Source organism: Clarias gariepinus, chromosome 17, assembly GCF_024256425.1.
Source record: "Clarias gariepinus isolate MV-2021 ecotype Netherlands chromosome 17, CGAR_prim_01v2, whole genome shotgun sequence".
Classification (NCBI taxonomy): domain Eukaryota; kingdom Metazoa; phylum Chordata; class Actinopteri; order Siluriformes; family Clariidae; genus Clarias; species Clarias gariepinus.
In genome coordinates this window covers 12,800,726-12,944,904 of record NC_071116.1, presented here as the reverse complement: position 1 = coordinate 12,944,904, position 144,179 = coordinate 12,800,726, and the positions used below count along the sequence as shown (strand labels likewise).

At 37.4% G+C, this 144,179-nt stretch overlaps 7 protein-coding genes across 18 annotated transcripts; 4 read left to right on the top strand and 3 right to left on the bottom strand.

Moving 5' to 3' along the window:
* Window positions 1-32,689: 32,689 nt before the first annotated feature.
* LOC128505651 (solute carrier family 46 member 3) lies at window positions 32,690-44,575 on the bottom strand. Its single transcript, XM_053476181.1, has 6 exons — window positions 44,463-44,575; window positions 44,062-44,267; window positions 39,348-40,215; window positions 37,673-37,756; window positions 37,112-37,268; window positions 32,690-34,154 (listed from the first exon to the last, which is right to left on the bottom strand). The coding sequence occupies exons 2-6, from the start codon at window positions 44,248-44,250 to the stop codon at window positions 34,058-34,060; spliced, it is 1,395 nt and encodes a 464-aa protein (XP_053332156.1). The 5' UTR covers window positions 44,251-44,267; window positions 44,463-44,575; the 3' UTR covers window positions 32,690-34,057.
* A 2,056-nt stretch (window positions 44,576-46,631) lies between these two features.
* On the top strand, window positions 46,632-76,966 carry synj1 (synaptojanin 1). Of its 8 annotated transcripts, none has more exons than XM_053516046.1 (31): window positions 47,836-47,933; window positions 51,501-51,654; window positions 51,885-51,971; window positions 52,330-52,597; window positions 54,344-54,569; window positions 54,676-54,759; window positions 56,769-56,830; window positions 58,473-58,569; window positions 58,899-59,074; window positions 59,216-59,297; window positions 59,473-59,625; window positions 62,176-62,341; window positions 63,005-63,028; window positions 63,603-63,794; window positions 63,944-64,028; window positions 64,488-64,628; window positions 64,984-65,176; window positions 65,272-65,430; window positions 66,370-66,526; window positions 66,618-66,735; window positions 67,726-67,938; window positions 68,132-68,210; window positions 69,109-69,271; window positions 69,392-69,577; window positions 70,015-70,146; window positions 71,043-71,081; window positions 71,687-71,727; window positions 71,853-72,042; window positions 72,498-72,826; window positions 73,207-73,230; window positions 73,825-73,912. In XM_053516046.1, the coding sequence occupies exons 2-30, from the start codon at window positions 51,531-51,533 to the stop codon at window positions 73,225-73,227; spliced, it is 3,987 nt and encodes a 1,328-aa protein (XP_053372021.1). In that variant the 5' UTR covers window positions 47,836-47,933; window positions 51,501-51,530; the 3' UTR covers window positions 73,228-73,230; window positions 73,825-73,912. The 8 variants fall into 8 exon arrangements, with proteins under 8 accessions (XP_053372017.1, XP_053372021.1, XP_053372024.1 ...); XM_053516049.1 differs by having other exon boundaries at window positions 73,210-73,230; window positions 73,825-73,904; XM_053516042.1 differs by lacking the exons at window positions 47,836-47,933; window positions 73,207-73,230 and adding an exon at window positions 46,632-46,654 and having other exon boundaries at window positions 73,825-76,966.
* Window positions 76,967-77,387: 421 nt separating this feature from the next.
* Window positions 77,388-80,378, top strand: cfap298 (cilia and flagella associated protein 298). 3 transcript variants are annotated; one of them, XM_053476003.1, is made up of 8 exons: window positions 77,388-77,434; window positions 77,773-77,929; window positions 78,256-78,423; window positions 78,511-78,578; window positions 78,658-78,816; window positions 79,148-79,279; window positions 79,438-79,533; window positions 79,732-80,378. In XM_053476003.1, exons 2-8 carry the CDS (start codon window positions 77,791-77,793, stop codon window positions 79,840-79,842), a joined length of 873 nt encoding a protein of 290 aa, XP_053331978.1. In that variant the 5' UTR covers window positions 77,388-77,434; window positions 77,773-77,790; the 3' UTR covers window positions 79,843-80,378. The 3 variants fall into 3 exon arrangements, with proteins under 3 accessions (XP_053331978.1, XP_053331979.1, XP_053331980.1); XM_053476004.1 differs by lacking the exon at window positions 77,388-77,434 and adding an exon at window positions 77,463-77,480; XM_053476005.1 differs by lacking the exons at window positions 77,388-77,434; window positions 77,773-77,929; window positions 78,511-78,578 and having other exon boundaries at window positions 78,346-78,423.
* Window positions 80,377-90,260, bottom strand: eva1c (eva-1 homolog C (C. elegans)). Its single transcript, XM_053476002.1, has 8 exons — window positions 89,768-90,260; window positions 85,418-85,575; window positions 84,718-84,841; window positions 82,487-82,639; window positions 81,981-82,124; window positions 81,207-81,284; window positions 81,058-81,135; window positions 80,377-80,950 (listed from the first exon to the last, which is right to left on the bottom strand). The coding sequence occupies exons 1-8, from the start codon at window positions 89,892-89,894 to the stop codon at window positions 80,586-80,588; spliced, it is 1,227 nt and encodes a 408-aa protein (XP_053331977.1). The 5' UTR covers window positions 89,895-90,260; the 3' UTR covers window positions 80,377-80,585.
* A 1,803-nt stretch (window positions 90,261-92,063) lies between these two features.
* Window positions 92,064-96,161, top strand: mis18a (MIS18 kinetochore protein A). Its single transcript, XM_053476107.1, has 5 exons — window positions 92,064-92,346; window positions 93,802-93,868; window positions 93,983-94,105; window positions 94,601-94,703; window positions 95,856-96,161. The coding sequence occupies exons 1-5, from the start codon at window positions 92,130-92,132 to the stop codon at window positions 95,934-95,936; spliced, it is 591 nt and encodes a 196-aa protein (XP_053332082.1). The 5' UTR covers window positions 92,064-92,129; the 3' UTR covers window positions 95,937-96,161.
* Window positions 96,162-100,035: 3,874 nt separating this feature from the next.
* hunk (hormonally up-regulated Neu-associated kinase) lies at window positions 100,036-108,978 on the bottom strand. The gene is made up of 9 exons (XM_053475876.1): window positions 108,503-108,978; window positions 105,704-105,996; window positions 105,323-105,378; window positions 104,718-104,853; window positions 104,290-104,417; window positions 103,390-103,516; window positions 103,116-103,284; window positions 102,713-102,866; window positions 100,036-102,447 (listed from the first exon to the last, which is right to left on the bottom strand). Exons 1-9 carry the CDS (start codon window positions 108,734-108,736, stop codon window positions 101,399-101,401), a joined length of 2,346 nt encoding a protein of 781 aa, XP_053331851.1. The 5' UTR covers window positions 108,737-108,978; the 3' UTR covers window positions 100,036-101,398.
* A 6,293-nt stretch (window positions 108,979-115,271) lies between these two features.
* b3glctb (beta 3-glucosyltransferase b) lies at window positions 115,272-142,298 on the top strand. Of its 3 annotated transcripts, XM_053475803.1 has the most exons (15): window positions 115,272-115,384; window positions 115,514-115,560; window positions 117,278-117,317; window positions 117,878-117,975; window positions 119,560-119,636; window positions 122,343-122,454; window positions 123,534-123,670; window positions 124,478-124,541; window positions 127,328-127,459; window positions 127,618-127,687; window positions 128,584-128,697; window positions 136,457-136,556; window positions 138,086-138,205; window positions 140,306-140,450; window positions 142,010-142,298. In XM_053475803.1, the coding sequence occupies exons 1-15, from the start codon at window positions 115,303-115,305 to the stop codon at window positions 142,172-142,174; spliced, it is 1,503 nt and encodes a 500-aa protein (XP_053331778.1). In that variant the 5' UTR covers window positions 115,272-115,302; the 3' UTR covers window positions 142,175-142,298. The 3 variants fall into 3 exon arrangements, with proteins under 3 accessions (XP_053331778.1, XP_053331776.1, XP_053331777.1); XM_053475801.1 differs by lacking the exons at window positions 115,272-115,384; window positions 115,514-115,560 and adding an exon at window positions 115,878-116,196; XM_053475802.1 differs by lacking the exons at window positions 115,272-115,384; window positions 115,514-115,560; window positions 127,328-127,459 and adding an exon at window positions 115,878-116,196.
* Window positions 142,299-144,179: the final 1,881 nt, after the last annotated feature.

Here is a 144,179-nt window from a genome sequence, read left to right as displayed (position 1 = left end):
AAAATTCTTTAAAACCAATTTAAAGCCAAAAGTCTGTATTATTAAGTCATTTATGATCAATTTATTATAAAGTACTACACTGTAAACCCTAATGCTCAAAGTAATTAAACATATTGAGTACTGTTAACTTAAATAATTACAATTAGTTCAAATTACTAGACCTTTATGAGTATTTAGAACTTTTTGGTATTTATGAGTTTGTAGAAATGACACTTTTCAAGTTAGCTGAACAAATTTTATTTTATGTATCTTTTAAGTACTTAAGTAACAGTAACCTTAAAGTTCCACCAACTAAAAATCTTTCAGACTAGCGATTTTGTGTCTGACATCATCAGGGCAATGCGGCACTGGTGGCTCAGTGGTAGGTGTTTCACCTGCCATGTGAAAGGCCCGGGTTCGATTCCCAACAACTGGATGAAGTGCTGTCCCAAGACCAGATAAAATGGAAGGGTTACGTCAGGAAGGGCATCTGGTGTAAAACCTGTGCCAAGCTTGTGTGCGGGACGGATTGTCTGCTGTAGCGACCCATTGCCAGGAGCAGCCGAAAGACCAACAACAATTTACTTGATTTGCAACAACTAAAAAAAATGAGTACAACAAACTCAAAAACTCATAGTTCCATTTACTTAAAACTGGAAACATCATTACGTAAAAAAATTGATGTAACTGATTACTGTAACTGAGTTTTGCCAACTTATTCGGGTTTACAGTGTATGACATTCTTACTTACATGGCATTTTTCAGGATTTTACCAAAATAAATGCCTATGCAAAATTGTATCCACGATACAAACATACAAAAGATACAAAATAAATATTAAAGTAGACACAGCTGACTATATTTGTATATATGTATGATATTTTTTACTTGCTAACTCATATATAATATAAGTCATTTTAAAAAGTCTCACATTCCATAATTGGTGGTGCACTTCTGGGTGCCACTACTCGGCATTGTCCGACAAAATGGCCTTCCAGAAAACAGGAAGTATAAAATCCTGAGAACCTCCTGTGGAGAATTTTGCATATACAGTGCTGTGTTTGGGGAAGACAACATGGCCACCGCAGTATGACCGACAAAACTTTCCAGCAGCTTCCTTCCTTTCCTGAATGTGAACAGCATCGTGGGAAAGAAAGAAAGCCATTACTATACTGGGCCGTTCGTTGATGCATTGTACTCAGTCATTCAGCACCACTAAACCCCTGAGCCCTAACAAATACAGATAGAACAGTTATATCACATGGTATTCTTTCTATTTATGTAGGTGTGTGTGAGACAAGTGTCTGACCGTGTGTGTGTGTGTGTGTAGTAAAATGATGTAATTTGCTTATTTAGTTTTTTTGCCATTCTTTTGCCTAGTAGTATGTGCTTGTTCTGCCTTGCATTGTACAAGTTTTAAAATGCGTGCAAAAACTTGCCTTGCTTTTCCTGAGATGACAGATTAAAGAAATATAGCCTTCTTTCTACATTGTGATTCCTATCAGTGCCGATCTGAGCTTTTCTGGCATAACGGGCTTTAGAACTAATTCAGAACCAGATCATAAGGTTACACAGATGGAGTCGACAACAAGGAGCCTTATTTCCTTTCTTTTGTGGGAAAATTTTTGCTCTTTTGGCATTCATATAAGTCATCATATACGAAAGCAATCAAAGCGAGTGTCAGAAAAGTCACCTTCCATTGAGACATTGTACCTTCTACTTGGCAAGTCCAATACACCAAAAAGATCAAATAAAACACACACACACACACACACACACACACACACACACACACACACACACAGAGGAAGATATGAAGGCGAAGTGTTCAAGGTCATACAAGGATTCCCTTACGTCTCTGTCTTTTCTCCAAGCACACAGATGGATCTCTCAGCTGCTTCCTGTTTTATTGTTACAAAAATCTGTTGTACTCTCTTGATAAAGTTGCTTGACCATCGACCTCCAGGATGGAAACAAGCTTCCTGAAATGGCTTCCGTGCACGCAGGGGATGTAATCATTCCGCTTGTTCATATCCGCAAGGAGAGTCTTGCTTCTGAACCTAAGGAAGGATGTCATATACTGCACTTCTGATTTTCTCTGAAAAAGAGCATTTCTCCCTCCTCCCTCATTTTTTGTTGTACAGTACAAATAATCTTTTAGTTTTCTGTGTAATTCAGAATGTAAAGAAATAGTTTAAATGACAAGTTGTTCTCATGCTCTCTTCTTAGGTATTGTTTGAAAAATGGGCATATGTACAGTACTACTTTGAACTTACTATCCGAACCAGCTTTTCTATACACCAAGAAACAGCATAACAGAAAAATCACGAGGGTGTTAAAGAAACGAATGGTGTTTACCGGCATAATCAATGTTAAACAAAATGCTTTTTAATTAAATACACTGGTACCTTGGAATGCAAATTTAATCCGCTCTGGAGGCGAGTTCTTAAGGCGAATTTTGTATTGCAAAACAGATTGTGTTTTAAGCCTTAACTACAGTGATAATCTTAGTTTGTGTCATTTAAGTGTTGTTCGTTTTTTAAACACTATTTTGTTCATTTACATTGAAAATAATGTACTTGGCATTGTTTGTAAGGAAATGAGAGTAACGTAATTTAAATTCTCTATATGTATGTACTGTATATGTAGCAGAATTGACAATAAAGTTGACTTTGACTAAATGTCGTTCCAGTGACACACAAAAAAATATTACCAATATTACCAATTACCAACACTATCTTTCCATTTTTGCATACAAAAACAATCAGAACATTTATAAACGACATGTAAATAAAGTCAAATGCGAAATAAATAAGCTGCTTTGAAAACTCTATGTACAGTACCTCACTTTGGTTGGGTTTCCACTGACGCAAAAAATCTTTATCGGTTGCACAAGTATGCACAACTGGAGGATCCTGCAACCAGAAGTACTCACGACTGAAACAGTCACTCGCATGCCAAAAATGCTACATTTTAGTTCCCTCCGAAAAAAATAAAAAATTGCAATGCAGGGCATTTGTATCCGGATTTAGCACTGTATTTTGAAATGCCTTTTTAAATAAATAATTTTCGTTCATTCTTTCATTTATTCAATCATCAGCTTCCGCAACTGTCTTATCCTTGTCAGGGTTATAGTGGATCCAGGGCTTATTACAGAAACACTGGGTGTGAGGCAAGAATACACCCTGCATCAGCCACCATAGTCAGGCAACATGTATACCAGAAGCAATTTGAAGAACCTGGAACACTCCCATAACATGGGGAGAACATGCAAAACTGTACACAGAGAGAACCCCAAGTTCAGAAATTAACCTAGGAACCTGAATCTGTAAGATGGCAACATTAACTACAGTGCTGTTTAAATACAGTATCTTGTTAAAAAAAAGCATCTAGTATTTACTGCTCTATAGCACCTCTTGTCAGTACAAACATTTTTTCAATTTTACTTTTTAAAATATTGTGGGAATAATCAACTTAAATGTTTGTTCAGTTTAAACAATAACATACCTTTTAAAAATCTGTTCTATCTTAGAATCAGAAAACTAGATATTGTGGTTTGTTTGGTCCTGGAGTTGGGTCAAGAACAACTCTAGTGCAGCGATAACTCTCCTAGCTGGCAGATCGCTTCTCTTTCCTATGGTGAGGGGTTTTTATTTTTTATTCAAAGGTGCCACATGTCCTATTAATTGCAGTTGCCTCTAACACCTAAGCAAACCTAAATAATAGCAGGAGCTAAGATTAAGGTTAAGGTTAAAAGTATGGTTATTCTTTAGAGAATATGATATTCTAATTGTTGGTATAAGAGAAAATAAAATGCTTCAGGCCAAAGTTGTCCACCTCAAACAACTTTCCTATTACAGCACACAATGTCATGTTTATTAATTAAGTGTCGTTGAGAATTAAGTCCTGCTTTCAGACAGTGCTCCAGGCAAACTGCACTGTAGCGTAAGAGCACAAGAGCACAGCTTAAACAGCTCTTGTGATCGTCTGTTATACTTAGTAGTGAACTTAGGTATCTAAAGGCTCCTGATCATCCACCACCACCGATAACTTTCTTCTGAATTGTGAGTTTAACCCAGAGTTCCTGAGTTTCATACAAAACACACACTTCCCTCTTCTTATCAGTTGGGCTAAGCTCTGGAGGGGTGAAACATTGCCTATCATAACACAATGAACTGTATCTAAAATAAGGAATGTAAATAGGGTGTATTCAGGGTAGTTCTCTAAGGCTTATAGACTTTTATGAGACTTTTCTACATTCTCTAAGGCTAAAAAGTTCGACTTTTAAAAGCTTTTAACTTATTTGGTACTATTAAAATCAGACAAAAATATAGACTTAAATACACATATATACATAGATTTAAAGACAAAGTTTGATGATTATATATTGGTAAAATCGTCTTTGAAAAATAGGTTTGGTTTCAAGCCAAGAATATTTTTACATTCTCACTAGCAGAGATGTTTTTTTTTCTCAATCAAATCCAATGCAAAAATTATGTTTAGAATCAAAGTGAGACTAATTTATGCCCTTGAAAACACTGGGTAAAAGCAAAAATGCATATGAATTTTCTACCAAGTTAATGCATGGCATCACAGATACTTATCCATTTACTCACACACACATTTATACTATGCAGCAGTTTAGAGTTGCTTATTTGATATTAAAGAAAACTCCCATGGAGACAAGATAACAAATGATAACATACTGTATGAACATTGATAAAAGTCAGTATTGAACCCTAAGCAATAAAGATGTGAGGCCCCACAGTACCTGCTGCACTAGGCCTGTGGAATGCTTATTACATGAAAAAGCACAAATTACAGAGCCCCTGCCTCTTCAGAGCAGGAATAGTACGTCCTAGACATTTTTCAGCAGAAATGGATCTAATTCCGGTCTTAAATATATGCTCAAACAAATGTGGGTATAAATAATCCACAAGAGCTGAAATCTGAGAGGAAAGCAGCTCTAACTGTCCTAATCCATCTTTGCTGTCAATGCCTATTTTCCAGAATGACAGGTCTTTAAGAAACGTTATAATAATATCCAGTGGTCTGGGGGGAAAAACGCCCTCCATGTCGGTGCCTGTTTTGTAATAAAATGCACAGCAGCCATGTTTTAGCTATGAGTAAAATAATCTTTTCAATGGCTATTTCCCTTTCACAATAGCTAAAATATATTTTATTGTTAAACTATATGAAAATATTTCACACATGTAAAAGCAAATGTTAAAAAAAAAAACTATGCTTCTCAATTAGGACACACAGGCAACCATACACAGGCAGGCAGACAGAAGCTCTGACAGACACACACACGCACCCACACAGTGTACAGTACACAGCTATTTTTCAGGAGTAACATCCCACCGAAAATAAGTGGCAGTTGCTGTGATTCAGTCAGAGTATATAAATCTCTCTCCATGAGACTTGTTGCCTCTCTTTTCCATGGGGTAAAATCGCACACTCTCTCCGAGATCAGTTGATGCATTTCCCATTTCTCCATACTGATAGCTCTTGGATGGAAAAGCAAGGTGGCGTAATATTGGGGAGATCTGCTGGAGCACTTTGAGGTAGACCAGCTGCCCACATCACAGTACTACTGATTTTGCGGGCTCTGTAATTATCATGCAATGGGCTATTTCTGTGATATTCAGCTACAGATTAGTCTAAAGGATGCCCGGACTGTTTCCATGGCAAAGTTGGAAAGTCACTGGCAAAAAATAACAAACAGAAGGACTTCAGTCAAGACTGAAAATGAGACTTAGACAGAGTAAAGATTCATCATACTTTGGTGAATATACTGAATATAAATATTATATATATATATATATATATATATATATATATATATATATATATATATATATTGTGGCGTGGGCCGGGCGGCGGCTGACAACCAGCATGCCTTGCGGGGATGTCGGTGTGTTCACCATGTTGGGGAAGGGTGTTTGGGTTAGTGGCTTCGGCTCTGTTTGTGTGGGGTGCGTGTGTGACGTGTGGAATATGCTCTGGTTCTTGCTTAGGGTGAATTGGAGGTATAGGCTTCGTGTGAATGTGCTGTTTATGCTTTTGTGTGACTGCACGTATAAAAGAAAGTACTCCCAGCCATTGCATTGGGCAGCAAGTAAGCTCACTCGTCTCTCCAACATCCTTCTCGGCGGTAAAACGCTACAAGATATATATATATATATATATATATATATATATATATATATATATATAAAAGAAATAGAAAAGAATTAACTGGGATGTTTAGGGCATATCTACTGCATGTATTCCATGGCAGATCAAACTATGAGGCTGATGTGATTTCAATTAAACAGCTGTTAATATGAAATAAACTGTCATGCAAAATGCAACTGTTTCTGAAACAAATATTGCTTTAAATGCAATATATTATTAAAAAGTAAGACAGTACTTCTTTCAGATATTCAGAAGTAAAAAAATCACTGTCAGTGATTTCTTCTAAATTTTATCACTTTCATTAATCTCTGACAGAACAAAAAAGAGCTTTGCATCAACTTCTATTCATTAAAATAATCTATCTATTGCACCAATAATCTATTTAACAGTTTGCATAGAGATGCATTAGCTACTATATATATATATATATATATATATATATATATATATATATATGTATACATATTTCCTGTACTTTCTGAGTGATTTATATGTATTCAAAGTAGCCTATTTTAGGAAAATGTGTTTAAGCCCAGAAAATGAAATTTACACCCTTTAATTGTTAGTGCACTCACTCCAGCAGAAACAAATAGATATGATTTACTTAATATCCACATTAAGTAGATTTAAGACATCATACAATTTGGATGTTTTTAAATACCATCTTATATATTTAACAAACAAAAATAGTGAAGCAGAGAAATAATATAAAAACCTTAAATATGCATGCAGGATTGTATATAATAGACATGAAATGTATGCACTGTGTGCGAAAAGCTAATGATTAAACAGTGCAATCCTACACTATAAATAAGGAGCTGTCATAGGAATGTACCAAAGTAAAACTAAAACTGGGGAAGAGGAGGCTGATGATGCTGTTAGCTGAAGTTTACATATTGGTACATTGAACCTTGGATTACGAGCATAATTTGTTCCGGAAACTGGCTCATATTTTAATTTATTCGTAAGTCAAAGCGAATTCTCCCATAAGAAATAATGGAAACTTAAATTAATCATTTCACAGCCCCCCAAAAAACATAAAAATAATTAATACAAAATATAAAATAAAAATAAAACAAATTACCTGCACTTTACCTTTAAAAAAGTAAAAATAAATCCCGACAGATAAGTGTTTCCTTTTATGTGCGCAGTGTGTTTGTGTGTGTGTTTGTGTATGTGTGTGAAGCTAAAGTAAGAGGAGAGAAGGAATCAGACCCTCCCCTCTCCCTCTTCTCGTCTTACACAGTAACCCCTTCTCCTCTCTTATTTAAGTTTTACACACACACACACATTAATGGAAAGACTGTTTTATCGGAAAAATTAACAAGGAACATTACTAATGTGTGTGTCTAAAGTCGAAAGAAGGAGGGGTGTGTGTGTGTGTGTGTGTGTGTGTAAAGGCGAAAGGAGGAGGTGTGCAGAACCCAACATTTTTGTCAGTACTTTCTGTTTGAATAACCACAAAATCAAAATCAATGCATGAGTTTGCTCCAATTTTTATTAAAACCAACATATTATTGATACTCAGTTGCATACTTAAATTACCACAAACACAGCTGCAGTGTGATTTATCCATTGTGCCAAAGCTGTGGGAGATGGGGTTAAAGTTTTTTGAAAAATAACAAAATTTACACTGACATAAACAATTTGAACAAAACATTTTGACATATACTGTATGCAACACCATTGTGACTCAAAGAAAACATGCACAAAAAATGTTCTGTCATTATGCCATTTGTCTGTCTTCATTAAAAAAAATGGAGTTATCCCATTTTACTGTCAAACTATTTTAATATGTGAGTAGAACTGAAAGTCTCTTTCAATTTACAGAGTAAAACTCTGATTAGTAACTGAAAAAGTCAATAGTTGGTCAGAGAAGATTGCCAGGGACAGCAGTGGTTTTGAAAGGGCACACAAAGGGCAGTCATCATTAAGAAAGTCATTTGATCAAGATCAGTCGCTGTAAGTAGTATGTATTTATGTAATTTAAACCACATTGTAAAATGCATTTTTCTTTTCATATGAAGTTGATTCATTAAAACAACATGTAAGAGTCTGTGATCAAATGTTAGCCTTGAGCTGTCACAGCTTGGTGCAATTATTTTGGCATTAATGTGGCACAGCATGCCTGGGGCTGTGAAAAAGGCACTCACCTGCGCCTTGATGTCTTTTCAGAGAACAAAAAGAAGGAAACTATTTGAAACATTATTGCCCTTGTTAACTATGTGATTATTTGGGTAAATCTTTACACTCCTTTATAATCAAATATGGACAGCATATGCATGGATTGTGTAGCGGCCATGAGTTTCCTCAATGTTTATAAGCACACGAAAAACTGCTGCTGTGTGAAAGACAAATGGGGCTGAATGGTTAGAGCTTAACAGTCAATTTTACTATATGTTGATATCTAAATTCTAAACTGCTACATTGTAACTGTGTGAAATTCTAAATTCTAAAGTATTTCCATTTATAATTGCAAGAGTTCTAAACTCTAAATTATACAACAGTTATTACAAAGCTAACAAGCTTCTAACACAAGGCTGAATCCCAAATCTGTTAATAATAAATAGTGTTAGTTGAACTATTGTATAAAAGCAATCTCATACTCAGTGTTGTGCTGTTGTGCTGGATATCAGCACAGTTGTTATGCCTTCGGAACATGGGCTGCATGTTATTACTGCATCACAGCGGTACCAGTACAACCCTCCCTCTTGTGACATATTGCTTAATTATTACAGTATACTGTATGTAACGGTACAGTTCTATATTTCTGCCATTACATTTACATAAACTTATTGCAATTGTCTAAATTAAACTTAGTGCAATTGTCATTAAAAGCCTTTGACACATATAAAATGCTTGTAACTATACTTCAGTATACTATAGTAACATCTGACAAAAAGATCCAAAAACACAGATCATATTTGTCATTCTCAAAACGTTTGGCCATGGTTGCACAGGTGGGTAGGTGAGGGTTATTTCCTACAGGATTCTGTCAAGTAATATCACATAAAACACCATACATTTACATAGAATACATAGTTTACATAGAAAACCAAGCTACATTAATTAGTTTATATTACTAACATTTGTTTTAATTATGTTACTCTATGTTTTATGAATGCCAGTTGGTTTACTATTGGTATATTAATTAGTCAAATTTAGAGTAATAAATGATATTTTGATTTATGAAACTATTTAAACTGTATTATATAATGGAGATATGGAGGAAAATGTAAAAACAGATTTTGTGTGGCGTGTCAGTGTGACTGTATGGCCTCATGTGTAAGATTGAGGGAATTCAGTTCTGCCCAAAGAGGGGCTTGAAAGACTAAAAAAAAACCTCTATAAAGGAGCCAGAAAATTTCAGGGTAATCTCTTTGGCACTGCTAAAAAGTCTATGTGGTTTAAATTCTTTATTTTAAAATTGTTTTGGATATACAAATAATATTGTCCTAAAAGGGCTGGGTGTGGTGAGGGGGGAGTGGGTAATCAATCCCAGGTTCTGTGTGTGTGTGTGTGTGTGTGTGTGTGTGCGTGTGTGTACGTACCGCTATAGCAAAGCACAGTTGGTTCTAGTTTAGTGGCTGTATAGTCTGTTTTGGCTCCTTGCAGTCACTCCTTCCTTATCCTTCCCTCCACTCCTTCCTGTTCTATCAATTTCTTCCCTCTACATTATCTTACAGTACTAGCACTTAGTTAAAGCAAGTATTCTCAATTGAGTCCCAAGTTTAACTACGGTTAACTTGTATTTCATGACATGCAACAATAAGTAACAATAAGTAAAATTGTATTATTACTGGCTAAATAAGAAGAAGAAGAGGGAGAAGAAGAACACAGCTACCATTTTCTCCATAATAGAAGAAAGAAACATTGTTTGCTCATTAATGAAGCGATCACAGATGATGCAAATATAACACAACAGCATAGATAACAGTTGAACATACCAGACACAAGACAAAGACACACTGAAAACCTGAAACCGTAGACAAACCAGGTATACTTGATTATATGAGAAAGCAAAAAGTAAGAATATGAGAAAGCTAAGAAAGCAAAAAGTAATAACTATTGTTCTTCTTCTTCAGCTTATGATTATTATAATTATTCTTATTCTTATTATTATCTATCACGACAAGCACTATTTTGCAGTAAATGTTCCACAATTTCCTGATGTCAAGTCTCATTCTCTTGTACTTGGAATCTTGTTACAAACCTTTTTCCAAAATATTGCTACTTCCTGGGATCACAAAGCCAATGAGTAGACATTTTCTTTTTGATATGTACAATAATATCGGGGTGGTTGACATCGATGGTACCTGGTAAGTGCTTGATCCTGTGCAGTGAATCAGGCTTTCTCTTTCTTGTTTAACATCATGGCTGTGGAGCCAAGGAAGACTGTGTTCTTTGTCTTAATTCAACTCGTTCAAGTGTTGAAAAAGCCTTGCTTTACACATGTTTGATTTGGTTTGCCTCGATGTTTTTTCTTAGTGTTGGACCTTCATTCAGAGAACTCTGGCTCAGCTTTTAACCCACAGTTATTGAGCTGTCTGCATAGTCCTCAGATCAGATCAGAAAAGAATGTACAGTAGAGCAAGTGAACTTTATTCACTGTCTTGGTCAAGCAGTATTTGGCATTGCTAACTTTGTGGGTCTTCAACATCCTCATAACCTTGTTCAATGTTGTTGCTAAGCCTGATAATGGCTGAGTGAAGCTCAGTGAGTCTGCAGCCACTGTTGTACTTATACTATATATATATATATATATATATATATATATATATATATATATATATAGTTTTTGCAGAAACAATTAAAATGCAAGGACGCCAGGCAATACTCAGAGTTTTATTGTAAAATGATGAATAAAGATGATAAGAAATAATTAACCATGTGAAAAATAAGTAGCTGAAATGTTCTTGCAAGCAGATGTTGCTGTATAAGAGGTGTGATTTCGAGGTTGTGGGAAGGCTGTAGCAGTTTACAGTTATCTTATGCTGGAGCTGTATACAGGTATGGTGAAATTAGACAAATTGGCAGAGCTACCGAGTTGGAGCAGGGAGAGATCAGGTGCACCGTATCACCACTGATGAGCTGGCAGGTGGTGGGGGTCTGGAAGCAAACATGAGCAGACCAGTTTCATCCTAGAAATGTTTAAGGTTGCATCCAGAGGGAGTAAAAATGCTTCAGGCAGGCTGCCAGCAAGTTTCGAAAATTCAGATCAGAGGTGCATAGCCATACTTTTTGCTCAGTATAATAGGTAGAAGTTGCTGAGCATCTATGATTGGTTCATATTGGGTAGATAGGTGTTAAGTAGGGTATCACAAGGCCTTTTTCAAATCTGCCTACATCCTCTAACAAGTGCCTGTGCTGGAGGATGGAACAGAGGCTTCAGTTTCTTGATTCGCTAACAGCGACGGCAGGTATGCAAAGGCAGCCAGGAAAGAAGACAGTCCTTGGCCCAGGTTGATGAGTCGTGATAGTATAAAAAGCATATTTAGCCTCTCTTTCATATGAAACTAGGCCTAAAACCGTGAAGGACCTCTATTAAAACCCCTTTCGACAGGCAACCCATGTAATCCAAATACTGGCTGTACCATGACTTTATCTGTTTCTTTGGCTGAAGGTACTTTTGGAAGATTGATGAAGCAAACGTCCGAAAGCAATGAAGCTAACAGCACAAAGCAACAGCCACAAATTCATAGACATATTGGAGAGATGGTTGACCACAGTGAGCATAACTGTATTGACCTCTGAGCTGGGAAACCTAAAATTCAATAGATATTTGGGATCAGGGCCTTTTGGGAAAAGGCAGTGGGTAAAGACACCCAGCTGGGGACTCTTCATGATCTTGTGCTAGGCAGACATAGAGCAACTGGTAACAAATTCAGGAACATCCCTTGACTGAGAAGTCCACCAAAACCACTGTAACACCACAGCATGGGTGCAAGTTCTTCAGGGATATTAGGACAGGTAGAAGTTGTGGCCTACTGAAACATCTGTGAGTACTAAACACCAGCAATGACTGAGACTTTCATTATGGTTCTTTCCTTGGCATTTTTAGGAGTATTGTATAATGACACTCAGGGAATTTGTATTCTAATTCGCATGTCTATTAGAAGTCTGTCATCTTTAAAGGTCGACTTGCAGGTCCTTTACTGTTGATTCACCCTCTTGCTGTAATCCCTCAGTGATGGTCTTATTAGCATTGTGCTGTTGTAGTGGGTATTGTGGTTTAGGCTACTCTATCTGAGAGCTCCCATTTGGTTCACCACACAGTGTAGTAGTATTTTTAGTCTCTTGTTTTTGTTGTTGTTTAGTGCGATGCATGAGATTGGGTTTGATCTGTGCTAATTCTGTTTTTGGCAAGACCAGTTCTTCCCCTCTTCATTTTTTTTATTGGGTTCTGAACTTATGTACCTCTGATTCATCTTGGATATCTAGGAATTATATTGTTGCCAAATGCATGTATTATTATTATTATTATTATTATTATTATTATTATTATTATTATTATTATTATTATTTTTATTATTTATACATTCTGAATTAACTTTCTAGTCCTGGATCATGTTTTTTTAGATAGATTTATCTATAGTAACAGGTTTATATCCAACTATGGATTATTTGTATTTAAGTTTAAATGCACTCAAGAGGCCTTTAACAAATTTATATTTGATGACTCAAGCCACAAGGAAATCTGTGTACATTTAGCCACATTGTGCAAGTGTAAATGCAAGCTCTCCAAGCCACATTTAACCAAAACCAAACCCACAACCCAAACCCCTTCTAATGCATTACAGCAAAACTCACATGGTCCAAGACTGCATGAAACAAAGCACAACCCAAAATGTTGGGTGTCAAATATATGAAGTTGAAATTATATACTTATAATTACCTATATATATATATATATATATATATATATATATATATATATATATATATATATATATAGCTTAAATTTTACACCAAAAAGGACAAAAAACCCAAGCCAGGTCAGCCAAGATTTTTTTTACTAGACTGCCAGTGTGATCTTATGAAACGGCTCAACATATAAATTATTGCAATGAACTGTGGCAATGGTTTTACTGTCTACAGTGAAAGGTTTAACAGTAAATTTATTAAACATAAGTACAACTTAAGATGTTATTTGTGAATGAAAGCAGTACAAGGGTTAGGGTTCTCTAGGTACATAATAATCTTATAATTAATGTATCAAATATTATTATTTAAACAATAATCATATAGACACGAACAAATACATATTTTGAGTGGTTGATCTCACCGGGAGATAGACCCCCACCACACACACACACACACACACACACACCAGAGAGCTTTTAAACTCTTGTTAGTCCAGTGTACTAATGTAGTTTTAATATTATTCTAATGTACTGCACATCTAGCAGCAGTTGAATCACACATTTGATTGATGTGTCTAATATACCATATGACTCACTGCTTTTCCATTTCTCACACTTTCCTCTTTCAGAAACACATACTGAAATAAAACAGAATACAGCATGTGATATCCAAATGTCATTATGTTCTACATGAGCTGCATTTTTTCTTTTTTCTTTTTTTCAGATTTTTTCCTGATTTTCTCTCTAATTTAGTCATGTCCAATTCCTCTACTACCACCCAGTCGGGAGGGCCGAAGACTATCACGTGTTTCCTCCGAACCACGTGACGCCAGCCGACCGCATCTTTTCGAATTGCTTGCTCACGCACCGTTAGGGGCGGCGTAACACATTTGGAGGACAGCGCTATCCGCTCCTTCCACTTGCTTGAGCTCACAGATTCCCCTAATTGGCTGTAAAGCCATAATTGATGTGGGAGCATCAAGTACTTCTTATCCCTCCCCTCTGAGAGAGCTCGGCCAATCAGCTCTCTCTAGACCTCCAGCTGCGAGAGGTTACAGCATCACCCGGGAACCTAGAGCTGCATGTTTTCAAATTATGATGTTTTGGATTCAGGGGTGGACAAATCTTTAGGGAGCAGAACTAAACTTTCTTAAATGTGACTTTTTTACTTTTTGATATGTAAGTGCATTTAAAAGGAGTATATATTTACTTTTACCAAAGATATTTTTAGGCTTGATACCCAAGATTTTGCTATTTGCAAGTATAATGTTTCAGTACTCGGATCATTCACGAATGTAACACATCACTTGAAAACATGCAGCTCAGGTACAGCATAGTGACATTTGAATGTTATATACTATATTCTGTTTCACTGCAGGAAGTGTACATTTAGAAAATTAAGAAATGTATAGATTTATCAATTTGTCCCTAATGAACCTGACAGTGCAATGCCATGGACGTCTACATTCTTTGTTCTAAACTCTGTGTTTTTGTTCTTGCATGTTTCTTCACCTGTCTTGTCATTAGTCTAGGTTGAGTTTTATTATTTAAGCCCTTAAGTCTTTTTTCCTCATTATGAGTATTATGTTTAGTGTATGATTTAAAACTGTGTGGGCAGGGGGAGCTCAGTGGTTAAGGTGTTGTACTGTTGATCGGAGGGTCCCGGATTCAAACTCCAGTACCACTAAGTTGCCACTCTTTGGCCGTTGACCCAAGGCCCTTAATGCTCAGATGTAAAATAAGATAAAATTTAAGTCACTCTGGATAAGCACATTAAATAACAGCTTATATCCTGCATTTCTCAAATTTCCTATTTATTTGACAAAATACCTCACTGACATAATGGATACACCAAGATAAAATAAAGGGCATCCCAGGAGCTGGAATTTGACTCAGTTGATGCTTATAAAATGCGGATTATTTATGACTTGTCTCTGGACAATGGCACTGCATTTCCACTACAAGGATTTTAATAAAAGTGCCATGTTTTCCAAGGCAAACCCTAAACATAGAAGAAGAGAATAAATAAGGTTTATTTTAGCCCTGGTCTAAAAAACTTATGTGTCGAAAGCATGGTTGCCCTGTTTAACTGATGATGTTATCTACCACCATGCTTGGCTAAGGGCATCGCCTTGTTTCCCAGAGAATGTTGCTCCCCCTTTCAGCTCAGCTGTGGGTTCTTGCTTGGCTCTGCCATCTTGCTCTTGAAAATGTTGCTCCGCCTCCCTGCGCACATGTGGACATTGTTTCGCCCCTCTACCTCTGCTGAACTGTTGCTAATACCCCTGCTCTACTGAGGGTATCTCTAGACATCCCTGCTTGGCTGAGAACATTGTTCTGTCTTCCTGCTTAGCTGATGATGTTACTCTGCCTACCTGCTTGCTGAGGTTGTCACTTGCCACCCTATTTGGCGAAACATGTCGTTTCGTCTCCCTAGTTGGCTGAGGACATCGCTCTACCTCCTTGCTTATTGTCACTTGCTCTGGCCTCACTGTGGTTGTCACTTCCCCTCTAACCTCCCTTTGGTCATCTGCTCAAGCCTCTGGCTAAACTTATTCTCCCAAGTGTCACAACTGAGCTTAACCATTGACTTGTTTTAATGAATTAACATTTGATGAATTAACACTTACATTTACACACCATATTTTGGTACTGAAATCTTTTATTTTGCTCCCTACCTGTTTTCAGAGTAGTTAACCTGGTACCTTATTAATTAACTATTCCTCATAATGACTAGCTCAAGAATTGATCTTGCTTTGTGGCACAATACAAGCTACCATTTGCAACAATAGTCCTACAAAGTAGCTAAATTCAGCAAACTCGCTTAACTTTAAAAATAGCAACACTCTTTAAAATCTGAAGTTGATTAGAAGCGAGTTGGATTTAACCCACTCTTGAGCTTAAGTATTGAAGGAAATCCAGCTGAATTGTCCTTCAGTGAAAAGGAAGTCAGATGTGAAATGTTTTGTACACACATGTAGAACTTCGGGCACAGATGTAAGAATCTTTCAATTGTAAATAAATGTTCGAATAATTACCGTTTCTTCACTCCCTCAGAGGCTGGAGGTTTACAGCCAACAACAGAGTCTTTGCTTTAAGGCGGAGTTTTTTTCCCTCATATTTTTTGTATGTACACACAAACTGGAGGCCAGTGTAAAAGTCCAAAAATGATAAAATAGGCCGATGCATATTCATCTTAAGGTTCCACATTAGAGTCTGGGGGTTGTCACTCATTAACCACTGAAGCTGTAGCTGATAGCTGTAGATTTAACTTCACTATACACTGTGCAGAAATTCAATTTCACTTCATTTCAATACCGAAGCATAAATATGCCAGAATAATATAATGTATGGAAATGTACAGACAGAAGTACAAAACAACTATTAAGTATAAAGCTTTTTAATTCATGTACAGTAGAATGTACATTGTTTATGTATTTTCCACCTTTGTAGTCATCCAACTGGATGTTTTTATTTGCCTTAAATGAGATGTTGTGCACATTAATCCTTTTTTTTATAATAGCATACAGCTTTTTATTTTTCCAAATAAATTGTAGACAAAAGGTACAATACATCATCTTAAAGTCATTATTATTGAAAGAATATATAAGCTACAGATGCTGATTTAATCTTGTATTTGGAAAAAAGTCACACGGGAAAAGGGCTTCATTCAGTTCTTCCCAGTCCTTTGTCACTGTTGCCCCTTTTTCTGTTTAAAATATTTGGTATAGCTCTTTATTCAAACTACTAATTTTGCATCCTGTATTCATCACAGTGGTTTTGTCCAAGCCTCTGCATCTTGTCTTTATCACGGAGTGTTTTGTTTTTCTGAAATGGTGACAGGCCTGAAATTGCATGAAAGCTTACTACAAATAAGGGAAAGTAATGAACTAAGGTCATGGTTTTCCCTTCATGGTATCCAAAGTGAAGTTTTTTTTTTTTTTTTTAGGAAAGCTGTTAAAGAAAAGGAGCACAACTTTTGAAGCTGACAGGTCTTGCATTTTTTCTTATTTAAAGTCAAGGTTCTTTAGGAGTTCTTATACTTCCTTAGTTCGTGTGAGCACCAGGTCTGTTTCATATCGAAATCTTTAGGTTGTGCCTGAGTTATTATGTGAAATGTAAAAAGCTCAGTGAACATTAGTCATTGTGTCCATGTGACTGGTGAACACTATGCGGCTTAGAAACCGACCAGTGCTCTCAGATGAAATGTCCCTACTTATAAACATCTCATCATACACTGTTCTTGTGCAGGATTGATAGAAGAAGAGGGAGATGATTGGGGATAAAGCAATCTGCTAAAAAAAAAAAAACAGGAGAACATCACACCATTGTTCTGAATCAAAAGTTGAATATACTGTATACTGTATATTGCAGATGGGTGTAATGAGAATGAATATGGTAGGTTGGAAACAGTCTGATTAGTGCTATTCTGTTCCAACTTCTCAAGAGCCAGCATGTTGATGATAAAACAGCAGGTTACATGGCTTTGCCACTGATACGAAGATTTTGACATTTGAATAATTTCAGACGTACCAGTTTTTTTTTTAATCCAGAATAATGGAAAACAAAGAAAACTCCTTGGAGATTAATCTCTTGTTGATGCTTGATTGTTAGTATTGCAGCAATCAGAGAAACCACTTTGACTGCGTCTGTTTGTGGAACACAGTGCCTCAGGATCGGCTGGATAAACATAGGAAGATCTGAGAGAGGTGGGTGTATGAAGGGGTGTGGCGGGATTTCCAGATCCATCCAAAAGCCAGCTGATGAACACGAGGATAAGAACAATAGAGAAGTGATTTTTTTTTATTTATAAAAAGGAGGGTTCTTTATAAAATCTCATATGACATTTATTGCACAATTTAGTGGTTATTGTATGTCTGCATTATAAATACACTCAAGGTCCAATAGATCTAAAACTCATTGGTTCAGTAATGAAGAATGATTACTGTATACGTGGGAATGCGATTTAATCTTCCTGGCTTACATTTGCTAGGAGTAGCACAGAATTAGCAACACAGCAAGCACTGACCTTTTTTTTTTTATTATTACACTACTAGAACGAAACCACTGACCCAAAAAGACCCAAGAGGTCTGAAAGAGATGTAGCAATGACATCTGATAGAGCATCTTCTAACATGGAGTAGAGGAAATGTTTCAGTGTCTCATCCCTGACACAATGAAAATAGAATGAAGATTTTATTACTATTAGAGTGATTGAACTGTACTGGCTTTGGGGTGGTTCCCATCATAACTTCTTCTGCTTTTTGGGTTAGAAAAGGGTGTGTCAGCTGTTTTCCTCTATGGACGCAGCACAGGTCAGAAAGGGAGGAAGGCCACAACACTCCAACTTCCTATTGAATTAAGCTTGTCTGGTTGTACCCACAGAGCAGCTGCAGTAGATCGTGTGGGCACAGAATCGTGAATGGAAATAGCCTTGGCCGCTGCGGTGTGGGGAATTCTAACCAGGGTGTATTGTTTGGTTTGTCTGTCAGCTGAGGTCATCTTCTATAGTGGACCAATTGTCAGGCAATGAAAACACATCAAAGTTAATGAGAGACCATTGCAGAAGATCAGGAGAACATGCAAACCTAATGTGACTGTTTGTTAGCATGTGCACGTGTGAGCGTATGCTAACCACGCTATGTTTATCTGTAATTAGATGCTTGTGTGGCCAGAGTCAGAGCAGTGATTTTTTTTTTCTCATATTGTGTTGAGCACTAAAAATCTTAGTAAGGTTAGCATGCAGCGTGAACTGTCAGAGGCTTAAAGGTGCTTGAAATGTACAACACAAAAGTGGTTAAAATACTGTAAGGCCTTAAAGAATCCTTAATAACTATGTAAATAATAATGCCCAAATTTTTTGGTATTTTCAATGTATCATTATGCTTGAATTTATTCTTTGCAATTAATGTAGGAATATGTTTATTTCTGTTGTTACAATATATACTGTAGTCTAGAACAGTACAGACAGTCTATCTCACCAATTGGTTATGACTGCTACGGGTCTACAGAAGCACATAAGCATCCAAGTAAACATAATTGGGAAGTCACAGTAGAATTAACCAGTCATATTTAAATTTTCAATATGTAGGGCTGTTGCATGTCACTCCAAACCTTTTGGATAGCCAAGTGTAACAATGTCGGCGGTAGGTCGTTCAGAAACACAGCAGACCCACAAAAAGTTTGCATGTGAGTTCTTTATTCAGGCTCATGCCTGTGGAATGGTAGTCAGTAACAGAAAACGTTTCAAAACAAATAACTTGCCAGCGTTCTTGTCTGCTCACTTCTCTGATTTGCTCACAGCCACACACATCCATTTGGCTCAGTGCTCAGAGAAAGAAATAGAGAGAAATCAATTTATTATAAGGGGTAAAAGGTTCAAATGCACTAGATCAGTTATTACACGTGTACTGTAGCTCATGCCCCAAACATAACTTTTCTGTTTGAGACTTTTGCTTAAATACACAGTTACCAAAGCATTACACTGTTTCTATGCATATCTTCAGTTGACAGTGCTTCACTTGATTTGATTATTTAATATTATATATATATATATATATATATATATATATATATATATATATATATATATTAAATATATAATATATATATATATATATATATTAAATATATATAATATATATATATATATATATATATATATATATATATATATATTAAATATATATAATATATATATATATTAAATATATATAATATATATATACATTAATATATATATTAAAGGCAAAATCCTGAGTAAAGAGTGCTTCAAACAAGCAGTTTAACAGAGAATAAGGTTTGTCAACTTATAGAAGGTGTATGCCTCGCCTTTTGAAAATCCCCTTTCCCACAGTTGATGGTCTCCATTTGTCTTCGGTGCTGATTTCCCCAAAAGTACTTCATCCATCTGAATGTACTGAATGATCAGATTATATTATCAATTTAACCTTTTCTTTTTAAGACAGACATATTTCAGGATTAAAATTCTGAAAGTGTGGTTCTGAGAGAATGAGGAATTTTCAAACATGAATATGACCTAATGCAGCATGTCAAAAAACATATATTATCAAAAAGTTTATCTTAATTTATTTTAAAAAGTAAAATGTTCACACAGTATGTTATTGATTCATTGCATGTAAAGTAAGTCATTTGAAGACTTTTTTAGTTTTCATTTCAGTAAAACATCATGAAAGTTAAATCTCAAAAACTAGGATATTTCTTAAGAAATTCAGAAATTCTGAAAATATATGCTCATTTATGCACTCAATACTTGGTCAGAGCATCTCTAGCATGAATCATTGCACCAAAGCAGCATGGCAATGATACAACCAGTCTGTTGCACTGCTGATTTTTTTTTTTTTTTATTACTAAGAATGCAACAGTTGTAGCCCATTTTCTGAATATGTCTGTGCATGGTAGCTCTCACTCCACTGCTCGTGAAGCTCTCCCAGGTTTGATCTTTTTAAAACTGAGGTCATCCCCGTTGCTTATGCTCCTTTTCAAAACAACATTTCCCATTCAGTCAACTTTCCTTGAATATGCATTCTGCAAACACAGCCAGTCATTTCTGCTATGACCTTCTGTTGATTTCTGCCCCTGGATAGAGTGTCAGTGATCATATTCTATAACTGTCAAGTCTTCCCCTTAAGAAAAAAAATAAATATTATAATATTTTTTCAACTGGATTGTGAGGTTTAAGCTGTAGTAATTGAACTTAAAGCAAAAAATGTATACATAAATTTTAAAAAAATTTGATTTACTGTGTGTATATACAGTATGTGCTTTTTAACACTTGCAATTCTAAGAAGAAGAAAAAAAAAATAAAAAAAAATAAAAATAAATAATATATATATATATATATATATATATATATATATATATATATATTAACATAATATTTTGCCAATTGTATATATATATATATATATATATATATATATATATATATATATATATATATATATATATAAACTCTTGGTCCACTATCAGACATTTAAACAAGTGCCTTTGTCGCATTTGTCTGCAATCTTCTTCACTACTGACGAATCCTTGACCCAAATCTGGAACAGGAAGAGAATCAGACAGCTGCTTAAGATGTTGCACTAAGGTTAACCACTCTCACACACGAAAAGGCACAAAGACTCCCCTGAAATAGGGTAATGGGTGGAAACAAGCAATCTGAAACAAAATCTGGCTTCAGAAGAGATTATGTACATTTGGTAATGTTATCACTGCTGACACCTGCTCCCACTCTCTTTGTGCTCTTATGAATTTGCCATCACTGTTCTAAACATTACAGCCTTATTTCATCACAAGCTCTGGTGGGAGACTGGAAACGGCCATGAGATGGAAGAGCCTGGCTACATCTCAAGGCCACACAAAGTGTGTTCATTTAAAGCAGATTTCTAATCTGAGATCATTTTCAGTGGGAAAGAGGGAAACAAATGCCCACTTTTTGTAGACAAAAATGCTTCAAATGGTAGCGTTTACTTATTTTACTAAATAAATAATGTTCAGGCTACTTAATGATTAGTAAAATAACAGAATACATAAAACAGTGTATCACTGAATACAAAACCCATCATCATTCACTTAATGATTCACCTGTTTACTAATCATGCATGGCTGGTTTTAATCACAGTCACTCACAGTATAAAAGGACATTCTTTGTTTTTTGATTTATGCTTTTGTGTTAAGTCAATGCTGTAGGCCTCATGACCTGCGTACCCTATGTCACAGTCTAATGTGCATCACCCCAGAAATTTAACTACAAGTTACACATTACACTGTGGCCTAATTTCGGTGCCACTTCCTTCAAATGCTGCGTTTGTAGACTGTGTATACATCACAGAATCACACCTAAGGCTGTCTAATTTTGAAAGCAGATGCGGGACCTGAGAGGTACACTTTTAAATGTAAGAACTGGTTTTCAACTCATTCAAATAGCTAGCAAATAAATATTTTTAATAACATTCTTTTAATTAAATATTTTTTTAAAAATAAGCTGCCCTACATTAAATCAGCTCTGCAAAAGAAAAAAAACATAAGGTTCTTGTTAAAAACATGGCTAGGTATTGTTACACAACCTCATCCAACCCTCTAAATTTCTTGTAACAAATGATAAATCAGAAAAGTTTAATAAAAATTTAAAACCATAACTTCTCGCCGTAACAAGTCAAATTGCAGTCGTGAAGGTTGCTACATGACAGGAGCTACACGACAGGAGCCGCACTTCATGGGTGGAAAGAGCTGGTGATGCAAATAGAAACATCTCCATAGACTAGATCATTTCATTTTGGCTCCATGTTTAAATTGGGTCAAATGGTAAAAGTAACCATTGTTTAAAATTTATTAACTCCATCTCCAACCTGATCCCCTCACTTCATTAGCCCTTGTTTGTTGGACACCAAAAACACTCACCAGAGAGTTGCAAAGAGGCTCAGCGTAGTGGCATATAAACCCCATCACCAGCTAGTGGTTTGGTGGTGTAATTTCTGAGCAACTCAGGCACTCAGAGTCCTGATTTTCAACATTTTGAAAGCAGGATTTCCCTGCTAAACCCTAAAAATAACTCAGGCAGCACCATGGCTTTATAGCGAAAAAAAAAAACATCCTCTTTAAAATCATTAGACTTTACCTGCTGGTTTGGACCTCTCTCCTGTCTGTTCACTCAACAATGCCCCTGCTCCCACTCCTAATGCCCAAGGCAGGAGATGTAATCAGCCACCACCATCTGTGCCCCTGGTATGTGGACCAAATTAAATTTAGACAGCTGAGCTGTCAGATATGAACAAGTTATTTAAACATTAGCATCCTTCATGCAGTGGAGCCATTGGAGTGGGGCATGATTGGAAGACACAGATAAAGGGTGCCTCGGTGGGTAGTATCAGAGAATGTTGGGCAATCACCTGATGAAAAACTGACTGCCCACCAAACACTCCTTTTTGACTGCAGGCTTCTTTAACCAAGATCCCCAAACTTGGGGTGCTTTCCCCTCCACCAAAATGAGCAAAACAGCTTACGCCCATTTGTTCAATGCTTTATTCTGCAGAACAAGAAGGGAATGCAACATCAGACCTACAACATCAGGGCCACAAAATTTTACCTGGCAAAATGCCTGCTTTTCTTTCTCCATCCACTAAACTGGATCTGGTGCTCTGTTCTGAGTTAGGTTAATAGGCAGTCTGGTAACATGAAAGACATGACATGATCAAACCTCAGATAGGCAGCCAGTCCCACAAACTAACCCTATCGATTGAGTGTTAAGCCTTGGGCAGACTACAATTGCTGTTGTCTTATCGATTTGGGGATGTACCCCTTTATGGCCCAGATGGAAGCCCGGATATCATCTCGGGTTACTTTGCTGTAACCCTGTTCCCTGAAAAAGCGGGAACGAGATGCTGTGCGAAAGCGCTATGGGAAACGTTTCGTTGTGACCGGTTGTGAAGCACGTGTGTGTCAAACACGCCAAAATTTTTGGCATATATAACTTCGGTCAGGTGATGTCACTCGATAAGGGGCACCTGGGCGTTATAAATAGGCAAGAACCCGGAAATATCCTAAGGTCAATTTTGTCTGAAGGATGTCCAGTCACGCATGCAGTGCGGCATTGAAACGCAGTATCTCATTCACACTTTTTCAGGGAACAGGGTAACAGCAAAGTAACCCGAGATGTTCCCTTTCAAAAGCTACACTTGATTCTGCGTGAAAGCACTATGGAACTGAGAATACCCACTCCGCCGCACTGCAAGTGTCTGGACCCCCAGGGTTGTGTAGTGTGCGCACAGTCCCCCCAAGGAGTCTTAGACATAATTCTGGGATGCTGACTCAAGGACCCGCGAGCCTGGCATCCAACTATGAAGCCTGACATATGAAACCTGCTGTGATTTACGCCACTGGCTAGTGCGATGGTGTGCTGTAAATTTTGAAGAGCATGAACTAGACACAGTGAATGAAGTCTTACTGCTCTGGAGCTGTAACGGTGGAGGACAGAGGCTTTGAGAACAAGTGCGGAAGATAGTTGGGCGAGGATGCAGAATAAGCTCCATAGAAAGGATGATGAGTCCCGCGAATAAGCCAGCAACTCAGGGGTGCTTTCCCCAAACCCCGTCAGTCAGGACGTAGGCCAAAATTGTGGCTGCATACGTTCTGAGTGTACTAGGGCACAAGCCCGAGGTTAGTTTTCCCCTGCAGAAACTTCCAGCAATGAAACAGTTTGGCAGTGGACTGGGTCTACAAGTTTTATGTCCTGGAATGTAAATGACCCTGAGGGACAGATTAGTCCTGTCCTAGTGTGCTAGTTTCTAGTCTGCCCGGGTGATATTTACAAGACTACCGTGATGTTGTCCATCCGTGCTAGGACGTGCTAGCCTCCTGATTGCTGGAGGGAGTATTTCAGGGCCAGAAAAGATGACCTCCCCAGATCCCTTTGGCTGAACGGCTATCTAAGAACGCGCTCTGGCCGGTAAGGGAAAAACGTCTGCCGTTAGCAACTTGCGACGACAGCACAGACCTAGAGTGGGACCCAGAATCAAGGACGAGGGTCTGAACCACATAGAGAGGGTACGAAGCTCTCGGCGCGTAACCCTTATTGCCTCCTGGGATTGGCCCTTGGATGAAATCCCCCAGCATTTAGCCACCACTGAAGTGGTGAAAGTTACTTCCTGGCCTAGCTTGAACCCCTTTAGAGTGTTTAAAATAGATTCGACGCACGCAGGAGACAGCTGTGCCCGCATTGCGGTCGGATCCCACATGACACTCAATGTCATACTTTGTGTAGGAAAGAGAACGCTTTCCGTGGCGTTGAGACTCCATCCTAAAGAAAACGAGGTGAGCTAGGATGACATGTCGATGCCGAGGCGCTAACCCTTGTTGCCTCTCAGCTCCTGGAGGGAGTATTTCAGGGCCAGAAATAGAGTCATCGTTTCGAGGCAATTGATGTGCCACGCCAGAAGATGACCTCTCCAGATCTCTTGGGCTGGACGGCCATCTAAGTCCGCTGTAAGGGAAAATGTTTGTCATTAGCAATTTGCAACGACAATACGGACCTAGAGTGGGACCCAGAGTCAAAGACCGGGGCATCGGACTCGTGTTCAACACTGCCATCTTTCTGGTGAGTAATAAGACACTTCCTATTTTCGCTTTCTTTTTAAAAAGGGCACACGCACACTCACAAAGCGGATCCTGAAGACGAAAAGATCTAAGGATGTTTCCGGTTCATGCCTATATATGCCAAAAATGTTGGCGTGTGTGACACACACATGCTTCACAACTATGAAACATTTCCCATTGCGCTTTCGCGCAGCATCGAGTGTAGCTTTTGAAAGGGAGCTTACTTTCACCTTTCCAATTGCACACTTCTTCAGGGTGGCTGTAAGCCCCGCCCATCTCAAGGATCTCAGGACAGCCCTCAGATATTGTAGATGTTGTTGCCAATCATTATTAGGAAATGATTATGCCATCTAAATAAACAGAGCACAGGTGCTGTGCAGACAAGGATTTGGTCCCTGAGATGTTCAAACAACCCAAAGAAAATGGTAACAATTTAGTGTTATACAAATAGAGAAGAGTGGACAGGCTTTTTTTCTGAGATATGAGTGATGCAAATTTGCCAATATACCTTAGTAAAATCCTATGCTGAAGTTGTGCCTGACTAATCAAGCAGTTCATCTATCCAAGGTTTCAGATAAATGTAACATTTTCTGCATCCAGCTTTCTACGGTCCACACAAAACAAGGGGGAAGCGTTGGCCATGGGCACAAAGACCACCAGGCTACGCCATCACTCTGACACTCCTTAGATACTCCCATGTTGAGCCTTGGATTTACCTTGCATGACACTTTTTGGTTACCATTATGGGTGCCTGCAAGTTATGATATCTGGAAGAGTCTCGATGAGGTGCTCTATAAGGTTCATGTGATCTGGTTTTTACAAGCCGAAAACACATCAGAGCATTCCTCTTTCAATGTGTCATCCTTTGTTCACTGGGATGGTGAGAAGTGATCTCTACAGGGTACAGCTGTGAATTAAGCCATACATTTTATACTTACCTCTGGTCTCCTTGACATGGAGTTGATGTCCACTGGTCCAAACACACCTCCCGAGTCAACTCTACATATAATCATACCTTAATTCCCGCTATTGTATGATCCACAAATATTTTCTTACACAAAAGCCTGAAACCCTGCCCAAATTGTCCCAAAAATTAATGGCTAGGTAAGCCAAAGACACTTTACAGTTTTTTCTCCATGACTAGCACCAGTGGATATCTGTAAACATCCCTATACAGACACGTAACCAAACATGCCCTTCAAAAGCGTCACATTGTATCTGGCTTTAATGGACTAGTCTGATTATATCATGAGTTCATTGATGTACACTTCCTTATATACTTATATGCAGTATGTTCATTGTCATTCATGCTGTCTGTGGGTTAGGTTAATGCCCAGCTCCATCACAGTGCCAATACATCTGCTTGGGCTTTGCCTCAACTCTGGAGAGCACAGGGTTATCTTCCAGTGAAGCAAAAATGGAGAATTTGGAAAGAGAGATGGGGGATAGACTGATACAGGGAAGGTAGAGGGGGCAAAAGAGAAATAAAGAAGAGGCTTGCCTGCCTAGCAAATGATTCCCGGCGGGGTGGGCCACCTTACCGTTGTTGAATTGTGGCAATAGACCCACCATTTTACCCACCCATCAGCCAACTAACTTCCCCAACACCATGTATTTGGTGCCATGACCCAAGGCACCTGCAGCCACCTGCAAATGGCCATTCTCGTAAAAATCTCTTAGCAAATTTACTTGCTTGAGGTACAGATATTCTAGAAAGTTTGCACAGAGGAACTGGTTTGCCACAGATTGGGCTTCCCCTGAAAGTAGGGACAGCAGGCAGGCTGTCCACTGGAACCCACGCCAGCCACATGATTCTCCAGCACTCCCGAACAATTCACCGGGTCATTTTGCAGCCATATCTTCGAGATCATGACATAGGGCATGGACAAAACGGCTTCTGAGGCTGTTGCTGGTGTACTTGCTGGCTAGATTAGGCTTTGCAGATATAGATGGTATAATTGTGTTCAAAAGAACAAAAAAAAAATTGCATTTTTCATGAGCTTACTGCATTTACACTTTATTATGTATTTTGTCAAATTTTAAAAACCATTGCCTTGTCTGGGAGTCAATAATTGTCTAATTGTCAATATGACAGCATGACATGCACCAAGAGTGAATAAGTCTAATTTGTAACTAATGGCCAACTAAAAAAACTGAGAGGGAGATATGGCATTTTATTTATTAATATTAAGCAATTAATTAATAATAATATAGTTTATTGATTGACCAACTGACCTTTCTGTGACTGCTGCCTCACAAAGTGCTGTGTTCTTTTTAAACATGACTTAAAACCTATAATTAGTAATGGACTCAGCATGAAGTGCTTCAAAAAGACAGACCATTGGTCAGAATCAAATTAGGCATGAACAGTTAAATGTTATGTGTGTAAATAGCAGCTGGGGTTCACATCCCTTACTTTTTTCATTCTTAACTTTGAAACTCCTTTGATGATTGTCTGATTGTCATCAAGTAATACTACTGTTATAGGCTAATCAATTCTGATTAAGTTTTCAAAGAAACTTAAAGCGATTCCCAGTCCGTACAAATGTTTCCTAATAACCATGGAAATCGAATCTAAACTCTATGCTCAAGCAAGCAGTTGTTTCTTGTCACTATAAAAAGCAAGATCTGCAACACAATTTCAGCTTGTTAGAAAACATGACATGTCAAGAGCTGAAATCCCAGGCAGCTCCACTCATTCTGGCCTTCATGATCCTTGGATCTAGTTAAGTCAGACAGATCTCAATTAGACTGAGCTTGTGGTTTGAAACTCCACACACCGATCTATATTTGAGATTGAAAATAAAAAGCTTGTCAATTTGCCACACAGTTGTGGTTGAGAAGGAAATAGGCTGAGAGAGAGAGAATGATGTAATTACATCTATGAGCATGCTGACATCTAAGTTGTTCATGCAAATGGTTTTAATGGCGATAAATAAAATAATTTCGGAGTGATGACCTACTTATTTTGTTTAATTGAAATATATTAATTAGTTAGTTCGTTTTCTTGTTTGTTTTTAAAGATTCTGACAAATAGCACAATTCTTATTCATGGGATAACTACACATGTAGGAAAACAACATAGAAATGTGTTTTAAAGTGTTTTGCATCTGTTTAGATGTCTCTCTCTCTCTCTGGCTCTCTCTTTCTCTCTGTATGTGCACAAAGTAATGATGTGTTCAGTAGTCCAGAATGCATTTAGAAACGTTATCCCCCTGTAGCCAGACCACGGCAACTCTATAATTACGACTTTGGCACAAAATGCTTTCACTCTCCTTCTGCATCACCTACATACAAACACGTATGCAAAAGATTAGTTGGAGAAAAAAAAAACAAGCTAAAGATATAAGCTCATTCAGAGAAAAGGTATAGGATATCTGACCATTATTGAGGCTGAAATTTGAAGGAGAGGGAAATAAGATCCTTGCAAAGTTACATCATTGCATGGTTTCATTCTAAAGATGCCTGTGTTGTATCACTCTCTGTCAGCTAAAGAAGCAAATGTAACACATTTTAAAGCTTAAATTATCTGTACAAGTCAAATGATAAGTATCTATGAAGATCTAAAAGATCAAAGAAGTATTAGAAAAATTTAACATAATGGTGTCATTGTATTTTAGTAAATCATGTTAATTACTATTTTCATTTTAATATTAGACTACATATAAAATTACTCCAAATGATCAAAATATTATAACCAACCTGGTTAGGGTCAGTTTTATGATGCAGTAGAAAATTTCCTATAGGTCTACAATGCTTGCTCCAAATAATGCACTTTCCTTATTAACGGCATATTTAATTTGGCTCATGAACGTTGAGCGCCATATGACATAATGTGAATAACAGCTGACATGCTCAGGTCTTTGTGCTTTAAAAATTTTCCAGGAAGGAAACTCATTTTCAACTTTTCTGTTTGCTTAAATTTCTTAAACACTTTTGTTGCTAACGCTGTTGTAACTGATCCTACACTGTCAACTTTCTTGAAATGTGAAATGCAAGCTAACCATCTTAGCATTGTCAACTATTTAATATGCTTCTAGTTATAAACAACTAGAAAAAAATGGTCTCCAGATAAGGAAACATACTTTAACACTTTGATTAATAATTATTCAGAGCTATAATGAAAGCATAAGAGACTACTGTTTGTGAGTGTATATACAGTTAGCCAACACCTTGCTTTGCCTTGGACAATAGTGGTAACTTGTTGGGGGAGGGGGTTGAACTTGGGACTGTCTGATCAGGAATCCAATGCCTTTACCATTGAGCTACCCCTGCCCAGTTATACTCACTGTCCACTTTATTAGGACAATGTTACCAACAACCATGACATGGTCAAAGTCACAGAGATCACATTCTTCCCCATTCTGATGTCTGCTGTAGAAATCAATTGACTGGTACACCTGGGGCAATGCCATAAACTAATGCAGATACAGGCCAAACTTCATTTAACATGCACAACAAACATTAGAATGAGGAAAATGTCTGGGCTGTTTGAAAGACGGTTGGGGTCTTCAAAAAGATAAATTTCCTTTACAGCAATGACTGAAGGAGTGACTAATGTAATCATGAGTGATTACAGCCAACCATCATTGAGTTTATGGCTAAGATGTTCAATGATGGGCACTTGAGTGTAAATGGTTCTTAGCAATTTAAGTGTGTCTGTGTGATACCATCCCTAGTAAAACAAACTATAGGCTATCCCTGCAAGGAAAGCATGGCTCCAAGCAGACATGGGTTTATCAGGTCTGGAGGGTAGAAGAAGTCAAGATCACCAGTATCCCAGGAGTTACATGTGTAGCTTGACAGAGCAAGAGAGCATGAGAGAAAGAGAACACCATAACCATGACCAAGATAAAGCAGTTACTGAAGAGGAATTAATCAATGAATCATCTTTTGTGACTCAAAAGTAACTGTAAACCCAGTCGTCCATCATGGACCAACCACCCCAACCTACTAAGCTAGTAATAATGTGTAGTGTGTGGGCACTCACTAGCAGCTGTGCCCTGTTTAATGACATGCTCCACTGTTCTGTGTCTGGCTGCTATTAATGCCGCTGGGGTGGTGTATGTGTGGGTGTGAAACCTATACGGCAGATGAGAGAGCACACCACAAGCAGACTCTGTGTGAGCGAGGTAGTAAATGAGAATGGTGGAGTGAGAGTATACTTGAAAGAGAGAGCGTGCAGGAACAAAGCAGTCTCCCACGGCGCTGTGGTGCCGAGTCAGCTGCGAGGTAGAAAACAAAGAAGTCCCACATTCACTAAGTCTAAATCCTGTATACTCTACACACTCCGGTGGCTCAATGCATTCATGTACTACTGTTTTTGAACTTTATCATCAAGTCCAATATCGGTTGGGAATGACAGAGATACTAAGACCAAATAATCTTAATATAGGTGATAACAAAATAATCCTCATTATTCTTAACTCCAGAGTAACAATGTGCACTATCTCTGAACTTCTATTTAATACAGACTAAGTTTGATTTGTCTTTGTCTCTTTGACAAACATAAGACATAAGATATGTATCAGACATACTGTACATCTTGTGTGCTTTTTTGTCAGGTTCAGCAGGAGTTTAAAATGTTTAAGCCATAGTTTTGTTGAGTTTTGAAGATAATTAGTTGTTGCTGGTGATTGTAAAGCAGCTGTTTGTTCTGATACACAAAAGATCTGAAACATGTTACAATAACAAATTCATAAATACAATTAGACATAAGCTATTGGTGATTATAAACAGCTAAAACAGTTTTATCTTGTAATTAACTTTCCTTATTTGTTTTACCTTTGGTGGGATGTTACTTTACTTTTAAACTTCTGTAAAATGATTCAATTTGTACAAATGTTTTATTATATAAATATATTGTAAATTACTTACAATTGTCCTCTTTCTGTCATTATGATTATATTTAGTATTTTATTATTATAATTTGTCATGTTTGACTAACAAATATAGTTAATAAAAAACTTTTATTATTATTATTATTATTATTATTACTATTAGCCACCTTTTCTAATAGTGAAATTCCTTGCTAACAAAAGAACTGTTATTAAATATCCCATGTTTACTGGTAGTAAACAATTGGGGCTGAGTAATATGATGATTTAATATCGGTATCAACGTATAGCACAGTACACTTCTCCAAACCTTTGCAGGTATATTTTTCCATTCATAAAACAGCTATTAGAAACTCTAATCAAAAGCAGATTTCATGTTAAAACATGCTAATACTGAATCTTTAAATTAAAAAAATATATATTAAAAACAATTAGAAATTTTCACATTTTTTAAGTTAAGTAATTAACACAGTTTTTTGCAGTTTGTTTCTGTATACAGAATATTGACCAGTTCAGACTTTAGGGTAGGTTTGGTTTTTTTAAAATGTGGCTTGGAGAGATGCATGTGGCTCAATGTACACAGATTCCTTTATGGCTTACAGTAAGTCACCAAATCTAAATTTGTTAAAGGCCTCTTAAGTACATTTATGAATGCAAATGATACATTTGAATATGAAAGATCAGGTGCCAGGTGATCAGGGTATAAGAAGGGTAAAAGGTGTTCCTAATGACTTGGCTTGTGAGTTAAAAAAAAAAAAAAGATAAAAAAATTAGTTTATTTTCAGAATGGTCGAAAACAACTTAAAAAAACAACAAAAACAATTATAAATCAATAGTAAAACCATGGCTATGTGTAATAGTGAAAGTAAGAGTTTTTTCATATGTAGTGTGATGAGGACTCACATTATTGGGACTAAACAGCTGTGTGTCCATAAGAAAGAGGGAACTTTAGATCTGGTGATCTATAGGCCGTTCAAGAACAGTCATTGTCATGTTCAAGAAACCAGTTTGAGATTGTTTTAGCCTTGTGACATATAGCGACAGACATGATCAGCCACAATACTCAGGCAGGCTATAGCACCTACAGTACATAATGCTGAACTGGTACTAAGGGCCCCAAAGTGCACCAAGAAAATATACCCCACACAATAACACCACCGCCACCAGCCTGAACCAATGATACAAGGCAGGATGGATCCATGCTTTCGTGTTGATGCCAAATTCTGACCTCATTATCTGCATGTCTGAGCAAATTAGTACTTTTTGTATTTAATTTATTGCTTTTCTGCCCTCTAGTGGAATAGCAGAGACTCGCATCCTGCTAACAACAACCACCGAACAACAATCTTTCTGTTTGATAAAAGTCTATGGGTTTAAAGGTGTTTTTTTATGTTTAATATTTTATTCATTTAATATATTATTAATTAAATATTAATTAAATATTAATTGATTATTTCATAAATCTTATTAATTCAAATATATCGGAATATATTTGATCCTTTATAAGGCTGGTCCTGGCATGTTTGCTTCATACCTTGCCCTAAAAAAATACTTGACGTTTTTGTGTGTGTGTGTGTGTGTGTGTGTGTGTGTGTGTGTATGTGTATGTTTTTTTTTTTTTTTTGTAAAATAAATGTTTTTATTAAAAAAATGTTTGAATAAAAGGTTAAAAGATTAAACATCAAAGTTTCGATTATTTTCTAGCAAGTTTATAAAATGATCCAACCAGGAAATGAACACCATATTAACCTGAAAAAAATAATTATCAGACTAATTGGCCAATAATAATAATAATAATAATAATAATAATTGATTTAAAAAAATTTAAATGCAGCCCTAGAATAAAGATTGTATGTGTACATGTGGTTGGATGTGTATCACAAAAAAAGGCATTAATATAATAAACATTTATAGACATAAACAAATACTCTTTACTTTTTATATATAATGTCAGTATATGATTTTTACTGTTGTCTACAAGAAATAATTCAAATTTAATTATATAATACAGAGTACGGGAAACTCTGCAGACTTAGTTTCAAGCGGTGATTTCTGGCTTGGGGTCATTTCAGTTCTTGTGATAACCTAAATCTACATAACAACAGGTAATACAACATAATAACTGGTCTGAAAAGGGAAGGCCCATCTTGTAGGATGTAGTAGTAGGATGGACTGCTTGGTCGGTTACAGGCAAAAATTTACAGGAATTCTAGTGTTACACACGTGCGTAATAGCATTTCATTCAAGTTTTTGTGTAGAATTTCAGGTGATTCTAAATTTTGGCACAAAGATTTTATTTTTTTGCTACAAATGTCCGACCCCTAAGCAAGACGCAGTAACCAACAAATACTTTTGACATCACTCTGAGCCAGACTAAAAAACCCAGAGTCTAGAAATCTGGATATATTTAATTTACAATTTGCAATACTTACAAAGATTTACAATGCAGCTTATTAAGCTTCTTCTTTTCAGACCCAGTAGAGGTTTTGACAGGACCAGCATACTTTATCCTAGCCTTTTGTATAGAATGACCTACTTCTTTTTCCCTTGTTCAAAATCAGATAAAAACTATAAATGCACTTCATAATACCCAGAACACCTTGAAAACATAAAATCTAAGAATATAATGATAATCAGGGTATTTCTATTTCTAGACCTGATTTCATTCTCCTGAAGAATGCTGCTGTTGTAAAAAATATATATATATTAATTTAAAAATATTTATTTTTGTACGATTAAAAGGACCCTAAGAAAAATCTAATTTCAAATATATTACATTTTCACTCATAAAATTTTTCAACATCGATTTGAAAATGCATTTCCTTAGAAATTTAAGCTATAACATGACCTTTGTCAACTAAGTGTATTTATATCTGCCTTTGTTCAGCAGATTTTGTAAAAACCCTTACTAAGCATTTTCCCATATATTTGCTGCATTCCTGCACTGTAACATATAAATCGCTGCATTCTTGCATTGTAACATATAAAGTGCCAAAGACCAATTGGGTTTAAAATACCCCTCTAACAATTTCAAGTAAACACAGCTGCAGACAGTATGGTGAAAGATATCTTTCCCCTTTTTTTTTAGACAACAGGTGTGTTGCCTGTTTCTTGAGTTTCCTCCTCTGCCAAAAGACTCTCACTTTCGTTCACATTTTCGAGCCTGAAGAATGGAATAGCCCTGAAATAAGAGAAATAGTGGGTAACATAAGCAAAACATTCATATATATAATATATAATTAGGCTTATATTAAAAAAAAAAGCATTCAACTATGTATTTTTATTTCCTAACAATTAGAATTTCCTTCTTGATGGAAAATTTTATTTTGAGTTAATTCTACTTGATTATACGATTAATGATGCTCAAGTAATAAAACGTGTGAATGTCTGCTCCTGTCTTTTGAGTCAATTTTACTGAATTATTTCATGCACGAGAACATAAACGTTACTAAACACTGTAAACGGTACATTTTATATAAACGTTGTGTATTCATGTTTCCATTTAACAAGGCAAGATTTTTCGAATCAATTAATATTTTGCTGCTAAATGCCCAGAAAATATTAAATGCTTAAAACAGAAGCAAACTGAGAACATGACTGTTTAAGAGTAATGTGGCAAAACCCAGACAAATTAATCAAATTGCCAAAAATCCCCTGCACCATACACCTGACTGTGAAACACAAAGACAACACAGTGACCTTTCCCAGAAAACATTGTCCTGCAAACATTACAAAATACAATAGCAACAGACATTAAAACCAAAAAAGAGGAAATCCATAATGCTCAATATTTAGTTTAAAGTTCAGAAAACCTGTAAACAAATCCAGTTGAAAAAACCCCAAACAGAATACGTGTAGTGCTTCAACAAGTTCAAGGTCCTCTTCTGATCATCATGTGTTGTTGAGTCCAATAAGTTCAAGTAAACATGACTTTTTTTTAGTTTGTAGGATTAGTCAAATGATAATGAATTAAACCCCCAAGCACGCCCCCCCCCCCCCCCCCCGCCAAAAAAAAGGAACATACATTAATTAGGCACATTTAATTTAATAAATTACTACATAAATTAAATTACATAAATTAATTTAGTAGTAATCTTTTGAAATTATTTAAATAATTCAAATCACTTCATTTCTGTGAAAAATAACAGTTTTGAAGCATTGAATCATTTGTAATGTATAAAAGGTAAATTTTTCAATTTTCAAACTTTTAAAAGTATCGACAAACATATTTCATTAACATGCAGTGCTGCATTCTAAGTCTAAAATATTTTATTCTTCTACTTAAAGACTCCTGCTATAATAATAAAGACCTTCCTGTTCTTATTCCAAGAATCCAGAAGAAGATGGATTCCCTTTTCTTCGCAACAAACCCTTTTATATGTTGTTTCTAGGAGATTCTCATTTCCACTTTTGGCTTTAGATAACATATTAGAGATCTAAAACATCCATATTTCTGTGAAGCTACTACTTCTCAGTAAAAATGCTATACCAATAAAACTAAAGTCCTTTTCCAGATATTTCACAATTAATCACAATTAAACTGTCCCACATTGTGACTGTGTGGGCAACGGCTGTACTTCATTTCATAACAGAACTCACTGACTTGTGTAACAGTCTTCGGTTGAACTGTGTTGTTTCTATTGTGGTAGTAACCAGGAACCTGCATCATAGCGCTTATATAACTATAACGTATCATGGTCATATGCAAGCATGACCACAGTGACAAGTGTTTGGCATTAAGGCATGGTAATACAATGACGGAGGTATGAGGAAATAGAAAGGTGGCATTCCATTTCACTTATCAGGAAGTAAACCATGTAAAAACCCTAGGGCTGTTTGCATTCTTTAGTTAATCTCCACCATTTTTTAACTGACAATTTGTTGGCCATAATGCTACAGAACCCACTTAGAGTGTATAGCATATGCAATCAACAATTATAACATGGTTATGTCAGTCTTATCTGCTAGCACTGTAGAAGCCACAATCTTTAAATGTTCACATTTTTTTTACATACTGGGTAAACATTTGTTTTCAGAATTTGCTGGTATTTTACTAAATCCTCAGCCAGTCAAATGTTCCCAGTACAACTGGCTATAAAGATTGTAATTGATCCCCCTAACAGTTGAAGAGGTGTTTTTTTATTATTATTATTATTATTATTATTATTATTATTATAGAGATTTAAAATTTGCATGACCTGTCTGTCATTATTGGGAACTGGGAACAGGTTGGAGACCTTGGCAAACATTAGTACAGTATCTGAGGGCTCAAGCTTTTGCATGGTGTGCATTTCGCTATTTCACTGTTAAATTGAACAAAACTAAAATCTAATATACTAATCTTGCCTAACTTGTTGCAATAGTATTTCATCTCTAACATTATACCATTTAGATGTTAGTTTAGCTTTTACTCACTTAACTATTCACATTAACAAACATTTCGACCATTGAGCTTTTGCATGCCACTGTATGACCAAAATGATATATTACACATGCTTTTACAACCAGTGTACTTAAAAAGAATCATCACTAATACAGTAAGTCTCGGTAATAATTACACATATTCTTTTTAATGTTTCTAGCTAACCCGAGGGCAGATGTGGTGTTTAACAGTGACTCAGCTATATTTTTTCCTCAGCATGGTAATAGTTAAGAGAAACTACCTTTTAGAAGAAGAAAAAAGAAAAGAGGAAGAAAGCATTTACTGTCACTTACACTGCAGTACTGTACTGTTAAATTCTCCAATTTGAATGGTCTGTATATTTATGGTTCTGGTAATAGCTGACTTTAATTCATACATATGATTCATACACACTTTGTATGTTATAGTTTCCACAGTAACAACACACTCCCAGGGACTATGCAGATGTTCTACAAGGCTAATGAACAGATTTTAAGCCTTCCAAAGAAAACCATATACTGTAATCTTTCATAAAGTAAGCTTCTCCATAAGGAGGCGTTTAACACTCATGGAAGCAGTCTTAAGAGTCAGAATTTTGTAAGAGTCTGTACTGTTTGTCTGCCATGGAAAGATTTTCAGCAAACATTGCATTTTATGGCTTCTTCGCAACATGACATGACACTGGAAAGTGCAAAAAACTCTGTCCTAAAACTACTACAATATGCTGACATACTTACCCTAGCAGACTTATGGGAATGAGGCAGAATCCACCAGCCAGGAGGAAGGAAAAGCCGGGGAACCAGGCTACTGTGGCGGCATAGACGCTGTTGAATGCTGTACTTGCCAAAGTAGTTGTTAAGTTATCGAGAGCAGCCACACAGCCAAAGAGTGCACCTTAAACAAGCAGAGAAAACAACCATTACCTTCTCAATGCTTGAATTATTGAATAGATAATATATTAACTGTATATATATTAACTGTGCTAATGGACATTTCTTTTGCCCTGAACTTGAAGGAGCGAGATAAGGAATATAAAGACTATACACAGCTGAGTGTCTGTACATTCCCATGAAGCTGCAGGAATGACAGAAGAGCACTTATGACACAGAAAAACTAACTGCATTACTAACTGACATTTCATTTGTCCTGAATTTGAAGCGAGATAAAGAATGTAAAGACTATATACCCCTGAGTGAATGTACATTTGTATGAAGCTGCAGGAATGCACTTATGCCACAGAACCTTGGCTAAGTAAGAGCTTTTAGTTACAGAACAGTGGTTTAGGTGTTTACACGTACCTTGCTCGGTCTTTGAGACCAGTTTCGACAACATGGAACGGATCACAGGAAACGGCATGATGGCCAGCAGCATTGGGATCCTAACTACAGAAAATAAATGTGACACACTTTAGTTAACTCTAACTTACATTTCACCTTTTTGCAATTTGCTGAGTTTGATTTAAAAACTATTTTGTGGTTAAGCATTTGTGAGAATGTTACTGTTTATATAAGAGATATAATTAATAATATAAAATTAATTATAATTATTACCAGTGATTCCAGTGTAAAACCTGATATATTTGTAATTATGCCATTATATGATACTGGTATGAACATGTAACCTTCCATAATTAAAAACTTAAATTGAAATATGATTGCATATTGCCATGAACTCCTGTAATGCTACTGAGTGCCACATTTCAACACTGACAACAATATGCAGGTGAACCTTTAGAATACTGGCCTAAAAATACAGTTCCTTACTTCATTTTCATTGATTTAACTACTTATTTGTTTGCTTACGTGTGTTCTCTATTATTTCAACAATAATCAAAATTGCTTTCAGTGATGAATGAATGTGAAATAATTCACTCTAATCAATTAGAAAATCATAAAAACATCTTGCCAAGTTTGAATGGGATGAATTTGAGTGTCCTTCACAGATGCCTGACCCTATACCTACTGAACACCATAGGAATGAACTGAAACGTCAGCTTCACCCCTCATTGCCTGACCTCACTAATGCTCTTATGGATAAATGGACAAATCCCAACAGCCATGCTCCAAAATCCAAAAAGAATAATTATTATTACAGCAAAATAGGTTCAGAAATACTTCAGAAAAGTCATGCATGGCTGATCAGCATTTTACTCCTGCTACTTTTAACAACCATCTACATGTGGGAGTTTTTCTGGATTAACAAGAACAAAGGAGTGGTGGCTAAATTTTTTTTATTATTATTCTTAAAAATAAATAGTTTAAAATAAAAATTTACTTGTTTTGCTCCAAGTCATCATCCTGTTATGGGAAAATGATGGGATGGTGTAACGTAATAATAATAATAATAATAATAATAATAATATTGTCCAATAACAGTATGTTTTATTTCTCTAAAATCAGAGCAATTTGACAAGGTTTAGAAATTAACATAAGTAAAGAAAAGCACAGTAAATAAATTAAATATTTACTTCGCTTTTCTGTAAAAAAAAAAAAAAACTGGAGCGTTTACTGGAGCATCTGCAAATCACATCTTATAGCTACTGTATAAATGGCTGCTCCCTTAACAGGTCCCATTTCTTCTTTTTTTTGTTTCATAAGACAGAAATGAAGCATAACCTGTTAATCACAACCACCTAGAAACCACACGCCCCGTCCTTAAGACTTTCCTATGTTAGATTTACCCGAGTTTTACAAAATTGCCTTAATAATATCTCCTCATAGAAAACCATATCAGTAAATGCATATGGTTTCAATCCATTTATGTGACATCTTCTGGTCCATTTGATGTTATTAAAAAAAAGCACCATTTGTGAGATAGAAACAATTTCTGAACTTATCTGAACTTAATTCTTATTTGTTTGGCTAAGTGTGTCTGTCAAATTAATAAATATACCAAAAATGATTTTTAATATCACCCTGTTTGAATGTGTAGAGTCATCAACAGATACTGGGATGAATTCATTGGAAAGTTTACCGAGAAACATCAGAAGTGTGGTCTTGATGAAGGCCATCATCACCAGGCCTATGAAAACGGGCAGAATCCCAATGAAGATGATGACTGTGTCAGAGAGGCAGCGAGACAGGACGTACACACCAACGAAGCTGACAGCGAACACAGTCGTGGAGAGAGCCGAGCCATAGCCAATGAGGATCTCATTCCAGCACAATGGTTCATTTAGCTCGTAAAGGGTAACCAAACTCAGGCCTCCAAAGTACGCAAAGCTAAATGAACATAAAATGATAATCAAGAGTGTGAGCAGGCAGTTCCTTCTCCTGCTTCCCTGTTCAAAAAGGTGGTAGATCCCAAGTGTAAGCTTCTGCAATGCATGAGTGTTTGTTTCTGCACTGGTCACACTGTCAATCACCCTGCTCTCCTTTAGAATAAAGACTACATAAATCAGATTAAGCAGATGAAACATGGCGGCAGTGAAAAAGGGCCAGTTAAATCCAGCAGCATGTATAAAGTAGCCTGTGGAGATTAAGGCTACGCCAGAGAGAAGCCCGAGCATCATGTCCAGCCCAGCCATGCGTAGCATCTTCTGCTTTCCATCCTCAAACAAGTCGGCCACGTAGGAGAAGCAGCCACCCAGCATAGTGCCTATGCCACCAAAGAGGGAGTTGACAATGGATGCTGCAATTAGCAGGTAGAGGTTCAGCTCTAAGATGGACACTGCGAGGAAGCACAAGCAGTAGACCAGAGAGCCTATGAGAGGTAGAATGATGGTGAGTTTACGTCCACGCTGGTCGCTATAAGCCACCAGGAAAAGAGTCATCAGGAGACTGGGGATCATGGAGAAAAGTTCTGAGTACATGGAGAACAGCGAGGCTGCTTTTTGCACTTCCTAGGAAAATACAAAGTACAGCAACTAAAAAAACAAATAACCACAAAGAGGAAATTAATCTTCTGTAGGTGGCAAATACATGTGACAGAAAGCCATGGTGCTATATCCTGACCAGAAAGGTGTCCTTTAGAGAACATAAAAAAATAGAAAGTGAAAAAGAGGAAGCATAATGCAGAAGTTAGTAAAGCTATTAATATTTTGAGCAGAAGTACAGAGATTTGAAAAAGTGTAACAAAGACTGCACTGTGTCCCCTTCCCTTAACCTACAGCTTTTTAAAGAAAAATTCCATCCTGAATGATTTTATAATTAACATGTGAGGATCTTCAGAAGTCAACATTTATTTTTTAAATGAAATTCCAAGTTGATTTTTTTTCAATTTAATTAACTTATATTGACTTTTTTTTCACTATGGTTAAACATTACAAACAATGATGTCTGATTGTCTGCTGAGAGCGGCACCAGAGTACGGCACTAGGATATACAGTATGATGATTTGTATTATACAACAGTCATTTCTGACCAAGTAATCTGATTGAACTGGAGGTAGTTCACAAGTTGTTGTAACAGACTATAACAGCACTGGGGGTTTAATATATTTGTCACACTTGAATGACTGAGATCATCAAACTAATTTTTATTTTACACAAAGATAACGTAAGTAAATCGAGAGTGCAGTTTGTAAATGGTGACTTCATTTATTGAGGGGAAATAGCTGTCCAAACCTACCTGGCCCTATGTGAAAAAGTAATTGCCCCGAAATCTAATAACTGGTTGTGCCACCCTTGCCGGCCATAACTCCAGTCAAACGTTTGTGAAAACTGGCAATAAGTCTTTGGAAGAATTTTGGCGCACTCTTTTTAAGCATGAACTTAAGCATGAACTTAAAAAGGCCTGTTTAAGGTCATCCCAATCAGATTTATGTCCAGACTTGACTCCAAAACCTTTGTTTATTTATTATTATTTTTATTAGCTATTTACAAGTGGACTTGCTGGTGTGTTTTGTATCATTATGTCCATAATCCGAAATTGTGCATAATCCGAGTGAGCTTCATCTTGAGGTCACAAACTGCCAGGCACTGTGTTGTACGACAGATGTAATGGGACGCACACCTTTCAAAAAGGTAAAATTTTGTCAATTATTTTGTGGACTGTAAGACAAAAGTCTTGCGGATCATTAAGATGTTTTTTCGGAGACGAGGCCTTTGTGTTCTTTTTGGTCAGCAATAGCTTTTGCCTTGAAACTCTCCTATGCCATTTTTGCCCATTCTCTTTCTTGGAGATTGACTTTAACTGCGGTGTTGTTCTGGGTTCTTTTATGAGTTCCTTGAATGAGTTGTTGTTGTGCTACAGGAGTAAATTTGGTAGCTGACCACTCCTGGAAAGGTTCACCACTGTTCCAAGGAGTTCCAAAGCCTTAGAAACATTCTGGTAACCCTTTCCAGACTGATACACATCAATTAATTTGTTTCTCATCTGTTCTTGAATTTATTTAGGTGGTGTTGCTTTTTTTTTAAATGTTTTAGCATGCTTTACTTTATCAGAAGTTTTCTATTTAAGTGATTTATTGATCAAACAAGTCTGACAGTAAGCATGCCTGAGTGTGGCAGGTAAAAATTAACTTAGCATTTCCAAAAATCACAGTTTATTCGTGATTTAGTAAGGGGACAAAAACTTTTTGCATAGGGCCTGGAAGATATGGACAGTTTTTTTTCCTTTAATAAATAAAAGCCTTATTGTGAAAATGCCTTTTGTGTTTTGTAAGTATATTTTTGTAAAATATACTTGTGTATGCAGCAATGTAACAATATGATAATATTAATCAACATAATATTAATCTCAGTGAAAACAATATTAATCTTAAGTGACAAAAAATAGAAGTAAGCGGGGAGAAGATCAGTATGCAAAAGTAAGCAGAGGTAAAAAGGACCCTCACTTGGGTTTCAATACTGCAATAAATCCTGCTTACTTCATCAAAATCTGAGTTTTTTTTCTCCTGATTCGTTCTTTGGTTCTTTTGACTAAAGATACAGCTTTTTTATGTTTTATAATTCGGTAACATTAACAAGTTGAAGACTAAAGATCTTACACCGTTTACTCTGGCTTTCTTTGTGTAATATTAAAATAAGTTTGATAATCAGAAGTATTTAAATGTGATAAATATAAGACAAAATAAAAAAAGAATATATTTTTACAGTGCTGTATACTGTATGTATTACTCCACGTCACAGGTGTTACATCAGTAACAGCATGGGTGAGAGTAGGTCTGTACAGACCTCAGAACTGAGGGGAAAGCAGCTGCCTGTCAAAACTCACATTTAAACCCAGGGAGGGAGCACTTTCAACAAGAAAACACATCTGATAACATAATAATATAATAATAAATAATAATATAGTAATTATCTTAAACAATAATAACTTTTCTAAGTCGTTCTGAATCATCTCTCAACCATCCGTGATCTTTTACTTACAGCTACAAAGCTATCTTATAACACAAGGCTGAATCCAAATCCCTCTCTAACCCCTAATCAAGGGCACTCCTTAGTGTGTGAGACAAAAGACTGTATACTCTGGTGCACTGGCTTTCCATTTCACCCTATATGGGATTTAACCCTGGAACCTGGAAACTAACAGAGCTAATATTCTAAAGCGGAATATGTGGAAATATAAGGATAAACTTGCAAGATTTTCAGGACTGTCCACCACTTCCATGGTTTATTCTCCTCTTTTGCCTACATACTGTAGTACTGGTAAGACTTTAAAACTATTTACACGTTTTTTAATTAACCATTACCAGTTCCACTAGCCGCAGTTAATTATGCCAGTCATGGAAGGATATGTGTTTGGTGGAACAAAATAACTGGTTAAATAAACAGACAAATCATAATCTGTTAATAAATTGTGTTTGAGTCATGCTGATATTCAGTGTGATTGAGTGATATATTGCTTAAATATGAAAAGGTGATTTCTTATCTACTCCCAATAACCTCTCAGCAAATATTTTCTGACAAGAGGGAAATGAGATATAGTTGTTTTATTAAAACAAAGACGATGTCCAGTCATAAAAGAGAAACGCTGTATTACTAAGGCCAATCGTATTCAGAGATACACCTGAGACTGTGCCTGGCCACTGACTGACAAAAAAGCAAACTTATTCACGAGCAAGCAGGTGAAAGATTTGCATGAGCGGAGAGATGGTGTAGACGAGTGTTGATGTGTGTGTGTGCTTAGAATATAATTTCCCATTACTGGGCAGTACTGCATTACTGCTCTTGTTAGCTTTTGATTTGCATATGCAGCTCTTCTAAATGCTCACAGGTATATCTCATTTGCACAAGCTGATTTTGGCATTATTCTGGGAATATAACCAAGACCTTATTTCATCAGTAGCTAAAGGCATTGATGAAGCAGCCCTTGATCTTTGAGTCGGTTCAAACAAATATGGTTCCAAAAATTCCGCCTTATTATAATACCACTGTCAGTGCTTTTATTCTTGTGGATTACTAAATAACCAATCTGAGTCCATCAGAAACCTGGATTTCTCATTAACGTGACACTGATATTTATTTCGAAAAGTGAGCAAATGAGCTTTGGTTATTTTGTTTTAGGGGCAACCTTATATATAAAGTTCCTTTATATACTTTTTTGTCTTCTATTAAACACTAGCTGGCTTTCTTAGAGGTCAGCACAGCACACAACCCACTTTCTCACATTACCACCAGAACTACAAAACACCACAAATATTTCAATTTAAACATCTTTAATGTATTTCAGAGAGGATTTTTTTTTTTCGTTAAGTTGAATCAGCATGACTAAGGAATAAAATAATTGTATGATTATAGACTCACATCATGTTGGCTGAGATTGTTGCTGCTGTTCGTGTGGCACTCGGATAAAGCGTCGACCTCAGGGTACGAGGTGTTGGTGATCTGCTGCCACAGACGGCGGTACACGTACTGCTGCACCAGTGGATACACCATGAAACTGGCAAACGCGTACACAGCCACCACCGGCTCCACCAAGTACAAACCCGGCATCCCGACAGACACTGTGGCTGGAAGAGAGAGAGGGAAAAAAAGATCGAGAAATACCATGCTTATACATAACACTGCGAAAGCTGTTGTTAAAGAAGGAAACTCAACTCCTATTGTGGTGTATTATTAACACACTCAATTTAATCACATAATATTTATCAACCTAATTTAAGAAAACCCCACTTTCAAGCAAAAAAAAAAAAAACAAAGTTTACCACAGACGTCTGATGAAGTGAACACAAGCGATAAGGCGCATCTGTGATAAAGCCGCGAATGTCTATAAAATTATAACCGTGTGTGTTCACCGATAAGAGCTGTTCCTGTTTTCAGTTCATCCTGCTATCTGATTGGACAGTCACCCCGATGCTTTGGGACTGGCCATTCACGTTAATGGGCGGGTTAAAGAGCTCATTGGTTCCTGTTTTGGGCAAGTCATCTAAAATGTATCTGTTTTCAAACATCAAAGGGGATCGCGGAGCCAAAATTCTAATTCAAAATGCAACATCTTTAATAATGATTTAGTATACAATGTTGCATATATTCGTATTTAATAAGAATGATGATACAACTTAATAATAATTAACTACGTTGTTACGTCTGAATCAGAATTAGAAAGAACTTTATTGCCAAGTACGTACAAGGAATTTGTTTTTGGTAACGGAAGCTTCCAAAGATTCAGACAAAATTACAAAGAGATGAGTGCAGGGGGTTTCTCCTGAAGTCCACAATCAAACGTAGATATTGTTATGATGCTGTAATTTAGTATTCAGTTTGTTGTATTTTGTGCTAATAAAAGCATGGGTGGGAAGTTGCAATGTGAAAATTCTGACCGTTAACTCACTATGCCGCCTTATCAAAATATACATTTGAATTATGCAATGCTCTTCAGTATTTGCAAAATATGCATTATTATAGACACCATGCTTAAAAAATGCCAAAACAACCACATAGTGTTATGACATGTTTTATTACATGTTGCCTAACACACAGTATGACTGCAGATCAACGACTGCTATACATTATCACCCAAATAAGGATGGGTTCCCGGTTTAATCTGGGTCCACTCAAGGTTTCTTCCTATTGCCATCTCAGGGAGTTTTTTCTTGCCATCTCGTCATCACCCCTGTCTTGCTCATCAGGGACAATCTTATCATTTTGATTCATATACATTCACACTTTATACAAACTTTCATAACTTCTTTTGATTGTGTAAAACTGCTTTGCGACAATGTCATGACAATTGGTAAAAGCGTTATACAATTACAATTTGCCCCTAATTATTTTCCAAATTTAATCCTAGCCAATTCCCGATTCTGTCACTGTTATGGCACTAGGCCATCAAGGCGTATCCTGTCGGTCTGTTCATCAGGGCAGGGTCACACGTCAGTCAGCTAATTGGGGCGGGGCCACTTGTCAGTCAGCTCATCTGGGCGGGGCCACCTGTCAGTCAGCTCATCGGAGGGGGCCATCTGTCAGGCATCGTATCAGACTTAGAAAATAATTCAATATGTAAGACAAAGATCTGTATCTGATTTATTTACAAGTCAGTGTTAATGCTAAAGGAAGAGAATGTGTGCTGCTTTTGGCAATGAACTGATGGGCTAATGTGCATAAAAAATTATTTTCTGAAATAGCTCACAGGCACGATCGGTTTTACTTCTGCTTATATTATTTTTGTGTGATGTTTCTAAGCATGCTTGTAATTGTGCACAAACACATAGATAGTTCTCGTCCCAATACCAAAATGAATTTAAACAGAGAGGGACGTATATTTTGTAAAATATACATATGTTGTTTCTTTTTGTTCATTCTTTTAGTTAAGTTACTTGCCGTTTTTTTTTTTTTTTTTTTACCCTTTGTTTGACGAGTACATGAATTGTCATGTTTAGGGACACTTGTTGAAAGAGACCTGAACTAAAGCAGCTGCTGCCCCCTAGTGCATCGTTATGGTACTGTAGGTAGCCCTCAAAAGCGCAAGCATTAAGGTTTGTGTTTACATTTTCCAACATAATCAGTTATTCATTATTTATATACTCAGATAAATCATAAATCTGTCCCTAGTTAAAGCTAACATAAAGAAATTATGTCAGAGCTGTCACACTAAATATTTTAACTATAGCCTACAGATTTGTCTCCAGTCCCTCGTTGCATTTATGACAACCAGGGATGGAGGAGGACAGTCAACCTATAGTCTGTTATTAATCTAATAACAATGGTACTTCTTAATAGACAACTCATATTCGAAAGGACATATAAGAAACGACTAAGCAAATCGTAAACAAATAAACAGATAAATAAATAAACAGGCTACATGGAAATGAGCAACTAGTAAAATCAGTTGGTGAAGAATATCAGGGCTGAAGCTGCAGTGCCACCCTGCTGTGTCATTGACGCACATAGGGAGAATGTAAGTACATAATATTTATAACATATACAATATTTCATTAACAAATTACATTGATAGATCCATTCAAATAATTATAAAACATTTGCCTAAATCAATCAATTTATTGATATGTCAATATTTTTATACTAAAGAGTATTTATTGTTTTATTGTTGCTGTCTGTTTTTTATCAATCAGTAAACAACAAACTGACCTATACTACATAATGCCGCAACAGTGGTATACTCTAAAAAACAAAACAAAACAGAAGTGTAAAAAGTTTGAGGTAATAGAAAAGAATAACGAAAGTAAAAATATAAAGCAATAACAATAATAATAATAATAATCTAGCATTATTGTGTTTCTACTGTATAGAAGAGCTTAACAGCAAATACTTTGATAGCAAAATGTCATTATTATTTTTCCCCTTATACGTTAAAAGCTTTGATACTTCTGTTTTTTTTTTTTTTTTTGCGGAAATGACGTCAGTATAAGGGCTTTAAAAAAGTGGGAGGGGTTAATTTGGTCAGCTACCCCCAACCATTGGTGTCCCGGCTCTTTTCACTGATTCAGCTCATTGGTTCAAGTTTACAAACAGGAGTCGACTCTTTCAGATGTCGTTTTATGCCCCTTTTGACCGCTGACTGTTTTTTAGTGTTTACATTTATTAATGCATTTCGTTTTAGCTTTAAGGCGGCACAGTGGTGTAGTGGTTAGCACTGTCGCCTTGCACCTCCAGGGTCTGGGTTCGATTCCCAGCCAGGGTCTCCCCACACACACAAGTTTCCTCTGGGTACTCTGGTTTCCTCCCAAAGACATGTAGGTTAGGCTAATTGGTGTTCCCCAAATTGCCGTGAGTATGTGTGTGTGCTCTGCAATGAATTGGAACCCTGTCCAGGGTGTATCCTAACTCGTGCCCTAAGTCTCCTGGGATAGGGTCCAGGCCCCCGCAACCCTGAATACAGAATAAAGCATTATAGAAGATGAGTGACTCTATAGCTTTAATCAACAAACTAATTTTGACTGCATTTTTTAACCCACTATAAGAAATTTATTAGTGCTAAAAATCACATACAGTAACAGTTACACACACACACACACACACACACACACACACACACACACAGTTCAGAAGGAGCAGTTCTGTCATTAGATTTCCGGGCGGCTCATGTGTGTGAGTCGACTCTCAAAATGAACCTTAAAAAAAGAACCGACTCGAAGAGCCGACTCGCTCAGGATCGACACCTCGTTAGTGGTCACTAACCGGACACGATTCTGGACCGGCTGGTGACACATTGACAGGTAGAAGCTGATTATTATATATATTTACATATATATTTTTAAGCAATAATAGTGATTGTTTTGACTCGCAAATGTGTTATGAGGCGTGTCAGTGTGTGTTTCATCAGGGCTGACATTTTGAAACAAGCTTGATCTATTGGGTAATCATTCGGGTTGATGCTAAACGCGTTTTCAGGATAATAGACTGGCCTTATTTTCCGCTAGATAACAATGCTGAAGGATTTATTCTTAATGCTAGCTAGTTTTGTATGAACTGATTTCTTTAGCTAACCTGATTCATTCGCGCTAGCGGTGATCTCACCGGAAGATAGCATTATAGCTAGCAAATAAAGCTCTACTTTTATAATCAATAATGTCATTAGTGTAAGCTAACAGTAATCTTCGTGCACTGACAGTCAGATAAAACAAACATCCGAGACTTCATATACAGATATTATGCTAAAGAATAGCTAGGCTTATCTAATCTCACTTCCTAGCCCACTGGTTTCTGTATCGGTAGCCGATAGATTAGCGCGCGCTAGCTGTGTGTCAGGTTATTTACATTGCTAGCTGAGTGCAGACCTGCACTTCATTGACGGATTCATTTAACTTCACCGTCTTTCTTGTTTCGTGCTGTGAAATTTTACAAGCGTAACTTGCTAGTAAAACCAGCAAACTTTAAATTATTATTGTAAAGTATAAATATCTAGTTAATTTTGTTATCAGTATGAAATCATGATGTGCATCAGAGCACAAATGCAACTGAATATTAATAATGGCGACGTTTTTGGTTGATCAAATAAATGCCTTGTCACGATTTACGGTTTAACCTTGTCTGTTTTTACTCATAATCTGATGAGAGACTAATATTGCATAGTGAGGAAATCTCCCTTATACCAGAATGCTTAAAATGTTTGTACACCTGCTGTGTGTCTGACTGTAGAGCTGCAGTGGACATCAGGTCCAGTATAGGGAGACAGGGTTTGACTGGGTTTTATTGTGATTGCACAGAGTACCAGTACTATCTAGAACAACACAGTACAGTGTAACATACAGCATAAGTGCAATATAAGGAAAGTAGGTGGCACAGTGGCATGGTGGTTAGCACCGTCATCTCGCACCTCCAGGGTTCGAAGTTTCGATACCCGCCTCAGGTCTGTGTGCCTGGAATTTGTATGATCTGCCTGTGCATGCCGGGTTTCCTCCGGGTACCTTAGATTCCTCCCACAGTCCAAACATTTGCCGGTTAGGCTAATTGGCGTTCCCAAAGTGCTACAGTGTGTGAATGAGCGTGAGAGTGTGTGCCCTGCTACCCTATTCAGGAAGTACCCCGCCTAATGCCCTAGGTCTCCTGGGATAGGCTCTAGTCCCCTCGCGACCTTGTGTACGCTGAGTGAGTAGTGAAGTATAAGTAGATCAATAGAAAGGCAGGACATGTTCAGTACAATCAGAAAATAAACATGCTCAGAAGTGCCTTTCCTTGTTCCTGGTCAATAGTTGTACATATTAGTACCTTTCTAGAAATGTCAATATGAAAGATGTACAAGTGTATTTATATCAATAAAATCTGTCTAAACTGCAGAAAACGGTGCAAACTTTGTTTAGGCACAATATGAATGATTAATATGTAAGGTATGACAAAGCATGCCTGCATATGTTGCAATAAGCACAGTCATCGGAAAAAGAAAGTACATCCTCCTTCAAGTCTATGTCTTTATTGGACAGACCTAAGTGGCCCTTATCACTTCTGTAAATAAACTGATAACCTAATGAGTTGACAAAAAAAATCAACATGTCATTAAATGTTTATATAGGCCCACTATTCCACTAATACTTAGAAATATTAGTGGAATTAATATTTTAATTCCACTATTATTGGATTCCACTTATTATTTAATTCCACTATTAATATTTTAATTCCGCTATTATTGGATTCCACTTATTATTCAACTTATTATTTAACTCCACTATTAATATTTTAATTCCACTAATATTAGTGGAATTTACACAATCAATATAAAAATGCATCATGTGAACACCTTCTTCAGAGCAGGCTGATGTGACCTTAAAGATATAAAAGTCATAAAGATATAAAATAATGAAATATGTAAATAGCATGTGTGTGTATGTGTGTACCCTGTGATGGATTGGCACCCTGGTCAGGGTGTACCCTGCCTCGTGCCCTAAGTCTCCTGTGACATTTATTACAAAAAAAGTAAGTGTTTAAAGTTTTAGCAACATATTGTAAGAAGCTTGTAAAAGGTTTGACCAAAGTTAAACAATTTAAATGCAGTTCCACCTAATACTAAGTGTATGTAAACCTTTGACCCACTGAATGTGATAAAATAAATAAAAAGCTAAAAAAACATTCTCCTATTATTCTGATATTTCACATTCTTAAAATAAATTAGTGATCCGTCCAACCTGACCTAAGACGGAGAATGTTTACTAGGAGTAAATGTCAGGGATTGTGAAAAACTGAGTTTAAATGTATTTGGCTATGGTGTATGTAAACGTCTTGTTTCAACTGTAGCTATTTGCCCCCAAAAGATAAAGCAGCCAAAAAACAAGCACACCCTATAACATTTCAAACAATCCTTGCCAACAATAAGCTTATCACTCTCACATCGTTTCTGAAGAAAAAAAAAATGAAAGGAAAAAAAAATAATCCACTTTTCTATGCAGCAATCCTTCTTGGCTATTCCAGCACTTTCATTGTTTTCTTCTTTAGCTATTCAGAAGTCAATTTCTTGGATTGGTTTTTGGCTCAGCTTAATCGTCTGGACAGATGGCCTCAAATTTGTCTTAAAAATATTCTGGTATAAAGTGGAAGTTTACTGTTGTCTCAAAATGGCAGCAAGTTTCTCAGGTTCTTTAGCTGCAAAGCAAGCCCTATTCATCACCCCTTCACCACTGTGCTTAAAACTGGTATGAGGTGTTTGTGGTGTTTGGAAACATGGTGCCATGCATGTCGACCAACATCACCACCCTGCACATAAGTTGTGTTGCCTTATTGTATCTAGAGTGAAGGGCAACTTTTTTCAAGCCTTCTCCCATGAAGCTGTTTAATTGTTCAGTTCTGATTGTTCGGTCATGTGCATGAACATTTAATGTGCTTACAGAGGCCTGAAGGTCACATGATGTAGCTCCTGGAAATTTCTTTATATCTCTGAGAATTAAATGCCCTGACTTTGGACTGAATTTGCTGTGACGACTGTCTAAATTAATTTTTTTTTAAATTAATGAATAAAGAGAAAAATTCTTCTCACTGCAGAATATTGACTTTCGACTTTTAACCATTCCCAGATTGATGAGCTGCAGTACTTGCTTCTCTGAGGTCATAGCCAATGTCCTTTCTTCTTGGCATGATGTAGGCATACACAAACCTGAGTCATCTAACAAAAACTCTCAAATTTTATAGTTATTCACAAACTTTGGTGATTAAATAATCTTTTGTATTTCATTAGTAATAAATGTATTTCATTTAGCTCTTAATTGTTCTCTTGATGATTCTCGTTTCTGACTGATGACTTCCTTTTTGGACATAAATGAGTACATCCTCAAATCTGTTGTCACTGTCTTTAACAGGTTTAAATCCAGTTGTGTCGACCATCAGCCATGGCTTTCAGCAAAGGATATCGTGTTTATCACAAGCTGGACCCCCCACCTTACAGCGTGATTGTAGAAACAAGAAATCGTGAAGAATGCTTGATGTTTGAGTCTGGAGCTGTGGCTGTTCTGTGTAAGAGAAAGTTTAAGCACAGATTCTGCATGCTGCTGTGGGACATACAGTTTTCTTTACTATAATCTAATTCTTGCCTTACAAGTTGATTTTAGCATCAGATGTAATCTCTAGATGAGTAAGATTGACACTGCATTACTGAATTGAATCAGTTGTAGTCATGACTAATTTTGCTATGACCTATAATTGTAAAATTATCCCAATGTTGTCATATTGCTGTTCATTTTTAGCGGCTGCAGAGAAAGAAGCTGTCAAGAGCACGTACACCAAGATGTTGGATGCTTATGGCATTCTTGGGGTTCTTCGGCTTAACTTGGGTGAGTGAGGAGATTCTCCTGGATTCACGGCAATATTTTTGTCTTTTCGTTATGGGAGTTGAAGTGTTGGACTTTAGAAAGTGGTCGGTTTTTTTATTGCAAATATTTTTCTCTTTTTTGCATTGTGGATCAGTTATTACAGACACAAATTGTAGACGTCTGTTATTCATACAAAAGTTTTTTATAATGTATTATTTACTGTATTATATTACATTTATGACACTTTACAATTATAATTCAGTGATACTTAATGCTGGAATTGGTAGTGCATTTTTTTTCTTAATGTTGACTGACAATATGATTACCTTTTTGTGTGTGTATTTTAATTAATTTATTTATTTATTTTTAATATCATTAGGCGACTCCATGCTGCACAGTTTGGTGTTAGTGACTGGATGCAGTTCGGTGGGGAAAGTGCAGGAGTCAGAAGTCTTCAGGGTCACAGCCACAGACTTTATCTCCCTAAAGAACGATCCATCAGATGAGGACCGGATTGCAGAAGTGCGAAAGGTTCTAAACTCGGGCAACTTTTATTTTGCCTGGTCGTCTAGCGGGACAAGTATAGACCTGAGTCTGAATGCACACCGCAGGATCAGAGAAGACACCTCAGACAATCGTTTTTTTTGGTAAGTTTAGGAGCTTTATGCGCTGGAAGTTTACCTGTGGTAAAAATAGCCCAGTTTCCAATGCCGTAAAAGTGCAAAGACCTATATTAAAGCAATATTTAAATTGAGCCCTAGGGATGTCTTTTGGATTTGCCTATTCTTATAGGTTGCCTGGGCAACATTCTACACCACAACATTGCATAAAAATTCTAGTGTCTCTTTAGAAAGTGCGACATCCACAAATGTGTTAACACTAGTGTCATTTAGAAATGCTGCATTGTTTAGTTGTTTGTTTGTTTGTTTGTTTGTTTGTTTTTGGCTAGACAGTGAAGTCATTTGTGTTTAAGTTCAAAACATGAATATGAGACAATATATAAAATACGTTTATTTATTTCTATTTACATTAAAAAACAACTTAGAACGGGGCACCATTATTTTTGGACCCACAAATTGTTCTAGTCATTAAAATATTGTAGTCATTGTATAAATACACATGACTGACTGACAAGATTGTTGACAGAAGATGACTGTTGCCCAGGTGTCCCCTGTTCCACTGATTATTTACACAGTTAATCCAAAATGTATGCACTTGTTTTAAACTCTGGATTCTGCACTGCATTTTTAAAGTATAAACTAACATGAATAACAAAAAGCTGTCTATAGGAGAAACCTGAGAAAAGATGAAAAATTAATGAGCTGTTGCACTTGTATTGGGTTTAGCCAATACTGCAATTTGTACCTAAAAAAGAAAGAAAGAAAGAAAGAAACCTATAGCGTATTAACAACAAGACAACTAACGGCTCGGCCGGCTAAAGAAAAAAAAAAGCTGTGCGGTGAGGAAAAACCATAAAACAACAGTCAGTGACGTCATTAACACACTGTACAGGACAGGATGTAGGTATCACAAGCCACTATTTTCAGAAAGCATCTAAAAGCAGGCACATAGAGTCTATGCATCAAGATGCAAACCACTTATAAGCCAAATTTGCATCGAAATACAGAGATGAGCTACACCAAAAATAACCAATGCAATTGTGATGTAAATACCAAAGTGTAAGAATGAAAGAGCTGCTGATGACCCAGATTACAGTATTAAAAACTTAGCGGTTAAGCATTGTGGAGGTAGTTTTATGACTGGGGCTTACAGTACATGGCTCCTTTTGGAAGAGCATCACTAATCTTCATTGATGATATAACTCATGATAGTAGAAGCAGAATGACTTTAGCAGTCTATAGAAACATTTTGACTGCCAGAGAAATGCATTAATTTTAATTTGGAGTTGAACATCATCATGCAGCATGACAGTAACCCAAAACAAACACCAACACAACTAAGGGGGAATTGAAAGCTTTCAGACCGACCATTTCAGTCACTAGTCTATAACTTTCTTGGGGATGTATTTCCCTCTGAAGAGGAAGCTGAAGGGAGAAAAGCAAGCAATATCTGACAAGCTGCAGCACATCATGAAAGAAAAATGCCCTGTTCTGTGCTGTCAGTGTGTGCAGTTCTTGCAAGCAAAGGATATTGAGCCAAATATTTACTGTTTAATTCAATTTATTTTAAGCCTCATCTAAAATTTCGTGGTTTGCCACCAAAATTGTTTAACACATCTAGATGTGTTAACTGGAAGTCTGATATATTATCATATTTTCATGTTTTCATCTCAATCCCAAATGTCCAGTGTACAGCAAAAATGTGCCTTGCTGTTTGGAGGCTAATTAAATTAAAGATTGTAATGTGTTGTATATTTTGTTGGACTAAATCAGGAATCAATCCCTGCATCTGCACCTAAAGCATTATGGGGTGAACTGTGATGACTGGCTGTTGAGGTTGATGTGTGGTGGAGTGGAGATCCGCACCATCTACGCTGGCCACAAGCAGGCCAAAGCCTGTGTTATCTCCCGCCTCAGCTCTGAGAGGGCAGGCACGCGCTTCAACGTACGCGGAACCAACGACGATGGCCAGGTGGCTAACTTTGTGGAGACGGAGCAGGTGAGCTGTGTTGATTTTGTAGTGGATTTTATTTATTTAAAAAAAAACATGATATTAATGTGAGTCTTGTTATTATGTACAAATTGTTTGTTTGTGCTGCCCACAGGTTATTTTTCTGGATGACAAAGTCTCATCTTTCATTCAAATCCGTGGATCTATACCGTTGTTCTGGGAGCAGCCTGGTATACAGGTAAGTGCATCGACGACTTTGAGGTCTCACATTTTAATAGAAATGGCATTTCAAGGTAAACATCTACCGTGGGCTGGATTCAGTTAAGGTCACAGAGTCAGCACACCTACACTAGTAGCTGCTGATCACCTTGTTCATGTTGTTGGAATAATTTTCTCCAGGTAAATTTGTCAAAGCGGAATCAAAGCGTTCAGTCTGGCACAATCAAGAAGAGCAAAAACCACAGATGGGTATTGATGAGGTTCAGTTCTGCATCTTATCTGGTGTATGGCCTTTATTAAGCTGTTACTTTGTTCAATGTCAGTGGGTAAAAAGATCTTTATAATTAGAAAAAGCATTAGTAAGGAAGCATCCAGATAGGGTTATGCATCCTATTATACAAAGATAAACAACATAAAATAAATCCACTGACATTGAACAGAGCTCTTTCACACGCAATTTCAGTGGGGATTTTCATAGGGCATCTTTTGCTTCTGCTTTACTTTTGCTCCATGCTGATCACCTATTGGGTATACAGTCATTATGGAAGCAAGGTTCTGCTCGTTTTTTTCCAGGAATCTCAGAGTAACCCAAGATGCTTTGGGTGTGCCTGCTAAGTCAACCTTGATTATTTATGACTGAGACCTGCACAGAGAGGACAGGCTTAGGAGTAGCTTGGACACTCTTTTTAAATGGCAGGGGTAACATAACACCCAATCCATACCAGTCACTGTATTCACTGAACACAAAGCATGCTCGGTAACAGTAGGCATGTTTGATGATCTCACCGTAATATAACACAGCCATGTACAGAATTATTGGCACCTGTTGACAATGAATGATAACTGTTTTGTTTGGAACAGTGCTAATGTCAAAAGAAAACTTCACTCCTTAACACAAGTGTTGTCGAATAAGAATGTTGGACTTGGAGGTAGTTCCTGTGGTCAGAGATTGGTTGTAAGGTTTGATTAGTGATTATGTAATGAAGAGTCATTGCGCTGTTTACAGTAGTAGAGAGGAACCAGTGAGAACAGTGTGCAGTGGGCTGTGAACTGTGTCTTTCTCTCTCTTTCACACATTTATCCACACACACACACACACGCTCTCTCTCTCTCTCTGTTCCTCCTCCGCAATGAGAACTAATACTGAACTCAGTTTCAGCTACTGTTTGTAGAAACCTGTCTGACACTGTTGTATAGCTATTCGTGGTCTTAGACCACTGATCACAAAAAAAATCTGCACTTTACTACTTGTTCACTGTAAACAACAAGTATAATTTAGGATTGCTATTATAGATATTAAATTGTTATTAGAGTTATAATCTTGTATAACTTTATAAAAGGTGTATAAACAATGGGTTAGGGGATAAATTACCTTTATCACCAGTGTCGCACATAGATGTTTTGAATGATTTGCAGACAGAAGATAGTTGCCCACTGGAAGAAAAGGTGATTAGTTAGACTGTTACGCAGTGTTAGTGTTATATTTTCAGTAGTCATAGTAACAGTAGAAGTGCGGATCTTGCAGAAGGTTCTCAGGGAGCTTTTATCATGTGACTAAATTTGACAATGGTTAAGTTTATAAAAAACAGTAGATTTAAGACTGAAAACAGTTATTAGAAGCGGGGAGCTGTTTTTAAAAAAAAATGAATGTGGTGCAGTTTGATTTTGTTTGTGGGATCATTATTTCACTAAAGCATTTTTGGGAAGAGAAGCAGTTGTAACCTTCTTAATTGGGAACTTGAGTAAAGGGTTGTTATGCATACTGTAGGCTGAATTCTGACATCTAGAGTTTTTTGTTTCCTTTTTAAAGACTGACTAACACCAAGCTTGTAATATGGGTAATGTTTGACTTTCCCTTTAATAAAAAAAAATCTGCAGGGGCAAATATAGCCAGATGACATGGGCATTGTCTAATTTTGGACTGACTTTCTTTTGTTCCTATATTTTCATTCTTTCTTTACCGTCCTGTCATCCTCCTTATTAACATTGGGTGATATGCCTCTTTGTCTGCTTCCTCCATATCTGAAGGTTGGTTCCCACCGAGTCAAGCTGTCCCGGGGTTTTGAGGCCAACGCCCCAGCTTTTGAGAGGTAATAAACACATACTGCTCCCTGCTGGACCACTGCAGCTCGGTTGTGCAATGACATCATTGTGCTGTCAAGGACAAATGGGAAGAAAAAAAAAACATCTTTTAGGCTTTCTAACAATAATGAGAAGCATAATTTTGGACTGTAACTTTTACTGCCAATCGAAATTTGTGGAACGCCTTGTTTTTCTGTAATTTTGTTTAAGTTACCAACAACAAGGTATTTAAAATATCCCATATTTTTACTATTTCTTTGGCAAGTTAACATGGGTCTCCCAAAGTACTGTATATATTTTTTAATGCGGCAGGTGAAATGCCAATTGGGTAGTGCCTTTGGTTCACTCTTACTCGTAGCTAAAAACAGTTTAGTCTCAGTGTATATTTAAATAAGAGCGAGCAGAGAGAACAGCAGAGCTGACCAAGAAGCCCAGGGAGGTATATGTGAATAAATATGAAGGACATAACTCAAGAGGTTTGTATGTAAATAATCAACCAATTCGAACATCTATGAAAATACAGGGAAAAGCTATTCATAGCAGGTTGTAACATACAGCGGTGTACACGATTTGCATAGACAGCAATAAACTATAAGGCACAATGGGATACAGTGTGCAACATTCTAGATACACAGGGCTGGTGCATTCATAAAAAAGGAAGATCATCGTAATCCAATTAAGGTTAAAAAAAGTTAAATGTTAAAACCTAATTTAAGATTCAGCTTAGACACAGTTTTTTCGATATAAAGTTTAAACAACACATTCTGATTAATAATAATAATATCTAAATACTTACATTTTGACCATTTCAGTTTCAACCTGTTGTGTAGTCAAGATCTTAGGAATTTTGGGTACTAGTTTTTTTCCAATCATATATAACATAAATTAGGATTTGTCCACATTTAACAACTGTTTAAATTGGGTTTAATGAACCTAAACAACAACAAACTCGACCTTATAATTTCAAATGTTTGTATTACTGAGCGGGATGAATAATAGATGACTGAATTATCTGCATAATAATGAAATGGAGTGTTTGATAAATTATGGAGATAATTTATATAGAGCAAAAACAAAAATAACCCTAATATGGAACCCTGAGGCATGCCTTTCATCACCACACAAGAAGGAAGAAGAACCAGCAAACTGGACACCTTGTGTTTCAAATAACAAATTCTTAGAGAATTAGTTTAAAAAAGAAAGAAAAGCGCTAGGCCTTATTGTGGGTATTTTTTTGTTTGTTTTGTTTTGTTTTTACCCTGCACAGACTATCACAAAGAAGGAACACTTCAGTTCAGTTTCAGTTTTAGCTTCACTCTTTGTTCTGATCCCCAGAGTACTGAGCTGGGCAGGCGTGAAATGAGGGATGGGGGATGGGTTGGGGGGGGGTCTATATTCTACATACAACCTATCTTTTTCCTTTCTAACGTTATCCTTCCTAACCTTCCTATCCTTCCATATCTCTGTAATGCTACCTCAAACATTTTAATGTGCCCAATATGCTCATAATTCCTACCATTTCCTGGAAGTAATAAACTGATAGTTTGCCTTTCTATGTTCTACTTATGTTGTGGTTACTACTAGGCTTTCTCTAATAGTACATGCTCTAATGATAAATGTCGAATTGTTTCCGTCATGTCGTATTTGCAGGCATTTTACAGCTCTAAGAAGGCTCTATGGTAAACAGTTGATCATTAACCTGCTGGGCATGAAAGAGGGGGAGCACATGCTAAGCAAGGCATTCCAGGTTAGTTATTGATTTTCCTTAATTGCTCTGCTGATATTGTAATTCAATGCTGTTTTCTTCTTTATATATCATTTTAGCAGTGAAAATTGTGAACTGCAATAGAAATCTATACATGGAATTTACTAATAATACTTTAATTGATAGTGTTGTATGTAATCAAATCAAATGCATTAAAAAATGGCATTTGGGTATGGATGTTATGTTTTTAGTTAAGGATGTTGATGCTGCTTATCTCTCTCTCTCCCTCTCTCTCTCTCTCTCTCTCTCTCTCTCTCTGAATGTATATTTTGTAAGTTTTAGATGATTAATGTCCGTTGTGGTCTTTACAGAGTCACCTGAAAGCTTCAGAGCATGCACATTGTGTGAAGATGATCAACTTTGACTACCACCAAATGGTGAGAGGAGGGAAGACAGAGAAACTCTTGACTGTGCTGAAACCACAGATCAGCAAGTTCCTAGACGAATGTGGCTTCTTCTATTACTCTGCTGGGACTGGAATTGAAAAGTAGGTTGAAAAGCTCTAGCTTAAAGGGGTTTCATCCTGATTGTTTTTCCTCTTAGATGCTCTTTGGACTCACAATTTAGCAATATTATCTTCAGTTTTGCTAAATATTTATTTTTATTTAAATTGAATTCTTCTCTCTAGATGTCAGTCTGGGACACTGCGAGTGAACTGTTTGGACTGCCTGGACAGGACAAATAGCGTCCAAGCTTTCTTTGCACTTGAGGTTTGTTAATATATCAGTTTACTAACCAATCTAATCAAAACCAACCCTTCATATCTTAAAGTAACAATATTCATGTCTTATTTGTGATGTGAAAATGCCAAAGTACTCTGTAGGTAATTTGCATATGTTTGAATATGTTTTCCTAAATTTTAATTTCTTTCTATTTCTTGCCTAGATGTTGCCCAAGCAGCTGGAAGCCATGGGCCTTACAGAGAAGCCCCAGCTGGTGGCACGCTTTCAGGAGGTTTTCCGCACCATGTGGTCAGTCAGTGGAGACTCAATCAGCAAGATCTATACTGGCACAGGTGCTTTAGATGGCAAAGCTAAGGTATGTGCCTTTCAGAAGAATAGATTTCAGTGCAACATCTGTTAATACTGGGTAATCGGCCTCCGAGTGGCGCAGTGGTAAAGCGCTCGCCCTATCATCCGGAGATCGCTGGTTCGAACCCCGGGTGATGCTGTTTTCCTCTCACAGCCAGAGGCACAGAGCTGATTGGCCGAGCTCTCTCAGGGGGGAGGGATGAGAGGTACTTGTGCTCCCACATTAATCACGGCTCTACAGCCAATCAGGGGCGTCTGTGAGCTCGTGCACACGGAAGGAGCGGCTAGCGCTTTCCTCCGAGTGTGTTACTCCGCCCCTAACGGTGCGTGAGCTAGCAGTTCGAAAAGATGCGGTCGGCTCGCATCACGTGGTTCGGAGGAAACACGGGATAGCTTTCGTCCTCCCGACTGAGTGGTGGTAGTAGCCTTGATGTGTGTGGGAGCCTCCTAGTGACGGAGGAATTGGCCACGACTAGATTGGGGAGAAAATCGGGGAAAAAGAATTGGACAGGACTAAATTAAAAAAAATAAATAAATAAAATACTGGGTAATCTAAAATTCACTTTTAATTAAAAGACAATGACATTTATTGTACAGATAAATTTTCTTTACTGATAGGCTTCAAACATATGTCCTCTTTTAAATCATCGTGGAACTTTGTCTGTCTCTTAACTTGTATGTGTGCTATTGTTCTTTGCTTTCCTCTGGAAACTTATCTACCTGTCTGGTAAGTTTACAAGCCAGCCATGCGGGCCTGGTTCTTTCTACTGTGTCCTCGTGTCTGTAATTTCGTGTATATTGTGTGGTATTTACAAAGCATTGTATATCAACAATGAGTTTAGATGAAAAAAATATTGGAAAAATTCTTAAAAAAAAATGTTAGGTTTTAAGTTATAATGTGTAAAGGATGCATTGACCTGGTTGCTGTGGATGACAGTACTGTAGGTTTTAAATATGTTTTGACTGGGAGGGGCTGAGATGGCAGCAGTGCTACTAAGAGTGCTGTGAACTCATAAATGCAGAATGAATGATGTCATCAAGAAAGTAATAAAGCAAAAAGTGAAACTGTTGTAAACAACTGAAAATGTTGCTCACATATTAGAAAAAATTTCCATGGGACTTTTCAAGGTTAAGACATATGATTTTTAAAGACCAGGGGCTATATTCATAAAGCTTCTGAGAATTCTCTCTCACAGCTCATAACTTGGCTTAACAGCTTCTAGCTATGAGTCTTAGCTTAAGAATGATGTAGGATCAATTTTGGAGAAAGGAAAAGACAAAAACTCTTATGGAGGTAGTGCTGCTCCAATTGCTAGTTACACACAACACCCGCGAGTGAACGGACACATCCTTGTCCGCGGGTGAACGGACATAAAGTGTTTTTTTTTTTTTTTTTTTTTTTTTAGAAAACTTTGCAGATGGATGGGTCAATGACTGACAGTGTATTCAGAGTTGGCCTTATTATTAATAAATACACACATACACACCCCACGCTTGCAGTCATATTTATTATTAGAGGTGGCATCAATAAAAACTGTGTTTGTCATAACTCTGGAACAGTTTGTTTATTCTTTTTATTTTTTATTTACAATCCTTTTTGGATTTTCTCTGTTCTGAGAGTGGGAGCCAAAGAGTAACGTTCTCCCTCGCTTTTATGCTGTCTGTCAGTATGTCAGATTTTTTAAGTCTGGTGGCAATAAAGTACATCATGGTTTTTTGGGTCGGCTGGTAAGTGCAGTGCTTGATTTTGTGTGTATTAGAGCAAGTCAGGTGGGTTGGGTTGGTTCTCTAACAGTTTTTTACTTTTAAGATTCTTTATAAATAATAAGAAGAATTTTTTTAAAACCCACAATTCCAAGAATTTTCTTAGAATTTTATCACTGAGAGCAACTCTTTGCACTAAGAAGTTTCAGGAATACAGCCTCTGATTTGTATTTAACTGGGAATTATTATTATTATTATTATTATTATTATTATAATTATTATTATTATTATTATTATTATTATTATTATTAAAGTAACAAAAACACAAATATTACTATTTTTGACAGTGTGAATTTTTTTTTATTCATGAGTTTTTTTTCTGACGATCTTAGTCATCACTTTATGCATTAACTTAACAGAAATTCTGTCACATGCACCAGAAATCATGTTGGTAACAGCAGGTGGTCCTAATTGCATAACTGCAGTTTTAATGCATGTGGTTAAGTAGCAGAAAGTCTAAATTTTTATCTCTAGCGATACTGCATTAGTTTGTATCTAATGGGAGCTACCTTTTGCAGTAGTAATCTTGATGTGTAGAAAGAAGGAAAGGAACAAAACACACAGATGTCCTCTGTCTTTCCAGTCAAACTATCTATTTAGTTTTTACCTCAGCGTTGAGTGCTGATCCTTTGTCTTGAAGCTAACATTACATCATAAACTTTGGCATCACCAGACATCAGTTGTATATAAATATCTTACTTTCCAGTATTTTTCATGGATCTATGCTATACGTTTTTGTTTCGATTGCTTATGAAGTGGTTTCCTTTGTGTTTGTCTCTGTGGTGTCGTGTAGACTGGAAAGCTGAAAGACGGAGCGCGCTCAGTCACCAGGACCATCCAGAATAACTTCTTTGACAGCTCAAAGCAAGAAGCCATTGATATTCTGAGGCTGGGCAGCACTTTAAACAGTAACCTTGCTGATAAAGCTAGAGCTCTCCTCACCACCAGCAGCCTGTATGGTATGTTAATCACATTTCAGCAATGCAGTTGACCAATAGATTTTATTTATTCATTTATTTTTAGCAATAGGGCAGCTTATTCAACAAAGTTTCCTTACCATGTACCATACGTGTTAAAACCACAGCTGTGAACACTTTATTTGGTGAAAAAAAATGCTCTGCTTTTTTTCTCATTAATCCCAAAGCACTGATAATTTCTCACTGATTTAATCTGCCTAAAAGTAATAACAGGAACTAATTTGCTTCCTAAATGTTCCACAACATTAAATGTAGCTAAAAAATAAGTTTCGAAGTAAGACATGTTCTTTAGTTAATATACATTTGCAAATCGCTATGGTGTAAGGGGAATAAAACATTTCGGCACATAATAACCTATGGGGTGGTATTAGATCATACCCCTATTAAATTCCTTATCTTCCTTTTGCAACACCTGGTGTCAAGTCCATGTTGTAAATGATGGGTAGCTCTAATAACAATGAGACATTTAGTAATGTAGTGCTTCATGGTGTCTTGCTAATCTTTCTCCTTCAGCTGCCCAGGGTGTAAGATTAGCACTGAACAAACTGTGCTAATGTTGTTATCTGCCTTGCTGTCTAACTGCTAACTGTGCTGCTTGTGTCCGTTTCTTTCTCTCTTATTCCTCCCTGCTGCTTACATGGTTAGTCTCTGAGCCCATATTACAATCAGGTACAGTATAACAGTATGACAGCTCAGCCACCACTGTCAATGGTTCTTCATTTTATGATTTTCATTGTTTGTGTTTGTTTAACACCCTGGATTACTTGTTAACTAGAAATGTTTTTATAGTTCTTTTATTTCTAACATCTTTTCTGTGATTCTGTTCGGAATTGTAGGAGGCAGGATAGGTGCACAAGTCTCATGAAGTGTAAATCAATGTAATACTTAATGCCACAATGACCAGAACAACATGAGCTTGTGTTACTTTACCCACCCCCTCCAAGATTCGTTTTTTACACATTTTGTGTTTTTGTTTCTCAGCTTGAAGTTTTGCACATTTCTGGAAAAATACAGATCATGTATTAAAAAAACCTTGTGAAACATTATTCCACTTTTGGCCGTTTGAAAGCTTTTTCATCTCCTTCAGCTTTTTAAAAAAAAATTTTTTACTTAGAACCATACATTTAATAATCATATTTTTCCCATTTATTTCATATCATTTCATTTTATGTAATTAAGTGGAATAACATTAGTTTATTTTAGGAGTTTATTTACTGACTTTGCTGATGTTTCCGGCTTTTAGCATCTCCCCGAGTGTTGCTTGGCATGTGTCAGAACCACCACAAATACACACATCCTAAAAAGATCCGTGTATGTGTGGGGACGTGGAACGTCAATGGAGGCAAGCAGTTCCGTAGCATCGCGTTTCGGAATCAGACACTCAGTGACTGGCTGCTAGACGCACCAAAAATAGCCGGCCACCCCGAGTTTCAGGGTGAGCATCTGCTTAAAAGATGTTTATTTCTTTATTATTAACTAATTATTTATAATTTCCTACTATACTATTTGTACTGTTTAGTATAATATCTACACTTATGAATTTTCAGAATTTTATGAATATAAAGTGATTGCTTTATATCCCAGACAGCAGATCCCAGCCTGCAGACATCTTTGCCATTGGCTTTGAGGAAATGGTGGAGCTGAATGCTGGCAACATAGTCAGTGCAAGGTACAAAAACGTAGAATTTCTTTATTTTAAAAACTGGGCAAAGTAAAAAAATATATATATTGTTTAACAACATGCATTACAATAATAAGAATTGTAATGTAATATGTAAATGTAATAATTAATCATTTACAATTTTTGCTTCCCTCAAAAAGAAACTGGGTGCATATTCAAAGTGAGGTCTTTTAAATATATTTAAAATAATATTTTTAAAAGCAAGGCTATTTAGCCTTTTAGCCAATATGCCCCCCTTCTTCCTATTTATTTCATCAGTGGCTTTGACAATACACAAATGTATAGAGATATTGTAACTTACTAAGCAGTTCAGTCAATAGTTAAAAAATTATGGCAATGTCCTTTGCATTTTAAGAATGTTGCAGTGTATATATATCTGTGCTTGTGGTTTTGCTGCACATCAGGCCGAGACAGGATCAGTTTGACCTTTTTTCCCCCCTTTGACAGCACCACCAATCAGAAGCTGTGGGCAGCAGAGCTGCAGAAGAGCATTTCACGAGATCATAAGTATGTGCTCCTGGCCTCAGAGCAGCTGGTGGGAGTCTGCCTCTTTATCTTCATTCGACCACAGCATGCTGCATTTATCAGGTATAGACCTACTTACAAATTCAACAGGCACACTTACAACTTTATAGGAATATAGTTACCAGCTGCAGGCCATCTAATGCTATACACAATCCACACAATCCTCTGAATGTTTCAATCTATGCCAAGGCACACTGAACACTAGCTTTCTGTGGCCTAAAACCTTACTAAGACACTTAATGATTTAACTTGTCAACTGTATTCTGTATATCTATGTTATATAGAGATATTTGAAGACTTGTCTGCCTATTTTTGGCCCTAGAATCTCTCAGGTGTTACAGTCCTAGTATGAGTTGATTGTTGATAGGTTGTACTGATGAAATACTGCAATTCTGGAATTCTTTTCATATTTGAACAGAGATGTTGCAGTAGACACAGTCAAGACTGGAATGGGTGGTGCCACAGGAAACAAAGGGGGTGTGGCTATCCGCATGCTTTTCCACACCACCAGTATCTGCTTTGTGTGCTCGCATTTTGCCGCCGGCCAGTCACAGGTCAAGGAGCGAAATGATGACTACAATGAGATCACTCGCAAGCTGTCATTCCCTATGGTAACTAATGTTTTACTTTCCTATTAACATTGTTGAGCCTAAGATCACCACAGTTTATTCAAAACGTGTATATATTTTTTTATCTTTGTCCACAGGGACGTCTGCTCTACTCCCATGATTATGTGTTCTGGTGTGGAGATTTCAATTACCGCATCAGCCTGCCGAACGAGGAGGTAAAAGATCTGATCAGGCAGCAGAACTGGGATGCTTTAATCACTGGAGACCAGCTTGTTGAACAGAAGAATGCAGGCCAGGTAATCAGCACAAAGTCTTTATTTGTTAAATATATACTACCGCTCAGGTTTGGGATGACTTGCAAATTTATTTGTTTTCCCAAAAAAAAACACATTTCCATGTATTCATGCCAGCACCAGATTTGCGGATCTGAACCCTATTGAGGTGCTGTGGGAGCGGCTTGACTGTACGGTACAGAGGAATACTCCATCAAGCCAATTCATTTTGTGGGAGATGCTCCAGGAAGCATGGCTCATCAGATTATTTTGAAAAATAGATGAACTAGAATATCTGCCAGGTTTTAATTGCTGCAGTGATGAGGGCAACAGTAGCAGCTTAGCAGCGCTGGGGCTTAAACCTCCGATCAGAGCCATAACTGTTGAGTCACCACTGTGCCAGTCTCTTTAAAATCATCTATTGTTGCTAAATGTGTGTTAAGGCTCTGCATTACTGATCAAAGGTGTAAGCACTTCAGTAAGACCTTTAATCCCGCCTTCTCCAGGGGCACGTATACCGTATAATGGCTGACGCTGCACTCCGTCATCATCGTCCTAACAAAGCTGAGATATGCAAAGAATAAAGAATTTTAATGTCATGTATTTAATACAAATAAAGGCATAATTTATAATACGATTGTTGCTTCCCGAGAGCTCCAGGGCTCCATGTTCTGTTGCACCTCAGGAGTTTCACAGTTCTCGTCGTGTCCGTATGGGTTTCCTCCGGGTTCTTTGCTTTTCTCCCACCTCCCAAAAACATGCGAGGTGATTGTCTCTGGTGAACTGGGCATTGGTGTAAATAAGAATGCGTCCAATCTTGTTTCTAGTATTACTGGTATAGGCTCTGGGTCTGCCACAACCCTGACCAGCATAAAGTTGTTACCACAGATGAATAAGTCAATCTTTTAAAGCTACATGACTGAATGAATTGGTCTAAAAGTTGCATTTTCCAATTTATCACAGGTATTCTCAGGCTTTATTGAGGGAAAGCTGGATTTTGCTCCTACCTACAAGTATGACCTGTTTTCTGATGACTATGACACAAGCGAGAAATGCCGCACGCCTGCGTGGACCGACCGTGTGCTCTGGAAGAGGAGAAAGTGGGACTTTCAGAAAATTGGTAGGAGTGCTGTTTACATTTTGTTCTTTGTGCCCTTGTATTTTTCAGTTTGAATCAGGCTGAACTTGTGTGTGTATGTGTGTGAGTGTAGCTGAGGAGTTAGAGCTAAATGTCGTAGGAGCACCAGAAGATGAGGAAGATCAGCACCAGTGGAGCCCTGGCGATCTAAAGTTCTACAGCAGAGCCGAGCTCAAAACGTCAGACCACAGGTACGGCAGACACCAAACCCCTGGTGTTTATGCGTAAAACAGTCTGAGAGATGAGTGCTTTATTTCATGGATTGATAATATTATTTAATATATTATAAATATTTTTTGTCATAACATTTGCAGCCATTTTGTAGCCTTATGTATTTTGATTCTATATTTTATACAACAGTTCCACAAACACCAGGTATTATCATTAGATTATGATTTATTTATTTATTTATTTAACCAGTACACCTAAAGAACCTTATGTAAAGTCTTGTACTTCTGGCCAAGACCATGTTTTAATGTGATATTTATTTATTTGTATTATTATTATTATTATTATTTTTTTTTTTTACTTTTTCCACAGCTCTTTAAATCCCTTACATTATAACATAATATTATATTGGTTCGAATAAATCAGTTAAATGTTTAATATGTATCTGCCATGAAATAGCCTTAGAGGCTGATATGGCAGTAAATCCTAATACAAACAAACTAATTTATTTAACCAGTAATTTCCCCTGCCAACACATGCGCTCCTGTGACTGGTGGAGCTAGCGTTGAACAGGTGACCAACAATTACAACTGAACAACCCAAATAGTGTTAATTTAAAAGCTAGTGCTCTACGGTGTACAATCACTTGTTCCACACACCAAGTGCCCTAGATCAGGAGTTAAAGAGGGATTTGGTATAGAGCCTTGTGTATGAAGCTGGTTAGTTTTGAATCAGACATAAACAGAACATGGTCTTTTCTAGAAGCAGTTACTATGGAGACAGTGTTTTGGTTAAGATGACGTAACATTATCAGATGGCTTTTTTTGCTGAAAGTGCTTCTGTGACTGGTTTTGAATGTGGGGTTTGGCAGGAGATTGCATCTGGAATGTAGAAAGATAATTATAGGTAAACGTCCCCGACGTTAGTCGTCTTCTGCTTAACCTGTTCTTTGACTGTGTACTATTCCTGAGTGATAGTTTAGTAAAAGTCTGTATTGTGTCTGTCTCTTCCAGGCCAGTGGTAGCCATCATCGATGTTGATATTCTTGAGGTGAATCCAGAAGCACGAAATCAGGTATACAAAGACGTGATCGCCCTGCAAGGTCCACCCGATGGGACTGTGCTAGTATCTCTGTGCAGTTCAGGGCCTGATGACTACTTTGATGATGCTCTGATAGATGAACTACTGGACAAGTTTGCCAACTTTGGCGAGGTCATTTTGATCAGGTACAGGTTTTGTTAGGGATGATTCTAGCCAGTAATCTTATTATAACTGTGATGTTATGAGAAAGCTATTTACTGCCAGGTTTCTTTGGAAATGTGTGCATCTCAATACTTATTATAGAGTAGAGTTACTTAACTATTAGACAGGGAGGCATGATCTTTTTTAAAGGCTTATTTTCTTTCATTTGTGAAACAGGTTTGTGGAGGAAAAGATGTGGGTCACATTTTTGGAAGGGTATTCTGCACTGGCTGCACTTTCACTGAGTGCCTCCACTGTAAGTAACAGGATTTGTTACAGGATATTGTTTGGTTAAATCAATGTCTGTATCTGGAACTATATGTGCAAACTGAGAAATTGGGGAAAACATTACCATTTAGCATGGATAAGTCCATTAATTTTTGTGTCACCTGTCTGTGAAGCATAGGCGACACGTAGGGATCACTATCTGCCTTTATCATCATCATCATCACAGTGTTATCTCCAACTCCTCCTGAATCAGTCATGGGAACTCGAACAAACCTTTATCAGGATGCATTAGCTATTTAGTTTTCTAATATACTGTATTTATTTTAATTATTTCTTTATTTATTTTAAAAAAAAAAACTAATAAAGGATCACAGTAAAATCTGCTATTCACAACTCCTCCTATACCAGTCATGGGAATTTAATCAACACAATACTTTTTTCAGAAAGCATAATATACACTATTATTATTTTTTTTTTATATTTTGTTTGTTTGTTTGTTTTAATATTAAACTATCCAAGTAATTGTAACAGAGGTACTAGATTGTGTAATGTGGTTACATAGTAATACCAAATAATGCCAGAAGGTGGCACTTTCTTACTACCTTTGTTTATTTTTTCCCCAACTCGGGTGCAGGGGGTGATTTCTATATTCTACAGTTCATGTATAACTAACGAATGTAGTGCCGTGGAGGACTGGCTTGTATAGCGATGTTTTATACTGTATATTTGCACCTGCTTGCAAAGCATAGGTGACACATAGGATCACTATCTATTGTCTCGGATCTGCGTCACCTTTATTAGCAAGCAAAGATTTGCGTTAACTATTTCATTTTTAGAAGTAGTACGGTCGATGGGCAGCTGAAACATGTCTTAATTGTTTACATGACAGAATCACTCATTTATATCCTTTTTTACTTTTTATTCAGGTGATGGGGAAAACCATAGACATCCGTTTGAAGAGCCCGGGCTGGATCAAGAGTTTGGAAGAAGAAATGAGTGTGGAGAGGATCTGTGGTAACATTCCTACCTCCTCCAGCTCCACGCTGCTCGCCGAAGACAATGACATGGGAGACGAGTTTGACATGGAAGGTATGTCTGTTTAAGATCATAAGTTAAATTTTTTTTTTATTTTTTATAAAAACCCTAAAACCTAAGGCAGTGAGTATACTGTAAGTAATCAGTCATATTCGACACTGTTGTGTTTTAAAGGTGATGTGGATGAGGAAGTAGAGGATATTCTTCCCCAGCACCTGCAACCTGGGGCCGGTATGGACGTTGGTACTTCCCCATTACCCTCGCCTCGTACCAGCCCGTGCCCCTCACCAACACATGGAGAACCCGCACCCCCTTGCAGGCCAAGCAGGGTTCCACCACGCACAGCCGGACCCCCGCAAGGTAGAAAACCTGATTTATGTTGAGCTTTTTTTAACATTTACTTTGTTTAAATGTTAAGCTGAAAGGTTAAAATTACATAATGTCATAGCAGTAGTTTGAAATTTAACATGGTTTTTAAATGCATTTTATGTTTGTATTTCTGCTAACATAATTTATTTGTATTCTTCTAAGTCTTTCTATTAATGTATTGATTTTATGATTTCATTATGGCTGAAAGATGGTCTCAGTCCAATCACATGTAGGATGGAACAGGCAGGTAAAGAGTAAAGCTCTTAGAGGTCCCGTTGGTGTGTTTAATATGTCTGCTATAGGTTTTAAAGATGCTGAGAGAGATTTTGCTGTCTTTTTTAAGGGCTGCATGCTACACCAAGATCATGCTTACTGTTGTGATGATGGTGATATTGACAGTGATTATGATTTATTGCTTTTTTTTTTAGTTATTCCTTTGGAAAGTCAGGTTTTAGGAGCTTCTGCATCACAAGGACTGGAACCAAAACGGCCTCCTCCCCCACGACCCAACGCTCCGCCAGCCAGACCTGCACCTCCACAACGTCCCCCTCCTCCCTCAGGTAAAACAACCTAACTTAGGACTAAATCTGTAATTTTTTTTAATTATTTAAATACTACATCTGTCATTCTATGGCACAAAAAAACTTTGGTCTTATGTATTTAGTTTGTATTTGGAATTGTCACTCATACTAAATCATCTGTATGTATTTACAGTCAGATAATATGGAATTTTATTCATATTAACCTATCATCACTGGATAAATCATGTCTTACAATCAGACATATGTATAGAATATAGTTACATTATCATATAGATAAGATAGATTATCATTATCTCAATCAATTAAGTGTTTCAAAGATCCGTGTCTGTGTATTAACTCTAAAGTGGTCTAAACAGGACTAGTGTTTTTCACCCAATCAATCTGAATAATCTGATTGATTATTATTAAAAAAAATTTAACCTGACTGATATAAGGCTTGACACATTTTTCCTGTGTCCAATGCTACCCCAGTCTTGATGTGCATCTCTCATATCAACCAGATATCCTGTGTACTGTACCTTAAAATATAGAAGAAGTATTAAAAGGAGAAATCCTGCACACATAATTTTTTGTTTTTGTTACATTCCTAATCTATACAGTTTTTAAAAAAAATAATAAAAATTTAGAAAGACAGAAGTTTGGGGCCTCCGCATCACCCGACTGCCACTCTTGGGCCCTTTATACCTTATCTGCTCCAGGGCCGCTTGTCAGGGCTGACCCTGTACACTTCCTAGTAAGCTGAGATATGGAAAAAAATCACTGTCCTGATATGTATATGTGAAAAATGAAAACTTTTTCTTCTATTTTTAGTATTGTAAATATTGTATACATCAGTGTATTTATATGTATAGTTTAGGAATTTGATGGCTAAACTGAGACTAATAGTAAATCACTTACTCCTTCATGCTGCAAAGGACAAAAAAGCCCTGCTTTACCCAGAGCAGATGTCGCTGGTAAGTACATGCATGGAGATTGAATGTTCTTTACCACGTACAGAGAAAGCATGATCACTGACTAAGCTTCCGTGGCACTGGGATACAGGGAGTTTTGGGGAAGCTTGTCTGCTGTTCCCAGCATTTCCTCTCTTCCTCACACTGACTGCCCCTGTTGGTTATTTATGTTATACGGGAAAGGGAGTAAGTTCTTGCATGGATTTGGCTACACGTATGACCAGATTGTTGGATCTGGCAGTATTGTGTTTGACCCCTGTTGACTAGGAAGAGGTGAGTCAGGGAGGAAATGAAGAAGGAGGTGGAAGGTTAAGGAGATTTCTGTGGGTTAAGAGCACTGCGGTTTCTGCGTACAGAGGCTCAGATGTTTGTCTTTTATTTTAAAGACCTTTTCAGGTTTCCAGGAAGCTCAGAAAATTATACACGTGAAAAATGTGGCTTTGTAAAGATGCGTCTAAAATATGACAGAACAGTTAAACTGCAAGAGGGGGCTGCATCTGAATCCACAGGTGGTATTAGCAGAGGAATCAAATTTATTTTGTTTTGTTTTGTTTTGAGGATGTCAGATGGTGCTTTTAAGTGTAAGAATGATTTTTGCTGTTTTTCAGGACGAGGCCAGTCTACAGGAGCTCCAAGCAGTTCAAGGCCGGTGGGTAAACTTTGAGAAAAATGATATAAAATACCTTACTGATGAGGCAGAAGTTAAGATTTTTGAAAAGTTTTAGTGAAAATACCTCAATAAACCAACCTAAAGTTATAAATATATTATTTCAGAACATCCCTCCTAGGGCAGGTGTTATCAGTGTGCCACCACAATCCAGACCACCACCTCCTGCCCACCCTGGAGCACCCAGACCAATAGCTGAGGTTCACCCAGGAGCCCCCCGACCCACTCCAGATAACCACCCTGGAGCCCCAAGACCTGTCCCAAATGCACAAAACAAACCAGCTGAGCTCCCTCTGGGTATGTGAACAATCACAGCAAATATTAAAGGGTAAAAAAAAACTGTAGAATTTTAAATATTTGGAGAAAACTTTTGGTTTCTTTTTCTTCCTTTTATTTTGTCTACTATGAACAATTTCTAAATTAAAATCTCTCCTCTTACTTAAGGAGCTAGCATTTCTTCACACTTGTCTTGCTCGTAGTAAGTTATAAATAAAGCTGCTGAGTTGGTGCTCAACAAAGAAAGATAAAATGTTTTTTACTTGCTTCCAGTGTACCAAATATATTAATATATTGTTGTTAGCCACCACAATGGATTGACGGCTCTTTTTCAGTCCTTCTCTCAACTTCTACCTCATTACATTTTAGATTCTATCTGTCCAGTTCAAATTTAAGGGGAATAAAGAAAAAATAAAATTCCTTCTGTATGTCCCGTGTACTGAGACTAACAGGCCCGTGTGCTTTATTCTTTACAGCACCGCCTCCTTCACTGCCCGGTCCCATGAGGCCTCAGATGGTCTCTCCAATGCAGCCTCAGGCCAGCTCCCCCATTCGGCCCCCAATACAGTCCCAGCTGCCTCCACCTATGATACCCACGCTACCAGCACCAATGGTACCTACGCTTCCCCCACCTATGGCGCCATCAGTGGCCGCTCCGCAGCCAGCTACTGCAGGCCCTGTATCAGCCGTGCCACCTCAGTCTGGCCTGGCCTCACCCAAACCACCACCCCGTAGCCGCTCCTCACATGCCCTGCCACCAGAGGCTGCTCCTGCTCCTGCTCCTTCTCCTGCTTCTGATTCTCAGGTTAGTCAGGTTGTACATTTTTATATTGCTATTCTAATGCGATATGGTTTTTGGTCAAGTAACCGTCAATTCACGTTGCTCACACTGCTCTTTGATTATGTTGACAACTTGTAGCCTCATCTTATCTAAAATTTTACTGGATTTACAAAGGATGCTTTATAAATGAAACAGATGCATTTTTAAAATTTAGTCAAAATTAATTAACAACACAGAGTATTAAACCCTCAGTACTCCTGGCTGTTTAGGGCTTTTTTTTAATCCAGATTTTCTGTTGAGTTCCCTAGCTTTTCTTATTTCTTACCCTTACTGTTTCTGTGATTTCCTGCTTTTGTTGATGGGTATGTGTATGTGTGTTTATCTCTCTTTTTCTCTCTCTCAAGCAGGAGCAATCCTCAGGTTAAAAGGTATTTAATGCTAGTTCTGGCCTCAGCATTGTGCTCACAGCACCACAGTCCCCTCTCCCAGTATATACTCATACATTGTAGTGACTTCCATGTTCTAGTTTTTCTTTTTCTGTCTTTTTTTCATGTTTCAGTTGGCCGTTGCAAACCCCATTTCTAGGTGGTTTATTATTTTTAGTAGTATATGTGTTTGAGAAAAAAACTTAACTTGAACCTGAGGAATCCGCAAATAGCAAAGTGTTACTAGGATTACCAGATGTATAGATAAACAATTTTTGCAAATGGTTCAAGAAAAGTTTTTGTCTTTTGTCACCAGCTTTTGTCTCTCAGTGGTTTCTGTTGTCAGTTTGAGCATCTCCTTGGTGCAGACATTATACTGAACCTTGTGTATATATTACAGCATCTTAATTCATAACTCATTGAGTATGAGAGATTTTATTAAACAGAAGGAAAGCTGCACAGACTAATCAAATTCATGTGTTTAATGAAACTGTAATATTGCTCTGTTCACTTTAAGGTTTTTGCATTCCTTAAACGTACATTTGTCTGCTGAAGATAAGTCTTGATTGTTTTTGTTGGTATGTGTTTTTCCTCCAGACAAATGGAACAAATGAAACTCAAAGAGAAGCACACCTGGAAATGACCCCCTTTGACCCGCTCTGCTCTGATCTGTTCTCCTCCTCTTCCTGGTTAAACAACCAATCCCTGTCTAGAGGTTCTTCGCTTCACAGCTCCTTCCACTCATCCGCCAGTTCGCGTTCTCTAAATTCCACTCCAATTCCTCTGTTTCCCCAGTCTAACCCAATGCTGAACCTTGACCCCATGTCAGGGTTGCTGCCCCCTCCCCCTCCTTCACGCAGCCGCTCACAGGAAACCCTCCCAGTCTCCTCGAACCCCTTTTCTGATGTCCAATCCAGACCCAACAGCACTAACCCATTTACTGGCACGATGGCAGCATCACAGCATCGTTCACTCACACCTGATTTTGACGCCAAGTCAGGCCTTTACACAGCCACATCCGCCCTTGGTCACAGTTCAACTCTGCCTTCATCCTTCTCCAGGCAACCTCCACCAGCTTTAGCTCCGCCGACACCCAAAGGCCAGCAATGGGTGACCTTTGATGATGATTCGGACTTTCACAAGTCAGGAAAAGCTCCAGCTTCAAGTGCAGTTATAAAACCTCCACTTCTACCTTTGCCTACTAGTACAATGGTCCAGCAGCTCCCTCAAAGCAACCTCCCCACCTCTGTGTTTGACTCTAACAGTAACTGGGCTTCTCCTACCACACCCGCATTTCCAACACTGCCCCCTCCTGTGCCAGGCAGGACTAACGCTAATGTAACCACAAGAAGCCCCTTGATGCCAGAGTTCATGGAAAGATAATATATATATTGTAATGTTTTATGACATTGAAGTGTGTATGGGAAAACTAGAGAATTTTCTTATTTATGTGTGTCGTTCGTATAAAAGTGTGCAATCCATGTGATGTCTCTCTGAAATGGATTATACAGTCACTCAGCCCTAATCAGGCCTAGATTAAATATTCTGATTCTTCTACTTGTACACATATTACGAAAAACATGTACATACACAACTATGTGTGAAATTCTTGGCAATATTTTATTTTTCAGATGCTTATCAAAATTTATGCATTTTCCTTTTTACCACTGGATGGTTATGCAGCATTTAAAGTAATTGCAAGCTGCAAAACTGTTAAATGCACAGTGTGTAATTTAGAATCCTTAGAGAGATTTTAGATTTAAAGAGATATTAGACTTTTATCAAGTCCTTTGGAATTTGAGATTTAAAAAATTGCTATGGTACACAGTGACTCAGTGGCCCTCTCTTATGAGTTCTCTCTCGTTATGAATGTAAGTGCAGTCTATTTTATGTTTAATGTCGCTATTTTTCCCCAAAGTGGTTTATATCTTTCATTACTGTGTAACACTGATTTATTGAATTATGCAGGTCCACTTTTTTTCTGTGTTCTATCGCTAAAGCAACATGTTCACGTATATAAGTTGTGGATAGATGTAACACGTAGCCTTTAATGTGATTTACATATGTACCTGCCATACTGGTATTGCACTGAAATACTATTATCCTTTAGGTCTTCAAATACACTTTGAAGCCAAAGTTTTGACTTTTCAGGTTTGAGAAAGCAGAAAGCATATCTGTTTCCTGGCACGAGTGCTGTGACTCCCCCCCCCCATGCCCTCAGCCGAGTGTGTTTTCCTTGCTTCTGTTTCACATAATCCAAAGCGTTCAACAGAACCGCTGTGCATTTAATGAATGTGCTTATTTTACTGAGCTCTGGTGTTAGTCTATGGTGCCAAGATGTGCGACCCTGACCGTACCAGAAAGCTATGTGTATTTAATCGCACATTTTTTGAATTCACAGTGAGTTGGTACTTCAGTTTCACTAAGAATGTGGTTCTTTCTGTTCTTTGTGTGAGAAAATAGTATGCCGTGTCTTGGCTGAGTGCTCTCTGTCTACATATATGTTCTGTGTACGTCTGTGCTATTGGGGTGAGGTCTTGTTGTTTAAAAAGTTTACCCAGCTCTGTGTGCATCCACACTTCTGGTTCATAATAACTATAACAGGTCCTTTAAGCATGTTAAAACACGCACAGAAATGTAATATATCAGTTAAATTTTTCCTTATCTGATTAGCACCTTTTTTACCTTCTTGATACCCAGTGTTGCCGGTTACCTTCACTCTGCAAAAATCATGTCATCATCAGTTTGGAGGTCATATTACATTCTGTACATTCCATCCTGTATACTGTACTGCTGTTTTGATCTGGTAATCTGCTCTTGATATTTGAGGATTAATATTGTTTATTGTGCAGTGTTATACCACATTCATTCTTTGTTCAAGTGTTGGTGTAAGTGCTACTCTGTTTGCAGTTTTCACATTTCAGTCATTCTTAAGTTACATGGCTGCATAACTAAATACTTTTAATTCCTAACTTACTATTTTTTAAACACTTTAAGAGGGCATTCTATAGGAAATCGTAAAGGGGACAAAGAAAACTGGAGATGAGCAAGCCTCCACGTTTTATTGCGTGCATCTAATTTTTTTGACACATTTGACTGTCAGTTTTGTGTTCAAGTGTGAGAAATGGATGCCAAGACCTGTCATTTCCTTTCAATATGATCATGTATTCATGTGGTCCAGTTCATATGGAGGGCTTGCTTATTGACTGGATATAAAATTATGTAGGTATGCTACAGAAACTGTACAGTAACTTTAAAGAGGATGATGTTTCCACACTTTCTACACTTTTTTTTTTATTTTAAGAATAAAGCCATTTCAAACTTAAATATTACCCTTGAGGCAACATATGAAAAGGTAGATACCTCAATCAGTCCTAAATTTATCCCCTCTAAAATATGACTGGGAAATTCTTAGATTTGTTTTATTTCAGCTTATAGAAATAACCACTGGATAATAATAGCATTACATGTACTGTTTAGTTGTATTCTGCTAATAATCACAAAGTCATGCAAATATATAACTATTAACTCGTTTTGTGAAAAAGTTTCAAACTTTAGATCAGTAGTAGTTATCCTTGTGTTGTTAACCGTAAATATAAGTATACACACAAACCATGACTGCAGTTTAGTACTTGGTATTCAACCTGTGATTTAAATTCTTATCAAATTGCACAACTGTATGGAGTAATTGATGTTGTACGTATGCAATAATAAATGTAAATGTATAAATGTAAAAGTATTAATTGTCTTTGAGATTTGTCTTTGAGAATACTCAGCGATGGGAGTATTGTGTGATTGTGTGTGTGATGTAACAAAGAATGTAGAGGCTTCATCAAACTATATACAGTATGTGTGACATTTAATTATATTGTTGTTCTTTCCGCAACTCCCGGCAAGGGAATTATGTTTATTCGAGGAAATGACCTAAGTCAAATCGAGAAGGCCTTGGTCTTCAAATGTTATGTAAGTGGGAAGTTCAGGAATAAGGATACTATTCAATAAAGCATATAATAAAGCAATAAATAGTTTTTTAGTAGTGCGGTCAATTGATCTTTTTGTTCTGCCATGGGTGCAGAACCTTGGCTTTAACTGCTTTGTAATTACGGTATAAGAAAATTCCGTGAGCGTTTATACCACAACATACGGCCGCCGACGTTGCTATGACGCCGCACTAACCGGAAGTTGTCAGCGTGCCTGTGAGGAGAAGGTAGGAGTTTAAAATATGCTATCGTTTCATGTTTTGGGCCAAATAGGTATAGTTTAAAATAAAAATAAAATACTAAATGTGATATGTCTAGAAAATTAACTTTTTTTAAATATATAAATTATGTAAATGTGCTTTAAACAGCAGCGTTTGTTAGCAGTGCTAAACTAGAATGGTTAAAGAACATTCTAGCAGCTGGACTCAGGCGTTTTAAGTTAGATACCATGGCAACGCAGTCAAACAGGTGCCGCGCGCTGTAACGCTAACTGGTGTTATTGTTCATTGAGCTCTTTATCTGATTATAGTCCACATTAGGTTTGCTGTTTTGCTGCCTTTTCCAGATTATCACATTCGTAGTCATGGTCCAGCTTCACGTTAAACGCGGAGATGAGAGTCAGTTTCTGTTTAACACCACGGTGGATATTTCCATTGAGACGCTCATAGAGCAGGTCACTCAGGTCTACAATGGGAGGCTGAAGGTGGACAGGATCTGCTCTGGTACGTCTACACTGTTCCATACAAATATGGATAGGCTGAATTATGTGTAAATGTGTAAACTTGTCTTACTGCTGACTTAACCAGAACATTGATTCTCAGTTCTAGACCTATCACCATGAACTATGTGTGTTATTGTTGCCACTGCTCTTACACATATTATCCAAATTCTTAGTTAGTGAACAGTCCCTTTCTCTGTGATGCTAAAATCTGCAGGACAAAGAGATTCTGCGACCAGGAGAGATAATCACTGATTTTGGCCATTGTAAGAACGGAAATCTAGCCCTGTTGGGTTGAGATAAATCTGTATTTCATGTGTGTCTCTCCAGAGATTCCTGAACTTGCAGATCATGGCATCATGCTTCCCCCTAACATGCAAGGCCTGACTGAAGACCAGATCACAGACCTGAAGTTAAGGGATGAATGGGAGGACAAGTGCATACCCAGTGGTGGGGCAGAGTTTAAAAAGGATGAAATTGGATGCAGGAATGGACACGGTAATGACCCTGTGCTGCTTATGGTTAGTCTTCTATGCATTTAAATCCAAAAGCTGGAATTAATTTCCTTTTTTTTTCTCTTTTCAGCACCCAATGAAAAAATGAAGAATGTTTTGAAAAAGACTATGGAAGAAGCCAAAGCTCTAATCTCAAAAGTAAGTTTTAGGTCAAAATGTAATGCTTTCTTGGCCTGCAAAGATAAGATTTTTGTCTAATATTTTTTTTTCCTTTAAGAAACAAGTGCAGGCGAATGTGTGTGTTACCATGGACATGGTAAACGAGGCTCTTGCCCAGTTGCGAGGAGCAGTGATGATTGTTTACCCAATGGGCCTGCCCCCTCATGATCCCATTAAAATGGAGTTTGAAAATCAGGAAGATCTTGCAGGAACACAGGTTGTTTAACAAATGTTAGAATTTTAATTAAAAAAAAAAAACATTTATTTTAAACATAACCAAGCTAACTGTTTTTATTCGCACTAATCTACGTAAATGTCAGGTGTCAAAAAGCATGCAACATATGCAAAGTCAGTATTTTACTGTTGTAATGTAGTGATGTATTTCCTTTATCTATTAAACATTCCTGTAGTTATATGCAGTTTGGAGTTTCAGTAGCTTTGCTTAAGAAAACAATAACCTGGTTATTGTTTGACTTCTTTATATATGGATTTTCCATACATACAAATTGTATGAAAAAAGAGATTCTAACATTATGAATGTCCTGCAGGCTTCTCTTCAGGTAATCCCAGAGAAAGAAGCTCAGATCTGGTGGGCAGCTAAAGAGCTTCATCGGGACAAGAAATTACAAGATTACATTGGAAAGAATGAGAAAACAAAGATTGTTGTGAAGATTCAGAAGGTGAGCATTTTCCTTCTTTTTGCTTAAGTCAGCTCACTATGCATGTTGTTTGGGGAGTTAATTTTATTAAATTTAGTATTGCGTATCTGCATCAACTAGGTCAATGTTTAAAAAAAAAAAAAAAAACTCATTAATGTTTGACTTTCACTTTATTTCAGAGAGGCCAGGGAGCGCCAGCACGGGAGCCTCTGGTCAGTGAGGAGCAGCAAAAGCAGATGATGATGCATTATTACAGGAGGCAGGAGGAACTTAAGGTTAGTCTCTTCTATTATGTAATCTGTTTTCTGTTGTTGGTATATTGTGCTTTAAAGTGGTTTAAGTTTGGCCTGAATGTGATTGTTAAAAACCAAAAAAGAAAAAAAACAACTCAACATCTTCTCAAGGTATCATCTTTCTTTTCTATGACTGAGAACTGTATTTGTAAACTGGATTTTTTTTTCCTTTCTATACAGAAGCTGGATGAAGCAGATGATGATTCATATTTGCAGTCAGAATGGTCAGACCGGCAGGCTTTAAAGAGACAATTTCAAGGCCTTACAAATATCAAATGGGGCCCAAGATAAATGGAACTTATTGACTTTGTCAAAGATTACTTTGATGCCTTGTCACTTTCTTGTGTTGGACAAAATATGGAATTTCCCTGAACCTCTCTTTTTTTGTAAATAGATTTGTGAGTTTGTAAACACATTTTTGGTTGACTATTAACAGATTTATGACATGTACTGATACTGCATGAAGATCTTTGAGGTCCCTGATAAAGAACATGGAGAAAGGAGGATATAACACCTTTCCTGTCTTTGTCTCTGGTACTCTCACTGGCTTCACTGAAAGCCAGTTCTTTTTACGGGCAGGAAGTTGCATCACATGTCTGAGGCACACAGAGGTCATCCAAGCAGTGTAAGTAAAATAATAATGGCTTCAGTCCCTTTAGGCTTAAGGAACAGCAGTGGGATGGTGATGTTCAGTGGTGATCTCCACAAAACATTTCTGTGATAAATTTTATCATAACTCCCTTTTAGTTTAAAACCAAGGATCGTTTATTTTAGGGTCCTAAAGTTTTTCATTTAAAAGTGTGAAATAAAATATCTTTTATATGAAAGTATGGCTCTCATTGAGACTTTTATTCAGTATTAAATAACTCTTATTTTAATAAAGGTATTATGAATTATGAAAGGTGCAAAATTAATACATCTGTTTGTTTAATGACCACACAGTGATCAGGCCCAGCCGATGACAACAGTACATTCTGACTTCAACATGTTCACATGTATTAATTTTTTTAATTCAGCAAATAATCCAGTGTGTGTCAGTGCAGAGTGCTGGTAGTGCCGTTGAGGTATGCGTTCATCCTGATCTCCTGGATGATCATGTCTCGTCGTTCCAGCCTCTCGATCAGTTCCGCTGCCTCAGTCGTGTACATTGCCTCTTCCCAGCAATACACTTTCCTGCCTACCTCTGACATCATCGAGCTGTCCATCAATGGCTCTGACTCTCCGTCATCACTGTCTTCGTCATCGTCTTCTGGTTCCACAGTAACTGTCTTCTTGTTTAGACAGTTTACAACTTTAAGATCCTTAGTGCAGGTTATCCTCATAGAGATTGCCAGCAAGACAAGGAAGAGTCCCAGACACACACTCGAGACAAAGAGCAGGCCAGCCCTTTCAGGATGTTCTACAATATAAAGTGCATTGAATTTTACCAATACCAGGAATGTCTTCCAAAAGTGCACATGCAAGTGTAATAGTTAGATTAAACTAGGAAAGCCAGACTTGTTCTACCTTTAATGTATCCATATGCCGTAAGAGAGCTGCTCACAAGGATGCCATTTTTATCGGGCAGTCTGGACTGTTTGACACCTAAAAAATAAAAAAAATCACACAAAATCAAATAAGGCAGATCCACAAATAATTTAACTACAAGTACTTACCAGCACTGGTGGTCTGCTGGGGAACTGTGGTAGTTTGAAAAAAGTAGGGGTCAGCTTCTTTGAATAAACCCTGTGGAACTGTCAATGGAATGAGGAAAAATAAGGGTCAAGGCGTTATGCATTGACAAATAACCCATATTCACCAACATGTTCTATTAAACTTTTTATACTCTTTTCACTTTTTATGAATTATTTAGAAGAATTTCATTGAATTGTGCAAAAACACTAGATACGTTACTTTAGAACTATTAACTTTGCTTTCGCATTCTTTGAATCTCTTAAATGCTTTGTGAAATTAAATATCTACTGTTCAAAAAGCACAGGGTGAACTTTTACCAACTCTCACAGTTCCACCTGAAGAATTACACTGGCAAGGAAATCGGCATCTCCAGAGGACGATGAGTAATCCTATTCTCCATTTAACGTACCCAGTGCCAAACAGAAACAAAAGCTTGGCATTTTAACCAATCGGCGGAATTCCTACAGGAAGCACATGGAGTCTCCTAATGGTATGTGCTTTCTCTGCCTCTATTCCTGAATGACATGTGTTTTTATTTCTGTCATTGTGATTCAGGAACAAAATGTATAGATAAACAAAAAGGAAAAAAAAGAAAGATGGGGTTTGTTCAACTACATTTTCCCACACTTGCAAACAATGTACACATAGAGAAGCATGTGATAATCTAGCACACTAAAAGGAACTCCAAAACTAAATCAAAGTACAGTATGTAGGTTTACGTTTATTACTTTTTAAACTATAGGTTATACCCATACCGCAAGAATAGACGACACTGAGGTACTTCTTTGTTTCAGGCATGCAGGGATTTCTGAACTGCTGATCATTGACAGATAAAAGACACCGCTGCTTTCCATAGCACAGATTTTTTACTGTGTCTAGGGCTCCATGATATAAGCATTCTGTTAAAGACAAATCAACATAAGCACAGTTAAAAACTGTAACTAAAATAGAAATATGAAAGCATTTAATATGTGGTATTAACATTTGCATTTTGTTTGAGCTAGTTCAAGTTGACCTGAAGATGAAAATAAAATTAGTCTACCATAAAAGAGATCCTTCAAAGATTTTTTTTTTGTTTCTGGTTCCATGCATTTTGTTCATACTGCCAATTAAAAATAATACAGTTGTAAAATAATGTTAAAAGTAAAGTTACGCAATCCGTGGGACATCCATAGTCTAATATCGTTGGCAGAGTGAGCTTGTAAAGATCAGAGCAAATGTTTTCAGCTGAATTTCATTCTAGACTGACTAACGAACTCACCGAAGGGTGGTGGTTCATCTTCCTCTCTAAGACAAGCTGCTTTCTCTCCCAGTTCCCGTCCATACACAGCCGAGTAGATGTTCAGCAGTTTGGGGTATTTACAGTGAAGACGCATTTGTTCACCTTCACATCTTGTTCTGTTTTTATTTTCAGCTAAATAAAAAAAGAGTTCAGCTGGATTAATATGAGAAGTTTACTAAAAATAAGAAATAAATGGCCAAATAGACGTTTTCACAGTAAGCAGAAAAAGTGCAATGCATAAAATCATGTCGGTACATGTTTAAAAAAAATATCTTAATACTAAGATCAGATATCAACTTGACTTAATTGTTAGTGCCAGATGGTTTGGTTTGATAATTTCCAGCGTTTTTTAGTTTGTTGTTGTTGTCAACATATAAGCAGGAATCAGGATTTCTCACACCAGACTACTTCAACTATCAAGTTGTAGAATTGAAATGACATGGTCTTCTGCTATTGTAGCTCATCTGCCTCAAGTTTTCACATGTTTTGCTGTCTAATATGTTTTTGTGCTCATGCAAATTGTACCCGGTAGTTGTCTAGGCTACTGCAGCCTTTTTCAGCATGAAACATTATCTAAATTTTCCATCATTCGGATGAATAATGTGAACTTTACGTAAAACTCCTGGACTGTATCTGCATGGTTTGTATTACTGCCACACAATTGGCTGATTAGATGCATGAATAAGTACAGTGGTACAGGTATTCCTAACACAGTGCTCAATAAGTGTAAGTACTGTATACGGCAGAATTTGATGAAACTTCAGTAACTCCATAGTACCATACATGGAGTAAAATTTAGTTTAGGTTCTCCTAAATCATCAATTCTTACTTTAACTAAGAAAATGTTGCCTCTACAACCATCCTGAGGACTAGTTCACATCCTCTCTCTATGCTGACTGTATGGTTTTTCCTGTGAAGGCAAACAAGTGTAATCAACAAACCTGTGATTTGTGATATGATGAACTATAATTTGCAACACAATCATGAGTCAGCTGGATAAACAGCAGAGGAATGAGCACTTAGTCCTGGGAAATATAGGCATTTGGCAGGTGGCGGCGTTGGTGATTGCTGGACTGGGCTCTCCTGTTTAAAAAGTCCAGAATTCAGATGTAACGGTAAATGGACAATCCCGGCAGGCTCGGCATTTTTATCAGCTGGTATGGCATGATTGTGTTTAATGCTAAACCGATGTACACACTCTAAAAATTCATTCAGTCGCATGTACCTTTGATTATAGCACACAATGTGGTGGCCAGTTCTTGTGTGAAAATAGTTCCTCATGCTTCCAGAACCATTCTTGCACAATCTGAGACCTGGAATATGCCCTGTGTCATTAAGAAAGGAAAACTCCATAGAATGACCGCCTGGTCATTCAGTACATTTAGGTCATCAGCTGACTTAATCTTATTGGCACATAACATTGCAAATCCTAGCCCTGACCAACTGAAGCAACCCCAGATTATAACTCTATAACCTCTAGAGGCATGTACAGCAGGCACTATGCATGATGGGTGCATAGCTTCATGTGCTTTCCCTTCCTAACCCCTGACACGCCCATCGCTCTGGAACAGGGTGAAGCTGAACTCATCAGACCATGTGACCTTTTATCATTGCCCCACAGTCCAGTCTTTTCCTAGCAAAATCAAGCCTTTTTTTCTGAATAAGAAGTAGTTTTAGTATGACTTCACTGATGTTTAGTCCCAATCCTTTGAGTTCTCATGACATTGTGTGCATATGGAAATGCTTTTACTTTTACTGCTAAACATATCTATGGTTTTTACTGTAAATTTTTACTATGCAATTTCACCAAATGCTCAAGTGATTTCCATTCAAGATTTCTTCCTCAAAGCTGACAGTTCCGCACCATCCTGCCAGGTTTTAATAATGTGTTGAACAGTTCTCAAGGGTCCACGCTTGTCAGACAAGTATAGGAATATGACTCTACAGGGGGCAGACAGGTCTTGTGTGAATTGGCCCCTTCATCATCTGACCTATCAAGGGTTTTTTGCCCTGGATCTGTTTTTCTGGCATACATGTATTTGCACCATTCTGCGAAATTTGCCATGTAAATTCCAGGAGATTAAAAGTTTCTGAAATACACAAACCCACAAGCCCAAAATCTCTGGCACCAACTACTTTTTTCCAGTTTTGATTTCTGGTGTGAATATTAACTGAAGATCTTGGTAAATGTGTATATGGGTTAGACTTACTAGGTTTGCAACTGTATGACACATGAAGGTATTTGGCGGTTCCAGGACAGGGGTCACTGCCAAACAGACGGGAATTGACCAAGACTTGACAGTTTCTCCGGCCTTGGCATTCTGATAGCATCTTCTGTTTGGGGAAGAAATTGTTGAACTATAGGTTTTTTTTTAGTGATTCGGCTGCCAAATCCCATGTCAGAACTCAGTGTTTAGACAATCTTTTTTTTTTTTTTTTGCCAACTGCAGACATCCAGTATGTGTAAAAGACTTTTGGTGTCCTATATTAATGGTTCTCACGAAGGGGAACTCGCAGCCTCCATGGGTCTGTGATGCATAGGTATAAGAGTCTGTGAGTGTATTTTTTAATGAAATCTAGATGTAAATACACTTATAGATATATATTATACTAATATCTTACATTTAATAAATATATGGTACATATGCCAAAATGTTACATTATGATGCTTGTTCTTAGGGGTGTCACATGTTTGTTCACATTTTGCAACAAATTAACCCAATATAATATTGTGGAACTATTATTCATACTGTACAGTGAGGATTAATCGAGCATGAATGAAGTTAACTTTAATTAACTTTAATTGTAGAGATTTAGCATTTGTATTATTGAACTCATCCAAGGTTGACACTGAGTACACTGTGTATTTATTCAAAATCAGAACCAGTGGATTAAATAAACATCTCTGACCTGTAGTGCTGTAGGCACATTGCAGTATGCAAGAGGTGCATGAGGCCTGTAGATGGCAGACTGCACAGTGATGGTGGAGTGGCGTGGACAAGACAGCAGCAGTGGCTCACCATCATGGGCATGTGCTGAGTGACTGATGATAATCCTGAATAAATAAGCTGGGCAACAGAGTCAAATAAGTAGCTGAGATTGTTTTTTTTTTTCAGTCTTTGAGAATGTAATTTAGCACACAAGGTTTTACAGCTGTAGTTTACCTCTATAAATCAGCAATGAATATCACATGGACACGTTTATGTGTAAAAACATGCCGGAGTCATGAATTTAGTGTATGACATCATTTGCTATAAAAACCATGCTATCATCCTGTCATGTCATATGATTTCCACAGCCAGGTAAGTGGATTTCTTTTTCTTTGATGTCCATTTAGAACTTATTAGCACCAAAAAAAAGCTCAACTTATTAGCTCCAAACACTGATCAGCTATAACTTTAACATGCAAAACATTAAGCCCAATATTCTGTGGGTTCCCTTTGTACTGCCTGGGCAAGTCTGTCCCATTACTACATGACTGCACAAGACCTCTGGGGGTAAGCTGTGGTGTCTGGGACTGGGAGGAGATCATTTGGGTGCTGTGGGTTGTGGGCCAGGGCCTCCGTGGATCAGACTTGTTCGTTTGGCACATTCCATGGATGCTTGTCCGGTTGAGATCTGGGGAATTTGGAGGCCGAATCAACAACCCTACACTCTTTACCTGCTAAGCCGCTACAGACTGCAGCCTGTAATGCACCGAGTGTTCTAATACCTTTCTGTCATGGCCACCATTGAAGGTTTCTTGCAATTTGTGCTGCATTGTCTTTTCTTTGGGATTGGACCAGATCGCTAGCCTTTGGTTACCACAGGCATAATAGAGCCTTGAGTGTCTATGAACCTGTCACCGCTTTAGTAATATATAAGTAATAATCTATGTTATTCAATTCATTATTCAGTGGTGTTAGTGTTGTGGCTGATAGGTGAAGATAATGGGGATATACAGTACATTCACCGACCACTTCATTAGGTACCCTTGTTTAACTGCTCAATATCTAACACAAATATCTAATCAGCCGCACCTGGTCAAGATGGTGCTGCTGAAATTCAAATCGAGCATCAGGATGAGAAAGAAAGGTGATATAGGTGACTATGAATGTTACAAGGTTGTTGGTGGCAGGCAGGTCGGTCTGAGAGTTTCTGAAACTGCTGATCTACTGGGATTTTCTCACACAACCATCTCTAGGATTTAAAAAAAAAAAAAGTTAAAATATCCAATGACTGGCAGCTCTTTGGGCGAAAATGCCTTCTGGATGCCAGAGGACAGAGGGGAATGGCCAGACTGGTTCAAGCTGATAGAAAGGAAACAGTTATGTTGTAAGGCGATTGTAACATCTCACTACAATTAAGGTATGCCGAATAGCTCCCTGAACGAACAACATGTCTAATCTAACATGTCTAAGCAGATGCCCTACAGCAGCAGTAAACCACAGCGGGTGCCACTCCTGTCGGCTAAGAACAGGAAACTGAGGCTACAATTTGCATGATATCAATAAAATTGGAAATAGAAAATTGGAAAATCGTTGTCCGTCTCAATTTCTGCTGGAACGTTCAGATGGTAGCATCTGAATTTAGCATAAAACAACATGATAGTATGGATACATCCTGCCTTGTATCAATGGTTCATGCTGGTGGTGCTGCAATAGTAAGGGAATATTTTCTTCGCACACATTGGGCCCCTTAGTACCTGACTGTTGTTACTGACCATGTCTTTCCTTTTATGACAGCAGGATAATGCACCATATCAAAGCAAAATTCATGTTAAACTGGTTTCTTAAATATAACAATGAGTTCACTGTATTCAAATGGCCTCCACAATCACCAGATCACAATCAAATACAGCACCTTTGGAATGTGGTGGAACGGGAGATTCGCATCATGAATGTTCAGCCCACACTGATTTTGGAAGATGGCTAGCTACACTATGGTTACTTAAACCCTGCAAGGTTGCCTAGAGGAAGGGATGACCCTTTCAGTCACTGCAAGAAAAGATGGTTGTTTCACATTAGAGATTACAGAAATATTGCAGCTTTACACTAATTCATTCAAGTCCAACAAAAAGGCTGGTCACCCAGACAAATGCAAGAGGACAGGATAATGCGTAGACTCTCAAAGAGAAATCGGTTCAACACTGCAGCTGGAATTGCTCGCCTGTTCAACGCTGCCTTGCAATGCAGAGACAATGTCGTTGTCTCATTAAAGGGAGCACATGCTTAGCTGGTAAGTGGTACCTTAGAGCGGAGAATCTACCACACAGATGTGGCAGTTTTGCTTGTGGTGGCCCTGAATTGGTCAGTGAGGCCTCGTTTATAACGGTCAGAACATCTTACCGGCTTCCTTACTGAGCAGATCTGTTTCCCCAACTGGATACAGAAATTCAATACCCTTGGCCAGGTAACATGCTTTTATGGGTTTGGCCATGGGAAGACCATTTTGCAGCAGTGTTTCCTGAACTACTATCCTTAAATTGTACTTCTTGAAAAGAACTACAATTTAAGGACAGTAGTTCAGGAAACACTGCTGTCCCAGATACCCACCCCTGTTTGCACTCAGGTGAAAACTGTTCTGCAAATGGTCTGCATCCCATTATTTTGACAAGATGTCTGGACCCAACTGTGACATGTCATGCCCTTATAAGTGTCTGTCCCTTATTTACATAGTTATAGATGTAGCAAACCAAAACGGTCGTGCTGGCTACTTCTCCATATCCTACAAGTTTTGTATAAGCACCCTGACAGTGCTGCGAGTGCAGCAGTTCTAAGCTGGTACTGTATATTAGTTAGTTGATTCCTCAACTCAGGACATATTTCATTCAGATGATACACAGCCTCTGGTGGTCATTTAGATATGTCAACACGGTTCTGTTAGTGATGTAAAGTATTCTATCATTCTGGATAGATTTACTACCTGCAGTATTCATATAAACCTGTGACTAAATAAAACATATGCTTTCTTAACACTGACCCACAGCACTTGTTAAATCACATATCATTATAGCAGCAGTGCACAAGTTCTATTCAATTATTTGTTCAGTTAAGCATCTGCAATATTACAGAGCTAACTATAATCACACAGTCATTTGGATAATTTTTAATGGTTTCCTCTTTACAATATTCTAAGATAATTTCAGTTCATACAAGGTCATCTAGTTAAGTGTGGCATTTAATATTTTATATCATTATGCTATGTTTTTATTTATATGCTATGTTGCTTTATTTTATACTACAATGCTAAAATCTCTATTGGCCAGGTGTGCATGTGATGGCTATCAAACTTTATTCTCAGCTACGGTAGATTTTAATGCTTTAAAATTTCATTCCCCAATAATCAGGGCTTGGATAGGTATATTTTGCTTATAAAACCTTTTTTTATGTTTCATATAATGATGTTAAAAATGTTCTAGCTTATTATCTAAATAAAACTATACTGTATGCATGACAAAGTGAATAATCTATTACACTTAACCTGAAATGGTAGCCTAACTATATAAACTACAGTGATAGATAGTGTGCCAGTGCTTTAAGGGGCAAATGCTCCAATTAAGATGATATTTCCCCTAACCTAACTATATAAACTACAATGATTTTAAAGGCCTGATCTAATTAATTTAAATAAATATTAAAGTGAATTTGCAACAGATGTTGGCTTTAATTGCGCTTTTATATGTCACTATCCATCTAGGAACCTTTGTAGTCCAACTAGGGACCATGGAGCCTAATAGTGTATTTATTTCCGTTTTATGACCATGGTGGGACTTTAGGGTCAACATTCACACACAACAGGCAATTTGGGAACGCCAATTAGCCCAATCTGCATGTCCAGGAGGAAACCCACCATCAACAGAGAGAACATGCAAACTCCATCCACACAGACCCCGAGGTGGGAATCGAACCATTTGGAGGTGCAAGGCGGCTATTAAATGTTCCACATTATCTAATTTTTAATTTTTTATTGTTATTAGACTTTCCACTTCATCATATCCTGACATTATCCATACCAGCCTTGTATCCCAGTATGAGTCAGTACAACCGGGTAGGGGTCGATTCCCGTGCTGAAGGGGTTAAATCAGCAGCAGGGATTTTACTGGGTGGGATTTTTAACCTAACTCATGACTCATCCCTTTAATCACTTTATCTCGGATGAAGGGATTCTTCCTTTATTAAATATAAAATGATTATATTATAAACAACCAGCCCTTACGTCATCCTCTTAAACATGTGTCTGACATTATTTCAGTAAATAGTAGCAGCCTGTGTTACTGACTTGAGAAGTCGGACAGTCCGTGCATTTCTTCACTCCACAGCAGGAGAACGCTGTAGAGGAGATGGAAGCTCCAGCCGCCGGCTCTGTGGGACCTGCAGCCGCTCGCGGACTCAGACATCCTGTTCATCACTGCGAGGGTTTTCTATTAAAGCGCCATGAAAGCCAGCCAGGTGTGATTTTTGCCAAAAAAAAATCCCCCAAACACGCCTACGCTTAGTTCAGCCCGCCTGAAGTCTTTCACGGCTGTCCGGGGTTTTTATGGCTCGTTTCAGACGCGCTGCTTAAGTCAATTCCGACAAGCCGTAAGCGCGGAGGCAGAAGATCCGCGGATGACAGGGAGACGCATGGCTCACGGTCCCAGTGGGAGAAAATAACAAGTGCGCAACAAGTGAAACGGGTCCTGTAAAGGTTGTTTCCCAGAGAGTCAGGTGGCTTTCGCGGCGTTTCCGCCAGAGCTGAGCTCTGCTGTGAGTTTACACCGACCTGACCGTCACTTCTGTCACGCTTCAAGGTTTAAAAGAATAACATAACTCTCACTCGCGTTATAGAGGGGGCGTGGCACCAAGCACCTCCCATGATTATAAGCTACAGTAAAGTAACATTTACATAAAGCAACCTAGGGGCTCAGCAATCCCCGCCCCCACTTCATATATTCATTAAGTGCCAAAAAGGGGGGGCTCATATTAAAAATTTACATGGAAAAAATGATGTCAGATGATATTTTCGTCAGCTTTATAAGGGGAAAAAAGTAGTAATGTCCCACTAAGTTACCATTTCCACCATACTTCATTTTGAGTTACTGATTTAACTTGTTCAGCACGGTGGCTTAGTGGTTGCCTTGTAGCTCTAGGGTCCTGGTTCAATTCCCACCTCAGGTCTGTGTCCATGGATTGGCACCCCATGCAAATCCCTACGGATAGGGTCCAAGACCCTGAAATCCTCTATGTAGGATAAGCATTATAGAATAATGAATAAATGATAAGGAGGTTGTGTGTATATAAGTTAGATAAGACTTTTGCCAAATGCCCTATGAAATGTACAATGCCAATAAAATAATGTGCTTTATCTTAAGGTCACATTTACTTTCAGAACAGAAACCGGTCTGATTTAAGAGCAATGTTAATTACAAATATTAAATACAAATCTTTCCATTTCCAGAATCAACTCCAGTTTAAATTTGTTTTACCAAAAAAAAAACTCTCATAAAAATAACTATTTTAAATAATGTTATTTTCTCTTAAAATATATAATTCAAAACTGACACACATAAGGGACAAATACAAACAAACATAATGACTGTTTTCCCTTTGTTTTGCCCCTTACAAACTTTGTTGCTTACCATGGGGAATAAATATAATGCTATACCCATGCAAAATCTATGGTTAGCTATAATTCAGGGGGGAAACAACTGGCCAATCCAGCTTGAGTAGAAAAAGTGTTAGTGTATATGCCTGCATTATCATAAACTCTCTTGAGAATACCCTCCATGAACTTGCACATTGTGCTTAGGCAGCACGCATCTAAGGCTAATGCTTTATCTGTAAAAACCACAACTGAGTTCAAGAGTCAACAGAAGGCATGTAGCCCTGGTCAACCACAGTGCCTGGGTACGATGCTATGAGTTGCACTGTAGATGATAAAAAAAAAAAAATTATAATAATAAAAAAAAAGATGAGTGAGTGCGTGAGGGAGTAATTATGTTAAAGTCCACTCTATGAAACAAAGTATAAGAGCTTCCACTCCTCTTGGAAGGCTGAAGACAAGATTTTGAAATGTTTCTGTGGGAATTCGTACCCATTTATTTTGTAGAGCATTTTTGAGTACAGACACTGATGTTGGATGAAAAGTCCTGGCTCGCAATCTTTGTTCCAGTTCATCCCAATAGTGCTCGATGAGGTTGAGGTCAGGGCTCTGTGCAGGCAAGTCAAGTTCTTCCATACCAAACTCATCACTCATCTTTATAGTCCTTGCTTTGTGCACTGGGGGACAGTCATGTAGGAACAGAAAATGGCCTTGCCCAAACTGTTGCCACAAAGTTGCCAAAGCATTGTCCAAAATGTCTTGGTATGCTGAAGCACTAAAATTGCCCCTTACTGGGGATAAGAGGCCTGACTAAAACACCTGAATTTAATAATTAACAGGTTTGGCCAAATATATTGTCCATATGCATAGTGTATGTTTTACTACAGTTTTCAATTATTTCATTGGGTTGAGTAAACCAGCCTTCCAAACCAATAGGTGGCGCTAAGCGGTTGTAACCCTTGGTTGCTGAGGTGAAGAGTAAGAAAGTAAAAAAAATCCGCGCGCGCAGTCAGTCGTTTCTCATTTGTTTTGTAAACAGAAACACATTTGCTGTTATACAATGGCGCGGCAAATTAGCCGTATAGGCCATAAGGATGACACATACGTGGTTTCGGAGGGTTTATCTTTGGCTGACAGCAGCAGTAAAGTGGAAGATGATGGAGAAGGAGACAGCGACGCGCCTGCCATCTTTCTGTGCGGGAAATGCAGACTGCCTTTCGGAGACTCGCTCTCATGGGCCGGGAGCGACGACGAGCAGAACCAGATCCTGCTCAAGCGTACGAAGTTTGTTTATTCATATAACATTCGGACAGATTGGCTTTAGAAGCTGGGGACTGGTCCTGACCACTGCGGGCCAGAAACATCCCACAAGACCTGCAGTGTTGGAGTTGCTCCGACCCTCTAGCCCTCACAATTTGGACCTTGTCAAAGTAACTCAAATCCTGTTGCTTGCCCAGTTTTTTTTTCCTGCTTACAACAGATTAACTTTAGGAAAAGATGTTCACTCGCTTCCTCATATATCCCACTCACTTCCAATTGTAACAAGATATTAAAAATGTACCTACTGTGAAAAGGGCCAAATGACTAGACAACTGGGTCAGAACAACTCCAATGCTGCAGCTCTTGTGGGATGTTCCTGGTCTGCAGTGAACACACACAATCCAAGAAAGGAAAACTAGTCAACTGGCGACATGGTCATGGCTGGCCAGGGTTCACTAATGTAAATGGAGAGTGAAGGCTGGGCCGTGGAGTCTGATCTAAAAGAAGAGCTACTGTAGCTTAAATTGATGAAAATGTTAATGCTGGTTCCAATAGACAGGTGTCTGAACACACATGTCATCACTGTTTTGGTGGCAGCCCTACTCAATATTAAGCAGGTGGTCATAATGTTATGGCTGATTGGTGTATATTATTTAATCCAAGGATTAAATAACATCTTTATTCTCTATAACAAGTACACTAAGGTGGGCACACCATTAGAGCATCTTTGCCAGCTGCTGGAAAGGAAGGAGTTTCTTATATTAACATTACTAATATTCATGAAACAGTAAAAAGTTTTCTAGAAAATAACCATAAGGCAATATACAGTATATGGAAGTATAACCGTGCCAAAATACCTCAAAGCAAAATTTCATGTTGAATAACATGAAGTGAATAAAAACGGGTTGCAAGAAAAATGCTTGAAATTTTGAATGCTGCAATTTCTTGTGGTGGTATTTTTCAAATTAAAATGAAATTTAAGCAGTTTAAATTTAATGCAAAAATATTTAAATGACTAAATTCTGTTGAAAATATATTGTTAAAAATAGCATCTTTATTATTTTTCAACCATAATCCATAGACATACGGATATAAAGATATAAATCCATAAGAGTAAGTCTTTGATTTTTTTAAACAATTCTTTTAAATAATAAGAACAATTGAGAATCTACCAGCTAGCAAATATGGTCTACCAGTTTCATCTGTTTTTTGTCAGACCAAGCTGGATTGATCACAAGCAATAGTTACACTTACTAGACCCCGCTGGAGTAGCCTGCATCTACCACCTTTACTCGGGGTCACCTAATACTTCAAACCAGTATCCTGGAATGCTGGAAATTCCAGTTACACTACAGAGATTGGGCTAACATAATCAAAGATTAGAGCTTTCAAAAAGCTGGAGTTTATGAATTCTAGATCAAAATTTCCTTATAAGTGTATCTGTCATAACCAGACACTTTCTCTGATTTCAGGTGTTAATGACAACATAGTGATTGGCAAAGAACCTTTTGTCCTTGGCACAAGTGAAGAACTAAGATGGTAAGGTGTCTGTTATTGTTTAATTTCAGGCAAGAATCCGATGAATTTGTGGCATCAACTTATTGCTCATGCTATTAAACCTGTTAATTCTAGACTGTTTCCACCATTTTTCAGCCTCGCTGTAAATCTCACCTGTCGTGGTTGCAGCTTCAATCTTGGACATTTGTACATGTCCACTCCAAAGTCACTGGACTACAAAAGGTCCATTTTCTGCCTCATGGTTGAAAATATTGAGAGGTAGGCTACAGCATTGTACAACAGAAAATTAGAATTTTTTACCCACATTTCCAGTCAGCTGATGGTTGTATTATATTTCTTGTAAGAGGAAATTCCACTACAACACAGGTTCCTGACCCTGACTTTTGCATTATCCCAAAGATTAGATTCGTTGAATTAGTGAGTTAGAGCGGGGAGAAGACTAAAAAAATGCAGGAGAAGCTGCTCTAGCACCTGGGACACCCTATGCGTTACAACAAACCAAACCTTAGGCATTTCACAATATTGCGGCTCAAAGGTGCAGTAGCAAAAAAAAAAAAAACGATGTACAAAGTGATGTACAAGAGGACTAAAAATTAAAATACAATGTTGTTCAAGGTGTTGTCTTTAGAAATGGTCTTACTTTGCTTCCAGCTGGCATTTATTTTTATTTTTTTTTAAAACAGCAACTCCTTTTTCTCCTTTTAAAACTTATTCTTTATTGCTTTAAAACTAAAGTGCAATCATTTTGTGTAGTTATGTTTTAGGCTCCCCTAACCAGCAGGTGGCAGCAGTGGACAGAGAAGAAATGCCTGTGACATTAGAGTACATGGACAACGTGGAGAGGCAGATGACCAAGGTTACTGTAAAAGCAGTTACTATTTTTATTCCTTCTTACTGGATAAAGAGTATTGCTCTCTGTTTTTGACATTGGTTCTGCATCATTCAGTGTATGTGTACAAAGGTTTAGGCTGTTTTGAAAAAGTTGCCAAATGAGGGACAAATTGAAATACTGTATAAAGAGCACCAGAGAAGAAACTGTGTGCACAATGTATTTATCCTGTGAGGAATTACTTATCTGCATATGTTTAAATGGATCCTAGACTTTTTGCATTTAAAAATGTCGGAATATGTTGCATTTAAATTAATTTGTTAAATTTTAAAAAGTATATTTGGAGCATGGAGACATTGCTTGCTTTATTTAAACAGTGTTAGAAGGTGAGGGGTAGCTCAGTGGTTAAGGCCTTGGACTACGGTTCGGAAGATCCCAGGTTCAAACCCCTCAACCACAAAGTTGCCACTGTTGGGCCCTTGAGCAAGGCCCTTAACCCTCAATTGCTCAGATGTGTAATGACACAAAAAATGTAAGTCGCTCTGGACAAGAGCGTCTGCCAAATGTAAATGTAGTGTAGTGTAGTAGAGTTGTGTGTGCACATGGTTAATAAAAATCACACGTTTTAGGGCTTTGAGAGCTCATTACATTATTGATTTGCTTTACAAAAACATATCCAGCATTTGCAGCACATTCAGTGTAAATATCGAAACACAATTGTGGTGTTTTTTCTGCTGATGGGCTTTGGACAGTAGATGGCGCTCTTTCTGGCCAGAGAAAAGTTCTTTGTTAGAGGCTGAACAAAGAGAGCCGTTAGGACCTGTTCAAGAATTTCATTCTCAAGGAAGCTGGCACAGTGATGGCACCTGATCTAAAACAAGTGCGAATAAGAGTCCTGGTCACAAAAGACCTTTCCGCTTTGATTCATAATGTTATAGCTGTGGAGTTAAACATGTCTGCCTTAATGACAAATTCTACTTTAATTGGGAATTTACTCTCAGGAAGAAATAATGCAGGAATAACTTTAGCCCTTTACTTTTTTTTTATGGGTTTTACTAAGATCTTTTATCAGCTTTAATTTTACGCTTTTATTCCCTTATTAAACAAAAGTGTAGAGTGGGGGAAAGCAAAGCACTGGACCGCTATTCAAGGTTCTATTTGTTTTCTTTTGTCTTGCAGATAAAATCTCTCGCAGTGACAATAGGACAGAGACTCTTGGAGATCGAGGTTGACCTCCAGTGCAAGTCTGGGACGAATTAACGAGAGCTGCACTGAGCCTAGAGTTGTTCTTCGTGTGTTTGTCTTCTGTTCCTGCCACAAAGCTTTGTTTCAGTATACCATGTTGTTGTTTGCTACAAATCTGGTCGCATGATATCACTGTCAAACCAGTAACATGCACCAAAATGTTATTAATTTGTTGTTTGCTGTTGTTTTCCTTTTGCTTTTTCTCTTGCTGTTTATTAAGTAAAAGTAATTGTTCCTGAATATATGTTGTTTATTCACTTCCTTCTGTTCACCAGATTTTCTGGATTAAAACAGAAGCCCCCTAACACAGGCACACACGCATCAATTCCTCCTCCCTCCTGTTTGCATAATTTCACAAATTTTTAATGAAAGATATAGCAACATCTTTTGTTTACAGTTCCTGTCTAATGTGCCTAGCAACACTTTATGCTATAAAGGCTGACAGTCCCTCTCAGTCCCTCCCAATCTTGAGAGCTGGAGCAGCATATCAACAGCAGCACGGATGTTGAAATCAGTGTGCACAAACCAACCAGTGGCCTGTATCCAAGGTCTGGCTGCCATGGAAACAGGCTTCCATGCTGCATGCCTGTTACCACGGTGCTGACCGTTTCCTGGATTCAGAGCCAGCCAGCCAGCTCGCTCGCTTGCCTGTCTGTCATCCAGAGGGGAGGAGTCACTGCTTCTCTAATCCCCAAGGGTGTTTTTCTTTCTCCTTTTCAACTGTTCCCTCTTCTCTCTTCCCCCTCCCCTCTCTCTCTCTCTCTCTCTCTCTCTCCAAAATAAGAAAAAGACCTGTCAGATTAGTAAGGGTATGAAAATGTAAATATATATGCAGGTTGAAATTCTTAAATGGAAATATGATCTAATGGTGCCTATATCACATCAGGCATCATTCCTTGTGTGTTTCTGGGACCACTGTCCAGATGTTGGAGTCCAATCCTTTGTTCTGGGATTTTTCTTCCAGTCTCATTATTCTGCCCAGCACGCCACACAGTCATTTTGATTAATGTGCTTGGCCCTACGTCTGGGCGCTGCGTCCCGCTGAAGGTGAACTGCTGATGCTTGGTGCTTTTTAGTGCGATCGATGCAGACTGATCACCTTCCCGCTCACATACGTCCTCTCACTCCTTCACCTCAAGAACCGAATGCACTCAGGCATGGACATGTTGCATGGTAATAAATAATGTAGACAAGCTGGTGGACGAAGCTAACCTCTCTTCTGAAGCAATCAGAGAGCAATGTAGCTATTGCACATAGGAATGGAACCTGTAACTAAAACAAGCTGTCCAATCCTTTTTGCCATGCGTCACGTTTTTATTTCAAGCCTGCTGACTGTATTGCCGTTCATTTTCCCCAAATAAAAATAATAATAATATGGTAGCATGGTAGTGCTGATCTCATTTATTTTCCCATTTTCATTTATTAATGCTCTGAGCATCAGGTTTGACCTTTAAAAAAACAATGTTAACAACAAAGCTACATGACTAACCTGAATTGTTAGCAAGCACCTCATGCAACTTATAATATTCATAAACATAACATTATTGGATCACATTGGAACATCAAATCCAGTCTAATCCATCAAATCCAGCCTTTAGGTCAATATTGCTGGATAGCGTTTCAGTAAATACATTTATCGTCAAGAGTTGGTGTTGGCTGTTTCCTGGATTCAGAGCAAGCCAGCCAGCTGGCCACCTTACCATTACACCCATATGTGATGTTTAAACGTCCCATTCCAGATTAAACCCCCACTTTGCTGTTACAATAACCTTCACTATTCTGGGAAGGCTGCTCCACTAGATATAGGAACATGGCTTTGGGGATTTATGCATTGAGTCAAAATAAATTTAGTAACGCCTTGGATGCAGTCAATGTTCCAGGAAATCCTGAAGCTGTTCAGTGGAGTTGAGGTCAGGGCTCTGTGTAGACCTGACACTCGAACTCTTTTGATTACTTTTTGGCAAACCACGGCAAAACCATACTTTGCTAGAACAGGTTTGATTGCTACAGTTCCAGTGAAGGGAAACTTAATGCTACAGCATACAAAGACATTCTAGACAATTGTGTCCTCCCAGCTTTGTGAAAACAGTTTGGCGAAGACCCGCATATTGGTGTGATGGTCAGGTATCCATAAACATGCATCCATATAGTGTATCTCAAAATATTGTGACATCTGCTATACAAGCCCATTCCACAGTCAAATTCTTAGTCCTGTTTTCAGACAAGCTGTTACTTCCCTCAACTGGGAATACCCTTCATAAACGAGATTAGTGCCAGTCATTTTCTAAGCCTGAGCAGATTGAATGGGAAGAAGGGCCAATACATAGTGAGAGGCCAATGGTGTGTTGTTGACTAATGAATGCTATAGTGATGCTGACAGCCAGGAAAGGCTTACAGCTAACTGTTTTAACATCTAGGCTGCAGAGGGTTACCTGGAAAAGTCACAAAACCATTATCTGACCATATCTGATCTTGGTGCCATTTACTGCACGTTTTTTGCTACTGTGCATTAGTCAAAGAATTTTTTCCATATTTATTTGTGGAGGAAATGAATCCAGTTTTGGATCAATCCAGAGATGGATCAAATTACTCAGTCCCTGAATCATACTTTATACTGCTTATCCTCTACAGGTTCATGGGACGCCTGGAGCCTATCCAAGGGGACTCGGAGGGGAACAAGGCAGAATACATCCCGGATGTGGTGTCCTTTTTTTTGTGTTTCTTGATTCTTGTTCTTACACCTGATAATTACAATTTAGCTTTAAAAAGTAGTTTTTCTAAGTAAAAATAATGACTGATTTAATTTCCAGCATTTGAGCCAATAAGTATCAAATTTGCCAGTCTATTGACTTTGAATAGGGAGGACTCTTGATCACAATGGGATAATTTATTAACTTTCCAGAGGTGATTTTTAATTCCAATAATAATGTGTGTAATTGAAGCATTAAAAAATACAAAGGAAAGATGGCATTTTTGCTCACAGCAGAATATGAATAGACTGACCATTTAGATTCAGGGTGTTTTAATTAGAGCAGTAAAAACAAATCTGGATTCAAATTTCCTGTTTTTTTTTTTTTTTCTTTCTCTTTTTAATGCTCAAATATTTAGGATTTATATTAGGCAGGGATGAACAACAATTGGGATGTCATTTGTGACATCAATGACATGATATCACATCTAACATGGACAAACTAATGTGTATGTTCCAGATACATAAAATAATTGATTCCATCGATCTCACGTCTGAAACATGTTTTTCGGTAAGTTATCCATTATAAATGATATATAAATTTGTACCTCCAACGTTCACCTGTATTAAATATTTAAACAAGTCACATGTACAACAGGAATTGGTACTTGCTAAACATCCTGGAGAGCATAGGAAGGACAAAGCAAATTCACTCACTTATCTTCTATACCGCTTTATCCTGTATTCAGGGTCGTGGGGACACTAGGGCACGAGGCAGGGCTGACCACTACACCACCGTGCAGCCTCAAAGCAAATTATTAGCTCAAAATTAACAGCTATTTTACAGGCAATTTAACAAGTATTTGTTAAAATGCATTTAATGTTATAATTTTACGCTAAATATTTTAAAGCCTAATACTTTTTCAGCAAAGTAAAAACCTTTATATTGTTGGCAAAGATGTATAAACACATTTTTTAGGGATAATTGTTTCTTTTCCTACAGTTTTATTTTTATACCTTTTATATACTGTATATAGAAAAATGGCAAGAAAAATTTAGTTTTATTTTGAAGACATGTACAGTAAGTTAGAATTGGCAACCTAGTTGTGGAATTATCTACAGATCTGTGGGAACTCTATCCAACCCCCCACAGCTTGTCCACGCCAATTCACCCAGGACTTAGTGTTTGACTACCCATATCATTTATCAAGAGTACAGAAATGCATATGTTAGGTATTTGTAGGGCTGTTGCACAGCTGACTGGATTAAACGAGGCCTGTTGGGTTGTTCAGCTGTCCGTGTTTCACAGGTGTCCCATGAGAAAACACAAAAATGCCTCGCTTCATGTTACAAGCATATAAGAAAACAAGCATTTCCTGAGTATGTGAGGTAGTAAAACATACTATAATAAAGTAAGATTCTCAGTCAAATCAGTTTTATTGTGTAAAAGCAGTGTGTGTTTAGTGCAAAAAGGAAAACTGAGCACAAATACTCGTTTTTAAAATATAAATATTAAAAATCTTTTTTACAGCATAAAAATCTTCTCACTTAAACACAACTTGTTATAAAGTTTACAAAAAAGTCCTCAAAATTCAAAAGAATTTAGACCTCAGGTTCGTTGCTCACTGTAACAAAACCACATCCAACGACCGACAAATCAACTGGAACATTGTCTTTTCACATGCAAAGAGGAATCTCGTGTAAGAAAAAGTAGATTAACAAACAGTTCATAGCCTTCTGTTCAAGTAAACACTTTGAAAGCTTTTAACCTCAACTACAGTAATGTGCAATAAGTGAAGGTATCAATGTACTCACAACATGAAAGACACATTGAGTTCAGATTTACAAGCGGTTCTCACATCAAAGGGTCAGAAATGTAACGAAGAGAATTCAACCATGTAGATGATTAACACTGGGTACAAAATGATTTGCACTACTGCATGGTCTACCACGGCACTCAACATGATGGGTCACGAAATGATGCACCCCACTCCCTTCCCAAAAATTCATGTATTTATTTAGAGTGATAACACATAGGCTACACAATGTAACAATACTTCTGACTGGTCTTATTTAGACCAAAGTGTTAAATAACACATGTTATTTAAGGCTATACAAAGTTACAATCTCTTTCAAGGTAAGTCAAAAGCTAGTTGTGACAGTAATTCACAGCAAGACTAAGGGGAGATTTTCTTTTCTGTGAAGCAGACCTGAGTGTCTCTGACTTGTGAGGTGGAAATGAAGCAACAACTCCACTCATGTTGCTAAGCAATAAAAACAGGATCTCAGGATGATTTGCTTCACAGGTGCTCCGAGGTACATAGTGAACTGGCAGTGATGCAGCATCTTCTATTGAAAAAATATGTGGTTTTAATGAAAGTCTTTATATGACACTCAAATGGTGTTTGCAGTAAAAATGAAAATATTACACTTAGCATTCTAGGTTGTGACCAAGGTGCCACATTAGAGGTAATTAATTAACACAGTGCTCGGAGTTGGGGTGTGCCCAGGCATCTACAGTTATTTATCTATCTGTGCATATCAAGGACAGCTCACTCCCCAGAGGATTCAAGTTTGAGTACCCCGCCACATTGGAAGCTCTGGTGCTTCGAACAGGACAAAAATCAGTGGTAGTTAGTATCGGTTTACTGCATACAGTTTGTGTTTTAAAAGCGTTTTTACTTCAGAATTATGACAGTACTTAAGATCTCGTGGTGAAACAGCAAGCACCTCATTTAGTCAATCCTTTTTTTTAACTTCCTAAAATAGTTCAAATGTGCCTTCATCATCAGCACAGAGTCTTGAGTGCCCCGGAGGCACATAGTAGAGTCTGCATGTGGTATGGAGTTGGTGACTCTACCTCTACGGCCGGCTCAGGCCTGAACAGAGGTGCTGGAAAGGCAAAGGGTTGAACTTTTTTCTTCAAGATCTGTCCAATGCCCATGGATGGGAATTTAGCACGGTGCTGTGGACTGCTGGGCTCTTCGTTGCTGCTCCCACTGTGGCCGGTGCTGCCTCCACTGCTGCCACTGTTGCTTCCACTACTGCCGGTGCCACCTCCACTGCTGCCAGTGCTGCCTCCACTGCTGCCTCCATTGTTGCCAGTGCTGCCTCCACTGCTGCCAGTGCTGCCTCCACTGCTGCCTCCATTGTTGCCAGTGCTGCCTCCACTGCTGCCAGTGCTGCCTCCACTGCTGCCAGTGCTGCTTCCACTACTACCGCTGCTGCTACCCCCACTTCTGCCTCCACTGCTACTACCCCCACTAATGCTTCTCTTGTTGCGCCCATGGCTGCGCCCATGGCTGCGTCCATGACTGCGCCCATGGCTGCGTGCACTGCTGTGTCCATTGCTGCCACCGTTGCTCACTGCACTGCTGCCTGAATTGCTCACTGCATTGCCGCCTGCCTCCTGTTTGCTGTGCTGCTCTGTGCTGGGAGGACTATTCTTGGGCTGGGGTTTTACAACAACCACTGGGACATTGGGGATTGAGGCCTTTTTGAGGTAGGAGCTGTCTGGCTGGTGGAAAGCAGAAACATGCCGTGGTGGCGAAAGAGCTCCATTGGTAAGCTTGTACCAGGGTGAGGGTGGATCATCTTTGCTTGGCTCTTTGCTCGCTGATGCCCAGGAGTGTGCACCCAGAGATGAGGGAGGTCGTGCAGGTACATCCACAGCTCTCGGGCCATCTTTCTTAGGAGGCTGTGCATCAAGGTGTCGGCCTCCTTGAGAGGTTTGAGGAAACAGTGGATGTATTTCTAGGTATTCTAAGGAGGAGGAAGCAATGCAGCCACCCTGTCGTGAGTAAGCGTCCTTCAGGCCGGTCATCGCTTTAAGAAGCCCTGAGAAAGAAAGGGAGAAACTAAATAAAATAATCCTGAAATAAAATGAATAAATTGGCCAATAAATCTCCTAATATTTTATTTCTTTAGACTTAAAGCCAATGTTTGCTTGTGAGGATAATTTTTTAGGTTTCTTTTCTGATAATGCTACTGACAGCCGTAGCTCTACTTACACCAAATGTTGTAGCTCGGGTGCTGTGTACTGACAGCATGAGGCAGTATTTAAGCTATTAAGTTACTGCTGCCCCCAGTCTCAAGGGCTCACCTGTTTTCTGTTTCTTCTCTTTGGTGGGGCCTTTGCTCACAGCCAAATAGACTGGTGTCTGCTTTGGAGGAATGGTGATCTTCTCAATGTGTTTCCTCCACTGTGTCTGGAAAAGCTCACTCTTTTTCTCCTTTTCTATACTGTATTGCTTTTCCTGTGGAGAAATAAATATGGGTTACCTTCCATTCAGAAAATGATCCCCTTTGCCCATCCATAATGTACATTACTAAATGGTACAAAGTAAATCTAGATTAACCCTTTTAATCTGATAAGATGTGAACCGATAAGATTATGTTTCTTATAATAAACAGTGTTAAATGATTTCTTGGTGGTTATCAAAATGGTAAATTAATGATAAACATCTCTAAAAGGCTGATCATTTGCCACCAAGCATCACACTTACTCGATACTCTTTGGAGAGTCTTTTCATTTTCTTGTTAAGGAGGAAATAGACAGCTAGAGTGTGGCAGGCTCGGTTAGTGAGCACAGCACTGAGGACTTCACTGTGCTTGTAGGCCATTCGTTCAGTCATATGCAGAAGAACCGTGTGGTTGATCTCCTCAATATGGATCCTGTGCAAGGCAGAAACATTAGATTACACATTAGGCAACATAGATTGGTAGACCGAGTTGTGTCTGGTATAAATCATATACATTGTTTTTCTTTCCCCCTTTTACCTGTTTAAGTAAGGGATTCCAGTGTGTGGGTTGCCCAGCTGTAGCCATGAATCACCCATAACTTGATGGATGTTAGGTCTTTTGGCAGGATCTGGTTCCAAAAGGCTCTTCAGTAAACTAACTGCAGCTGTAGGCAAAAACAATAAACTGTCTGTTTCAGTTTATTAAATTACATTTGGTTTAATGGTAGTCTTCACTGTCTTATTCTCTACTTCATTAAACCTCAGACACTGAAATCAGCAAATCTATAGTTGACCTTTAGTGAACCTCTCAGCAGAGCTCATACAGTATAAAGAGAACTATAGAAAACGATAGCAGTCCAGTCTCTTTTCATACAGAAACACCATGCTGTCCCAACTCTATGTGGTAAGATCCAATTAACCCAGCACTTTCAACGTAGTGTGTTACATAAGAAGATAGAGAAGACAGCTATGTGTCCATGACGATACAGTATATTTGTTACATAAGGAGGATCATCTTATTTCGATGCTATATTTAAATGTATAACCTTTTCCCGTTATGCCGTAGTGGGGTTAATTGCGGGAGTGTTTTGGGTCCGTCTGTCTTGAAGGGGACTAATAATTACTGCAAACCAATTACATTTTATTGTGATCGATTCTCTTTTTCCTATGATAAAACATTTCAGTCTCAGGGGATGTACATAATTATGGTGTCTTGAATACTAATATGCTTTAAATAATATAGTAGGGCTTTGGAATGAACAACTCAAAATCAACCACAATGGCATATTAGTTCTACATCTTCAGCCTCGGAGGTGCTTTGGTTACCACAACTGATAAAAGACTTTTGTCCAATATATAAACGGATGGACTTTCTATTTATCCTATGGAATTGCTGATTTCAAAGTGCCTTACATGGTAATTACATGTTTATTTGTACCTGAGGAAAGTGATGAAGGCAGAGGGTTCATGTCCTTGTCCACCATTCTCTGGTGCAATGCTTTGAGGTTGAAAGGCTCCACCGTGAAAGGGAGGGTGCCAGTGAGCATGGCATACATGTTGACTCCACTGCCAAAAACACATATATGTTCAGGTTATAAGGTTACCTTGTTAACATCATATACTGTGCATAGACATATACATACATATTCTATTCAGGTAAAAAAATATGTAAAATGTGTACTGATTTTATGTCCATAAATAAGCTTTTTTAATTAACATGTAATATGTTCATATGATCCAAGCATTTAGTTCCCGGTCACATTGTCTCCATAAATGCTATAACATTTTTTTGGTTAAAAAAATGCATGACATGGTTCAGTGTGTGAAATAAACAGTAAACATGTAGTGCATCTTATGTTAACTCACATTGACCAGACATCTACTTTGGGTCCGTACTTCTTCCTTGAGAGCAGCTCGGGTGCGGCATAGGCTGGGCTTCCACACTGTGTACTAAAGGGGTCAGAATATCCCAGGATCCCTGCACAGTTGCTAAGTCCAAAATCTGTGTTAAAGCACAAAACAAGAGAAGAATTCTGAATAGGGTGAATGTCGCTTCGGCTTACAGACTACGCTGCTTAAGTCAGTGCCACAGAAAAATGTAATCACGGCAGTCTTCAGCAACGCTCTCGCAGCTAAGGGGGGTTTATAGCTGTCCAACAATAACCCTGTCTGTCACACTCAGCTGTTAACCAGCAACTCTGTATGCTGAAGCAGACTTTCACAGAGGTGAGAGGTTGTTTGGTTTTAATGAGATAATGATTGCTCCATCAGTCCTCACCACATGCCAAAGAGGACAACCTAATTGTGCCATGAGTTTAGAGTAGAGTTTAGAGTGCTAGAGTAGGACTGGGTTGATGATGCATTGTTAAAAGTCCTGTCTCTGTAGAACTAGGTTTGATTAAAATAATATTATAACAAGCATTATAAAACAGTATGTAACAAAAGCTTCAAGAGTGGGTTTAGTCACTTACCTATGAGCTTTATGTTGTCTTGTTCATCTAACAAAAGATTTTCAATCTTCAGGTCTCTGTAGGAAGAAAGACAAATAATGGTATAGCTTTACCTATGGCTGAAGACAGTTCAACTATCTAAGCTTCAGATAAACCAACAAGGTTAATTAACATATAAAGCATTAAACACATCTATAAGTTTCACAATAAAAGACAGAAAAAGAATGTCTCATTCTATTGTCCTTTTATATACATACATCAGTACATCTACAAACATTCAATTCTCATAGAGACCATACAGAAAGGTCAGTGAAATTGAGCTGAAGATGCTCAAGCTCAGCTAAAGTAAATCATACGAGCTTAAAATCACACATTATGTAGTTTGTGACATTTCTATCTTACCTGTGTACTACCCCAGCCCTGTGCAGGTGCTCCACGGCCATGACTAACTGACGGACGTATTTCTGTGCCTCTCTCTCATCGAGTCGCTTCTTCTCGTAGATGTGGTTCATTAGATTTCCTCCTGGGCAGAGCTCCATCACAAGATAGTAACTGTTTTCAGTCTCCAAGATGTCTAGCAGTTGCGTGATGTTAGGGTGACGAATCATTTGCTGGATCTGTCCCTCTCTGCGCAGGTTTTTGGTAACATACGAGTCCTTCTTGGCCTTTCTTTTGTCGATCACTTTCACCGCCACCTAGAGAACATATAGAGAAGACACCCACCATTAACACAACTCTTTTATTTTTTTCGATTACCAGAAAGCTATAACACATCCACCATATAATCTTTGAATATGCATATATGCACGTCCTCTTGCTAACAGATTATATGACCAGGTCACAGTCCTTAAACACTGTAAAGTAAAATGTCTGTAACGAACCAACAGTACATAATAGAGGTTTAGATTCTCATGTTATATAAATAATATGTGACAGTCCGATGGTCACTGAAGCCTGTGGAGACAGGGGAGGTAACGGGGGAAGGGTTCAGGACAAATGACCTAATAGCTAAGTTCCCGAGCTCTTTACACCACATCCACCCAGGGGCTGGGACCCCAAATGGCTTGTTAATGCCACCCATTTGTCACAACAGACGAGCACAAACCACTAATGCTGAATAAACACCCAAGCTGCTAGAGTGGTGACAAATGTGTTTATGTTTGTGTGAGTGTTTGTATATATGTATGTATTTATGTATGGGGGCTGCACTATTAACACTCTTCGGCTCTACATAATAGAAACACTTGTAACAATAACTCAACCCTTTGGGGAGGAGGAGACTTCTAAATGAACATCAAAATTCTTTCATATGAAAGGAAACCTAACTGGCCTCCAAAACAATGGTAACTGATTTAAGCCTTTAGAAACATATTGCAAATTGTCTACATGGATATTTTATTGTGACATTATATAGTACATGTTGGTCTCCCTTTTTTTGGGAGAATTTAAACAGCGAAACCCTGAAAAGAGCCCGGTTCTGTTTGTTTCACTGCTGATCAAAGTGCTCATCTCTGTATTTGCAAATGAACAGGTTTCAGAAGGTGGCCTGCCATGCCAAATTACGAGACTATAAAAGAGCTTGTGAGCAAACAGGTCATACATGACCAATTGAGCAAATAATTACACCAATTAGACTAACAGAAGGACTAAAGAGATGTAAAGACAGGCCTTAAAAGCCTTTCTGTGATATATTCAAAACAGTCACCTAAATGCAAATGTAACAACACTTGCTCTTGATCCATCGCCAATGATCAGCTCAGGCTGGCCAAATAGGGGTGTGGGGGTAGATGGTAAGGCGGGGGGACCCGAGAGTTCAAGGCTAACATGTTTATCTTCTCCACAGACAAAGGATGAAAATGGGTTACACATGATCAAAACACACAGGAGAAGCATGTGCTGTGTTCCCACCGCCCCACCCAAGCCCCCCAATGATGTCATCGGAGCGAGAGCGAATGAGGAGAAGGGAGAACAAGGCACGCTCTCTCCTGGTTGAGATTTCTGGTGTTTGCATCATCAGTAGACAAGACGTTTTTTTGTCCCCACAGCAACAGTCAAAGGCAAGTGTTGAAGAGCCGGATTAATCCTTAATGTAGTGAGTAGGATTTTGAGGACAATTTGTCATAAAAACCAAGCCACTTTTTCTCAAATATGTCAGTAAACACATTGTTCTAAATGAGGAAGTGAACAAAGGCAGACACTAGGTGATAAGCTTCGGCTTCAGCTTACTGCCACACCAAAGGAGATTTTTATAAAATAATAACGCTTAAAAGAACAATATTTAAAGAACATAAAAAAATATTAAAACACAATTTTATTATCACATGCTATCTAGGACAAAGAGCTTGCAAAATCGTTTATTTGTATGCACATTGTAAAGGCCATTATTTCTAAGACAACCCATGTCATTTCAAAAATTCCATTATGAAAGTTCATTCCTATTCAATACTTAATTCATAGTGAATTTGTTGAAGAAACAAAATATGACTTCAAAGTGATAATAGCTTTCTGGGCTAATCTAAGATTAATTTAGATGCCTAAATCTCAGTAAGCCTTGAGGAGTATCTTCATTGCTTAATATTACATAAGTACTTGTGTGCTTAACTGGAGGGTCCTGTGCACTCCTGTGGTGGATTGTAATTCAAGTGCACCCAGAGAAATATTTAATATTTTAGAATGTGAATTTAAATGACATCTATAGCTTGATATTATATATTTACATAGCTATATATTACTTGAACACTGATGCACAAAAACCCCTGGTGGCTTGCAAATAGAGAAGCATATGCAGTATAAGATGAGATGAATGAAAAGCTTTACTGCAGCCTCTCTCTCTGCTACTACACTATAGTGTTACTGGGTGCTGGTGATAGTGCTGGTTTGTGAGAGGGCCAAACATTGATATTAGACACACGTTAATTTACACGTTTGACTTGTTAGGCTATATGCACAGACCTTTTTCTTTCTTGCATTTAACATAAAACAGCATGCACAGTTTTCTTTGTTTTTTCTTTTGCCATTTTAAGAGAAACAATATACTCACAGCTTTTTCATATCAGCAATGCAAACAAACATGATATTATGGTATTTATATTACAGTTTAGATTTGAAACAGACTGTAGTACGAGTTAATGCATCGCTGAAACAATAAGTGAACTATGTTATGAAGAATTACTTGAGGAACAGCAGTAACAGTAACGTCACCTTCTCTCCGGTGAGCGCGTGCAGCCCCTCGCGCACTTTGGCGAAAGAGCCCTCTCCGAGCTTCCTGCCAATCAGGTAATTTCCAACTCTTTTGGTGTGGTAAAAGTTACGAAGGATGTCCCCTGATGGACCAGTGGACAAAGACGGAGGCGGGATGTTTTCCGTCCCGGTGGAAGCCGAGGTTTTCAGCTCAAACAGCCGGTCCATGTTCATGTCTGTTCCAGCTTCCGGCATCCCTGCGCTTGCTTTTTGGGCGATAAATTCAGATGTATCGAGTTATACAGACGCGTCTCGTTTTAAGTGCGCCAAACTTGACCCCGTGTCTAATCTAAATCAGGATGCGCAGTCCAGACTCAGCACCACGGCTTAGGAGCACAACAAAGAATTACTATAAAAGTGGATCATTCCTCTCTGTCTCTCTCTGATCTTAATTATCATAGTCGTTACTATTAACGTTTTCATTAAACGCTGTGCAGCTCCACTCCACATCACACTGAACTGTTGAACGTCTCACGCTCTGGTTTAAGTGAGTTTCCCGGTACAGGGTGGGGGCGTTTCCTATTTGCTATAGACCGGTTTCTCAGTCGCTAGGTATAAATCTTATCCAATCAGAAGCCGAGCTACGGTGCCCTGAGACTCCACCTCGTCTAGTTGTAAATAAGCCCCGCCCCTCGCCGGTGCACGCCTAGACAACAAAGAGCACGTTTGGAGGACAGTCTCTGATGGAGTGTTTATCAGATTTAGGCAACATGATGATAGTTATAATCACGCAACATGGGCCTTTAATTCATGGTTTAAAAACACATCACATAAATTACATTAATGAAAGAAAAATCACATTACGCTCCAGCGGTGTCAGTGACGTCACGAGTGGAGCACAACACGCATTTGTCCCTGTCACGAAGCAGACACAAAAACACAACCATTCGGTTTGGCTTATGATATGTGGCAATCGTTTAAAAGTAAATTTAAATGTATGTTTACACACATTTTCTTTTTGCAATAATTCTTTAAAATTCTATTCACCTTTCTTAGTGTATAAGCATCATTTATATCAATCAGAGAAACACTGGATGCCAGAAACTTTATCATCAATGTCATTGACTATTCATAAATCTTCCCCCGAACGTGTTTTGTACGGAATGAAGTAATGTCTAAATGAAACGCGGTGAGGTCATTGTTTACCACAGTAAACATCACCACGTGTTTCTAACGGTCTGTAATTTCCAATAAAATAGCGGGAAAATAAGACCACTGGGACATCTAGTGGTGCGAGCAGGTAGTGCAGCCACCCACTTCTAGGATCTGATTCCATAGTTTTGGTTAATGAAATGGAAATTCAAGATTCAAAGAACTTTATTAATCCCAGAGGGAAATTGTTTAAATCTGATCTCAGACTGAGCACATGATAATTTCTACGCTGAACACTAATTTGTCACATTTTACACGCATATGTCTTTCTTTTTAATTTGTGATTTTTTAAAATAATTACTGTAACCACTCATAGTGTATCACAACAATTGACAATTGATCTTTGAAAGATCAACAATATATTGTTAAGGCCCAATTATATTTTGTTCATGCTGATTTAGTGCATCTTGAATGATCATCATCATGAATGTTGATTATGTATTGAGTGTAGACATTTAAATCTATGTTTTAATATACACAGGCATTTTAGAGCACAATCATTGTTTTTATGGCTTTGATTTACAATTAATTTTTCAGTTACAAATTTCAATCACGTGTACAATGTGAAAATTACAGGCATTAGCTGGCATTTTGTGAAGGCACAGCACACTAATTAAGACATCACTCTGGTGCCAAGAGATAATTTAGACAAGGAACGTTTCAGCCACAGCTGTTCGAACATTTCCTCACATAGAGTACGATCACACTGTAACTCTGCATTACACTGCTTCATCATGTGCAGCAGATTCAAGTCTTTCATTTGGAGCTCAAGTAGATAATATTTCTAGGATAGCATTCTTTCACCTCAGAAATATTGGCAAGGTAAGAAATATAATAACACTACGTGAGGCAGAAAAACCATAATTGTATTACTTCTAGGTGGGACTACTGGAATGCCTTTCTGTCTGGATGTTCCACACATAAACAAGCTCCAGAATGCAGCAGCCAGAATCATTAATAGAAGCAGAAGATATGAACACATAGCATTGGCTCCAAGTGAAATTTCGCATTGATTTTAAAATATAACTATTGACCTTTAAGGCACTAAATGGTCTCGCACCACCGTACCTGAGTGACCCACTAGTGCTTTGTGATCCACCACACCTACTTCAAACCAAGGGTGCAGGCTTCTTTCTTGTACATGTATTATGAAAACTACAGCAGAGGGCAGATATTTTTCTTGTAAAGCCCTGAAGTTATGAAATAGTCTTAGAATTAATGTTCAGGCACAGTCTCAGTGATTAAATGTAGGCTAAAAACTTTGTGAATAGATTGAAAAGGAGCAGATCTGGGAGACTCATGGATTTAGAGTTTTGTGGTGAACTGGTATTTTTAGATGCTGTCTTCCCCACTCTTATTGATCACTCAGGTTTGTTGATGGTGAAGAGCAACCAGGCGCTTTACTTCACAGTGAGCCCACATATTTGTGTTTGCCACGATACACATGGCACTCCTGAGTTGACAGTGGTCCCGAACCCTCTGCCCTCCAGACCTGTCTGGTCTGGTTGGAATGTGTGTGGTGAATGATGTTGGTTCTCAGGGAGTTTTTTTTTTGCCAATGTCACACCATTTTTTATTCTTTAAAGCTATTTTGCAACATGGACAATGGTAAAAAGTGCTATACAAATAAAATGTAATTGAACTGAAGAGAGTCAAGAAAACAACAAACAACACAAGCACTTAGACAGTATTTCATTGTTCATTCTAGTCGTATGAATGTACCTCAAAATATAGGAGCAGTTATAAGCAGAACCTACTTTAAGACTCAAAACCACTTGAAACAACCTTTACACCATCATTCAATTACACAATTAAACAGTTACGAGTTACATGGGGTAAAATAATGTGCATCCGGAAAAATCAACAAACATGAGCTGAACAAACCAATACTTGCTTTAATGATATACTGCATGCATGTGCAAAACCAAGAGAAGAAAATGAAGAAGCTCAGAGTTCATCAAGTGCAAACTAACAAAGAGTCACCGGGGAACAAGATGTAGAGGATGAAGAAAGCCTTCACATGCCGCTTGTTACTAATGATTTGTCTGATGAGGCCGCCAATGCAGGTACAGAATTCCCTCTAATCAGTCTTTCGGCATTTGGATGTTTTTTCTTAACCTTTTTACTGTAAGTTTGGTGTCTCATAGAAAGTATGACCTTTACAAGGAAGAACCAAAAAAAAAATTTAAAGAAGAGCCAAATCCTCTGTTTAAATGCTAGCCCAGCTTCTCCTTAGATTTGACCCTCTACTGTATGTAAAGTAGGTAGGTCAAAGAAGACGAACAGCTTTCACCCTATCACACACATATAGTATCCATTGTATTAGTATAACCACATTGTTGTAATTACTTGTGTTTGTAATCATTGAACTTTTGCCATTAAACTTTTGTGAATCAGCTGGAGGCTGCAAAACACACACACATACACACAAATTTGCATGCTTAAAAGTGAATCTTAAAAGCAGTTGATGTTGAGATGTGTCTGCTGCATATGCTCTGCAAAGCCTTCAAAAAGGTTCTAATCTGACGTGCAAACAAAACACAAACACAAACAAACAAACACAAACGATAAAATAGTATAAAGAAGTGAGGCCGAGGTTGAAGTCGACACTTAAATTCTTGCAATATATCTGTAGCAGGTCATGCCAGGTGATTAGTAAAATCCAAAAATTTAAATGCAGATTGTACTAAAGTACAGATGGCTTTGCATGTTTTCTGTTTAGAATGAAGCCAACAGGAAATAAGTGACTTGACTATGCTTTGCAATAGAAATTTCTATCTTACTGTTAATATTACTAATAATAAGATAATATTTTAGAAATTAACATGCAAACAAGCGACAAGCAATTAAAACTATTATGGTTAATATGATTTAAAGTTAGAGATTAGATATTCAACAAATATCAGACTTTTGGTCATTAATCAGTTCTGGTTGATCATTAACAAAGATTAGCAGCAGCACCTCACCCCTTCCATCCCCCCCATGATCACACTGAGTACCTCCTTACTGCGTACCTCCTACTGTCAGGATTTAAGAGGATAAGTTTCTAATCATTAGCACTTAATTGATCATCAGTAGGGGTGCAGACCTTTATAAAAGCAAAAGTTTTGCCTAGTGTGGAGCATTCAGGTGTGTGTTAACACAATGCCAAGAGGGAAGGACAAAAGTTATTTACAAGTGGAAGGAATTCAGGTAGTTGCCAATCATAAATGCTTAGAGAATGAAAAACTCTCGGACCCCACAGGCCTCACTGAGTAAGATAAATGTTAAAGTCCATAACAGCATAATTAAAAGAAGATAGCCTCTTCTGTATAAAAAAGAACACAGAATGTGTTGAGTGGCTGAGGTTTGCAAAACTGCATTTGAACAAACCACAAGACTTCTGGAACAATGTAATATGAACAAATGAGACTAAAGTTAGCCAATACAACAAAACACAACTCGGCACAGGGTTTACTGGATGGCCTTCCTGATGCAACCCTTTCATTTTATCCAGGCTTGGGACTGGCACTGGATCCAGCGGCTGGGGTTTGAACCAGAAACTTTCACGTGGCAGGCCACTGAGCCACCAATCCCCATCGAAATGTTGTAAAGAAGAATGGGCCAAAATTTCTTCACAATGATGCAAGAGACTAATAAAGTTATACTGATGTCAAATAAATAATGACATGGTGAAATAAATTATATGTTGTTTTTTGTCTTGGTTTGTATTTGTTTAATACTGAGACCTGAACAGATGATTTTTAATTTTTATTGTTTTTACACCTGATTTTTGTATAATATACTTGTGTGTATTTACGAATTTTTTTTTAAATAGAAATATTATAATTTTCTTTCAATAATTTTCCTGTCATTTGAGATATTTGTTCTACAACGTGAGGCTCATGTCCTGCATAAGGCACAACCATTTAAAATAGATTTTTAAATGTTTAAATATTTAAATGTAGAGTACTTCATGTGTTTATGTATAATTTTTCAATAACTTCAGTTTGTTATTAAGTTTTTACTATTAGCAATAATATTAATAGTGATTAACATGATAGGCATATCATAAAATTAGCCCAAAATAAAAAATTTCATGTGTAACTGTATTATTATGTATAATTATGTTAACATAATTTCCATATTATAAAGACTTTTCTGTTGTAACAACATTCCTTTAAAGAGACCATCATTTCATGGGGATGTCACCACTTTAACAATTTATCAATAAATCCATAATTTATTTTATGAAACATAATTTTTTTTGTACTTTTTTTTTTTTTAGCATTGTTTGACCTTGGTCTGAGATCCTGTATTTAATTAATATTTTTTATAAAACACTATCAGGAAAATATACTATAATGGATCCTCTTCCTTTGACAACAAGATATAACATTTAAAACTGTAGGTCACATGACCTGGAAAGTATTAAAAGACAGGTATAATGTGTAAAAAGAAATGCGAAGTAATGATATTTAATATGAAGTGGAGTGCCCTCTGCAGGACATTATTGAGAGGTTATTGAAATAAAAGGAGGTTATTGAAATGAAATCATGTATATTTTACAAAAAATATTAATTGAAATGCAAAAGCAAAATATACCACTATTATTTATATTGCCATTTTTAGCAACAATACCTTGTAACTTAACACCAAAGTATTTTTTTTTTTTTTACTTTTTTAAATCTATAAATCAATGTCAGCATGTCAGCATGTGACCTAAGATTTGTTGCAACTAGGCTAAATCATATTTTAGACAGTCAGTAATTCACAGATGGTCTTCAAGTCAGTGTGATCATCTACAGGGTGGTTGAGCTGATGATTTGTGACCCGGAGGTCTTACAACTTTAAACCAACTTCAAACAAGATGACATCAAAGAGCAATGAAAAAAATGCCAAAAAAGCAAACCACATTTAAAACTTTTAAGAGCAGTGTTATTTAAGGTTCTATTTAAATAGAATTTTGCTTGCACATTTTATTATCTTGTGGGAACTAGTTATTATTTTGTGCGCACAAATAATAGAGTTTTGAGAGTTTATTTACAAAGAATACTTGCAATATAAAGACCTCACTCACTCATCGCGTTATCCTGTATTCAGGGATGCGGGGGGCCTGGGCCTATCCCAAGAGACTAAGGGCACGAGGTGGGGTAGACCCCGGACAGGGTGCCAATCCATCGCAGGGCACACACACACATACACAATCATTTACACACTATGAGCAATTTGGGAACACCAATTAGCCTAATCTGCCTGTCTTTGGACCGTGGGAGGAAACCCGGAGTACCCGGAGGAAACCCACCAAGCATGGGGGGGACATGCAAACTCCATGCACACAGAGACGGGAATCGAACCTAGCCAGACCCTGGAGGTGCAAGGCGACAGTGCTAACCAACACCGTGACGCCATATAAAGACCTTTATTACTTTATTTGTATAATTAATTTGCTGTGTGTATAGAAGGTGAAATATCTACAGTAATAGCACTAGCATCCGACAAGTCGGTGTGGAGAGGTAGTATGCCGTTATGTCCTAGCGCACAGATGACCGCTAGTGGGCGCCATTTATCCACTATTTAAAAGAACACCAACCCAGGTCCAGAAAAGCCGTCTCAAAGGGTTCGTTTGGATGTTCAGCGCTATTATAATGTCTGTTTTAATAGACAGTGAGCATCGTGTCAGACTTATGTGCTGCTTCCTGTTGTCTTTGGGTGAGTAAACGCGGAATTGTTTGCGAGCTTGTATTCGCATTTATGGTGCCTGTTTGTCATGGAGAAGTCTGACTGCACGCTGTACTGAACATCACATTTCCCTGTGTGTGTGTGTGTGTGTGTCTGCAGTGCCTCCGGTCAGCAGTGTTCATGACGGCACAGCAGGTGGCTCTCAAGTGAGAACAAACCGCCGGACCCGGAACTGCGTTTCAGCTCTTTTCATTAGCGCTCATTCCTAAAGCACGCGGTGTGGGGGAACAGCCGCTATTGTTAACCCGAGAGGTTAAATCGATACTGCGGCAAGGAAGAGCGCTTTCTAGAAAATATTAGAAAATGTTAAAGTTTAGCCTGGAAGTTAACTTAAAAGAAAGTCTGTTGAATTCGGCTTTATATTTAAAACTGGCTGCATTTTTGTTGCTTTTACTCAAGAAAACAATGATCATTTGATATTACCTCCATCCATCCATCCATGTAGGAACCTCTGTAGTCCACTGAAGGCCAGTGGTGACCATGTATTTATTTCCATTGTTACAACCATGGTAGGACCTCTGGTCAACATTCCCACACTACGGGCAATTTGGGTACGCCAGTTAGCCCAATCCGCATGTTTTTGGCCTGTGCGAGGAAACTGGAAAGTAGAATCTCACCAAGCACAGGGAGAACATGCAAACTCCATGCACACAGACCCCGAGGCGGGAATTAGGACAACAATAATGTTACTTGTTGAGTTCTTTTCTTTATCCATTCGTTTATATTCAGCAACCTCTTTATCCTGGTCAATGTCACAATGGACACTATGCCAGGAACACCAGGTACCAGACTGGGACACAATAAACAACACTAACATGCTTCCAATGGAAGCCATACAGGCTCATGCCATAACCCCGCCCCCATGTTTGACAGGTGTTGTGCTTTGGAACATGAGCCCTTCCTTTTCTTCTCCATATTTTCTTTTCTCTTCACCAAGACTTGTCTTCCATGCCTTTTGGTGTTGGTGAGCTTGCATTCCTTCTTTTAAATAATATGACAGAATTTTGATTTGCTACTCTACATTTAATTTGCTGCTCTACTTTTGATTTGCTACTCTACTTTTTGACTTCACTTATCTTCTATCTGTCTAATAAGTCTGTTTTATTATTTCCTTCTGAAGAGGGCTTCCTTCACTTGTGTTGACACCTTGATGCTACAGTAATTCAACACTTGGACCCAATGCCAGACTAGTAAACAGACCTTAACTTGCCACCCAACTGTTTAATTTTTTTACGCCTCTGAAAATGAAAGTATTATTTGTAATACATAAACTAGTAATAGTTAAAATATTTTCTTAAGCACTTTAAATTGAAGCAAAAAGTTTAAATTTCGTTCATTTCATTTAAAATGTATTGTGATGGGATACATAGACAAAATTAAAAATATCCTGTTCTTGTCCAAATACTTATGGCCCTGATTGTATATACTGTAAGCCCATTTTTGGAAAGGGAAAAAAGTTCTGTCACTTAAGTCTCAAGATTGTTCTGGAAGGGTAACTTTCTGTTACTGTATATAAGTCTACATACAATTTTTAAGGGCTTTCTAAAATAAGGACTTGTCTTATGGGATATGTACCATTTCTTTAAAAAAAGATTGGCAAGAGCACTAACTACACGCATTCTGGCACTCACCAATGAGTCTTGCTTAATCGGGAGCACACAGGGGTGCTTGTGTATGTTCAGCTGGACAAAAATAAGTACTATCGGAGTAAATTCAGTAGTGATGTTTTTGCTGAAGTGCTAGAAATCTAGTTATAATATCAGTGATGTGTTTAATGATGTTTATATCAGTAGGGTGCCTTCCACCATTTTCAAGGTGTTTTTATGCACTTAACCTGTAGCCTTCATTGTTCTCTTTCCACAGGAAACACTCAACATAAATGGCCCTGTTAACCAAGTCATAGGTGAGTTATGGCATTAAAACTGTGATATTAATGTTAAGTAAGACTATTAAACTCATGATTATTAATGACAAAACAACTGAACAATAAGTGCATAGAGCAATTGCTATATAGCCCTTAAGTCTTTTTCTGCACAGAGAGCAAGATCTTTTTCTTATAGTAAATATTATTAATATAGTATTATTAATAAATAGTATTTAATTACTATAATTTAAGCAATTTCCCTCTGGGATTAATAAAGTTATTTGAATCTTGAATCTTGAATAATGAGGAGCTTTTTAAAGATTCTCTCTCTCTCTTTTGAGGCTATGTTAACTGTACTGTTTAAAGGTGCCTCCAATAATTTGCTATGCTGCAAAAGCTATTTTTCATGGCTGTAGTCATCTAAGATATCCGCAGCCAGTAACTATAGTTTTGTAATTGCAGCGGAGTTCCTCTAGCATAAAATAAATTTTACGGTATCTAATTTAGGTTAGAAATCTCAACAGTTTTCTCTCTCTCTCTCTCTCTCTCTCTCTCTCTCTCTCTCTCTCTCTCTCTCTCTTGGCTCCTCTCTTTTTCAGAACTTTCAGAAGTTGTATTTGTAATTCAGAGTCAGAAGAACTCGTACCACATCAACAGAGCAGAGCAGAGGAGAGCACACATTTTTGACCAACAGCATGTAGATCCAGCTAATCTCTCTTTCATGATTCACAAATGGTTTTGTTCAGTTAGACTTTTCAATATTAATTGAACAGCCATCACACACTGCTCTGCCAGGATGTCATGATCTGCAGTAGCTTAATTATAAAGTCAAACAAAGCTAGGCTTTCCCAAGTGTAGAGAGAGAGAGAGAGAGAGAGAGAGAGAGGAAATGAGGGGAAATTGTAAATCCAAATGCTTGAGATAAATATGTTTAGTTCCAACAAAGCACTTCCAAAGATTTAGAGAAAATTGTTTTTCAATAGCCAGCATGTGTAGGTGGAAAATAACTCATAAGGGTTTTAACAGACATGATCAATTTTGTCATTAGTGAGTTATTTACACCATACTGTAGATTAGCCTGGATCACCTTTTTTAAAGTTTTTGTGAAGCTGGTTCATATTAGACCCTGTTTTTGATCTTTTAAAGTGCCTGCCACAAGCTTCAAAAACCATGAAAGCAATTATGGAAGACAGTAATGCCTACAGGATTGTAATAATTCATAACCAACATATCCGTGTAATTTTAGACCTCCCAGAATGAAGATTTTATAATCCCTTTTACTGACATAGTGTTAGGTTTATGAACTGATTTATGCATGGTTCCTTTTATTGTATTTTTTGAGACCGTTTATATTTATTGTAAAAGCTAAATTAAGCAAAGGCAATATTATCGATTTGGCCCTATAACCTTCGCTATGATCTAACACAAATTACCTCGGTTGTTTAGTGAGACTATAAACTTACAAGACCAGCTTCGTTTGAGGCTATAGCTGTACTGCATTTCTTATCCTTTCAGTTGCTCTTGGGTTTGCTGTCTGTTTGATGCATTTGCCCGCTATAAAGTAGTAAATGAGTATACTGAGCACAGGAATTAAAGAGACTGTGCATCATTTTTTTACTTTGTCACTGTGGTAAGGCCAAGTTCTGAGTTCAGTAAATGTTCAGTAGCTTTACTTCAAATTATTGAAAACATCATTTACAATTATCTTTTATGGTAAACTATGAAGGAAATGCTGCTCTCTGTTCTCACAGTTTAAAGGGACCAAATGTAATTGGACAAATTAACATACCCCTCTAAAGGTGTAAGTTTTAAGGGGTTGTATTTACTCTGGCTTCTCTTGATTGTTGACAATGACACAGTGGTTTTGATTTTAGCATGATCAAAACCTGCATCTTGCATCACTGGCAGTGAGTACTCTTTAGATTTCATAGTTAGAGGTAACAGTAACAGCCTTCAAATGCAAATAGCATGTGACATCATCTAAAGACTGTTTAGCTGCATAGTTGTAAGTGAAATAATGAAAGAATAAAACAAAACTTGCCATGTACTTTGCTTTAAAAAAGTTGGATGCAAATACTAAAGGTTAAAAGTTTTAGTTTTCTTATTAGTATTTATGTAATATTTATATATTGTAGTTGATAGCTAAAATGACAATGTTATTAATGACCAAATATTTAGGGACACGACAGTATATAAGTATATTGTTTACATAGTGATAATATGTAAACAAACTATTCATGCTCAAAAAAATTAAAGATCTCAGATTTATGGTGTCTTGCAGAGCTCACCAGAGGTTGTTCTCCTCCATGAATTGTCAGAATACGATGGAAACTGGGGGATTTTTCCTGCGCTGCCTCGGTAAGCACCACTTCTATCTGCATAAAAAAAGATACAGACATCCAAATAGTGTCATCAGTAGACACTTTTACATACATTAAGGTTGTACTTGTAGTAGAAATGGGAGTGAGGTAGAGGTATTCTCTCAATGCTGTGTTTCAATAATTCAATTACTATAGATAATATTTATAATTAATTTTTCCACTAATATTGCATTTTATATAAGCTGTTCTTGCTGCTTGTGTCTAAAACTTGCCCTACCTCCCGTTATGTTGGGTATTCTGATCCATTCTATGATAACTGGCGGTACTGTATACAGTATATCATGCACTGTATACATCATACAGTATATCACGCTCACTTTGCTTTTAAAGAGTAAGATTAAGTGTGTCTTACCCTAGAGATTGGTCAAACCAAAGCACAGGCACAAATTTGATTGTGATGAGATGTCAAGCGGTTTCTGCCAACTAAAATCTTTAAAACTATCAATTGTTAATACAGTCATGATTGACCATGTTGAATTAGTTTCTTGGCTGCGTTTTTTAAAAGGTTTTGCATAACAGATTATCAGCAGGTAATTTTTTTAAATTCACATTAGGGTAATGAATATACTTAATGAATATACCGTACTTACACAGACTGCAGGCCACTTAGACATATCTGTATATTTGGACAGTTTGACAGCAAAAGGAGATGTCTCCATTTTTGCAGTTTTAAGAAAAAACTATATATTTTCGCAGAACAAAGTATTCCAAGCGGATTTCTTTGAGACACAATTGTGTTAAAAAACACAAATGCCAAAAATGATTTGTCAGAATGTTTTTTTTTTTTAAAGCTGTAACTCCATCTCCCACAGTTTTGTCACAATGGGTACATGATTCTGCAGTTGTGTTTGTGATTATTTAAGTATGCAGTATAGTATAAAATATGATATTTAAGTTTTAATAAAAAATAAAGCAACCCTATGCATTGATTCTGATTTTGTGTTTATTCAAACAGAAAGTAGTGGCAGCAAATTAGATATAGGAAAAAAGTGTTCGAGGTTCTGCTCCCACAGGAAAATCTAAGAAAGAAAAAATAAGCAGGTGAGGCATAAACTCAACAATAAGGACTACAATACAGTTTAAAAAATGCACTTTGTTGCTTGTGCACATTTTAAGTTTTGTAATGATATTTCTCTGCTTCACCGTGGTGCTTACAATACAGTAACCCACATAGTTTTAATAAATATACAACATGCTGTTCAATCTACATCCAAATCACATAGGCTAATGTCTTGTTTCACAGTACATATCGCAGAATTTAAGCAAGGTATACACACTATAATGGTGAGAACAAAGTGTAATTGTCCTTTTTTAGGCCAGTTTAACAATTTGTTACATTCATAAAAAGAAAATCTGCTGTTAAGTTCAGTATAACCAAAAGGCCTATGAGGCTAAACTGATATACAGTTATATAAAATTAAACTGGAAGATTGCAGAATTCACTTATTAGTATAGAAAAAAATCAAGAATATTCTCAAGACTACAATCAAGAGACACAGTCCTGTACACTCCAGATACATAAAGATTACCCGTGTAAAACTGTAAGGCCAGATTTCACTTCAATTATAAAAAGACTGCACAAATACAATAATCTTTGGAATCATTCAAAAAAACATCTGATTTTGAGAGGAATTATGCAGAAGTGTAAACAGAAAGAAGGCAAAAGCTTCTTATCCCCCAAAATACCTCATCATCTGTCAGACATAGAGAATGTGAGACTGTGTTGGGACGAGTACATAGAGCTATACTTACTACTTGGTTTCATGTAAATGCTACAAAACTCATACTGTAGGATAGCACTTTAGAGTGAAGGTGTATAATGACCCCAAACAGCTTTTCACTTACTGAAGACAAATATGAAGGGGGAAAGAACCATAAAGAAGTTGTAACTGCAGTTGCATTAAATGGCTTGTAGCATTTTAAAGGAGAAAACTCAATTCAAAACCTGTATTTATGATATTTTTTTATAATTAGACTCTAGTTTGCCATGTTTACTGAATGTTCCTAATGACAAAGAATAATCTTTTAGTAAGTAAAAATAACAAATGGATTTATTGTACAGAAGACAAATGTATAATATACAAAAGGTGAAATCAATGAGATCTCATCAAATCAATGGACAGAATCATGAGTATAGAACACACCTCTCATAATGTGCATCTATTTTATGGCCTTTAGCCAAGTGAAAGAGACACCGTGTACTTTATGCCATAATGGATCACCAGGTGGATAGCTTATTAGCTCATTGACTACAGAGTATATTAGTTATGATCCTAAGAATGGTGTATATGGACACTAAGGTAAAAGTTTAACCATGTAAACCATGTAGTCTCATTATCTACAGTATGTTTGTGGGTGTACACATTGAAAATTGCAAAAATATAAAACCATATCCTATAAATGTTATTACCAGAACTTTCCAAATCTTTAGGCTGTCACAACATTGTTGACCATGGAATATAATTTAGATTAATACACAAAACATACAGTACCCTGAAAAATATTTTAGTTAAGCATAGTTTTACATGAGGAGGTTTGGTTCATCTGGTGTTTCTGATCTACGTTCCGAATCACTTTCACATTAACTAAATTACTGCCACTGTTGAAAAAAGTTGATGTTTTATTTGACATCGAATTGCTGGGTCTTTTAAAATGAAGACATACTGAAGTGTTTGTTTCTCAGGCTGGCTGAAAGTTACTGCCGGAGCTCTTTGTGGATTTTTTTCCTGGAGGAGGAGACTCTTGTTGATTTATCCAAACTGCTGCAGGTTCTCAGCAGATTTAACCCTTTGAGAGTAAGTTATTCTTCTATCCAGCTATTCACCTCTGAATTACTATGCTACTTAATATGCTACTGCTTTGACATTAGGCCTATTGTAATACATCAGTTTGTTAATTTTTTTCATACTTTTAATCTTTTATCATTTTAAGGTATGCCATTCCAGCATATTTTCAGCCCCATGTGGCAATTTTAAATGGACAGCGTCGGTTAAACCCTTACGAGCATGCCAGTTAATTTAAAAACACTTGAAAATTCACATGAAAATTTTTAAATTCTTCTGGGTGAACGTTTTAACTTTTTTTAAGACAAAAAGTATTAAAACATCGTGCATGGTTTTGCTGCAAATAGGATAGGTATATTAAGGATACAATTATGAAAAATTAAGTCTAACTCAGAATTATTCAGTATAACCTCACACATCACAGCTGGTAGTGGGGATAAAGTAGGCTAGTTTAAAGCATGTAGAGCATTCACACCCTTTTCTACATTTGGTAGGCCATGCTTAAAAGTTGGATATGTGCAATATTTAACTGAACAGTATCAGTTCTGCCAAGGAGAACAGTCACATATCTAGTTCTGACAGAAGCTTGTTAATGGCTATACAGTACCAGGAAAAAAAGTTTGGACACATCTTCTAGTGTTTTTTTTCTTATATGTTTATTCATTTATCTATTCATTTTATTACATTTTATTTTTAACATTGTATATTTATACTAAAGATATAAAAACTCTGAAACAGCACATTATGTTGTAATTTTAGATTGTTTTAAGTGGCTACATATACTGTAGCTGTAATGACACACTCATGGCACTCATGGCTTGGCACACTCATGGCATTCTCTAATCAGATTAATGAGATGGTCACCTGGAATGGTTTTCAGTTTAGAGGTGTGTCTTGTCAGGAGTTAATTTGTAAGATTTTTTGCATTCTTAATGTGTTTTAGACCATCAGTTTAGACCAAAGTTGCATTATGCTGTGATGTGCCAAAGCATGATGGAGATGATGGGTAATGTGTTTATTAGTTGACCTTATGTGTTGACCATAGTGCTAAAATGCAATCAAATGTTTAAAAGATGACCATCTTCCAACAGGAATGGTTTCTGGGAAGGGCTCTTTATGATGCTGGTGCAACCATTATCCACCACTATGCCTTCTCAGAAGAGCCAACTGCATTTGGCTACCCTGATTTTGCTGCAGGCTGGGCCCTCAGCTGTCCTCTGGTTAAAAGGTGAGGCTGTAAGTTTGTCTGTTAGCCTTTCTGTGCTTTAAAAGTTAAGCTTGGACAGGTTTTCCACAGTCTTGAATTGGGTCGTAAACCGAAGCCATATTAAGTATATAGAAAATCATAAGGAGATAATCGGGAAGTTTAGCAGAGTTTGGTAATGGAAAAAAAAATGAAAATGTTGGTTAAAAAGTAGAGTAAAAAACTATTTCAAAAGTTCCTAAGTTCTAGTTGTAGCTTATAGCATTGACTTGCATATGTTGGTGTTTATTAACAATGTATGTAGCAGGTTCATAGATTCTGTATTCACAGTTATCCAAAATATGAGTGTACAGGTCAGAGTTTTAGGTAAGCTCATGGCACATGAATAGAAAATGAAATTTTTTTCTGTTCCTTATTAAAAATCTTAGAAAGCCTTGACAAGTTATAGGGGTTACATATTAGCAGTTTTAGCCAAGTCTTACCAATTCATGACAAATCATAAAGTGTAATAGGTACAGTACTTTGTAACACGTGGTAGGTAAAATTTCTTCATACTTCTTGACAGTTTGTCATAAGTTCAGCATGGTTTTGATTGGAGTCCTAGGTCATTTACAAGAAGATCTTACCATTTTGTAACTGATGTAGTCAATGTGTACTGTAGGGGATTGGGACATGTGACATCACCAAGTCAAGAGACCAAGAACTGTCAAAAGTTTTAATTCAGGACATTTTGGCATGCTCTAATGAAAAGGATGGAAATGTGGAAAAACTTGATATATGTAATTTGCAATGGGTAAAATGTCATATGACAGAATTTATTTGGAATTTCAGGTTAGCTGATTACGTGAAGCATGAGCCACCCAAATCAGATTTTACCATCGACCTTAAGCATGAGGTACGGTACAGTGCAGTATGCTAGTTTTAAAAAGTCCAAGTCTGATCTTGTAAAATGTGATATTCTTATAAGACTGGGTAATTATGTATCGAACTTTGTCAACATTATGCTGGCTTACTGTACCAAGTAGCTGACATTAACATGAATGTTTGTGCTGTACGTTTCTTTTTTTGTTGGTTATTAAATAATTTATTAACCAAGTAAATTTTTTAAATGGTTATTTAAGCAGAAGAATGCAAAAGGATGTCCAGAAACAAAGTCCAGGACTCTAACCTTGCCGAATGAAGCCATTCCTATAGTTTTGATATCTTTCTTATGGTTCTTTTTATTTTTTATATACTTCTTCACTTGCACTGACATCACTTTAGACCACATTTTCCCATGAGTTCCCATGAACAGCTAACAAATGCAAACTTAACACTTGGAATCGATTTTATAACATCTATCTCCTTTATGTGTCACAAATGACTAGCATCTAGGCCACACTCGGCCATAAGACTGACTATCAAACTACTGTCCTGTTACTTTTACACCTGTGACAACTGATGGACTATGTTAAGAAATGTCTGTAATGCCAAAACTATTAATGCAAATGTTTTGTTAAACTGCTTGAATCAATTCAGTGGACATTCTAAACTTCAATTAAATCTTGATTGCTGTATTTTAAATTTGTTGTGGTGGTTTAAAAAATATATAAAAAAAATAATAGTAAAAAAAAAAATATATATATATATCTTTTTACAAATATTTATGGATCAGGCTATATTACTTAATATTTCTATTTTAGGGGTGTTATACACTCATACAAACACTCATACATATATGTTTTATCAATATAGATAGTAGAAAATGTCACTGATGGAAAATATGATGGGTAATCAATTTTGGGTGGTGAGACATTGCTCTGTCTGTCCTGTTTTTCTTCCATTTCTTTCCCTGTTATCTATGTCACAGGAAGAATAAGACTCCATTCATAAAATGGAGCTAGTCCTTCTTTTTTTTTATTTCCAGGTCTTAAAATCCTCTAGTTTTGCCTTTCACACCGGTCTGTTTCCTAAAAGCATGTTTTCTTCTCAGTAATAGGTTCTTTGGTGCACTTCCTTATGCAGGGTGCCGTTCTGCATTTCAGAAACTACTGAGGGAATAATTTACTATACCCTTTTCATATAGTGCCTTGGTGCCAATTTTGTAAATGTTATTTTCAAAAAATCACCAACTTCCTACTTCCTGAATGTCGCGCAGCCAGCCTGTGACAACGTGTTAGCAGCAGGGTGGCTAGTGCAGGGCCTAATTTGCACGTCAAAAGACTCCACACTGCACAATATTTAATATATGTACATTACAGGAAGGGGTGAAAGTGTTTTAAAATTCTTTAGTGTACTATGTAGAGTATAGAATTCCTCTTACCTTACACCAAGCAGTGCCCTTGTTCGGGGGTTAGAGAATAAATAGAGTGTTAGAACCTAATTAGCTTTGTAGCTCACATAAGCGATGAACAGCAGTGAGTCTGTTTATATAGAGTTACAGTCAAAACATTGTTTATTAATACTGAATACATTTAGATGATGACAGAACAAATATGGAATTTGGCAGTCAACAAAAATGTTACCTTTTGCTTTGATTACGGCTTTGCATTCTCTCAGTCAGCCTCATAAGATAATCACCTGGAAGAGTTTTCCAGAGGTTTCCTAGAGGTTTTAAGTACAGTAGTTGTTGGCTGCTTTTTCTTCACTCTTCGGTCCAACTCATCCGAGGTGATTGTGGAGGCCAGGTCATCTGATGTAGCACTCCATCACTCTCCTTTTTGGGCAGATAGCTCTTACATAACCTAGAGGCGTGTTTGAGGTAATGTCCTGTTGGAATGCAAAAGAGTCTCACTTAGTGTAAACCAGATGGGACAGCAAGTCGCTGCAGAATGCTGTGGTAGCCATGTTGGTTTGACTAAGTGACCAACAATGTCACCAGCAAAGCACCGGGCCACCAACACATTTTCACCTCCATGCTTCAAGTGGTAACCACACATTCAGGAACCGACTGCGAAAATCTGTCTATATCTGACAAAAACATGGTGATTAGAACCAAAAATCTCACATATGGACTCATCAGACCAAAGGATATTTTTCCACTAATCTAATGTCCATTTTATGTGTTTCATGACTCAAACAAGTCTTCTGCTTGTTGTTATTCTAAAGTAATGGGTTTTCTGCTGCATTTGGATTCATGAAGGCCCAACTCACAGTTTCCTCTGAACAGTGGTATCTGCTGCTTGAACTCCAAGAAGCATTTATGTGGGCCCTAATCTAAAGTGCTGTAAATCAACAGTTTCTAGTCAGTCTTAAAAACTTATCCTCTCCAGCAGATTAAATTTTTAGTTTTTTCTTGGTCCTTCCTTCCCTTTCTTTGTGTATCTAATAAGAAAATGACATGAGTATGCCAAGCTGCCATGAAAGTTAAAATAAAAACATATTTTGGTTTGTTAAACAAACTAAGCACTCACACAGGCCTCTCTCTCTCTCTCTCTCTCTCTCTCTCTATATATATATATATATATATATATATATATATATATATATATATATATATATATATATATATATATATATATATATATGAGAGAGAGAGTAATTGCCCCAGGTATTTAAAAGTCATTCAGGGCAATTACTACAGTGCCTGTTGGGACATGAAATTCATACTGTGCTCATGCCTGTTTGTTCCATAAAAATATTGCTATTTTCTCAACTCATCAAACAGGCCCACTATGGAATAATCTGAAATTTTTTTTATAGATTGCTCTGTATATTTGGGATGAGGGAAGAGGACTTGGTTTAACTGCTGTGCATGAGTTCTGCTCTGAACTTCATGGCTCACCAAACACTGAGCATTGTGCTACCACCGTCAACTCTTATCTGCCGATGTGTGTAGGTTTATTATTTCATTACTTTTAGTGTTTTGTTTATCATGTACATATGTCATTGAATCATTAAAGTTAATTAATGATAAAATAGAGAGTAAATTGTCTAGTTTTAATTCTGCACATAAAGATCTAGATAGAGTAACAAAGAAGTTTTCTTTGTAGGGTTCCCTAGTGAAGAGGCAGGACCTTTTTGTGGCAGTGAAGACTTGTCTTAAGTTCCACAGGGATAGAGGTGCGTTATATAAGTTTTCTGCCTTGCAAAACAAAAAATATTGTGTGGACAAAATTGTGTGATAAACAAAACTTCCTACAATAACACCTCCCACAGACAAGCTCCATATTGTATTTTGGGCAAAGTGAAAATTACATCAGTGAAAGATGATGATGCTTTTTCATGTTAAAATAAATTAGTTGATAAAATATTCCTTAATAACTGACTTTTTGGTATTCGACTAAAGCTATTTAATATATTGTGTGTTTTGGGTTATCTTTGCATTGTAAAAGCATTAATGAAAAGTCAGAAAAAATGCACCTCATTTTATGTCTGCTTTTTATATATTTGGGAAAACTCATTTTCTCCACGCTCTTTCCTGCACGGAGATATCGATGGGTAATTTATTCAGACCACTTTGTGGTGTAGTATGGGATGGAGATAAATAGGGTTGGAGCAATCCTAAAAATCAGCAGACACCGTCACTTTGCAGGTATTTACATGACCATGAGTTGTTTTTAAGCATCAGGGAAATGTTAAATGGTTCCATATTTATTCAGTTCCATCAAAACATTAAACATTAGCTAAAGGCATGTTAAAAGAACTGTCCTTGTGGAATAGTATTAAAAGTTTTTTTTTTATGTTGTGTACTGATTTGGCAGTTGAATTAGTTTGAGGGGTAAAATTATGCCAATAGTTAAATTGCGATTGTTTGATGTGACAATTGTGCCCATTAAATTGTATTCATGTAAGAAGATTGATTTAAAAAATTTCCAAAATTATTTTATAATTAAAAAAAGAAAACCCAATATTTTATATCCCATTGAAGTGTCTGTAATCCTTCTTTAATCTTCTTTTCATTCCTGGTTTATGCCTGATTGTTTCTCATTTGTCTTTCTGTTCATGGTTTTTCTTAGTGCCTGTAGTAAAGAGGACCTGGGCAAAGGACGCAGCGTTGCTGGAGTTTTATAGTGACAGTGCTGATCCAGACATTCCAACTACTTACCTGGGAGTCCCTAACACAGAAAGTGGTCAGTATTTAGAGCAGTATTGTGTGTTTTAGTATTTGTCCGCTGTGTCGTCAGCACCTACTAAACAACTAAAAAAAGAGTTTCACAGACCTACTCGTCCCTCTTTCACCTCTTTCTGCCTAATATTTGATGTACAGCCCAGAGGGTGTTTTGCCATCTCACGTAACTACCCAATTTTAGACTCAACCATTCCCTGCCGTGTTCACCGATTGACCATTTTATCAGCTCTGTGTACTGTATACACGGATTATTTGGGCGTATTACTGTTTGTAATTGGTGTATTTATCTGCACTATTTGTCAGCCCTATTGATGGAAAGTGGCCACCATGGGACCACTGCTAACCAGATATCCAGAGTGGTGGGTCATTGTTTGCACAGAAGTCACATGACCTGGTTAGGCACAGTATCTTGTATGGGTGTCATTCTCACATACCCATCAGCAGGATTCTTAAGTTTCTTAATGAGCAAATATTAATAACAGTCTGTCCACCAAAACATGTCTACAACCTGTTGATCACGGATGTCAGAATAATTAATAGACACAGTGCATGTAGTAGTTGAGTACAGTGGTAACTTGACGAATTTAATCCATCCTGGAAGCGAGTTCTTAAGGTAAAATTTCGTATTGCAATGTCCAATAATTTAATTATATTTTTGCATATAAAAATGAGAAAATACATGCAAATTAAGTAAAGTAAATAGATATTAACCACCACTTAACCTTAATTTATGATTCCTCTCGGCACCGGCTGGTTTAAAGACAAAACTGAAAATGGCTCTATTTTCCTCTTGATGCCCTTCTTGATAGCATGTAGCGCAGCCACATAATAGGTTTTTATAATGCTGCAGATAATTTTTTCATATGGTGTTGTATACTTTACAGTGGTGTGAAAAACTATTTGCCCCCTTCCTGATTTCTTATTCTTTTGCATGTTTGTCACACAAAATGTTTCTGATCATTAAACACATTTAACTATTAGTCAAAGATAACACAAGTAAACACAAAATGCAGTTTTTAAATGATGGTTTTAATTATTTAGGGAGAAAAAAAACCCAAACCTACATAGCCCTGTGTGAAAAAGTAATTGCCCCCCGAACCTAATAACTGGTTGGGCCACCCTTAGCAGCAATAACTGCAATCAAGCGTTTGCGATAACTTGCAACGAGTCTTTAACAGCGCTCTGGAGGAATTTTGGCCCACTCATCTTTGCAGAATTGTTGTTCAGAGGGTTTTTTAGCATGAACCGCCTTTTTAAGGTCATGCCACAACATGTGAATAGGATTCAGGTCAGGACTTTGACTAGGCTACTCCAAAGTCTTCATTTTGTTTTTCTTCAGCCATTCAGAGGTGGATTTGCTGGTGTGTTTTGGGTCATTGTCCTGCTGCAGCACCCAAGATCGCTTCAGCTTGAGTTGACGAACAGATGGCCGGACATTCTCCTTCAGGATTTTTTGGTAGACAGTAGAATTCATGGTTCCATCTATCACAGCAAGCCTTCCAGGTCCTGAAGCAGCAAAACAACCCCAGACCATCACACTACCACCACCATATTTTACTGTTTGTCTGATGTTCTTTTTCTGAAATGCTGTGTTACTTTTACGCCAGATGTAACGGGACACGCACCTTCCAAAAAGTTCAACTTTTGTCTCATCGGTCCACAAGGTATTTTCCCAAAAGTCTTGGCAATCATTGAGATGTTTTTTAGCAAAATTGAGACGAGCCTTGTTCTTTTTGCTTAAAAATGGTTTGCGCCTTGGAAATCTGCCATGCAGGCCGTTTTTGCCCAGTCTCTTTCTTATTGTGGAGTCGTGAACACTGACCTTAATTGAGGCAAGTGAGGCCTGCAGTTCTTTAGATGTTGTCCTGGGGTCTTTTGTGGCCTCTCGGATGAGTTGTCTCTGCGCTCTTGGGGTAATTTTGGTCGGCCGGCCACTCCTGGGAAGGTTCACCACTGTTCCATGTTTTTGCCATTTGTGGATAATGGCTCTCACTGTGGTTTGCTGGAGTCCCAAAGCTTTAGAAATGGCTTTATAACCTTTACCAGACTGATAGATCTCAATTACTTTTGTTCTCATTTGTTCCTGAATTTCTTTGGATCTTGGCATTATGTCTAACTTTTGAGGTGCTTTTGTTCTACTTCTCTGTGTCAGGTAGCTCCTATTTAAGTGATTTCTTGATTGAAACAGGTGTGGTAGTAATCAGGCCTGGGGGTGACTACAGAAATTAAACTCGGGTGTGATAAACCACAGTTAAGTTATTTTTTAACAAGGGGGCAATCACTTTTTCACACAGGGCCATGTAGATTTGCAGTTTTTTTTCTTCCTTAATAACGTAAACCTTCATTTAAAAACTGCATTTTGTGTTCAATTATGTTATCTTTGACTAATAGTTAACGGTTTTTGATGAGCAGAAACATTTAAGTGTGACAAACATGCAAAAGAATAAGAAATCAGGAAGGGGGCAAATAGTTTTTCACACCACTGTATAATCTGTTCCGATATAATGTATTGCCACTTCAGTTGCTTTGGTTCCATGTTTTTACACCCGCAAGACTTTCTCTTTAAATAACCAGGGGCATTCCGGTGACACAAGAATGAGGGAGGCCAATGCTCCATTCCACTAGTTGTAGTCAACCATCACCACTAACAGGAAGTTACAGTAAAAGGCCTTGGGCTTGGCAAATTAAAAGACATTTTGGCACTTTCAGCAATACCAAATTAATAATATACTGTAAGTGTAAGTATATTTGTATATATTTTTGTATTATATAAGTATATTTTTACCCCTGTGTGTATAATTTTTACCCGTGCCCAGGTCCAGAAAAGGAGTTCTCGAGAATGCATCAAGCACAGCGTCTAGATTGCTGTTTAGATGTGATGTCATTAGTGCCATCTGTCTTTTCCATCTGTCTTTTCCAAAATCTTAGTTTGTCTTGTTCTTCGACCTACACAGCCATAGCTGATAAAGTAGGAAGAGTGTTGCTTTTGGCATTTTTTTCAGAAAAATTTCAGTTATATTAGGCGTAGCAAAGCAAAGGCATAACACCACAAACAAAACAGTAGAATATAAAAAATCTGTACCCTCAGGAGTAAAGGTGTATGTGTTTGTAGCGAAACAGAGAATTATCACAGATTAGTCCTAAATGAGACTCTAATTTATGCCTTCATCTAACTTATGGTATATTTTACAAATTCCAGTACATTTTTTGATAACCTACCATTATTTCTATTACTATTTCTATTTCTAAGTGATGCAGAACACTTAAACCAAGGAAGAGATGATCCAGTTATTGGTACCAAAATGCTGTTCCACAATCATAATACCATGGGTGCCATTTGTTGCAAGATTAAGCTCTAAGCCATCTCCTGGACTATTTCTACTGCCAAAAGATTTGTAATTTGCAAGTGGTGTGTGTAATGTGGCAAATCTCGCTTGAAGAATCGACTGGGAACCCCTAGTACCGTATTCCATTGATTGTGGTCCCATTTGAAAGAATTGGCATGGCACTTATTGGGCCCTTACAATGTACAGTACTGCATAAAGACACAACTTCATGCAAGTTTTAGTGGACTATGCAACATGATAGCCAGAAACACTGTAATTTGTCCACATTTTAATCTGATCATTTTGATTCTTACATATTTTCTCACACTTTTTCTTGTTTCATACACTCACTCACTTATCGTCTATTATCCTGTATTCAGGGTCGCAGGGGGGCCTATCCCAGGAGACAAGGCGTGGTAAGGCGACAGTGCTAACCACTACACCACCGTGCCGCCCATTTCATACACATTTGCATAATTTTCTTTGGATTCTGTAAAGCTGTTTTGCAACAATGACCACTGTTAAAAGCACTACACAAATAAACTGGAATTGAATTTAATTTCAGCATGTAGCATCACAGACGCACTTTAAGTACCACTACTGTTTCTGTCTCTAGCCCTCCTCAAACTTGAATGGCTAAAGTGCCATATAATAATGAGTGATCTGAGTGTTGGCATCCTTTATGTGATGGAGTCATTGAAGTAACTAAGTACTTTTACTTTATTACTGTATTTAGGATCTGTATATAAGATGTTTTTTTTTTCTCCCTCTCCATCTCTGGAAGGCATTGCATTACATGTTACAAACACTAATATCAACACCTGCAGACTATTTTATATAATTGTGCAATTTGCCTTCTAATTGCCTTCCTTAACCATGTAGCAGGTGTTTAAAATGAGAAGTGGAAATAGCCTTAAACCAGCATTATTACACACACAGAAAAACACACACAAGCTTTGTATGTTTCAGGACTTTTAGGTTGATATTTCACTGTCTGGTGCTTTTGGTTTCCATACACATGTTTATTGTTTCATCTTTTGATAAATATTATTATTTAAGCCCCTAAGTTAAGTTTTGGCTCGTCTCACATCTGTTCTATTCTGGTTATCACAGTTCTGTTTTGATTACTCTGTTTGGGTTGCTTCGTTTTTTTTGCTCCTGTTCTCGTTTCTGTTTATTTTCTACTTTGTTTTAGAACTGTTAATATCTGTGAATACACTATGACTGCAATCCCCATTCCCTGATAAAATGTGAGACCTACATAGAGGCGAAGAGGGATGCATAACAGCGCTCTATGGGCTCACAATAAGCACAACAGGGCTTATCAGAGTTCTTAGAAATCCCAACATGGCAAAGAGGCATGATCTGTTTTCATTTACACTTCTTAATCCTGCTTGGAATTTTGAAAACCTTGATACTCTCAATGAGACCCCTGTTATGTCTATTGCACTGCAACCCTTTTAGTCTTTATGTAAAGGACCTTCTTCCTAACTTTCTCTACCAACATCCAGGAATAAGGTTCGGTGTTTCAGCACCTACAGTAGGCACAATCAAAGGGATGGAGAGAAAGAGAAAGAGAGAGAGATGCTTGGACCAGGGACTGCCACCACATGATCACCATCCAACTAACAGGCATGTGGGTTGGTTACCCTGGACCCATTTTATATGCTGAACTGCTCCAGAACCACAATCTCGATTATGTTACTGCCAGCTGCCTGTAATCAATGATGAAAGGAGTTATATACAGTATGTTTTCATTCTTGTAACCTTCAGAAACAAAGAATTTCTTAGATATACCTATGAAAAATTCCATAGTCAATACATATTTTACACTAATTTTTTTTAGTTAGATGTATTAGTAAACAAATTTTTACATGTTTTCTGATTTTTTAAAAATAGATTATTATTAAATTATTTCCAGCCAAGAATTGACCATTTCATATTTGGGTATATCTAGGTTAGTTGGTCAGCCCATGTGTTTTTGTATGTTTTTCATGTAGGTGTGGTTTAATTTAACAGGCGACATAGCGGCATAATGGTTAGCACTGTGGGCTCACACCTCCTGGGTCGAGGGTTATGGATCCATTTCTCCCTGCGGTTAGTGGTTTTCCTCTGGGTACTCTGGTTACCCACATTCCAACAAATCTGAGTTTTTAAATATAGAGGTTAGAGGAGTAAGATAATTCAAATTAATACAGTAAAACATGTAAGAAAATGCAGCTGGAACAGGTAATGCACATTTATAGACTGTCATGAATATGTGTGTGAATCCATAGCCATGTTTTATGTTCTCCCACCAATAGTCCCATTTTAATAGTTTACTTGGTGTGGTTTTTAATGCACAGATTTTGTATACATGTTACTTGTTTATTTATATATATATATATATATATATATATATATATATATATATTCTTCTTCGGAGTGACTTTTGAGAAGGATGTTGGTGAAAACAAACCATAACAACACCATTATACAAGTTCTAGCTAAATCGTTGAAACAAGATTTGCTAATAGTAAAGAATTGAGTAGAACGCCTACTGTACTGTATGTAGGCGACAAGGTTGAACCGGAAATTGATTGACGAGTGGTTGCCATCATTTTGTGACACCACAGGGAATTGTTTTTTACTCCTAGTGTAGTTTGACATTGTACTCTAGTGTACTCAGTGTCTTTTATTCAAGTCAAAATATGTGTACATGTACATATCAGGCTTTTTTATTATTGATAAAAGTTCACTGTGAATTGTTCCATGGAGTTTTATCTTTTATTCAATTTCAGCAGGAATATTGCTTTAAGGTTGGGGAAACAATGTTCCTGTAAGTTTATAAAGCAACGATGCAACAACTGTCACTTCAGTCAAGTTGGTCTGAATTACACACACACCAAATAACAATGCGCATGTTCTGTCACAAAAAATCACCTCAACCATATTGGAACGCTGACTTTGTTCTGATTAACACACAAAGCACACACAAACAAAACACATCACAATGTCAGCAGTTGTCCAACATTGTTCTGGTTTGCACACATAACTGCTTTCAAATGGTCATCCCGTGTCAACAAATACCGTCGCTACAACATACTGGGTTGGCTCTTTCTTCTTCCATAGCCAGTATATTAGTATAAATTATGTTCGGTTCTGATCTGTAAGTATATTAACACACACTTGTTGCAAGAGGCTAAGGGTTAGCACTTTTTTTAGATGTCAAATAATTTCTAGGACAGTATGTCTTCCCCTTTAATGAGAGTTGCAGTTCTGTACAAAGTACAAAGCCATCTTGTTTTGCTCCGATACTCCTCTCCTTTGAAAATGTACTCCTTCTTCAAACAAAGATTGAATAGATAGGTGTGCCCATATATATTTTTTAATTTGCAAGGACGTTATTATTTTTTATATTCTGGCTGCAGCCCATACAATAGAATCTTTCTCTGACTCTTTTTTCTTTCTCTCTCTCTCTCTCTCTCTCTCTCTCTTGAAAGAGTTTTAAATCTGAAATTTTGTCTTTTGTCTTTTTTGTTTAGTAACAAGCTGTAAATATTTAAATATATTACATGTTTAAGTGTGTACTTTCAGATTGTGTGTGGAGCGGGTGGGGTGTTTTTATTTTTATAAAATAATAATAAAATAAATACAAGGATTAGCTATTGAAAAGAAAATGACTGTCACTTTACTGTTTTCACCACTTGAACAAATCTCTATGAGCTGCCCTGACCTATTTGCAGTCCTCCGGCTGATCCCTTTCCTTCCTCTAGTGCCCATAATGGTCATAATGCTGAGACTCTATTCTGAAATACATTCCGTTTCCACTGCATGCTCTTTCGACCAAATTAGCATCCACAGTAAGCCACTACAAGCAGTAACCGCAGCATCCCGGGCCTTCTACTAAACTGGAAGATTTATTTGCCTACTAATTCTGTCTTTTCTATGTCATTGCCTTTTATGGTTGATTATTTTTACAACGTTCTGTTTGCTCTGACATTATTAGTCATGCTGTTTTATTGCCTTTAAAGTAGGAATAGCAAGATACAACATAGTAGATAAGTGTTTTGTAGCCCAGGATTATAAGACTATAAGAGCGGCCCAACAGACTAACAAACAGCCAATTATTTTTGCACCTTTTTTCAGAGAGATGACTTAACAATTGCCCTGCCATAGTTCTATACTCATTTCCACTAAGGCTTCTAAAGAGGATTTTGATATAAATTGGAAAACAGGGAAATGAAGGAAACATTTTTTAAGGAAGATCAATGATCACTTAACATAGTTTAATTTTATTCTACTGTTATTGTTCATTTTTATTCATATTACATGTGTGCTAGATGTTGCCTGCTCTCTTAGTCTATGCCCATCTTTAACGCCACGCCAAACGCAAACGCATTTTGCCAACACTACATAATTTTTTTTCTTCTTTTTGTGCAATTTGCTTCTCAGGGCACTGTGCAAAGACATTTGCCATTTTAAGGAGGTTTGTCAGTGGAGACGTGACTCAAGCACCTTGGCTGCTACTAGTAGACGATGACACCTTAATGAGGTAACACGACTGGCAGTCAAGTGAATCCCACAAGTACACGCTGTTCCTAGGACATAAAAAAACTGATACTGTATGGTAAAAAGAACTGAATTTGTTTGGTAATGAACAAATATTCATTATTTATTCAAACTGTCATGTGATCAGACATTTTTATTTAGAATACTATGTATCAGCTTTTGCTGCAGTTGATGGGAACTTTTTGTAGAGAGTATGTATATATACACTGTGTGCATTATTAGACAAATTCAAATTCAAATTTTATTTGTCACATACACAGTCATACACAGTACGATATGCAGTGAAATGCTTATAAATTTACCGGTTTAAAGTTACTGAAAATGGCCTTAAAACAAAAAACAAAGAAAAATAGGTCAGAACAGTCGTGAGGCAGCCGACCTCACCGGCGCCATCTTTATTCCCCAGCAACAAGTTGCATGTATGAGGATTATTTCAATATTGAACAACTACAGTGCTCTCGGTCAATCCAAACAGTTAATTATCCTCAAACCTGAATATATAAGGAATAAAAGTGAGGGTTTGACTTTTGATGGAGAATATCTATGTGTGCACAATTAGTGGGCAGAATTATTATTGTGTATAAGTGTGCAGAATGATTCTGTCATTTTCTTGATTTGTTGACATTCAACTTTTTGTGCAGCAGTAAACACAGTCTCCTACAGAAAGGTGTACTGTTTTCCTTGACAGTAAATCTCTCATTTAAGAAGAGCCCACAAGTTCTTAATAGGGTTTAGGTCAGGTGAGGAAGGGGGCCATGTCATCATTCTTTCTTCTTTTTTTATTAACAAGCCACGCAGTGGAGTAGTTTGATGCAGGGGATGGAGCTTTGTCTTGCATAAAGATTACGGTCTTTTTAATATTTTTTCTGTAACACGGCCTGAAGTGTCTTCTAAAAACAGGAGTAGGTTTGGTAGTTGATTTTGAGTCCATCTTCAAACCGAAAAGGTCCAAATAGTTTATCTTTAATAAAGTACCCCACCTCCACATTGCTGACCTTGGAGTCGAAGGGGAGCTCTGTGCCCGTTACTGATCCATCCACGTGCTTTTCTATCTGGTCCATCAAGAGTCGCTCTCATCTCATCAGTCTATACAACCTTTGAAAAAACAAGTCTTCAAATATTTCTTGGTCCAGGAACTTTTGTGTCTCGTCCTGTGGTTGTCAGGTTTCAGCCTTCCTAACCTTGTCCATGGCTTTGAGCTCTGAACACCTTGTACTAATGGACACCACTGGAAGATAATGGGTTCCTGGTATCTTTACGTTTGATTCTTCTCGAATCTTTTGGTTTTTGGCTCTTTGATCACGACCCAATATCTTAGCAATTTCAAGAGTGTTGCACACTCCCTCACTTACTGCACAAATATACATCACCTGATATGCGTAAATCCAACAAGCATTCTGTATAAGCAATAATACAGTGTATATAGAGAGTTTAAATAGGTCTTACTATATTAGTGTTGAAAGATTAAAGAAGACATTTTGGGTAGTTATGTGTGTTGTGATTGCTTTCCAGTCTGCCAAGACTTCGGCAACATCTGGGCTGTTACAACCCTAATGAGGCTGTAATTATTGGTGAGCGCTATGGGTATACTCTCAACAAGGGTGGCTACAGCTATATTACTGGCGGAGGAGGGTAAGCCTGTAAAACTCACTTGTCACTGTTGTTTTGATTTGTAGTAGGTATTTGAAGACATGCTATTTAGAAAAACCTTTCCGCATACATCCATGTTCTTAGACAATAAAAGGAAATTAGAGAATCTTAGGGAAACCCAGAAAAACACTGGAAAAAGCTTGGGATAGTCAGATATTATCCCTCAGGATCCCAGGGTCAAAACCGGTTACTTTGAACTGTAAGGCCCCGGTGTACCCACTATGCCACTGTGCTACACTGTAGAATTTTTTTAAGCCTAACTGAAGCAGTCAGTTCTCATTTCTTAAAGAACTATGTTGGTAGACATATCCCATGGCAATGGAAAAGCTGTTAATGTGTTTCAGAAGAGTCAAATTATTGAGAGAAAAAAAAATCACATAAATGCTTGGTGAAGTTGCACTGTAAAAAATCAATAGTAGAAATCACAGCTGTTAAATGGTAAAAAAAAAAAGAGCATTTCCATATGCATAATGCAACAAGAACTCCTAGCAATGTGAATAAACAGTTGTGTGAACATAAGTAAACCATTTGTTATTGAGGCTAATAAGAAGGCTACAATTCATTACTGAGCGTAAAGGTTAATGATTAAGCAATTAAAATAATTACCCGTTGGACAGGTCTGGGCTCTGCAATGTTACATGGTATAATTTTTTTGTCATCAGTTCAATATTTTGGCCAAAAAATTGGCTAGTGTTTTAGCAGCCTACTAAACCTTCCTTTAAAAAAAAAAAAAAAAAAAAACCCTGACGCCTAGATACCAGGCAGTTTGTCCTAGACATCTGCTGTAACGATTTGTTTACCCCAATGGTCAAAAGGAAGACAAATTATCTATAACATGAATATATCAGCAGCATGAATAAATTGCATCACAGAACACCTGCACAGCATAAAAGCATAGTATCATAAAAAGTAAAAAGTTAAGTTTTTTTACCCTGCTATCACCTATGTTCTATTTAGTGGTTAATACTGAGTTATTTTTAGTTTATTGCCATTAAACAATTGATGGGTTGAACAATTCTCCCTCAGCACTGGTTCTCAGGGATGTGTATTTTTCCTAGCTTCTCTTTTTACCCATGACTGCATACATCTATGCCTCCAACAGTATTTTCAAGTTCACAGATGATATATCCGTGGATCAGAGGTCTTATAGGTAGGGGATCCAGCACTTTATTGGCATGGTGTGAGGACAACAAATTGGAACTCGACACCAAGAAAATCAAGGAGGTCACTGTTGATATCAAACAGGCTAGAAATCACACTTATGCTCCCATTCTCATGAAAAGAGGCAAAGTGGACCGTGTACCAATCTATGAGGATCTCATCTGGTCCCTGGCCTCGTCTCTTATAGATAAAAAGGCAGTACAGTGCCTCTATTTTCTGATGAGAGTTAAAAAAAAAAAAACAGTGCTCCAGGACGTTGGTAAACTTTCTACCACTGTAACACTGAGAGCATCTTCACATACTGCATCTCAGTATTGTATGGCAACTGCACAGCTTCAGACCATAAAGAGTTTTAGAGCATGGCAAAAAACTTTTAACAAATTATTGCCATTCAGTTACCCAACATGGAGAACAATTATCAACTGAGGACACAATCATTGTTTGTCTGGTGAAAATCAGGAAAGTGAGCAGAGGCAGTGTGATGCTCTAGGAAACCTTGGGTCCTGGCATGTAAATGTTGCATTGACATGCCCCACCTACCTAAAATACTTGCAGATCAAGAATACTCTGTTGCATTATTGCCTAATGGCAATTGGCTCTTTTACCAGGATAACACACCCTGCCACACTGCAAAAATGGTTCAGAGGTGGTGTAATGAAGATGAGAATGAGTTCAAAGTATTGGCTTGGCCTCCAAAAGATCCTTATCTGATTGAGTTTCTGTAGTGTTTGCTGGACAAATAGGTTTGATCCACAGATACTTTTTGCCCACCGATACAGTAGTTTACTATCAGTGGACCTCTACGTTCATTTTTTGTTGTATATTTTTTTTCTAGACTTTAGATTTCCACTCTGCCATAATTGTGTTCCTGTTTTTATGTTATTTCTGTGATATATATAATATTTTTCCTTTTTCTGTTAGTATGGTGTTTAGCAGAGAGGCAGTGTTGAAAATTATTTCCAGTGGTTGTGGCTGTTACAGTCCAGATGCTCCAGATGACATGGTATTGAGAAGGTGCTTTAACACACTAGGCTTGTCGGTTACACACAGCCCACAGTTTCACCAGGTAAATCACATGAACAGTTTGTTTTCAAGCTTCATGTTTAATATGGCAATACTGATTTTTTTTTTTTTTATTCAGAATGAAACATTGACAACCAAATGAATATCATTTAATTAATATGATTTATTATTTATTTAAAACATTTATATCATTTATTTAAAAAGTTAAAATATTACGTTATTTAATTTCAAACTAGAGTGAATCACTATTCATACAGCATAAATACCATGTATATCTCAGGCTAGTTTAGTACATGCAACCAATCAAAGGAAGACTGCTGACTTGACAGTTGTCCGGAAGATGATCATCATCATCCTCAACAAGGAGGGCTAGCCAAAGAAGGTCATTGCTGAAAGGGTGGCCAGTCACAGAGTGCTGTTTCAAAGCATATTTATGGAAAGGTAGCTGGAAGGGAAAAGTATGGTAGGAAAGATGCGCAAAGCAATAGGTCTTAAGAAGATGGTCATGCAAAGTTGATTCAAGAGCATTCCAAGGAGTGAACTAAGGCTGGCGTCAGAGAGCTACCATGCACAGACATTTTAAGGAAATATGCTACAAATTTTGCAGATTTTGCAAATTTTGCTGTAGTGCCAAGCCTTCTGAACCAGAGACAATGTCAGAAACGTCTTGGCTCTACCCGAGCTAAGAAGAAAAGAACTGGAACATTTTTCAACTGTTTTTTTATTTTTTTTTTTTTTTTTTTTTCAGACGAAAGCGTGAAAAAATTGGAAGTCCACATCCCATATTTTTTAGGAAAAGTGGAAAGACACATAATCCAAGTTGTTTTAAGTACAGTGTGAACTTTCTACAGTCTTTGATTATTTGGAGTGCTATGTCATCTGCTGGTGTTGGTCCACTGAGTTTTATCAAGTCCAAAAGGCTTTTGTCTAAAACAAGCATTATGGAGTTGCTGATTTCCTTTTTCAGCAGGACTTAGCACCTGTTCACAGTGCCAAAACTACTAAACTACATTGACTGCTTTGCTGACCATGATATTATTGTGCTTGATTGGTTAGCCAGCTTGCCTGACCTGAATCCCACAGAAAATCTAGGGAAGAGGAAGATGAGAAACACTTGACCCAATAATACAGATGACCTGAAGGCTGCTATTAAAGCAATCTACAGTGGTCTTTGAAATTGCTTTAGCAGTGCCACAGGCTAATCACCTTCATGTCATGCATCACTGATGTAGGAAATTGTGCAGAAGACCCCTCAACATAAATAAAAATAGTGTTTAGAAGTTAGACATTTTTGTTTTATAAATTATCGTAACCTTTTTTGACTGATCTTCACTGATTAGAAAATATTTAAATTTCGCAATACTGGAATTTTGAGTTTCATGAGCTGTAAGCCATAGTCATAAAAAAAATCAATTTACATTTAATGAATAGGATATATGAGTTCCACTTTTTAAACTAAATTACATAAAAAGTCCACATTATTCAAATTTTTAAAAACAATTTACATGAAAGTTAAGAACCTTAATAGAACTTTATGGGAATAATTTGCATAGATACTTTATTTTAATTCCCGCTGTAAATAGTTTCCTTTGTGGTCCATAGGCTCGTCCAGATGATTATCCCAAAGAGTTACTGCTTCGTCAGAGCCCCATCTCCTTCCACAAACACTGGAACATCAACCCTATATCTGTGTACCAGCAGTGGCTGATGGAATCTGAGGATTTGCTTCAGCAGATCTTTAAGACAGAGTACAGACAAGAGCTCTAATACAAGAGCTTATTTTCATGTTGTGTAATGTAGAATGGAAGTCTATAACTATTTGCACATTCACAATTTTTGTAACTTATCTTGATATGTCAACACAGTAAATTTAAAGTAAAATAACTGAAGTGCAGGCTTTTAATTTTATTTGAATTAATAAAAAATTTAAATGAAAATGTAAATAATTTGTTTACTGTTCCTCTATTTTTACAGTAATAGAAGTAATATGATTATTTTTAATAGATGGGTTTCTAAATCACAGTGAGTTGTGAGTAGTTGTACTGCAGGCTTGTGGCTTACCTCCTGTGTGTCGAGATAACTTGTCCTGAGTTGTAGCTTGCTGGAATAGGCTAAGAATGTTTTAACAACCCTAAAGTCTGCTGTAGGTCTATTATATTATATTATATTATATGTTAAGGTTTTTTTTGGACTTCTGTAGTCGATTCTAGTCAGTCATAGCTGGCCAAGGACCTACAGAAAATTCATGGTGAGACTGGCAAACAGTTATTTTGTCTATTATCGTAGGGACCTTACCATACCAAATTATTAGCTTTTCTGTGCCTTAACTTAGCACCACCCCATTTCGTCTTCCATCCTTCCATCTAGGAACTTCTGTAGTCCACCTAGGGACTGTGGAGGCCAATGGTGGCCATTGTATTTCTCCCCTTTTCATGACCATGGTGGGACCACTTGTCAACATTTACAAGCGCATTCACACACTATGGGCAATTTTGGAATGACAGTGGGCTTCTGGAACACTGTAGGGACATTGTTGTGTGACCATTCCTGGGACATTTGATGTGTCTGACCAGATGCATAAGTTCTGATCAAATTAGGATCAGGTATTGAAATCTGATAAAAAAATATTGACACATACTAAAAAAATATTGACCATATGAAATATAAATGCTTTAAGCAATGTTTTTTGTTTTGTATAATACAAAATGTTTGTTTGTGTTTTTTCTTGTAAAGATGCTTGTTTTTAGTGATCAATCTACCGTCTGAGAGCTATTAAATTAAAGTTCCATTATAAAATGTTAAATGTTCCCTGACTAGTCAGTGGATTTAATAAAATCATTACTCCAAATGTTGACTTGTGTAGAATGCCAAAATTATCCATCGTTTCTGTTAAATTAACTATGAGAATTGGTTTAGTGTCTTAATCCATCATGATTAGATTGTTTTACTGATTGTGGGATGGGAAGAGCTATGTGTTGGGATAAACTGGCAATCTTTGGAATTTTACTGCCAAACTACGCTATGGGATTTCCATCATGTATATTGGCATCAGTCATATGTTATTGTGTAGGGTCCAGTTTAAGCAATGGTAAATTGGAGTACCCGTAAGTGTCTCTGCCCTTTTCCTAATTATCTAATAATTTTGATTCATACACATTCACATTTCATACAAACTTCCATAATTTATTTTGATTGTGTAAAGCTGCTTTGCGACAATGACAATTGTTAAAAGCGCTATACAAATAGAATTAAATAAATCTGAATTTAATTGTTACAGAAACCGCTATGATGAAAATGTGTAGATCTCTCAGTTCCTTTTAAACCTCATATGGCAGCTTGAGTTGAGAACCATTCATCGTCATCTGTCACTTTAACCACTGACTCCTGATAATCTGATCCTTTGCTGTATGTGTGTCTTATAATAAGTTTTTCATACAGCGGTTGTTTACATTTGCTATTATTTAGAAAGCATGTTGAACTTTTGTATGCAGGTCCATGGAATGCTACCCATCATCCTTCTTTCATTTCTCACTCTTGGCAAGATGTTAAAAGTTGTCATTGTGAGTAGTCATCATAGTGGGAAAAACAAATGACAGAGACCACTGCTCTTGTATAATGTATAATATATCATAGACATATAGAGTGTGCCTTGACCCCCTCTATGGTTTTCATCGGACTAGCAGTGTTGGTACTTCTTAATAGGGCAGCATGAGGAAAAGCAATCCTTAAGCAATATAATATATTGAGAGTATGCAATAAAAGAAAAACACAA

What these genes read in the sequence shown, in the direction of transcription:
- LOC128505651 (XM_053476181.1), bottom strand. Translation starts at nt 44,250, where the DNA reads ATGCCGGGTTTGTACTTGGTGGAGCCGGTGGTGGCTGTGTACGCGTTT. An exon ending in ACAATCTCAGCCAACATGAT is followed by an intron (nt 40,216 to 44,061) that starts GTGAGTCTATAA and finishes GTATTTTCCTAG; the next exon opens with GAAGTGCAAAAAGCAGCCTC. An exon ending in GGTCTCAAAGACCGAGCAAG is followed by an intron (nt 37,269 to 37,672) that starts GTACGTGTAAAC and finishes TGCTTGTTTAAG; the next exon opens with GTGCACTCTTTGGCTGTGTG.
- synj1 (XM_053516042.1), top strand. Translation starts at nt 51,531, where the DNA reads ATGGCTTTCAGCAAAGGATATCGTGTTTATCACAAGCTGGACCCCCCA. An exon ending in GGGAGCAGCCTGGTATACAG is followed by an intron (nt 54,760 to 56,768) that starts GTAAGTGCATCG and finishes CCATATCTGAAG; the next exon opens with GTTGGTTCCCACCGAGTCAA. An exon ending in GCTGGGACTGGAATTGAAAA is followed by an intron (nt 59,075 to 59,215) that starts GTAGGTTGAAAA and finishes TCTTCTCTCTAG; the next exon opens with ATGTCAGTCTGGGACACTGC.
- cfap298 (XM_053476003.1), top strand. Translation starts at nt 77,791, where the DNA reads ATGGTCCAGCTTCACGTTAAACGCGGAGATGAGAGTCAGTTTCTGTTT. An exon ending in TGGATGCAGGAATGGACACG is followed by an intron (nt 78,424 to 78,510) that starts GTAATGACCCTG and finishes TTCTCTTTTCAG; the next exon opens with CACCCAATGAAAAAATGAAG. An exon ending in CCAAAGCTCTAATCTCAAAA is followed by an intron (nt 78,579 to 78,657) that starts GTAAGTTTTAGG and finishes TTTTCCTTTAAG; the next exon opens with AAACAAGTGCAGGCGAATGT.
- eva1c (XM_053476002.1), bottom strand. Translation starts at nt 89,894, where the DNA reads ATGAACAGGATGTCTGAGTCCGCGAGCGGCTGCAGGTCCCACAGAGCC. An exon ending in GTCATACAGTTGCAAACCTA is followed by an intron (nt 82,640 to 84,717) that starts GTAAGTCTAACC and finishes TTTTTTATTTAG; the next exon opens with CTGAAAATAAAAACAGAACA. An exon ending in CAGTGTCGTCTATTCTTGCG is followed by an intron (nt 81,285 to 81,980) that starts GTATGGGTATAA and finishes TTCCATTGACAG; the next exon opens with TTCCACAGGGTTTATTCAAA.
- mis18a (XM_053476107.1), top strand. Translation starts at nt 92,130, where the DNA reads ATGGCGCGGCAAATTAGCCGTATAGGCCATAAGGATGACACATACGTG. An exon ending in ACAAGTGAAGAACTAAGATG is followed by an intron (nt 93,869 to 93,982) that starts GTAAGGTGTCTG and finishes ACCATTTTTCAG; the next exon opens with CCTCGCTGTAAATCTCACCT. An exon ending in TGGAGAGGCAGATGACCAAG is followed by an intron (nt 94,704 to 95,855) that starts GTTACTGTAAAA and finishes TTTGTCTTGCAG; the next exon opens with ATAAAATCTCTCGCAGTGAC.
- hunk (XM_053475876.1), bottom strand. Translation starts at nt 108,736, where the DNA reads ATGCCGGAAGCTGGAACAGACATGAACATGGACCGGCTGTTTGAGCTG. An exon ending in AGACAACATAAAGCTCATAG is followed by an intron (nt 104,854 to 105,322) that starts GTAAGTGACTAA and finishes GCTTTAACACAG; the next exon opens with ATTTTGGACTTAGCAACTGT. An exon ending in GACTCTCCAAAGAGTATCGA is followed by an intron (nt 102,867 to 103,115) that starts GTAAGTGTGATG and finishes ATTTCTCCACAG; the next exon opens with GAAAAGCAATACAGTATAGA.
- b3glctb (XM_053475801.1), top strand. Translation starts at nt 115,921, where the DNA reads ATGGTAGGACCTCTGGTCAACATTCCCACACTACGGGCAATTTGGGTA. An exon ending in CCATCGACCTTAAGCATGAG is followed by an intron (nt 124,542 to 127,327) that starts GTACGGTACAGT and finishes TTTTTTTTATAG; the next exon opens with ATTGCTCTGTATATTTGGGA. An exon ending in ACTCTTATCTGCCGATGTGT is followed by an intron (nt 127,460 to 127,617) that starts GTAGGTTTATTA and finishes TTTTCTTTGTAG; the next exon opens with GGTTCCCTAGTGAAGAGGCA.